Source organism: Sphaeramia orbicularis, chromosome 5, assembly GCF_902148855.1.
Source record: "Sphaeramia orbicularis chromosome 5, fSphaOr1.1, whole genome shotgun sequence".
NCBI classification, from domain to species: Eukaryota; Metazoa; Chordata; class Actinopteri; order Kurtiformes; family Apogonidae; genus Sphaeramia; species Sphaeramia orbicularis.
In genome coordinates this window covers 7,069,456-7,213,634 of record NC_043961.1, presented here as the reverse complement: position 1 = coordinate 7,213,634, position 144,179 = coordinate 7,069,456, and the positions used below count along the sequence as shown (strand labels likewise).

The 144,179-nt window shown below is 36.7% G+C and overlaps 4 protein-coding genes across 5 annotated transcripts; 3 read left to right on the top strand and 1 right to left on the bottom strand.

Annotated features, from left to right (window-relative positions):
• The first annotated feature begins 599 nt into the window (after positions 1-599).
• LOC115419138 (tripartite motif-containing protein 16-like) lies at positions 600-2,397 on the top strand. The gene has a single exon (XM_030133774.1). It carries the CDS (start codon positions 637-639, stop codon positions 2,251-2,253), a length of 1,617 nt encoding a protein of 538 aa, XP_029989634.1. The 5' UTR covers positions 600-636; the 3' UTR covers positions 2,254-2,397.
• A 9,424-nt stretch (positions 2,398-11,821) lies between these two features.
• LOC115419141 (uncharacterized) lies at positions 11,822-16,423 on the bottom strand. The gene is made up of 4 exons (XM_030133776.1): positions 16,186-16,423; positions 15,801-15,879; positions 15,649-15,716; positions 11,822-13,238 (listed from the first exon to the last, which is right to left on the bottom strand). Exons 1-4 carry the CDS (start codon positions 16,314-16,316, stop codon positions 11,909-11,911), a joined length of 1,608 nt encoding a protein of 535 aa, XP_029989636.1. The 5' UTR covers positions 16,317-16,423; the 3' UTR covers positions 11,822-11,908.
• A 7,292-nt stretch (positions 16,424-23,715) lies between these two features.
• LOC115418984 (constitutive coactivator of PPAR-gamma-like protein 1 homolog) lies at positions 23,716-70,620 on the top strand. Its single transcript, XM_030133561.1, has 17 exons — positions 23,716-24,483; positions 30,139-30,385; positions 30,474-30,556; positions 39,688-39,816; positions 42,758-42,836; positions 46,692-46,789; positions 47,398-47,591; positions 51,907-52,000; positions 52,088-52,309; positions 55,265-55,436; positions 56,935-57,184; positions 57,294-57,408; positions 61,870-62,079; positions 65,387-65,585; positions 68,136-68,274; positions 68,358-68,454; positions 70,008-70,620. Exons 1-17 carry the CDS (start codon positions 24,010-24,012, stop codon positions 70,362-70,364), a joined length of 3,159 nt encoding a protein of 1,052 aa, XP_029989421.1. The 5' UTR covers positions 23,716-24,009; the 3' UTR covers positions 70,365-70,620.
• A 7,554-nt stretch (positions 70,621-78,174) lies between these two features.
• phf2 (PHD finger protein 2) lies at positions 78,175-142,686 on the top strand. Of its 2 annotated transcripts, none has more exons than XM_030133560.1 (22): positions 78,175-78,529; positions 103,899-103,984; positions 104,091-104,205; positions 104,607-104,767; positions 109,737-109,878; positions 110,268-110,454; positions 111,631-111,793; positions 112,907-112,994; positions 114,649-114,755; positions 118,282-118,373; positions 120,206-120,295; positions 122,579-122,932; positions 123,116-123,232; positions 127,348-127,463; positions 127,668-127,846; positions 127,994-128,061; positions 129,406-129,572; positions 133,243-133,538; positions 134,326-134,421; positions 134,503-134,612; positions 138,332-138,647; positions 140,792-142,686. In XM_030133560.1, exons 1-22 carry the CDS (start codon positions 78,432-78,434, stop codon positions 140,878-140,880), a joined length of 3,237 nt encoding a protein of 1,078 aa, XP_029989420.1. In that variant the 5' UTR covers positions 78,175-78,431; the 3' UTR covers positions 140,881-142,686. The 2 variants fall into 2 exon arrangements, with proteins under 2 accessions (XP_029989420.1, XP_029989419.1); XM_030133559.1 differs by having other exon boundaries at positions 78,176-78,529; positions 133,222-133,538.
• The last annotated feature ends 1,493 nt before the right edge of the window (positions 142,687-144,179 follow it).

Sequence of the window (144,179 nt, the reverse complement as noted above, 5' to 3'; positions counted from 1 at the left end):
AAATGTTAAATGTCTAAAAATACATCAATTTTATTTTGTACCTATGTTTAAATGTAAGTTTGTATCTCACAAACTCTCTTACATTTGTCCAGGACAATAGGTGGCTTGTTTTGTTATGGTTTTTTTTGCTTGTTTGTTTTGGGGTTTTTTTTTGTTTTTTTTTTGCTTTGTTGTATGTATGTTTTGTATATGTTCTGTTCTGTATAAAAACAACAATTCCTACTCTGTAGACATTTTTTTTCCACTACTGCTGTAAAAAAATTCAGTAAAAAAATAACTGTGAAAAAAATATATATATCAATTTTGTTTCAATTTATTTCAAACTTTCCACATATATAGAGGCAATTAATATGCTGACATCAGCACACACATAGACATGATGGTGTCAGCTGGATCGATGCCAAAATGAGATACAAGACGTGCAAGGGGCGGGGTTTGCTGAGCCTGGCACCACTTGTTATATTTTTGCCCTGATGTGTGTGACTCGTGTCTGTCCTGTTATTTGATCTGATCTGCTCCTTGTCTTTGAATGCGGCAAAACATGAATAACCATTTTTTTATCTGTGTTCCATCAAACATTGGCCAGTCAACTCTGTGCACATTTCTTTGTTTGCCTCACACAGACACAGAGGTGAAATGGCGGAGGCAGGAGCTCACCTGAACCCAGAGATGAGTTCTTGTTTGATCTGTTTGGACCCTCTGGTTGATCCGGTGACTGTCCCCTGTGGACACGTCTACTGCACCAGCTGCATTCACACCCACTGGGACGGAGAAGATGATAATAAGACCTACAGCTGCCCTCAGTGCAGACAGATCTTCACAGAGAGGCCCGTCCAGAAGAAGAACATCACATTTGCGGATTTAATGGAAGAGCTGAAGAAGACTGGACACCGGACCGGTTCTGGTGATCACATCTACTCTGAGGTTCTAGATGTGACCTGTGACATGTGCACTGAGACAAGGAGGAGAGCCGCAAAGTCCTGCCTGCAGTGCCTGGTCTCCTACTGCTCCAGTCACCTTCAGCCTCATTATGACGTCCCTCAATTTAAGAGACACGAGCTGATCGAACCCACCAGGAGGCTCCAGGAGAACATCTGCCCTCATCACGGTGAACTGATGAGGATGTTCTGCCGCACCGATCAGCAGTGCATCTGTTACCACTGCCCGGTCGACGAACACAAAGGCCACGATACGGTCTCAGCTGTGGCAGAACGGGACGAGAGGCAGAAGGAGCTGGAGGTGGGACAAAGGAGGATCAAAGCGTGGATCCAGGAAAAGGAGAAGGATCTGAAGGTGCTTCAACAGGAGGTGGAAGTGACCTGTCGCTCTGCAGATAAAACAGACGAGTACAGCGAGGAGATCTTCACCGTCCTGATGCGTCTCGTGGAGAAAAGACGGTGTAATGTGAAAGAGCTGATCAGATCCAGGAAGGAAACTCAAGTGAATAGAGTTAAAGATCTGCAGAGGAAACTGATGCAGGAGATCAGTGAGCTGAGGAGGGAGGACGCCGAGCTGCTGAAACTCTTACTCGTAGAAGATCACAACCAGTTTTTACAGAGTTGTGCCTCACAACCGAACATCAGAAAACCTTCACACTCATCCGGGGTCAGTTTGTTACCTCTGTGCTACTTCGAGGACGTGACGGCAGCGGTGTCGGAGCTCAGACATCATCTACAGTTCAGTCTGGACGACGACTGGACAAACACCTTCAGACAACCATGTGACGTCACACTGGATACGAACACAGCTCACAAGTACCTGTCAGTGTGCGAGGGGGGCAAAAGAGTGACGCAAATGACGCAAAAGCAGAGCCACGTGCCCCACCCGCACAGATTCAGCGTCTGGCAGCAGGTCCTGAGCAGAGACGCTCTGACCGGACGCTGTTACTGGGAGGTGGAGTGGAGCGGAAGCGCCGCTGGTGTAGCAGTCGCGTACAAGAATATTAAAAGAGACGGAGCAGAAAGTCAGTTTGGAAGCAGCGACAGGTCTTGGGCTTTAAACTGTAACAACAACTCTTATGTGTTCCAGCATGGCGGCATCAGCTGGGCGGTGTCAGGGCCTCCGTCTTCCAGGATTGGACTGTATCTGGACCACAGAGCAGGCGTTCTGTCCTTCTACAGCGCCTCTAAAACCATGACCCTCCTCCACAGGGTCCAGACCACCTTCACCCAGCCGCTGTATGCAGGACTCAGGCTGTACCTCAGTGGAGATACCGCCAAATTTACCAAACTAACGCTGATGTCTGCAGCGTGAGCTTGGGGTAAATCTAATGTCTTCTGTTCAGTTGTTACACTGGAAAAAATCTAAATCTCACCAAGTGTGTTTTTCTCATTTCTAGTCCAAATATCTCATCACACTTAAAATAAGACATAATCACCTAAAGAGGAACTTTTCAGTGAGATATAAGAACTGATTTTTAGACAATAGATCTGGAAAATCTAATTTCAAGAAATCTTACCAAGATAATTTTCACTTGTTCCATTAGCAGATTTTTTTGCTTGAATTAGGCAAAAACAATCTTGAACAGAGAAAAAAAAAAATCTTGAATTTAGCAAAAAGAAAAAAAAATCTTGAATTAAGCAAAAAAAAAGTCTTGAATTATGCACAAAAAAAAAAGTCTTGAATTATGCACAAAAAAAAAAAAAAAGTCTTGAATTATGCAAAAAAAAAATCTTCAATTAAGCAAAAAATCTTCAGTTAAGCAAAAAAAAAAAAAAAGGCTTGAATTAACCAAAAAAAAAAGGCTTGAATTCAGCAAAAAATCTTCAATTAAGCAAAAAATCTTCAGTTAAGCAAAAAAAAAAAAGAAGTCTTGAATTAAGCAAAAAAAAAAAAAAAGTCTTGAATTAAGCAAAAAATTTTGAATTAAGCAAAAAAAAAAAAAAAAAAATCTGCCAATGGAACAAGTGAAAATTATCTTAAATTCACCAAACTAATGCTGATGCCTGCAGCGTGAGTTTGGGGTAGATCGAATGTCTTCTGTTCAGTTGTTACACTGGAAAAAATCTAAATCTTTTCGAGGTTTGATCCAAGTTCAGAGCTTACACTGCAAAAAAGGGGTGTCTAAAAACAAGATAAAAATAATAAATCTGGGGGAAAAGGTATAAACACTGGAAAAAAATCCAAATCTTACCAAATGTGTTTTTCTCATTTCTAGTCCAAATATCTCATCACACTTCAAATAAGACAGAATCACCTAAAGAGGAACTTTTCAGTGAGATATAAGAACCGATTTATAGACAATAGATCTGGAAAATCTGATTTCAAGAAATCTTACCAAGATAATTTTCACTTGTTCCATTGGCAGATTTTTTGCTTGAATTAAGCAAAAACATAAAATAAAATAAAATCTTGAATTAAGCAAAAAAATCTTGAATTAAGCAAAAAATCTGCCAATGGAACAAGTGAAAATTATCTTGGTAAGATTTCTTGAAATAATGTTGTGGAAGATGATGGTGTTTCCATGGTAACTACAGAGCCTCTGAACGTCCAAATGATCATATCTGATGACCATGAAAACTGCATTTTATCTGAATTATTCACATGTATTGATAGAATTAGTGCATCAGCAGGTATTAGACATTTTAGGTCAGCAGATGCTTTTGGTTACCAGTAACTGTTTGGGTCTTTAAGGGTTAACATTTGCATAGGAATAAAGTCTGAGTAATAACTAGTGTAAGTTATTATATTATGACCTGTTCTATAAAACTGACTGGTTAAATATAATCTGTTGAAATAAACTGTACTCATGTACTCACTAAAACAACATGAATATGTGACGACTTTTTAAAAGCTTGACAGCAGAATAAACAGAAGAGTAAACTGAGAGTCATGACTTTTTGATATGTGTTGATGATCATTATCTGAAAAAGAAACTAAGAGTAGAAGTGACACCTGGTGGTGGAAGCAGATATGAACATCAGAACCCTGAGAAGGATCAGTGTCAGGAACAGACTAACCCATAAAGACCCACGACTACTTATGTGTCAGTTCCAGAATAGTTTTTTCCTCTATATTTAATTTTTCTTAAATGATTGATCACCATTTATTAAAATATTATCTTTTGCATTTTGCAGTTTTTTAGTGAAAAGCAGGTGTTTTCCTATATTTAATTCACTGATCATGTAGATGTTCATAAAAACTCAGATTAAAGTTGAGGGTTTTTATAATAAAAACAGAGAAAACTGAAGAAAAAGTGACTTTTTCAGTGAATATATCATTAACTGATCATAAACCCAGTGTGTCCATCCACTGTTATTGATCCAACTCCATGGGTTTTACTAGTGAATCAATGTTTGCATTTTTTTGTTCATTTTATTTATTATTTTACTTGTTTTTGTTTATTTCTTCAATTTTGTTCAGTTTGTGGCTTTTTTTTTTTTTTTTTTTTTACTTTACTTTAGCAATTTTTTTGCTTATTTTTCCACATTATTTATTATTTTGCAGGTTTTCTTTCTTCGCATTTTTTCATTTTATCCACTGTCATTGATCCAACTCCATGGGTTTTACTGGTGAATCAATGTTGTAGAAGATGACAGTGTTTCCATGGTAACTACGGAGCCTCTGAACGTCCAAATGGGTCATATCTGATTACCATGAAAACTGCATTTTATCTGAATTATTTACATGTATTGAAAGGATTAGTGCATCAGCAGGTATTAGACAGTGACTGTTTGGGTCTTTAAAGGTTAATGTTTGCAGTTTTTCAGTGAAAATCAGGTGTTTTCCTATGTTTAATTCACTGATCATGGAGATGTTCATAAAAACTCTGATTAAAGTTGAGGGTTTTTATAATGAAAAACAGAGAAAACTGAAGAAAAAGTGACTTTTTCAGTGAAGATATCAATAACTGATCATAAACCCAGTGTGTCCATCCACTGTCATTGATCCAACTCCATGGGTTTTACTAGTGAATGTTGTAGAAGATGGCAGTGTTTCCACGGTAACTACAGAGCTTCTGAACATCCAAATGGGTCATATCTGATGACCATGAAAAGATAAATAACTGTATTTTACACCAATTATTGACATGGATTGATCAAATTCATGGATTAACGGTTATTTAACATTTTATATTAGTAAATGACTTTGGTCACTGGTGGATGTTTGGGTCTTTATGGGTTAAAAAAGTCTCTAAAAGGTATTAAATTTGATATCATCGATCTTAAGTTCTGTTACCATGAACTTGTTCGCTGTATTGTGTTTAAACGTGTTCAAACTGCAAAGAAAGTAGTGTTATTCGACTCGGTTCCACCTGTTCCAACCTGACAATTTATTTTGAAATTAGGAACCAGTTATCGCTAACTTTGCAGCCCCTGGTGAGCAATGATGTAGAACAGTGTGAATCAAGGCGTTGGAGTAAATAAATACATTTTCCTAAATTGTACACTGTAAAAAAATGCAGTGTCAATATTTCAGAGTCCAGCTATTTTAACCTAGATAGAGTATTTTTTTAGTTCTATGGAGAGTAAACCAGCTCTAACAGTAGAGTTCAAATCCAAATGGGTCATATCTGATGACCATGAAAAGATGAAGAACTGTATTTTACACCAATTATTGACATGTATTGACAGAATTAGTGGATCAGCAGGTATTAAATAGTTTAGATCAGTAGATGGTTTGGGTCTTTATGGGTTAAAAATTGAGCCACTGTGTCCTCTGTAACTTTCGTCTCTTGTGTTATTCGTCACAAAACTGCTCCTCATCCATGAACTGTGAAAAACACCATATTAGGAGATTTAGTGGAGGAGCTGAAGACAACGTGACAATTGAACCCGTTATCTAATACAGTATTACTTATTTCCCACAAATTCTCTTATCACATTTTTTTCGGTTCAAGACTTTGTTAATGCTGGCGTTTTGTTGCAGAAGGTCGATCTGGTTTCTGCAGATTTGTTCTTATTTACTAAACTGGCTCAGACTGTCAAGTTGCACTGGGACCATGAACTGGCCAAGAAAAGCTGTTGCGACTAATTCTTGAAACAGAGAAGGTGCAGACAATGACTTGGTCACTGTTTGGTTTACAACCATTTTTGTGTATTGTCTGTGGAAAATCTCAGAGGGCCTGTTTTTTTTTTTTTTTTTTGTAGAACATCACAAATCAAGTCATTTCCTTCCATAATACCATGAATGTTGGCAAACTTTACTAAACAAACACATAAATGTAGTCAACATACCATCCTTCCTCACTGATAAGTTGATTTTCATCAATCATTTATTGTCCTAAAGTTGCACAACCCTCCTGGGATTAAAAACATCACATCAGAAACACAATAACAGCCAAACCTTTCTGCTACATTTCATTACAAAATCGTCCTTTCCCACAGCTCTGCCTTAAACAAATATTCTAAGATTGGCAAATAAAAGCTGCAACAAAAAGGTTTTCTTCCCGAAGCAAGTTTCATCATCCAGCTAAAAATAATCAATACAAAGACTCGACGTTCTACTTCAGAGTACATCCTTTACATCCCTGTAGACGAAAAAAAGGAAAAAGTGAACCTCACTTCATTTCATCCAAATCAAAGTACCGTACCTGAGCGTTTCATTTTGTATCTTGCACCCAATGCTGCAGTTCATATATACAATACTCGTCAAAATCAACATTTTCATTTGCCTAAGTGTGTCCTATCTACAGCTCAGTTTTGTATCAGGTATAGAGGGTTTAAACCAGGGGTCTCAAACATGTGGCCCGGGGACCAAATGCAGCCCGCTAAAGGTTCCAATCTGGCCTGTGGGATGAATTTGTGAAGTGCAAAAATTCCACAGTCTTGAATTTAATTAAGCAAAAAAATTTAGCTTGAATTAAGAAAAAAAAAATCTTGAATTAAGCACAAAAAAAAAAATCTTCAATTAAGTAAAAAAAAATCTTCAATTAAGCCAAAAAAAAAGTCAAATTTAGCTAAAAGTCTTGAATTAAGCAAAAAAATCTTGAATTAATGACTTCAATTTTTTTTTGTTTTAGTGCAAAACATAACATTGAATTATGAAAATATTTACATTTACAAACTATCCTGTAATGATAAAATGTGAATAACCAGAACAAATATGAACAACCTGAAATGTCTAAAGAAAATTCAGCACAATTTGAACTCTTTTCTGCCTGTTCCTCAGTGTTTAGTGTCTTTGTAGATCTGATCCATAATGCACATGTAGAAATGATAAGTTGAGGCAGAATATTGTTACAATTGCACTGATTTTTCTTAAGAAATTTCAGTTTTTTCAGGTTATTCACATAGTTTATCAAAGTAAGTATTTTCATAATTTAATGGTGTGTTTTTTTGTACTAAAACAAAGACAAAAATTTGCAGTTGTCATTATTTATGGGTTATTATGCTATTATTTTACTGGTCCGGCCCACTGCAGATCAAATTGGGCTGAATGTGGAACCTGAAAGAAAATGAGTTTGAGAGCCTCGGTTTAAACTGTGGAGCCAGTTATCACAGGTTCTTGGAAAGAGCACATCAGAGATATTCTTTAAGAAATATTTAAGGAAATCAACTATATCGCATTGATATATATGTATATATTTCTATTGTCTTTCTTTTTAAATGAATTCTGAATGTTTATGGACTGTGGAAGTGTCATAACTTCTAGAATGTTTATGTATTTATAAGGAGGAGGCTTTAAAACAAGCCATTTTAGGCTTTCTGCCTCTAACGGCACCTTTACTGTTTTATTATGACTTAATCAATGTTATGTATGTGCAAAATAAATCAATAAATCATCTTGTTAAAGCAGTTCCAGTCCCCTTCTGCAGTGACATTAAACCTGCTCATATCTGCAGCTGATGGTGAGAAATATGTTCATTATCAATCAAATGTGCAATAATTTGGTTTTATCGCCCCGTACTTTTATTTATTCATTTATTTATTTTTCTGATACAGTACTCTATTTTACAAGTGTATATTTGTGTCTGTCTGTGCAAATAACTGTTTTTTATATGTTTTAGCTGTGTTTATGTTTTGTTTCTGTTTTTGTCCATGTCTTTTTTAACTCAGTGACTCAGGAAGAATTCAAGTGTAAACCCGGTGTGTCCATCCACTGTCATTGATCCAACCCCATGGGTTTTACTGGTGAACCAATGTTGTAGAAGATGACGGTGTTTCCATGGTAACTACGGAGCCTCTGAACATCCAAAAATGGTCATATCTGATGACCATGATAAGATGAAGAACTGTATTTTTCACCAATTATTGACATGGATTGATAGAATTAGTGGATCAACAGGTATTAAACAGTTCAGATCAGTCGATGGTTTTGGTCAGTGGTGGATGTTTGGGTCTTTATGGGTTAAGGATAATTAAGACCTTAATTTAAGACAATTACATTTAAGATGTTTTAAGGATCTGCAGAAACCCTGGTAATAGAAAAAAAGAACAAGAGCGATGGCTTCTTTATTCACACCCGTGCTGAAAAGTTCAAAGTATATACATAATATAATGTGCTGACAAAGGCTAACTGGGTTCATTCAAATGACAAACTAAATAAATGACTTCATATGAACATGCTCCTAATATGCATTTATGATCAGTAGAGTGTGTGTGTGTGTGTGTGTGTGTGTGTGCGCAAACACTACCTGGAGTATTAGCTTATCTGACTGTCCTCACAACACTGGAATCCAATGATAATCCAACTACACTGACGCCCATACAGTTGGAATAAAAGATGTTTTACTCTTCTTATAAAATGATTGTGATTATGTGATTTATTATTGATAAAGTGTAACTGGGTCCACTAAGCAGGTCCGGCTCCATTTCTGCTGATGACCCCCATCCCCTGGTCAGTCAGTTCCAGCTCTGACCATCTGGACGGAGATTCAAAGCAAGGTTCTAATAGTTTTGGATTTTTTATTATAGTTTAGTTTTATTTAGTTTTGACTTTTTTTTCTCTAATACAGTTAATTTTAATTCATTTTTAGAGCAGGTTTGCTAGTTTTTTATTAGTTTTCATTTTTTTCTAAATGCTTAGTTTTAGTTTCTTTATATCTTTTCTCTTCATCGTATTCAAATAAATCCCAGACAGGACTCTGCTGCTTTCTCCCAACTTTAGTCTCCATGTTTCCAGGTAGAGTGGGGACCAGAAGACGACTGGAAACCACAAGTGACGGACTGTCAAGTGTCGTATGGTGCCACTAGCTAAAATTGCTAGAGCAAAATAAATCGATTTCGTATCAATCCGACATTGCAAAAGACAAAAATGAAGGGAATTTTATCCATAATTTTTATCCGTTTTAGTTAGTTTTGTAAACACACAATACAGTTTCAGTTAGTTACCGTTTTTTCTTTCAATTATAGTTTTTATTTATTTCAGTTAACGAAAATGTTTTTTCAATTCTAGTTTTCGTCATTTTGTTAGTTTTCGTTAACGATAATAACCTTGATTCGAAGTCCTCAATTCTAGGACCAAGCGCTACAGGAACAGTTTTGTCCCTGCAGCTGTTTCTATTTTAACCCTTTCATGCATGAATTATGAGAACCTTAATCAAGATTTTTTTTCTTGAGTGTTTTTATTCCTCCTTAGGCATAAAAAAAAAAATAATGTGATTGAGTTTTCTTTTTCTATAGAGATACAAAAATATCCATGCATTTAATTTTTGAAGTAAAGAAACATGTGTTTAAAACCCAATATCAGAAAGTGATATGAAAACAATGAAACAAAAACATTTTTAATGCTGCTAATCTGATGTCTTCTCACATTTTAACATATTCTAATGCTAGTAATTACTCACCTCATGGAGATAATATGCAAAAAAAAAAAAAAAACCTTTTTGTCTAACAAATAACAATTGGTTTACACTAAAACATGTTAGTGCAGATCAGGTTTATCAAGAGCAGCCAAGTTACAGTAATGGTATGAATGTCAGGGTATGAGATGGTGCGTAAGTGTCCACTGTGTTGGCTGATATGAAACTAAAACAACAAAACCCATAAATATACAAGAGAACAGCTGTAGAATAACTGTCCACTGTAGTGACTTATGCATGAAAGGGTTAAATAAGCCTTGATGCACCTCGCTTTGTTTAAATTCTTGGGTTCTGGCTTATTTTAATGTGGTCTTAACTTATTTATCATTAATTTATTTATTGTCCCTTGTATTATATTATATCATGATGTTTTTATCATGCTTTTTACAGGTTTTATATTAGCATTTTTAGTGATATCTGATGACTTTCATTCATTTTAGTCAGTTTTTATCTTTTATTTTTACTGTTTTAACCATGATCAGTGAACTGCTGGTAGTACCTGTCCATGTCCTTTGTCTGTGCTGTTTTTAATCTGTCCCCTGTATGTGTCCTGCTGTTTTCATGTTTTTTGGGTTTGAGATGCCCTCTCCAGGCTGCAGAACAAATCTACCTACGGGTATTAATAAAGTCACCTTGAACCTTGAACTCAGTATGTGATCATTGCACCTAGTCAAATGTGGTTATTGGTGTGTAGAAATAGGAATAAAAAGAGGAATGTGTCTGAAATCAGAATTATTCCAACTTCAAGGGCAACAGAGTGTAGTCATCTGACAAACTGTAACACTCACTAGCAAAAAAAAAAATCTCAACACATTTCCTGCACCTGCTGTAAACTAATAAAAATGACTGAAAGTAGACATTCATATTGAAATCCAGAGTTTTCCCTTCTATTATAAGACTTAGCACCTGTGAGTGTTTTTGTACCACACCGAAGCTGAAGAAACAGGAAACTCTACCACTGAGGAGAGAGAACATCCCACATGAGCTCAAACAGAACGGATGTTTGTTGTATTTCAGCTTCATCATTAGTTTGTTTTGTGTTTCTTTGAGCTATTTTCTACACGGTGTAGTAATTTATGTTCAAAATGATGCAAAGATGCATAGTTTTGAGTCAAATACCAGCACCAAAAATCATCCAGCACTGCAAAAATCAAAGTCTTACCAAGTGTGTTTTTCTCATTTCTACTCAAAATATCTCATCACACTTAACCCCTACGGACCCAGTGTGACATTTGTGTCAGTTCCCAAATGAATTTTTTCTCTATATTTAACTGTCCTTAAGTGGTTTATCACCATTTATTGTAATATTATCTTGTGTATTTTGTATTTTTTCAGTGAAAATCATGTATTTTTCTGTATTTTATTTACTGATCATGTAGATGTTCATAAAAGCTCAGCATCAAAAAGAGAGAAAGCTGTATAAAAAGTGTCCTCTTCAGTCCAATCTCTCATTAATCGAACATAAACCAAGTGTGTCCATCCACTGCCATTGATCCAACTCCTTGGGTTTTACTGGTGAATCAATGTTGCAGAAGATGACAGTGTTTCCATGGTAACTACAGAGCCTCTGAACGTCCAAATAGGTCATATATGATGACCATGAAAAGATGAAGAACTGTATTTTACACCAATTATTCGCATGTATTGATAGAATTAATGCATAAACAGGAATTAAACAGTTTAGATCAGTAGATGGTTTTGGTCGGTGATGCACTTTGGGGTCTTTATGGGTTGAAATAAGACAGAATCACCTAAAGAGTAACTTTTCAGTGAGATATAAGAACTTATTTTTAGGCAATAGATCTGGTTAATCTTATTTCAAGAAATCTTGCCAAGATAATTTTCACTTGTTCCATTGGCAGATTTGTTTTGCTTGAATTACGCAAAAAAAAAAAAAAAATTGAATTGAATTGAGCAAAAAAAAAAAAAAAATCTGCCAAAGGAACAAGTGAAAATTATCTTGGTAAGATTTCTTGAAATAAGATTTTCCAGATCTATTGCCTAAAAAAATGTTCTTATATCTCACTGAAAAGTTCCTCTTTGGGTGATTCAGTCTTATTTTAAGTGTGATGAGATATTTGGACTAGAAATGAGAAAAATACACTTGGTAAGATTTGGATTTTTGCAGTGAAACATCTAGAGAAAACTCTGACTTTGAGTTGACTCCTATGTTATAAATTCCACCTGTTTGCTTCTGTTGGGTCTGTTTACAGGAGAGTGTTTGGTTCCTGGTAAATTGTCCATTATTGCAGCGACAGCGTCTGGTTTAATCTCCCGGAGGTCAGTGTTTCTCCTGCGTTCACCTCCTCTTCTACACTCAGACCCGCTCCGTCTTTTCTCTGAGGCGTTATGTTGCCGTTCTGAGCCGGTTTTCCTCTGCTCTGAGCCGCTCCTTCTCCTAAACCCCCCAGTCCTGAAGTCCAACACATCCCCCCTCAATCCAGGATGTTCCCTTCCGGCTCTGACGCTCTGGTCTCTGGCAGTGGACTGAAGCTTGTTGTTGTTATTAGCACCTTGGACGGGGTTTCGGATGTTTCCCACCGCCTGCATTCGCTTCATATGGCTGCTGCTGGTCCTCACGGGACTGCTGAACCGCTGAGTCCTGGAGGCCCGGTCCGCAGAGGGGTGCACCCGGCTCTCGCTGTAGCTCCTTTTGGGGAGCGACCCGGGCCCCCTGCGGTCCATCATGGGGCTCAGTCTGGAGTGGCGGGTCTGGATGTGGGCGGAGCGGCAGCAGGAGGTGGAGCAGGTGGAGTAGCGGATCCGGCAGAGGGTGCAGGAGCAGCCGGAGAGCAGGGCCGAGTGACTGGCCAGAGAGGACAGGAAGGTGAGGGGGAAGGCGCGCTGACACTGCAGGATGCACTTTGGAGAGCTGAGGCGTGACGAGGCGGCAGCGGGCGCTTTGTGGCAGCTGGATATCACCTCCGAACCAGCAGGTTTCCCACTTTCCTCCTGAACAGTCTGGATCTGGTTCCACTCCAGCTGCAGCAGCCTCTCCAGGTACCGCTCCAAAGGGCCAACGGGGCGGGGCCGAGGCGCCGCGCGGCCCTCCATGTTGTAGAAAACCGCCAGCTGACTGAGACTCCAGGAATTAAAAGGTGGAGGGAGGAAGTCTGGGAAGTTAAAATCCCCGTGGCAGTGGCTTCTGGGTCTGCAGTGGGAGGTGGGGGCGGAGGTGGGATCAGCTTCGATGACCTCCGGACGCAGGTCGAGCTTCGGGGGAACGCGATGACAGGGCGACACAGGAAGTCTCTCTGACTCTGACAGGTCGGAGTCACTGTCGCCGTCTCCGAGCGTGCTCAGACCTCCACCCTGCCTGTGGGGGGACAGACCCTGCAGCAGGTCAGGGCTGGAGTCCGACAGATGACGACAGGGAAATGCTGCCGTGTGTCTCCTCGCTCTGAACGCCGTCAGCTTCTGGTCTCTGGGCGGATGCTGCACCTTTGGCTCCACCCAGTCCTCTGCAGGGGACCTGGACTCTGAGGGGCCCTGAGCACTGAGGAGCAGGAGGGAATGCACATGCAGTTATGGGCACTTTAAATGTTCTATGTATTTTATTTTTATTTATTACTTCTGCCAAGGAGGTTACGTTTCACTGGTCTACAAGGAAAATGCTTCCAGAATAAAAGTAATGAAATTTTACCACATGAGAGTCACTGATAAAGAAAAATCGAGTCAAAAATGCTGGTTGGCTGAAGTTTCCAAGATACAGCCTTGGGTCAAAATGTGAAATTCAAGAATTAACGAGAGAATGGGTTTGACTCAAAAGGAATATTTGTCTCAGAGCTACAAGATCTACTTCAAAACACTGTCTGCACATTAGAATACATTCAGTTTACAGGTTCTATTTAGTGGAAGATTTATAAAACTATTATATAAATGTACATAAACCAATATATATGTGTAATAACACTTTATCATATACTTTGAAAACATCAGCAAACCGGCACTTTGTTATTTATTTTCCAATTAATCTTATTAAAATACATAACATTTAGCACATTTAATGTCTGAAGCAAATCATTTCTAAAAAATTGTAGACCAGTGTTTTCAGTGGGGTTTGTTTGTTTGTTCGTCTGTTAGCAAGATAACTCAAAAAGTTATGGATGGATTCTGATGAAATTTTCAGGAAATGTTGATACTGGCACAAGGAAAAAATGATAAAATTTTGGTGGTGATCTGGGGGGGGGGGGGTGTTGATCTGCCTTGGCGGAAGTGCTTTAGTAGTTTTCTTTTGTTTGTCTCAAATTTTGAAGTTATAAAAAAAGAACTTAAAAAAACAACAATAAAAGGAAGAAGTCAGTTACATTTGCACCCATAAATAGTCACTAATCACTGAAAAAGAAATGAAATACAACTAGAAGCACTCAGAGAGCGCAGACCTCCGCCAAGGCAGATCAGTGCCCCGGATTTGGATGAAAATTTCAGGAAATGTTGATACTGGCACAAGGAACAAATGATTAAATTTGGGTGGTGATTGGGGGTGGGGGGGCCACGGGGGCCCACTGATCTGCCTTGGCGGAGGTCTGCGCTCTACATGTGCTTTTCTAGAAAAGACAGTCCCACACCACCCCCGATCAGTGCACCCCATTAGATTATGAAAATATTTAATTTTATAAACTATCCAAATAAAAAAGATGTGAATAACCTGAAAAAAACTAAATTTCTTGAGAAACATAAGTGCAATTTTAACAATATTCTACCTCAACTTATCATTTCTACATGTGCATTAAGGATCAGATCTACAAAGACACTAAACACTGAGGAACAGGAAGAAAAGAGTTCAAATTGTGCTGAATTTTCTTTAGACATTTCAGGTTGTTCATACTTGTTCAGGATATTCACATTTTATTGTTACAGGATAGTTTGTAAATGTTAATATTTTCATAATCTAATGTTATTTTTGCACTAAAACAAAGACAAAAATTTGAAGCTGTCATTATTTATAGGCATAGTGTAATATTATTTTTTTCACATCAAACCAAGAAGAAAATATGGCGTCATTATTTTTTGTCGGTTCTTCTGCTGTTATTAATTTACTGCAGATCATATTGGTCTGTATGTGGAACCTGAACTAAAATGAGTTCAACAGCCTTGACTGTTGAATTTTTGCACTTTGTAAATTCATCCCACGGGCCGAATTGAAACCTTTGGCAGGACGCATGTTTGACACCCCTGCTTTAGAGGGCCGGATTTGGTCCACGAGCCACATGTTTGACACCTGTGATCTAGTTGAACCACCACCAAAAACTATCCCAAAGTGGTGTTTCTAAATATTTAGGCAGCACAAAATGTCAACAAATGTGTGACCAGGCACTGGCTCCAACCTGAACCACCTGATCTGGAAAAATGGGTAGATATTGTGAATGAAATTTGCCAGATGGAAAGACTAACCTTCTCCCTTCGGTTACAAATGAACAAATTTTCAAATCTATGGTCAAAGTGGATATTTTTTGTTTACACTTACCAAACACAATCTGTCGGAACCCTAAATGTACAAGAAATGACAATATAATGACAATGTGTCTGGAATTGTCTTGTTTTTTGTGTAATTAATTAATTCTACCTTTTGTATTTTATTTATTTATTTATTTATTTATTTTTCTTTTTTCTTTTTTTTTTTCTTTAGAGAGAGGAGGTCAAAGTCTCTTGGTCTTTCATATGTGTTTTCTTTATGTAACAATGCATCCATTGTTCATTGTTCAATTGTTTTGTTTATTAACAACAACAAAAAAAAAGAAAAACTGAAATGTTGAGAATGGAAAGATTGGTCATTGGTCACATACTTGTTACGTGACCACAATGTAATTTAAATGTATGTTGAACTTTTCTCAATATTTCTAAATAAAAATCTGAAAAAAAAAAAAAAAAAAAAAAGTCAACAAATGTCTCTTAAGCAGACTCACCTGTGTTTGGACATGTTGCTTTTGGTTGAAGGTGTGTGAGGCTTGTGCTTCTTCCTTTGCTGCAGCCTCTGTAATTACAAAACAGGTAATTATTACATCTACGCACATTTACAACTTGTCTTAGTCACTGTCTTTAAATACACATTTCTTACATTGTTATTTTCTTGGCTGGGGAGCATGTACTGTGGCTGCAGCGGCTTCCTTTGTGACTGCCTCCTGCCCATTTTGTTGCTAGAAATAGAAAAAAAAAGAAAAAATAAAAAAATACTAAACACAAGCAATGACCCAAAAAGGAAACACATAGAATCTAAACAGTATCAGGGACTGGACCGGTACTAGGGTGGACCGGAATGCATTCTATGTGGTGATGTGTTTATATAAGCGTTTCTAGATCAAAGTGCACAGATGCTCAAACTGCAGCATCTCCGCGTCGCCTGGAAACAGAAGAAGAGGTGATGCTGATGCTGATGCTGATGATGATGATGATGATGAAGGAGAGAGCATTCTTCATCAGTGGACATCACGCGGTGCTGTTACCTGGTCGCATTAGGCCTGTTGTTGTTGCTCCACGGCGCCTTCTTCTTCCATTCCGCCTCCCTGGTGGAAACCCTCTGCAGACATTGTTGTGGCACTCGCTCCTGCAGAATTGTGCCCATCCCCGCGCGCATCAGCCACCAATCAAATGGGCGAGTGGGATGTTCACGCGAAACACGGTGGTGGTGGTGTGGGCATAATGAGTGGGGACCGACACGCACTGAGAACACCCCCGTGTTGTTTTCACCAAATCCAAAAAGGTGGGATGTGCGGATGCGCAGAGTGTCCAGCAGGGGGCGGGGCAGAGCTGTGTGAGAGGATGATGAGGATGAAGAAGAAGAAGATGAAGAAGATGATGATGATGAAGGCCAGCTACCTGTTATTTAGAGAGATGTGAACATGTTATTAAAAAAATTGGCCTGGTTGGGGGGATTTTTTACTTACTTACTATTACTAATCGATGGATAAGATACATAATTGATTGACTTACAGACTGATTGATTGGTTTCTTCAATAATAAATACAATGACATGCATTCTTCCTCTTCCTTGTATTATTATTATTATTATTATCATTATCATTATTATTATTATTATTATTATTATTATTATTATTATTATTATTATTGTTGTTGTTGTTGTTGTTGTTATTAGTTTAGTTTAGTTTAGTTTAGTTTATTGTGGTCTATCCCAATTAATTAATTAATTAATTAACTTTGTAAAGCCCTGTGAGGCAACCATATTGTGATATAGGGCTCTGCGAATAAAATTGAATTGAACTGAATTAATTAACTGTATCAATAACAGTAAAAAGGGCAGCTTTAGCCAACATATTATATTTATATTATATTATATTATGTTATATTATGTTATATTATTCATTCATTAATTTTCTAAACCCGCTTTATCCTCACTAGGATCACGGGGGTCACTTGGAGCCTATCCCAGCTACACAGGTGTGAAGGCGGGGTACACTCTGGACAAGTCGCCACTTCATCTCAGGGCTGAACATATAGAGACAAACAATCACTCTCACATTCACACCTATGGGCAATTTAGATTAACCAATTAACCTTTCAGTGCCTGTCTTTGGATGGTGGGAGGAAGCTGGAGTACCCGGAGAGAACCCACGCAGACACGGGGAGAACATGCAAACTCCACACAGAAAGGTCCCACCCCCCGTCGACTGGTGTTGGAATCGAACCGAGGACCTTCTTGCTGTGAGGCATGAGTGCTAACCACTGCACCACCGTGTTGCCCAATATTATATTATATTATATTATATTATATTATATTATATTATATTATATTATATTATATTATATTATATTATGTTTATTTATTTCGAACATGCAAAGAAACAAAATAAAACAACACGAAGCAGATAAGACAAAAGCAAAATAACATTTAAATGAACAGAATCTATCTCCAAGCACATACAAGTCTGAATTTTGCATGGTCGAAAAGGAGTATAAACTTATTTAATCCTACTCCTCAGTGCTTTTATAGCTTTATCACTAACTTAATACAAGAATCAAACAATACAATTTTTCTAATTTTAGCATTAAACCATAACAAATACATAATGCAGTAACTGAATTATACACAATAAAATGTTCACGGCAGTACAGTCATACAAACAGACTCAACAATTCAACAGTTGTCTTCAGTAATTACATTGCTAATATCCTGCTGTAGTCCCCGGCCTGATGACAATAGGCACCCTCAAAAAAACAATATATTACAGCACATTAATTAAAAAGAGAGAGTTAAGACAGCTAAGAGACAAGATAAATCAATAAAGAGAAAAAGATATTATTATTATTATTATTATTATTATTATTATTATTATTTAGTGAGCAAACACTGAGTACAAGCTTAGATAAGCCTTCAACTTTGGAGAGCAGGACTCTACCAGTTATTGTTAAATCTCTTTGACTCCATAAATTAAATTTCTGCTGAATTAAGGAAATTAATGGAACTAAATTCTCATTTATTCTTGACATTTGATCTTTAACAATAATAACACCAAGGTTTTTAACTTTACTTTTCACTGGGATCCCTGAGATTTGTACATCATTGCAAATCTTGACTGGAAACAGATCACACTTGGACAAGTTAAGTTTTAAACCAGATGCAACTGAGAATATGTCTAAACATTTAATTGCAATATCACTTTGAGATCTATCCTTTAGAAAAAGAGTTGTATCATCTGCAAGCTGACTCAAAGACATTACTCTTCCTGCTGTTGTGATTCCTTTTAAGGGACTGTTTTTAATACAGGGTGACACAAAAAAAAAACGGGAACTTTTTAACAATCCAATAAAACCAAGAGTGATGGAAGAAAAATATTTTATTCATAGTAATTGAAACCTTAAAACATGCCATTTAAGAAACAATGATGGAATTTTCATTTTTTAAAAATTACTTCCTGTAGATGGCGTCCTCCTGTACGAATGCATTCTTGAAATCTGCTGTTGAGATTCCTCATTGACCGCTGCAACATCTCAGCTGGGATACTGTGAATTTCATCCTGAATTCTCTGTTTTAACTCATCCAGAGTTCTTGGTCGAGTCGTGTACACTTTACTCTTGAGATAGCTTGAGATAGAAAAAATCACAAACGGACAAATCTGGCGATCTAGGGGGCCAGGAGTACGAGCACTTCTTGGTCGTCCTGTTGGTTTCTTCTTTAGGGCAGATCCAGTCTCTTCAAAGTTATTAATCCAACATTTTATCGCGTGTTCTGATGGAACAGCACCATGACGTCCTAAGTTGTAAAAACGTCGGAACTCCCTCTGCACAGCTGTCAAACTATCACCATTTTTATAAAACATTTTTATGGCTAACGCACACTGTTGCCCGTTCCACTGATCCATGGTTACTAAAATGGGGGTGTGGTTACTTGCTCAAGGTCACTGTCTTGCAGTGCTGCCACTTGCTCATGTCTGCCAATACGCACTTCAAAAATTCCCGTTTTTTTGGGTCACCCTGTATAATTGGCGGGGATTTGCATAGGAAGTAGAAATAAGTAAGGGGAGAGGGGACATCCCTGACGGATCCCCCGTCCCATTCTAAATCTTCCAGTAGTACCATGGGGTAATTTGACTGATAACACTGGGGAACACTTTTTCAGTAACTTTGAGTTGCATTGGATATTTTAACTGATTCTGAAGGAGCTGTAGGCGCTGATTTCAAATCTGAAATTACTTTTTCTCTACAAGCTCTAGTTTGTATGCAATTTGAGGTTAATGAAATTGTACAAATGTGAACTTACGTAAACCATGTATAAGCGTTTTCACATCCATATATATAGATAGCTTGTAATATTTTGATCATTCTTCTTTTGTTCCAGTTCAAACATGGCTTGTATAAAGAGACATCATTGCAGAAACAAGCCTGATGCCTTCTGCTACATATGTGGATGCTACACACTCAATCGTCAGAGACGTAACATATCCTTGTTCGTCAAGCGTGCCTACAAGGCATATTTTGAAGTTCATCTTGGTGATCAAGACAAGCAATTGGCTCCTCATGTTGTGTGCCACAATTGTGAGGAAATGCTTCGAGACTGGACCAAAGGAAAACGCAAAGGTCTGCCTTTTGGAGTTCCAATGATTTGGCGCGAACCCACACACCATGTAACTGACTGTTATTTCTGCATGGTAAACACAGCGGGTGTTGGGAAGAAAAACCAACATAAGATTACATATCCGAACATTCCCTCAGCTTTTTGGCCTGCTCCGCACTCTGAAGAAGTTCCTGTTCCAGTTTTCAAAGGCTTGCCTTCATTGGACGATAAAGACATTGGACATGATACAAGCGAGCAAGACAGTTGTGACAGTGAATTGCCAGAAAAGTGTTCACAATCGGAGGACTGTTCTTCAGACACTGAACCTTTCCCCATCCCCAAGCCTCTTCCCCAGGCTGAACTGAATGGTTTAGTGCGGGATTTAGGTCTTTCAAAGAAAGCAGCAGAGCTTTTGGCATCAAGATTACAAGGCAGAAATCTTGTTGATCACTCTGTTAAAGTATCATATTTCAGAAAGCGTGACCAGCTTTTTGTAACCTTCTTTTCAGAAGACATTTTGTTTACTGCCATGACATCTCAGGGCTTCTCAAAGAACTGGGTGTACCTTACTATAGTCCTGCAGAATGGAGACTCTTTTTAGACAGTTCAAAACGCAGTCTAAAGTGTGTTCTTTTACATAATGGCAATGTTTATGGAGCAGTACCTGTCAGTCACTCAGTGCATTTGCGGGAAGAATATGATGCTATGAGAATGGTCATGGACTTATTAAAGTATCATGAGCACAATTGGTTCATTTGTGTAGACTTAAAGATGGTCAACTTTCTTCTTGGACAACAGAAAGGTTTCACCAAGTTTCCATGTTTCCTCTGTATGTGGGACAGCCGAGCACGAGACAGACATTGGGTCCAGAAGGACTGGCCTATTCGTGACACCCTTGAAGCAGGCATGCCAAATATCATACAAGACCCAATTGTAAACAGAGATAAGATCATCTTTCCTCCTCTTCACATCAAATTAGGTTTGATGAAGCAATTTGTCAAGGCACTGGAAACCGAAGGTGAATGTTTCCAACACATCATCACAGCTTTACCAGGGTTATCATTTGAGAAGATCAAAGCAGGCATGTTTGATGGCCCACAGATTCGAACCCTAATTTGTGATGATCAGTTTGTTGCTAAGATGACCGCATTAGAAAAGGCAGCATGGTTATCCTTTGTGGCAGTCGTTCAGAACTTCCTTGGAAACAATAAGGCGGAGAACTACAGTGAACTTGTGAACAGAATGCTCCTCGCTTTTCATGATCTCGGGTGCAACATGAGCATCAAGCTTCATTTTTTGAACAGCCACCTTGATCAGTTCCCTGACAACCTGGGGGCTGTGAGTGATGAACAAGGAGAACGATTCCACCAAGACCTAAAGATCATGGAAGAACGCTACCAAGGGCGCTGGGACGAAAGTATGATGGCTGACTACTGCTGGAGCATTAAACGAGATTGCCCAGATGAAGTGTACAAACGCAAAAGTTACAAACGCAAATTCCTGCCTGACTAAAATACACAAAGAAAATTGATACACTTCCATCAGCTGTGGTGATGTTCTGAAGGATGCTAATCTAACTTTGAGATAGAGATTGATGTTTTCTAAGAAATGCTTTCAGAAAATACGGCACAACCAACAATAGTGTAATTTACTCTCAAATCACATTTTAATGTTCTGTTTCTTTTGCCTTAATAAATGTACAGAAATGACTTTCATACCGTTTTAAGATTCAAGTGAACAAAAGAATTGTGGCTGATATCGCAATTTCCTATAATAACGAAAAATTAAAAAATAAATAAAAAATGTCAAATTGCATAAAATCTGTAGCTTGCAGACAAAAACCGACTTCAGATTTGAAATCAGCACACTCAAATTGACTACAGAAAAGTATTTTTTTAAATGCAACAAAATGAGTGTTCCCCAGTGTAATGCACCAACAACCCTTTCATGCATGAATTATGGAGAGCCTTAAGATTTTTTTTCCTGAGTGTTTTTATTCATCTTCATGCATGACAAAAACAATGCAATGGAAAAAATTTTTATGAACCTATTTTTCATGGAGTTGCAAAAATGTCCACTCAGCTGGACACCGTGTGTTTAATTTTTGAAGCAAAGAAACATGTGTTGACTGATACTGTGTGAAATCTATGAAATAAAAACATTTTTCATGCTGCCAATCTGATGTTTTCTCACAAACTGACATACTGTAATACTAGTCCTTACTCACTTCATGGAGATAATATGCAAAAAAAAAAAAAAAACAACTTTTTTTTGTTTTAAAAAAAAAAAAAAGTTTATTACTGTCTAATAACAGCAATTGATTTACACTAAAACATATCACTGCAGATCAGGTTTATCAAGAACAGCCAAGTTACAGCTATGGAATGGACTTCAGTGTATGGGATGATGCATAAGCGTCCACTGTGTTGGCTGATATGGAACTAAAACAACAAAATCCATGAATATACAAGAGAACAGCTGTAGAATAGCTGTCCACTGGAGTGACCAGTATGCATGAAAGGGTTAATTTTTTTTGTTTTGTTTTTTTTTGTGTTTTGTTTTTTTATTTATTTGAACAATTAACATTGAACAGTAAATATACATAATACTATATAACAACAAGGGTAGAAAGTTCCATAATTCACAAAATCTTTTACATTATATAGAGAAATACATGTAAGTAAAAACATTAGGAAAGAAAAAATAAATAAATATAATAAAATAAATAAAAATAAAAAAAATGTAGTAAAAATAAAAAAAATTGCTCGAGGAATAAATAGAAATTATACAAATTGAATAAGATTATACATTTGACATATTTTTTTTGTTTTATTTGCTTTAGAATTTATACTGTTTCTCAAATTGTCTACGTAATTGGAAAAAAGGGCTTTGAAAACAGTGATGTTTGGACGTTGATGTGCAAATTTGGAGCAATGAATGTGAAATTTGGCAAAAAGTAATCCAAAGGTCGATAATATATCTTTTTTCTGGAGTTATTCAATCAATGTGTAATAGGCCAAATAAAATGTGTTGAAAGTTCAATTTACATGAAGAGTCAATTTTTGTTTTTATAAAATTATTTAAATCAATCCAAAATATATGTGTGTAGGTCAGCGTTTCTCAAAAAGTGGGGCGGGCCCCCCCGGGGGGACGCAAAGGCTTGCCGGGGGGGCATGGGATCATTCCTAGGCGTTTATTTTTTCTTCAGGTTCGAACATGTAGCAGGTGGAACTAATGTTTTAGCGTTGGAGCACCCTGGACTCATTTTAGGGACGTACAACAAACAAATCTACTGACATGGTGATCTGTCACTAGACTAGACCAAGAGTTTAGGTTTGGAGAGTGGACAAGGATTGGACTGGGAAAGAAAAATGTGCAATGTTTCTGTTTTTGCACAGTTTGCACAGTTTCCATTTTGATGTTCTCAGATGTGCAACGTAAACGGGCTCATTGCAGCCACTGATATTGTTAAAATGTTTATCTTTGTTACCAAAATGTGTTTGTTGTTCTAAAAATTTTTTTTTTACCTTATTGTCATAGTTGTAAGATAATTACACATTTCCGATTTTTATTTTGAAAAATAATGTCTCAGGGAGCAGTCTTGTTGAGTTCATTTGTATTGTTCAATCAAAAATCTACGTTATTTTTAATTTGCACAACAAATTATTCAAGGAAAAGCAAAAAGTATTCTTACGATATTGATGTTTCTTTCAATAAAAGTAATAATTGCACCACAGGTACAATGTTGTCGGGGTTGAGGGGGGCTTGGAGATTTTTCGTGCTCCAAAGGGGGGCCCGACAGAAAAAGATTGAGAACCACTGGTGTCGGCGCAATCCCAGAATAAATGACATGAATGAAAGGGTTAATCTGGTTTGACAATCGCCAAAAAACTACAAGAACAAGAACCTGATTGGTCCCCTTTACGCCTCTGTACGTGTGTTTGCGTCATGACGTCACGCTGCCTCTTCTCTCCTCTCCCTCTGAACAGACCGCAGACATGGCTCCGTGAGTGGACACATGGCAGCTGTTAGCCATGGAACAGAAACTACTCACCAAAAACTGACCATGACTCGATAACAGCCTTTTTATTCGTTCCTTTCAAAATAACTCAACTCCTGCAATATCACACTCCGTTACCAACCGGCTGTCAGTCACTGTCAACGGGAGAGCCGCCTCAGCCGTTACTCCCTCCGGTTTCATTTCCTCCAATAGTTTGTTTGTTTTTTTTTCTGTCACCGTCTACTTCCAGTTGTCATCATGGGCGTCCAGGGTTTACAGGAGTACATCGAAAAGCACTGCCCCGCCGCTGTGGTGCCGGTGGAGCTCCAGAAGCTGGCCCGGGGCACTCTGGTAGGAAGTGACCGGGTGAAGCCCCCTCAGAGTCCGCTGAGGCTGGTGGTTGACGCCGAGAACTGCCTGCACCGGCTCTACGGAGGCTTCTACACCGACTGGGTGAGCGGGGGGCAGTGGAACCACATGCTGGGCTACCTGTCCGCCCTCTCCCAGGCCTGCTTCCTCGGCCACATTGAGCTCCTGGTGTGTTTCAACGGCGCTCTGGAGAAAGGCCGACTTCACGAGTGGGTGAAGCGGCAGGTGAACGACCGGCAGACCGCCCAGCAGATCATCAGCCACGTCCAGAATAAGGGCACCCCTCCGCCCAAAGTCTGGTTCCTCCCTCCGGTGTGTATGGCCCACTGCATCCGACTGGCGCTCCTCAGGTTCGGCGTCGGGGTGAGTGAACACTCGGCCTGTGGGTGCCTGTTGAACCGGCAGACATTAGCAGGCTCCAGTTAGCCTGTTAGCTACCCACCATGACACCACTGCCAAGTTCACCCATGAAAGCAGCAGCAGCCTCTGTTAGCACTGGCCTATAAACCTGTCACATTAGACAGAGGAGTAATATCAGGGAATGTGGGTAACATCAGAATGGGCTTCACACACTTATTACATTACTATGAAAGAACAGATATTTACCTTCTAGCAAACAAGACACTTGCATATTTTTGTATTATTATATTATTATAACCTTTATTTAATCAGGAAAAAGCTTATTGAGATTTTTTTTAAAAATTCCAGAGTGTCCTGGTCAAGCAGGAGTTACACAAAATAGAAATCACAGCCATATTTCCACACTAAAAATATACATAAAACACAATAAAAGTCAGTATTAAAACCATACATAAAAGATTTAAAGGTATTAAAAGTGTAACAACATTCCTTAAAAGCATCTCAAAGCAGAACCAGATTCAGTCAATTAGAAAAACATCTACATCCAGATTTATCCTTTTCCCATTCATTTAAAATTACTTTATATTAAGAGACCAGTTCCTTCAGTTTTTTCTCTTCCTATAGGTTGTTCCAAGCAGAACATTCAAAACAAGATACTTGCATATTTTTATTATTATAACCTTTATTTAACCAGGAAAAAGCTTATTGAGATTTTTAAAAAAAATTCCAGAGTGTCCTGGTCAAGCAGGAGTTACACAAAATAGAAATCACAGCCATACTTCCACATTAAAAATATAAATAAAACACAATAAAAGTCAGTATTAAAACCATACATAAAACACTAATGTAAGAACATACATATAAGACACCACCAGTATTTTAAAAGGTACTGAAAGTGTAACAACATTCCTTAAAAGCATCTCAAAGCAGAACCCGATTCAGTCAATTACAAAAACATCTGCATCCAGATTTATCCTTTTCCCAGTCATTTAAAATTACTTTATATTAAGAGACCAGTTCCTTCAGTTTTTTTCTCTTCCTGTAGGTTGTTCCAAGCAGAATATTTAAAACAAGATACTTGCATATTTTTATTAATATAACCTTTATTTAACCAGGAAAAAGCTTATTCGGATTAAAAATCTCTTTCCAGACTGTCCTGGCCAAGCAGAATTTACACAAAATAGAAATCACCGCCATACATCAACACTAAAACTATACATAGAATACAGTAAGTCAGTACTAAAACCATACATTAAACACTAATATAAGAACATTCGTATAAGACACCACCAGTATTTTAAAAGGTACTAAAAGTATAACAACAATGTTCCTTAAAAGCATCTCAAAGCAGAACCCGATTCAGTCAGTTATAAAAACATCTACATCCAGATTTATCCTTTTCCCATTCATATAAAATGACTTTCAATGTATTAAAACAGACCAGTTCCTTCAGTTTTATCTCCTTCTGTTGTTCCAGTGCAGGGGAAGCAGAACATTTAAAACAAGACACTTGCATGTTTTTATTATTGTGACATTTATTTAACCAGGAAAAAGCTCACTGAGATTAAAAATCTCTTTTTCCAGAGTGTCGTGGCCCAGACAGCAGCAGAAGTTACACAAAATAAAAATCACAGCCATACATCCACACTAAAATATACATAGAATACTATAAGTCAGTACTAAAACCATACATAAAACACTAATATAAGAACATGCATATAAGACGCCACGAGTATTTTAAAAGGTACTAAAAATATAACAATGTTCCTTAAAAGCATCTCAAAGCAGAACCCGATTCAGTCAGTTATAAAAACATCTACATCCAGATTTATCCTTTTCCCATTCATTTAAAATGACTTTGAATGGATTAAATCAGACCAGTTCCTTCAGTTTTATCTCCTTCTGTAGGTTGTTCCAAGCAGAACATTTAAAACATGACACTTGCACATTTTTATTATTATAACATTTATTTAACCAGGAAAAAGCTCACTGAAATTACAAATCTTTTTTTCCAGAGTGTCCTCAGACAGCAGCAGAAGTTACACAAAATAGAAATCAAAGCTATACATCCACACTAAAAATATACATAAAACACAATAAAAGTCAGTACTAAAAACAAACATAAAACACTAATATAAGAACATGCATATAAAACACCACCAGTATTTTAAAAAAAAAAGCTACAAAAAGTATAACAACAGTGTTCCTTAAAAGCATCTCAAAGCAGAACCCAATTCAGTCAGTTATAAAAACATCTACATCCAAATTTATCCTTTTCCCATTCATTTAAAACGACTTTGAATGGATTAAAACAGACCAGTTCCTTCAGTTTTGTCTCCTTCTGTAGGTTGTTCCAGGCAGTGGAAGCAGAACATTTAAAAGCTTTCACAAAGCATATAAATGACAGTTGCACAATTTCTAGTCCTGAGCACAGAAGTAATTAGATATGTCAGCAAAAAGTGAATATCAGGTGGCTTTCTGATACCTTAGCACTAGAGTTAGAAATAACTCTTTAAGACATGACCTCCACCTCTGAGTTCAAGCTTTACCATGTCATACACAGGCTCATATGATATCACAAATTTACTGTGAATGCATTGAATGGATCATTTATATAAAATGATATTACTCTCATACTTTCAGGAGTTTATTTGGAGGTAGGTTTACATGCTGTGGTTGCAGTCAGGGTCATGCATTTTGTTATTTTTATTGTGAATGGATTAAAAACTGCACCTGCATCTTCATATAATCACGCACCATTACCTTTTCAGTATTGAACAGGAAAAATCACTCAGTCGTATATTTTCACAATACACTCAAATGATTAAAAAGTAAAACAGATCTACTCAAGTATGATTTCCTGATGTAATCCTTCACAATGTGTGACTTAATAGAATAGAATACCATATCTTTATTGTTATTGTAATTATATTGATAAGAATAATTAAAATTGCGTTAAACAGGATCTGAACGTAAATGTAGTGCAACTATAAATGAAAGCAGAGTGAGAGTAGTAGAGAACCTTCAGCATAGTTTTTAGTTTGTGCTATTGTCCTGTGCTCAAGTGTTAAAAAGACAGGCAACACACTTGTATATTTTGAGTACATTTTCAGTCAACATGTATAAAGCATTGATCTGCAATGGAGGAAATTGGAAGTGCGTTTCAGCTACAATCAAATATAGTTCTGAATGACTGCCTGTATTGGTCTTATAAATGTAACTTTGAATCTACTTTGAAATGTTGACAGTCATTCTGTTTCCTTTCCTGATGATTAGACTGAGCGCTTTTATTTTGTCACAAAGTATTTAACCATTGTTTATTTGGGAATATATTTAAAGTAATGTCTTTAAAGTTACCAAATCAAGATAATGAGAATGCACCGATTGGGAAATCTGCAAGATGCCGATGTCTAAAATAACAAAGTGGCCAGTGTTATTTTCTGTGTTTCTCTCTTTTGTTGTCAAAGAAATCTTGCTGTGAAAAAATACCTGAATACAAATTAATAAAAACGTCCAAACAACTTTAAATGTAAAATACGTTAGATAAACACTAGTGACATGCCCACCTATTTCACAGTAGCTTAAGTATTATAAGGTGACGCAGAAGTGGTTGTAGATATGAACAGGAACCCTCAAATTTGGTGGAACCATGTAGAGATCAGGCCTGTTTTTGGGTCATGATGGGATGGTTTTCTGTTTTTAAAAAGTGGGGCCTGAGAATAACATTTGGGAAATACTATGATGTTGCAGCATGATATGAAAAATGAGTCTCTGTGCATATGATATAATGCACAGTTCTACTCACTCTTTCGAGGTGACATAAAAACTAAAATGATAAAATGCAACAAGGCTGCATGATATTGGGAAAAAAATGACATTGCGATTTTTTTTTAACCTTGTGATATGAAAAAATACTCAGGAGGATATAATAGCTGTGTGGTGCTGACATAAATGATCAAATTATTTGTGTTGCATCTCGTGGCAACAGGTGCAAGGCAGTGTCGACACAGAACACGTTTCAGTTTCATTTTTCTTGTAGCTGAAATAATTCCATATAACCGACATTGCTTTTCTTTTTTACACCAAGTCTTCGTGTACAGTGATTTTCTCTTGTTCGTTGCTCATTTTTCAATATTGTTACCAGGGGTGTAAGAAATTATCGGCATCGCAATATATTGCGATATTTCACTTCACGATACTATATTTATATTAAAAAGTATTGTATCAATACTTTTAGGTATTTATTCAAATGCAGATATGGTGGAGGTCCCTTTGTTTTTTTGTTTTTTAAGCTCTTTTATTTCTATATTCACATGGGTATTTTGTTCTGTTGTTTGCTTACTACAAAAGTAGTATAGTGATATTGAAGGTCATAAATGTAGTTTTTTGAAATTGATAATGCTGTTTTGTTAAATAATGGATATTTCAAGCATCCTAAAAGCACTTTTTTCTGTCTGAAAGAGGCAAATGTTTGTTTTTTTTGTTGAGAATGCACAAAAATGATGTTATGATGTTGGATGATTCAGGGCCTGAACACTATGTATTCTTTTCACAATAGAATACAAACATTTATGCAGGATCTTAAACTGTAATGTCTGTAAAACATTATTTATTTATTTGTGGTTTTTTTCTACTGGTAAAGCCGCATGTTAAAACTTTATTTATCCAAATGCTGCACTAAAAGTTTTTCCAGGAAGTAATCTTTTATAAAAAGAAACAAAACAAAAAAATATCGCCTTGTTAACAGTAGTGTGATATATTGCGATATATCGTATTGTAATCCTAGTATTGTGATTTGTGTTATATCGCTAGATTCTTGCCAATACACACCCCTAGTTGTTACTAGTGACTCACTCCAAACTGATTAAGAAAGATTGTGATTAGTGGATCGCTATGTGCAGTGTGTGTCACATACTCTTGAAATTAGATGAGAACATGTTGAGTTCATTTACCTCCTACATTGCAGGAACTGCGATGTGACTATTGAGCACATGTACAGCGCGATGACGATGCTCAAACGATATATTGTGCAGCTCTAAAATGCAAAAATGAATCTATCGATCAAAAACGAAAATTGTCAGCTGCAGTTTTAAATATTCAGACTTTCAAGTTAAAGATTGACATTTCAGTATTTTGGTATTTAGAGCAGTAAAGATTCAAAAAGTATCACATAATTGTAACTCAGTCTTCATGCAGGTTTATGTTTTAATGCGCAGCGGTGCGGAGTGGATTATTTCAGTCTTTATTTTTGGCAAGTAAAGGATATGAAAATGAAGAATGCATTGATTTGATCTGCTATTCGGGGGCCGAGACTGACCTTCTAAATTAGATTCAATATTGGCCAGATGTGACAGTCTGCATCTGATACAGTTTTAGTCCATATTCTCCCAGGATTCTCTGTTTCTAATAGTTACTGAGCTCATGGGCTTACACACAAAGGATCCCTGTGAGTTACATGATTTTACAATCTGAAGCCTGTTATTTGTGTCAGCTGTGTGGGGGCTCATTTACTCCGGGCAGCTCAAACAATACTGCACCTGCTTCATAATCCAGCTGGTGCGCTCTTTGTTTAAGTGGCTAATGCACTGTGTCTGTGTAAGAGGTTTATTTCCAGGCTTCACCCTCTGAGGCTTAATTCCTGTCCTGACCACTCCTCAGGTCGTCCAGACCATCGAGGACCACCACCTGGAAGTGATAGCTTTATGCCGGCAGATCGGCTTCCACGGTCTGGTGGCCTACGACTCAGACTACGCTCTGTGCAACATCCCATCCTACTTCAGCGCCCACGCACTCAAACTGAGCCGCAACGGCAAAAGCCTCACCACCAGCCAGTACCTGATGCACGAAGTAGCACAGCAGCTCAATCTCAACCCAAACCGCTTCGTCATTTTCGCATCACTTTTAGGTCAGTGTGACTCTTCCAGACAGACGGTAAGATGAATTCAGAAGATGCTGAGCAGCTGAGTAGTATTTTTTTCTGCTCTATTTTGCAGGAAATCACATACTGCCTGATGAAGACTTGGCTGCCTTTCACTGGAGCTTACTCGGTCCAGAGCATCCTTTAGCATCTTTAAAGGTAAATTCATTTTATGATCATTTGGACTGTTAAAGGTCTAGGGTGTAAGATTTCTAAGATTTATAGGGATTGATTGAGGAAGTTCTACTTACGGGAATGGAATGTGATTTATTAATGCACTGATGATTTTTTCATTAGTGTGTAATCACCTGAAAATATTAGTTGTATTTTTGTTGTCTTTGAATGAGTTGTTTGTCCATCAAAGGAGCACTCATGATGTTTCTACAGCGGCTCAGAATGGTCATTTTTCCTTTTTCTGAGTGATGTCTAGCGTTGAGGTGCCCTAGTATATTTCAGTGTGGATCAGAGTTAATGTCTATAGTCACTTTTCCATTGGACATCTGCGCAAAACTTTACCGATATTTACTACATGTTGAAAAAACAGAAGTGTGTAATGTCGGTTTTTCCTTGGTTTTAAACCACAAATGCAATGATTTGTTTATGTATTATCGTGAGATGACATGAGAAGTCATTGCGCAAATATCATGTTGATTTACGGATATATTCATTATTGTTATATATTATCCCTCTATCTCGTACTAAATTAAAAAATGACAGGTTTTCCTGGTGTGTCCACACATACTACACTAGGTTTCTTTTAAAACTCTTCTTCGCTTGTTGTAACGTCCGTCAACATCCATTTTTTAAATTCATGTGACTCTAGTTGCAGAAAAAGGTCTTTCCTTTGCAGTTTTGTGTGATATACCGTTTGTGCTACATCTGAAAAACCACCTCTTGCCAGCGCAAAAACTTTTAATTGAAAAACAAGAGTTTTGGCGAAATTGTCGTTTTTCCATTAGGTAAATTTTTATGCACAAGATATTTTCGCACAATTTGAGGGTCAATGGAAAAGAGATTTATGTAGCAAAAAACCTGGAACAGACAAACCAAACCCTGGCTCTAAGGAAGGGTTTAATGTGTTTAGCGGTCATCGTAGTTTGAGGCTGAACTGTCAACGAAATATATATATTATACATGTTGTTGGGTGTATATATATGCACTCAACAACATGTAATAACGACCTGTTGTTTTATTTATGCTTTTTCCAGTCCTGGGAAAAGTGCATAAATATGCTTTGATACATCAGTTGATGGTCTGTTAAGCTTGAGCAGGAAAACATAATTGATTCTTAACTGAGGTAGTGTTGAATATGACCTCTGTGACTCCTCCCTCGGCATCATATGCATGATGTTGAAATGAAAATGTGAGAAAGGATTTGTAAATGTTAACTTTCCCAAAGTCATTGCAGAGGATAGGACTAAATGAGGAGAAATTCTCTGTAAATAAAACCTAAAAGTATTAGTTTTACTAGTACTACTGCACGTACAAGTCAGACGACACAAAATTGAATCAGTGGAGTTGTTTGTCTACTTTATCAGTTGGTTTTGTTGTTGACTAGTGTGTGTAGCTAATATTGCTTGTCAGTTTTAGCGGTGACAGACACTGAAATGTTCCCTCCAAATTAGATATTAGATGTTAAGGCAGTTTATGTTTTTTGTACATTTGAATCCTGGGGAAACACCACATTTTTGTGGCTTGAGCTGATGGAGGTTTGGAACCCCTAGTCTATATATTTTAATACAGACATCTTACATATCATAGCTTTCAAGTTCATTGGATTTAACAAACATATTAATGTCTTTAATGTACAAACTGTCACTTCTCAGTGCTAGATTAAGGTTTATTGGATTACACTTGATGTGAGGGTTTAAGAGGAGATCTGCTGCAGATACTAATAACTCAGGTGTGGTTTTGTTGTTCTTTTTTTTCTGATTCTGCCACATGACCACAAGCGTGTGATCAGGCGCTTTAATTATATCCCCCATAGTGTTTACAGTGTTTCATCTGATCAGTCGACCACATGCAGATCTGAGGTTACGTCTGATAACTGTGGTTACGTTATTTCTTCATGTCACAGCCAATGTACCACTGCTCTGCGTTGGTGTATTTCTGTTCATTCATTCATAAAAGTGGTGATTGTGGTTAACGGGTTTACAGTGAAACATGTTTAGACTCCAGTGACAGTGTGTGCCCCCCCGCTGAGGTTAAATCAGGTGACTTTTAACATTATTCCACTGTCTTCTTACATATTTTACATCAGCTGAGCCTTCCATTTGGACACGTTGGGCTTAAGTTATATTCTATTTTTACATGGCAGTTCTTGCAGATGACATAACCTTTAACCAGCTTCTTTATTTGTGGAAAACCCAGCAACCGGCTCTTGGAATTTCTTCTTTGGTCTCAGTTAAAAATAAGTATCACTTGCCACCAGTCTATTGAGCTGTAGGGCAGTGATTCTCTGGAAATCCTGAAGTGTTTTAGGAATAAATCAGTTCTGAGAGACAAATATTGTGATATGTCACCATATTGATTTGTGTTGTATCTGACTTGTGTGAATGAATGAGAAGAGGAGTGGAGGTTTGGTTTAGCACACATTGTACCTGAGGGTTTTGGTCACAGGTGACAGTACATTGTTCAGGAGTTGGATCAGCACTGAATCTGTGAAAGAGGATTAGGACCACTGGAAAAAAAAAGGTCCAATATATATTTTGTTATTGTTATTCTGAGAAAAAAGTCAGAATTTTGAGGGGGAAAAAGTCATAATTCTGAGGGGAAAAAAGTCAGAAATATGATTTTTTTTTTTTTTTTTTAAAGTCAGCCTGACTTTTTTTTTAAATCAGAATTCTGACTTGAATCTCAGAAATCTGACATTTTTCTCAGAATTCTAACTTTAATTTCAGAATTCTGACTTTTTCCTCAGAATTCTGACTTTTTTCTCAGAATTTGGACTTTAATCTCAGAATTCTGATGTTTTTCCTTAGAATTCTAACTTTAATCTCAGAATTCTGACTTTTTTCTCAGAATTCTGATTTTTTTTTCTCAGAATTCTGTTTTTTCAGAATTCTGACTTTTTTTTTCTCAGAATTCTGGCTTTTTACTCAAAATTCTGACTTTTTTTCTCAAAATAAAAAAAAAAAAAAGAAAAATGTAGGACCTTAATTTATGTTTTTTCCCCCATTGGCCCTATTCCTCCTCCATACTGGATCACTTCTCACTAAATGGAAAACAAAAATAGATGTTAAAGGAAATGGTTTGTTGCATAAACATATTACTCAACACACTGAACAGCTGTATTATGTCTTGTTTATCACAGAGGAACAAATAGCCCTGTTTATTAGCAGTTTTCTCATTCCTATTCAGTATGTGATGTAGGGTTTATGGTTTGACACAGTCAGAATTTAAATAAGTGTGTGCGAGGTACTTGAACTTGACTCCCATCCGTCTTCATTTTAATCAAACAAACTGACAGTTGAAGCTGTTTTCAGGGTCAATGTGAACAGACCTGCGCTCAGTTGTTTCACAGCCAGGAAATTAAGGATCCTCTCAGATGAGGCTTCCAGCAGAATGTTAACTATTAATATTTTTAGATATTTTTCCCTCATAGTCTGCAATGGCTAATATTAGCAGTTGGGTTCTGTTAGAGCCAAATTGTGCCGACACTTTCAGTTTGTATGAAAGATTAGTGTTAATTGGTCTGTGTTTAATCTGAATCTTCTTGTCTTCATTATTCTAACAGAAATTATGAATGTAAAAGCCAAATTATCATAGCAGAATTGAAGGTGTAAAGTATAAAGAGAGGTGAAAGTTAGAGAGTTGGTTTACAATATTTATATATATGTGTTAATGTAGAATGCTTTATCATAAAGGGAAATGACACAGAGGCACTGATGTTTGTCCATTTGTCAAAGTAGACAGAGAACATAGATGGAGCCAAGAGAAAGCTAATAATATGTGAAACATGTCTATGTAGGTTCTTATTTGCCCAGGCTGTCGTTCTTCTTGGTAGTTCTTCTCAGTTCAGCTGGACTGCTTTAGTGGAATGAGAGGTTTTTGATGTTGTAAGTAGATAAGGTAGGACTTTCCCGAGACTTCTTCACACTTTGACTTTAGCTCTGAGACATATTTTTTCTTCTGAAATGAAGCTTGAGGGTTAAAGGGCTCATATTTCTCTAAACCCACTTTTATTTGTCTTTGGTTCATTTATTTGTGTATTTGGACCCTAATAGTTCATATAGTTTGAATTTGAACCCTCCAGCTGCTGCAAAACTATCTTTATATTCATTTTGGCAAGAATCCAGAGGATTCCTACAACCTGTTTTATGTCCTGCTTAATTTAAGTTTTACAACTAGTTCCGTCTCCACATTTGCACATATAAGGTCCAGACTTCAGACCAACATTTCTCAGAGTTCGACATAATTGTTTGTCAGCAGCAGCGGTTGTAGTCCATACTGAAAATATGTCCAAACTTGGAGCTGATTGCCTAAAATGTTCAGTTTTTGGTTGAATGGGACAGAGCAGCACAGCCAACAACCTGGAGGGGGCGGGGCCTGAAGTGGCTCACGTGCATTTAAAGGGCCAGCGCTCCAAACCACCTTTCTGGTGTCATTACTCAGAAAAAGGGTTGAAGATGGACCTGTGGAGTTGAATTAATAAAGAATTCAGACCCAAGCAGAGCATTTACAGTTTATAGAGACCAAAGGGAAATGTTGGACAATGAAGAATTCATTTTAAAAAGCAAAATGTCACTCCTTTAATGGATCTGTAAAAACAACCCCATTTTGGCTGAACTTGGTAGCAGGAGTTGAAATGTTCATCTCTGACAGAAAACTGGGGTTTGGATTAATTTCAGCCTTTACCCTCACATTGACCTTTACCTGTTAAACTTGTCTCAGGATGGCAGAAAGTTGTTTCGAAGGATACACAGTCGGAGCAAAAATTATTAGACCACCCTTATTTTCTTCAATTTCTTGTTCATTTTAATGCCTGGTCCAACTAAAGGTACATTTGTTTGGACAAATATAATGATAACAACAAAAATAGCTCATAGTAGTTTAATTTCAGAGCTGATATCTATCCATTTTCCATGTTTTCTTGATAATAACCAAAATCACTTCAGTTCTTCCATCTATGGCATCTGTGGCATTGTACTGACAAAAACAGTGCTTTTAGACATTCCATGTTTTCTTTTCTGTCTGTTTTAGTCACATGACACACATAGGAGTTAGTACTGGATTGCATAACCATTGTTTTTGTTGACTTTTGATGGTCTAATAATTTTTTCCTTAACTGTATATTGTCAAAAATAAGATTATCATTCTGTTATCTTGTACCTGTAAAGTAAATCTCGTAATAAAATGCCAATGTGCTCATTTTGATGCACAAATAAAGGCTCTTTTTCAGACAACTTGGCCTTGAAACATCTCATATGGATTTGTCTTTATTTATGATGCATTAACTGTCAGCACCCTTAGACCACCAAGACCTGATACCCTGGAATAATTTGTGGTGTATTTGATGGGATCCATGGTACTGACAGGAAGGGGATGTGGGCAGCAGCAAACACTAAAACAGCTGGATTAGAACAAAACTTAAAAAACAGGGAAAGCAAGCATGATATAAGGAGCAATCTGTACTGTGTTTATATTTACATTATTTACATAAAGGATACAAGGATAGCACATAGGAAGGCATGTGCTCAAAGCTAGGAAGGAGGCACTCGATGTAGGTCAAGCTATGATTTTACTTATTATTTTGTATCTTCATGTATTTACTTGAAATATACAGCATGTCATGAAATTTAGAAAAAAATCTGTGGGATGGGGTTGGTTAGAGTTAAGGGGATATAAAATATGCAGGTGTTTTGTGTTATTTTTCTTTTATCTTTTATTGTTTTAAGTATGACTGTCCATTGTAATGATGGACATATGTATGTGTATATGTGTGTACATGTGGTTATACTTGTATCTATTATTATTTATTTTTGTGAGTCACATCTTGATTAATGTCTTGGCTCATGTATGTGTGTATGTTTAAATTTCTTGTCGACAGTAACAGACATATACTGATTTGCACCTGCTTCCCAAATAAAAAAAAAAATAGGACCAATGGCCCTGTAGCTTACCGGCCAAATTAAAAGCTTTGGGAAATGTATCCAGATGCCATTTATTATCACCCAGTTATGTGTATTTATTATGTTACAGAAATAGCCCATGTTTCGGTCATATTCCGATCAGATCTGTAAAAAATTGAAATTCCAACTTGATATCATTGATACTTACTGATTTATTGTATCAATCTACTTCCTATTTCTTATAATGGGAAAATTTTTCAAAGTCGCACTAAATCCAGAATCATATCCAGATCAAAATTATTTCAATACCTTGTGTTGACATCATCATAAAGAAGCTGTATACCAAGTTTGAAGTCAATCAGAACTGTAGTTTCGGAGAAGAAGACAATTGAAATGTTTCCCCCATAACAGAACATGTTAAATTTTCCATAAGTTCCCGGATCCAGAAGAAGATCCTGATCAGCATGTGACCATTATGTTTTGGTCATCTCCCCATCAGGGCTGTACTGTAGAAATTTACACTTGATATCATTTATATTTACTGAGTTATTGCACTTCCTATCTCTTATAATGGGGACATTTTTCAAAGTGGCACCAAATCCAGAATCAGATCCAGATCCAAATAATTTCACTAACTTTTGTTGACATCATCATAAAGAAGCTGTATACCAAGTTTGAAGTCAATCGGAATTGTAGTTTCGGAGAAGAAGACGATTGAAATTTTTGTAACAGACGACAGATGGCGACAACAACGCAACATGACGACAATAGCTTACAGCCTGTCGGACGGTAAGCTAAAAAAGGATACATGGGCTTTAGTGTCATATGCAGTAATTAACAAGATACCAATGCAATGAAATTCTTAGTTTGCTTTACACTAGAAAAAGAAAACAGAAAAAATTTAGAAAATAAGATAATTGACATGTTAAATGTGGTACATGTCTTGTGAAGGTGAAGCAGTGTCTCACCAGTAGCTTCAGAGGTAGGATATCATATTTGTTAATGGTGCAGTCAGACTGTTGCATAACCAGTATGTTAATAACATTGTAATAGTGAACAAAGGAAGCCTGTTTACCACATAGTGTGGACAAATGCTGTGATTACATAATGTTTGAATACCATCCTAAAATCATACCGATACCTACGTCGGCATTAAAGCCATAAACGCTTGTATTTACAGTGTTCAGTGTACAAAGTTAGAGCTCAGGCTGCAGCTGTTCTCCCTTGGACGCTAGTTTCACCTCTGAACTTTGTCAGCGTAGAAGGTTAATGCAGTTCGCTTGTCTTTTAATTTCCGTCATTTAGTGCAACACACACATTGGTTAAGACACAGCAGGGTAGAGTAATGAAAACACAGCACAAGGAAATGTGGCTACAACACTTAAGGCTGCCTCTTAGTTAATGGAATATAAAACAGGATAATATCACACATTCTGTATGTTTTACCACAAAGAACAAGCAACACGTGATCATTCATTGTTTCCCTGAGTTATTTTACTTCAAACTGTAGAGCAAGGGTGTCAAACGTATGGTCTGTGGGCCAAAACCAGCCCTCCAAAGTGTTTGATCTGGCCTGGATGAATTTGCAAAGTGCAGAAATTACATAGAAGTCATTGATAGTCAAGAGTGCCACTAAGTCTTGCTAAGTTATATTGATTATAAAGTTAAATGCTGTAGTTTCCAGATGCCTTTTTCTAAATGTTTAATGCATTTGTAGATTCACTGCAATCTGTAAGTTATAATGCAGATGTGTAAATGATAAGCAAATGCATAATGTAGGTAAAATGTCACTTATTTTTCTTAAGAAATTTCTGGTTGTTCGTTAATGTTCAGATTATTCACATTTTTTTTGAAAGGGTAGTTTACACAGTGTAATTTTACTTTTTTTGCACTAAACCAAAAAGAAAACAAGTAGTACCAGGTACAACAAACCCTGCCCCTCGCACGTATTGTAGCTTATTTTGGCATCGATCCAGCTGATGTCATCATGTCTATGCGTGTGCTGATGTCAGCATAGACATAGGCAGCAGAGACAAATTTCGTTCATTATAAGTAAGTGGGGAAAAAAAGATTTTAAAAATTCATAAAAAATTTGAATTTTGACCTACTTTTCCCAAAATGTAATCACATTTATTCTTGGTCACTGGCAATCTATAAACCCAATTTGGTATGAATTCAACCAATAGTTTTGCTGCTAAAGTGTTAACAAACAACTAAACAACCTGAACCAAAACAATAGCCTTTGCCTGCCCTTCGGGGGATGGGGTGAAAATGGATTTGCCGTTATTTATAAGTTATTATGCTATTATTCAACTGGTACGACCCACTTCAGATCAAATTGGACTGTATTTGGCCCCTGAACTAAAAGGAGTTTGGCATCCATGCTGAAGGGGTAGAATAGTCTTGTTTCACTATTTTATACTCGATCATTAATTAATCAGCTGTACCATGTCTAAAGTAACAGGGTGTTAACCTGAAAGTAGGCAGAGGTGATTAATTTAAACTGAATCCATTGTTTGCCTTTACATGTTTTAAATCTTAAAGAGAGAATACTTTAAGGAATGTTTTGACAGGTTTTGCCATTAAAACTGTACTTATCCACTAGAGGGTTTTATAAGTTGTAATGAGCATTTGAAGCAAAAATACTATTTAATAATGACAGGAAGGAAGGTGACTACTCACATACAAGCTGCAACAAAGACTGACGTGGTCATAACATACAGATGTTTATCACTGGCTGCTGGTTAATATGAAAGTCAGAAATTACTATTTTGTACTCCTTTAATTGTCTAACGATTGGATCAGAAAAATAGTGAAATAACTGAATTGCAAAAACATTTTAGCAGGAGCCACAGATGACATTAGGAAAAGAGACAAAAGAGGATGAAACTTAAACTCTGCAGTCCTGAGAACAGTCATTTATTCCTAAAATTGAGTTGTGAACCCAGTTGAAATGCTGCTTTTGCATTAATCTACAATGTTAATTGGTTGCAATGGGCCGGTTAAACCAGCTCAGGTATGGAACATATCCTCATGTGCACCTTGAAATACAGTCACACAGATTGCTCCTGGTATGTCTGAGGGCCTCCTATAGTTGTACTTAACCTTTAAAGTTTTTTGTTTTTTCCAAGTTTTCTCTGATTGGAAAAATAGATTAACGCTCACATACAAGTTTGCACATGGTTGACGTGTATTGACCCCTGTGTTGTCGGCCATCAGGTGCGTGCCCACCAACTCGTGCTCCCTCCCTGTGATGTCGTAATCAAAGCTGTGGCCGACTACGTCCGCAACATCCGAGACATCACCGACCTGGAGGCCATCGCGAAGGACATCTTCAAGAACTCACAGGTATAAAGTACAAGTGCACCGGTGCCCCCAGCTGCTGTTAGTGCTCCAGTGCAGTTAGCAGGTGATGTGTTGGAAATAGGGATGGGAATCGATAAGAATTTAACAATTCTGATTCCATTATCGATATCGCTTATCGATCTGATTCCTTATCAATTCTCTTAGCGATTCTCATTGGGTGAAGGAATAAAAAAGTCCAAACGGGTGTGTTTGCATCAACTGTCTTTTATATTTCCATCTGCACAGAAAATATAACATGTACAGTATGTACAAATAATAAGAACAGATGACGTCGGGCCCGGGTTTGTACAGTAAAACTGAAACTTAAGATGCTTTACTAATTCCTCTGTCTCCTGCTGTTGTGCACCTCATTTCCTTTTCCTTAACTTAGGAAACTTTATTTGAGGGGGCAGGATGTTTGTTGCCCCCACCAGAACCGGGCCCGGATGACGCCCTGGTGTTTGCTCTACCGCTACATTCACAAGTGTTGCTAAGTAGCATATCAAATACGTGACATTCCTGTAAATGAATGTCATGCTGTGTAGACAAATGTTTGAGCAGATTGGAGGGATTTCCCCCTTATGAAGAAATGGAAGCTTTAGGGTTCCAGTGGACCTGGTGTCGTCATTTTGGACCATTTCTGCCTCAACGCCATGTCGGCTACATTCTGACCAAAACAGTTGCAGCATGTGAGTGACATCATTGCGCATGCGCAACGAAGGTGGAATCGATAAGCAGAATCATTAATCAGGCAGGCAAACGATTCCAAGGAATCGAGCTACTAGGGACTGGTTCTCAAAAAGAATCGGTTCTCGACCCCATCCCTAGTTGGAAGCAGTAAAATGGGAAGGATACTGTTCCTGTTTTGGTTCTCCAGACTGGGAAATGCCCAACGGCACCTGGTTTGGAGAAGCTCTGATTTCCTGAAGTTAAGGTTAATCAGATCATTAGATTTTCTTCTTCAACAAATCAACTTTGAGGACTCGTGCTCTGTACAAACATGGATTTTTTTTCTAAACAGATATTTTGTTCTTTTTTTTTTATTCTGTTCATATAAGTTTTCTTTTACAAAATATTTCTGTCAATGTAACAATGCAAAAATGATTACAAACTGGTAAGAAGGCATAGAAAAAACATGGTCTCTGTGGGACTTTAAACTGTGGATAAAACTGGACATAGCAGAGGTTTAATCTGTCACTAAGGCAAAGCAACAAGTTCAGTTATAAACTTAAGTTATTTTAAGTGTTGGTTATGGTCGTTGAAGTGTATTCTTTACACAGTGTGGATTTGTCCATGACGTCAGTCCAGTCCATCTCCCAAAGGTTTCAGTGCTGACTTTGACCTGCTGCAGGTCATACACTGATTTATACGCCTGGATTTGATGTTTCAGGTGCAGCTTCATCACACAAAGCAATAACAGACATAATTAAAACGAGGTGTGATGCCATCTTTTCCAGTCTCTCTGTTTTCCCTGAACACACTGATAAAATAAACTGGAGTTTTAAATATCTTCAGACTGGATGCATTTTTAATAATCTCCCCAAATGTATAGAAAAATGTCAGTTTTTGCAAAAGTATCTGCATAAATGTGGACGGGGCATAAATGTTCCCTTTCTGCCTAATCTGCCTCCACCCACTGACAGGTACCATTGTAATGAGGTCATTAATATGACCACTTTACCTGCCAGTAGTCATAATGAATCTGTGTATCATTTGTGCTTTTCATATTCAATTGAGAATCCACAATTGGAAAACGAAAAAATGACTAATGAATAATGAAATGAGTCTTTTTTTTCATTTTCCGATTGTGGATTCTCAATTGAATATGAAAAGAACGTATGATACATGGATTATAATGTTATAGCTGTTCAGTATATAATAATAATAGAAGATCCTGGGTCAGTGTATCTGTTGGTAATTGGATTTTCTTTTCAGAAACAAAAAAAACAAACTAGTGGTTAATTGATTATTGTTTTAAAATAGAAGAAATAAAATTGAATTTCAAGGCGTTTTTCTTTTTCAGTGTCAAAACAGATAAGCCAAATGTTAAAAAAACAGATTGATTTTTGTTTTCTCTTTCTAATAACAAAAAAGAAAGTTACTACCCAACAGAAATGGAAAAACTGACCAAAAATGCTTGTTTTTTTTTTTCATTTTCTGCGACTGGATGTTGTCATTTTCAAGGAAAGAGCACTAATGCCTAGGTCACAAAGATTCTTACAAATGATGAGTAGGTACGAATCTTTCAGTTTGTACAAAATCTGGACATCGTAGACATGCTCCCTCCATGAATCTCTATGAACTCCAGATTTCGTACAAACCCATCATTTGTAAGAATCTTTATGACCTAGGCAGTAGCGCTCTTTCCTTGAAAATGACAACATGCGGTTGCAGAAAATTAAACAAACATCCGTTTTTGGTCCGTTTTTCCATTTCTATCAGGTAGAGTAACTTTCTTTTTTGTTATTAGAAAGAGATAACAAAAATCAGTCAGTTTTTTAAAATTTAGTTTATCTGTTTTGACACTGAAAAAGAAAAACAACTTGAAATTCAATTTTAATTCCTCTCTTTTATAATGAAGATCAGTTGACCACTAGTTTTTCTTTTGTTTCTGAAAAGAAAATCCAATTACCAACAGATACATTGACCATCCTGGAAGAGAAAAACAGATTCCACAGATTCTACTGAACTTGAAATCAGAGCCACACTATTAACTCGGCTTATTTGCATTACAGCCACCTCATTCTATACATACTATATACAAGGGGGCTTGAAAAAGTAAAAAAAAAACATAACTTAAACAGTTTTTTTCCAACTGTCCTTTTTCCATGTACTTTTTGAAGCCCCCTTATATGTGTATTTTTAGTGAAACCTTCCTAAAGTACGCCATCAGTTCTCTATCTGTGCTTATGTGTGATCCTTTCATTGGTCTTTTTTCTTTCAGTCGTGCACAGATGACAAAGTGATCCGCTTCCAGAAGGCAGTGGAGTACTACTCAGCGGCCAGCAAACCCACACAGTTAGGTGGGTTTCTATACTGCCGTTAGTGTATGATTATCAAAGAATACTGGCCAAAACTTAACTGAACAGATAAGGACACGACTCCTCCAGATGTTCCACTTATTCAGAAAATGTCCATTATTCTTCTTCCTTTCAGGTTGTATGTCACCTCTATTAAAATGACCACAGAAATCAGCGCGGTAGCTTCTTATCACACAGAGGTATAATCACTAAATTAAATTATGGCTGTATCTTGCCAGGACCCTCATTAAGACAATTAACACCGGGATGGCTCAGGTAGAAGCTGCATCACTGTGAATGAGCCCGTTTCAGCTCAGAAACTCAGCTGACGTATTGCTTAAGGATAGTTTTAGCTGTGGATATTACATGGTGCATATTCTGATGTGTGTTTTTCTGTATGTATGGCCTGTAGCTCATCTGTTACCAAGAAGTATACAATTTTCCTGGTGAAATCCTTTTTTTTTTTTTTTTTTGTATTAGTGATGCAGTTAACAAGACATAGTGGACAGAAAAAAAACAATAAATTAGCAAAAGTAAAATCAAGCAAATAAACAAACCAAAAACAACAAAATAATGACAAACAATGACAGCATATTACAATGAAAAAGATAGTAAACGTAAAGCGCAAACTTACAATATAGATTGAATAGGGGCGATAGGGGAAGGGGGGAGAGTGAATGAAAGTGAGAAAAGGAGGGGGAAAATAACAGTTATTATAATAAATGATAGTAACAACAACAACAACACAACAATATATAATAATAATACTAATAGTCTAATTTGCTAGTATTATTGTGGCAGTGGTAGCAGCAGAGGCAGCCACAGTAACAGCAAAAATGGGTTAAATAATTAAATATTTATAATAATTTATATGAATTACTATCAGCTTGAGTTTATATTAATTAATTTAATTCATTCCTGGTGAAATACTTGATATTTAGTATTTTCTTTGGGACAAAACTTCTCTCTACATCAGATCTACTCTAGGAATGGACTGGGAAAGTTCTTAACCAGATGTAGTTTTTTTTCTTATATTCTTTTGTCATTTCATCAATATGCAATGCTACTAAAGTAAATAAATGCAATCCTTATTTATATTTTAAGATGCTACAAATCATGTACAGCTACAGAATAATAATAATGCATTTTATTTGTATGGCACTTTTCATGGAACTCAGACACTTTACATAAAGCCGATAAAAACAGAAACCAAACACATTAAAAACAGATAAAAGCAGGTGCAAAAGGCAGGTATATGAATATAAAACATTTAAACATTAAAAGCAATCTTAAATAAGTGAAGTCTGAAAGCTGACTGTTAATGGAGGCAAAAACAGTCACTGAAATGATACTGTCTTGTCTCGTTCCACTGAATCGACTGGAGGTCAGTTAATGCAGTTCAGTACTTATGAACAGGACATAAGACGTGTCCTGTCGTTGATATTATAGTTTAATGACTTTACAAGGGGTGTTTCTGGTTTGTGGATCAGCTTCCATCTGAAAATAAGAGGCTAAAGTCCAAACTAGGCTTTTATATTTGGCTGAAATTAGTCAAAACCATCCAAAATGTTTTCACACTAGAACTGAAACTTGATTCAGTGTGATCTGGAGTGAAACCAGCTCTTTTCTTTATGCCAGACTTTGGCTGTTTGGTCCAGACTGTGGTCTGAGAAGGTTTCACACCTGTAATTGTGGTCTGCATCAAAATGAAGAAAAAAGTATAGAGCAAATGAGTTGGCATGGAAGACCTCTTATTTGAGAACAAGAAAAGGCTGGAACAAGTCTGAAAACAGCATTATACAGAAGTAGCATGTATTTAAAAGGTATTTCCATGATCCCAGAAATACTGGTGCTGTTTCCAGTATTTCCACGTACTGTGTTGGCCTTCGCTTGGACATAATGTAGGTCCAGCAATGAGACGAGTGCAGCGTAGGTGTTGGATTTAAACATGGGATATCAATCAGTGTATCATTGGTTCTTTTCATATTCAATTGAGAATCCACAATCGGAAAATGAAAAAATGACTCGTTATTTCATTACTCATATACAAATCAAAAATTTTTAAAAATGAGTTGTTTTTCATTCTTTCGATTATGTGCACAAATTAAAAATTGGAAATAAGCAAATGGACCAAATGTGGGGTTTCATGTTGACATTTTTGATATCTGATTTGGTTTGACCCGGAAGTTCCTGACTTCTTCATGTGTTGAGCTGGACAGTCATGGGTTTGCTGGTATTCTGAGTTAATGTGTCTGTTGGTATTTGGGTTTTCTTTTCAGAAACAAAACAAAAACTAGTGGTTAATTGATTGTCATTTTAAAATAGAATTAAAATTGAATTTCAAGGCATTTTTCTTTTTCAGTGTCAAAACAGATAAACCAAATTTAAAAAACAGATTGATTTTCATTCTCTCTTTCTAACAACAAAAAAGAAAGTTGCTGCCTGACAGAAAAGGAAAAACAGACTAATAACGCCTGTTTGTTTTTTTCATTTTCTGAGACCAGATGTTTTCATTTTCAAGGAAGGAGCACTAATGCCATCGAGGTCACAAACATTCTTACAAATGATGGGTTAACCCATCAAATTTGAATGAAATCTGTATGAAATTTGTACAAAATCTGGACATCATAAACATGCTCTCTCCATGAATGCCTATGAACTTCAGATTTCGTATGAACTGGAAGATTTGTACAAACCGATCGTTCGTAAGAATCTCTGTGACCTCGATGACATTGGCGCCCTTTGCTTGAAAATTACAACATCTGGTCTCAGAAAGTGAAAAAAAACAGGCATTTTTAGTCCATTTGTCTATTTCTGTCAGGTAGTAGCTTTCTTTTTTGTTATTAGAAAGAGAAAACGAAAATCAATCCGTTTTTAAAATTTGGTTTATCTGTTTTGACACTGAAAAAGAAAAACACCTTGAAATTCAATTTTAATTCTTATATTTTAAAGCGAAAATCAATTAACCACTAGTTTTTGTTTTGTTTCTGAAAAGAAAATCCAATTACCAACAGATACACTCTGCCTAATTCATGCTGTGATCTTGGAGAATTTGGTGTTATTCAGAGGCAGCAAACGCGTTACTTTCAAGGAGGACGACAAGACAACTGAAAAAATGGTCAGGATCTTCCAGGTATTGTTGTTTTGTCTAATACAGTGCGTCCAGGGTAGACAGTCTAAGGAGAAAACACTTCACGAAACACACGAAGGAGTCAGTAACTTCCGGGTCAAACCAAATCAGATATCAAAATGTCAACATGAAACCCCACATCTGGTCCATTTGCTTATTTCCAATTTTTAATTTGTGCGTACAATCGAAACAATGAAGAACAACTCGTTTTTGATTTGTACACGAATAATGAAATAACGAGTCATTTTTTCATTTTCCGATTGTGGATTCTCAATTGAATATGAAAAGAATGAATGATTCACGGTTTGATATCATCACATCAGTAGCCAGTATGTTCTTCTAGTGAGTAAGCTAATGACGTTACATGAAACTCACAGAGCTAATCCCATGATTTTCAGAAAAATTAAATACTTAAGGACCTTTGAAACATCCTTGACTAACAACTCTTTCTGAAGCCATTCCATAAAACCTCCAAAACTCCTTTATATTCAGATGGATATAAAATAATCCCACCTGGAGGTTTCTTGGAAAGTTGGTAGTAAAAGTTTTCCTTGGGTAAACAAAGACGGTTACTGGAAATGTCACCTGTCTTTTCAGGCAACAGAAGCAGCTGCAGGTTATGATTCATTATCACTGACTATTTGTTTAGGGAAATGATGAAGTTGTTTTCAAAGGTTCCTGTTGAATGTCCACTGAAGTGTTTTTGTATTTTTGTTTGTGTTTAACAGTCAGACCAAACCACATGGGAGTTCCTGCTGCAGTGCCACAACACGCGTGTCCAAAACTGCTCAACATTCCACTGGTGCCGCTGCCTGTTAAACCTGAGGTAAAACTCCCATCCTTTACGGGGTGAATTTCAGCTCCTTTCCTCTAGACGGAGGTTTTTAGACCCCAGGTGCAGGACACAGTGATTATAAAAACAGCTTTGTTCCTGTCGCCATCACGGAGCTCAGTAAGAAATAGTGACATTGCACTTTATTTACTTATTTTAGTTATTTATCCTATTTCTTTGCTCTATTTATTATTATTGTGACTTCTAATTTTAAAATTTTATGTTCTTGTCCTGGTTTTTATCCCAGAGACCTTTTTTCATCTTCTTGAGGTTTTTTATTGTGTTTTATTACATCTTGTTTTTATTTATTGGATCTTATTTATTTATTTTATCCGTTTACTTATCCATGCAGCTATACTGATGAATGGTGGAATACTGAGCACTTCTTGTCTTGACATTCAATCAAGTACCTGCTGAACAGGTTCAATGTGTGTTTTGTTGTCATGCCAAAGGCAATCACTTTGTCTGCAAAGCAAATCTACCCACAGATATAAATAAAGTAACCTTGAACCTTGAACCTTGAACTGTCACATGTACAGAGAAGTGCAGCTGCTTCACCTTCTGCACCATAACATGTTTGTGTTTTCCTCCAACGTCTTCAGGTCCAGCAGTCGTACACAGAGCCACCGCTGGAGAAAAGCTTCAGCAACATTCCTCTGGAAGGGAAGCACACACCGCTGTACGAGAGGGCCTCCCCCATCAACCCGGGCCCCAACCACGCAGAGGCCGCCTTCTACAATGCCTCCTCCGCATCGTCCTCCTCGGAGAACGACGAGAGCACAGGCACAACTGCCAAGTGAGTTCCTGCGTGAAAGTCCTCCTCACTGAGTCACACATGTTTACTAAGGAGCCACTTTAACGCTCATGATTTAGTTGATATTGTTAGTCATGATGATCTTAAAGGGGTCATATTTTATCTAAACCCACTTTTTTTTCATTCTTCGTTTATTTGGAAAAGCAGGTCATACAAAACTTCCCTTGCGGGTACAATTCAATATCCACACATCTCTTTTTTTTTTTTTTGATTAAGGTCTTTTTTATTTTCAGTTTTCAAATGCACAAAAAAGAAATGTACAACTTGAACATGAAATTGTTGTTTCCAGTTCCTATCCACCTGCCCTCCCACCCATCCCACCCACCCCAAGTACTGGACCTTGGATAAATTTAATTACAGTCAAACATAATACACTTACATATAGAAATGTATAAACCCCCCTCGCATCAATTTTTTTTTGTATTGATTTTTTATATTGTAACAATCATAAGTGTACAATTGAATGTATATAAAATTTAACAACATAGTTATGTATCCCCACTCTAACAGAGTCCCAACCCTGATGCACCTCATACTCCAACAAAAATATATAAACATACACATCCAAAATGAATACATAAAATACATGTAATTCATTATATTAAAAAAAACTATACATATCCTTAGTTACAATGAGAAACTGTTTGTTTCCATCTTTTTAATATATAATAAGACAGGCTGCCACATTGCATAGAATTTGGCTGCATTGCCTCTTGTGGTGTATCTTATTTTCTCTAATGTCAGATACTTCATAAGATCTTCAATCGAGAGGATGAATGTTGGAGGATCTCTGTCTTTCCATTTCAGTAGAATGAGCAAACGAGCTTTTAAAGTTGAGAAGGCAATGATGTTCTTAAAATTTTTGTTGAGTTTTGTATTCTGTGGACTCACTCCAAATATTGCAGTGAGTACATGACATTCTATTGGGGTTTCAAAGATCTTAATTGAAGACCTGCCATGTGTTGGAGCTGGAACTGGTTTTTATTTAAAAGTAAAAATTGTTGCCCTGGCACTAGAGACTGAACCAGTTCATCATGAACAGCTTACATTATGTTCATTATATTCTGCTGCTAATGCTAAACTATGCTAACAGGCCAGGTATTGTAATGTCATGTTCAGTGCGAAACAGAATATCAGAAACATCCAGGGTCTGGGAGCAGAGCTGTCAGACACACCTGTCAATCAACAGCCCCACAGCAGATATGACAGGTGTCTGCACTAAACCCCGGTATACGCTGTCAGTTTGGGCTGTCCCAGACGAAAGATGAAGAAAACATGACAATGCCTTTGGCTGTGAATAGAATCCTGTGATTTCACTGTTAGAGTGCGAGGCAGCTTCACAGACGGTTTGGAGACCAAAGACAAAATTGTGTCAGAAATTTAGTTTGTCCATCTCATATGGTGACTGCCTCCACAACATATGTCCACTTAACAAATAGGAATTCAGTATGAAACTAGAAGCACTCGGAGAGCACAGACCTCCGCCAAGGCTGATCAGTGGCCCCCCCTGTGGGCCCCCCCCACGCCAAGGAGGTTATGTTTTTGCCAGGGTTTGTTTGTTTGTTTGTTTGTCTGTCTGTTTGTCTGTCCGTTAGTGTGCAACATAACTCAAAAAGTTATCGACAGATTTTGATGAAATTTTCAGGATTTGTTGGAAATGGGCCCCCCCGTGGGCCCCCCCACCCCCGATCACCACCAAAATTTAATCATTTCTTCCTTATCCCATTTCCAACAAACCCTGAAAATTTCATCAAAATCTGTCCATAACTTTTTGAGTTATGTTGCACACTAACGGACAGACAAACAGACAGACAAACAAACAAACAAACAAACAAACCCTGGCAAAAACATAACCTCCTTGGCAGAGGTAATGATAACAAACAGTAACCTCAAGCTGTCTTCACAAAAGTATCATCCCAAGTTCACGAATAGTCGATAGAACTGTATTTGATCCACGTTGCAGCGTGGCTGCAGTAAACTTATGAGACTGCTGAAATCTCAATCTGTAGAAACCTCTAAAATTTAATCAGTCAATCAAAAATGTTTTAAAACATGAGTTTAGATGTTTTGAACAGGAGCTAACCTGTTAAGGTGACTTCATACTTTCTAATTGTTCTGCACTGACTTCCGCCTGCAGCTGTTGTCGACGCCATATGGAATGAACTGAACCGGGAACATTTGTTTATAATATCAGTACATTTATGATCAAACACATAAATACCCAGCAGACAGGAAAACCCAACCACCTGTTTGGAGCATGTTGCACCACCTCTGGCTTTCCCACAGATAATAGTAACTCTGAAATTTGTGGCACCTCGGGGTGAAAGCTGGTTGAGTAGACAGCGGCCCCATGAACAAGACGATCCAAGGATGTCCAGGGACTGTATAGTTGAAAACATGTTACAGGGAAATGTGGAGAAGAATTATGATGAGCACAGGCCAGACATTTTGTTTTATCTTTCACCTAGTGTTCAGCGCCGCAAACGACAAGATAAACACTAGAATCATTCATTTATGAGTCCATGAATGTGTTTGATTGGCTGATGTTGTACCTTTGAATGAACCGGATGAATAATCCTGTGAGTGCTGCTTACTGTTTGAACAGGACTGTAGGCCACCTCCCATATGTTGTTTCTCCAGTCTGTGACATCGCTGTTAGCTCCGTGAATGTGGTGTGAAGCATCATTTACATATGCACAACACAGCACAGTGTTCATGGCATCAGGGTTTGTTGGCTGTTAGGAAACATCTATAGGGATGATACTGTGATACTGTCAGCCTGTAAGTTGGTTTGTGGCTTCAGTCAAGACTGGAATATCTCACTTTAGGGCCGGGCGATAAAACAATAACAATGTACACTACAAACAAAAAATTAAGGATATTTTTAATTTTTGGGCTATTTTTTTCAGTTGGGATTCTTGCACAGCGCTTTTTAGTTTTTTGTGTGTGAATTGAATTGAAACACATTTTTTTAACGACCAGACATAGACAATGACCAGTTTTATTTACAAATGGCAAAAATGACAAAAAAAAAAAGACAAAAAAAAAAACAAAACATATATATATATATATATATATATATATATATATATATATATATATATATATATATATCCTTAACTTTTTTATTTGTATTGTATATTGCAATATAACTTTTCATCGATAGAAATATGAGACATGCTGGTCAGTGTATCTGTTGGTAATTGGATTTTCTTTTCAGAAACAAAAGGAAAACTAGTGGTTAATTTGATTTTTGATTTAAAATAGAAGAACTAAAACTGAATTTCAAGGAGTTTTTCTTTTTCAGTGTCAAAACAGATCAACCAAATTTAAAAAACAGGTTGATTTTCGTTTTCTCTTTGTAATAACAAAAAGAAAGTTACTAACTGACAGAAATGGGAAAACGGACCAAAAACGCCTGTTTTTTTCATTTTCTGAGACCAGATGTTGTCATTTTTAAGGAAAGAGTGGTAATTGCCAAGGTCACAAAGATTCTTACAAATGATGAGTTTGTACAAAATCTGGACATCGTCCAGATTTTTGATCCCTCTATGAATGTCTACGAACTCTAGATTTCGTACGAACTGGAAGATTCGTGTCCTAATGGTTTTTCTAATCCACATGTGGGTTTTTCATCAATCTCAGTCTCATTCCAGGTTTGGTGTGGAACCCATCGTGTCCACTGGTGTTACATACAGAACCTGCCCATTTAAACACAAATAAATCGCAAATGATTTTGCAACTGCGGCCATTTTTGTGAAACACTCTGCCTTGAATAATTAGTTCAATTCCCAAGTGAGAGAATAAAGAGATTTTTAAAAAAAATAGTAGCACGTAATTTTCATGTCCTTTTGACCGTATTACATAAGGATTTTTGTATTAAATATAATGTAAAATAATATAAACATGTGTTTCATGTGAAAAATAGTTTGTCTTTTATCTCAGTAGATATTTTTAAAATAGACCCAAAGTGCTTCCAAACTTGCTTCATAACATTAGTCTACATCTGGTTTGAATTTTTAGCCCCTCTGTCCTGTTTTTTGGACCAGTTTCAGAGAAGCACCCACATAAAAAACACAACATGAAACAAAAAAATGTTGTGAATGTTGTGTTAATAGCTAATTATGGTTTATATTGTCGTTTATTCAGCCTTTGTGAAATATTTTCAGTGTTTACTCCTATCCTTTTAAAACAACGCCCTTTAGTTTTCATTTTCTTTGTGAACAAATACCAAAACTATGTATCAAATGAATGTGTGTGTGTGTGTTTGTGTGTTCGTGTGTGTGTATCGTTGCAGTCATGTTAGTGACCATAAAGGAGAGTGGGAGAAAAATGGGAACGTTCCTCATTCTGTAATCAGCGCAGAGCCAGACCTGGGGGACCAAACTAAAGTGAGTGGACCATCAGAGACCCCCACAGACCCACTCAGTCATGTTTTCCATGATGGAACTGAAGTCCCACTTGTGTCCTCTCCTCAGGCTGACCTCTCTGTGACCTCTGCCGGGGGCCCGGGGTCACAGGCCGGAGGCGTCCACAGCCTTAACGCCCAGATCCCCTCGCTGCTCTCCATGCCCACCAGGAACCACATGGACATCACCATCCCGCCTCTTCCTGTCGTGGCCCCCGAGGTCCTGCGGGTGGCGGAGCACAGACACAAGAAAGGCCTCATGTACCCCTACATCTACCACGTGCTCAGCAAGGTCATCTAGACACTCTGAAACACTGAAGGGTTTACTGTCCCTGATGTCGTGTTCATGAATACAAAGAAAACACATCCATTATACATTATGTGACAGATTTCCACTTCATTCTTTCTGATAAAATCCTGTGAATTATACCCACATTTTGTAATAATTAGAACTCAACTGCTTGTGTTTTTATTATTTAGTTGTTTTTTTAATCTGGAAATCATACAATTGGCAGATAAGAAAGCTTAGACATGTAAATCCGTGTATCATTCGTTCTTTTCATATTCAATTGAGAATCCACAATTGGAAAACAAAAAAATAACTTATTATTTCATCATTCATGTACAAATCAAAAACCAACCTTTTCATTCTTTCGATTGTACGCACAAATTAAAAATTGGAAATAAGCAAATGGAATGAAAAAGAAAAATGCCTTGAAATTCAATTTTAATTCATCTATTTTAAAACAAAAACCAATTAACCACTAGTTTTTCTTTTGTTTCTGAAAAGACAATCCAGTTACCTACAGATAACTGACCTGGACTAAATGTGGGGTTTCATGTTGACATTTTTGATATCAGATTTGGTCTGACCCGGAACTTACTGACTTCTTCGTGTGGTACATGAAGTGTCTTCTCCTTAGATTGTCTACCATGGACGCACTGTATTCGACAAAACAACAATACCTGGAAGATCCTGACCGTTTTTTCAGTTGTCATGTCGTTCTCCTTCAGAGTAACACGTTTGCTGCCTCTGAATAACACCAAATTCTCCATAATCGCAGAATGCATTAGACAGAATACTAGCAAACCCACGATTGTCCAGATCAACACACGAAGAAGTCAGTAACTTCCAGGTCAGACCAAATCAGATATCAAAAATGTCAACATGAAACCCAACATCTGGTCCATTTCCTTATTTCCAATTTTTAATTTGTGCGTACAATCGACAGAATGAAAAACAACTGTTTTTTGATTTGTACATGAATAATGAAATAACGAGTAATTTTTTCATTTTCCAATTGTGGATTCTCAATTAAATGTCTCAGTGGTCATTTCAACCAGAGTAATTACAACAGAGTTCCAATTTTGAGCTTCAGATAAAATTGCAAATGCTGGCAGTACCCAGCCAGTAAACTAGCAATTAACTGAACTCATGTGTGTAACGAGGCCAAGTGTGTGGTCTGAAATAAACAGAAGTAAATAGGAAAGAACGTAAGGGTTGTGTCTTGTATAAAGGCCTTTGTTTTCAATGTTTTCCTCATTACTAAATAGCTCTGGTGGCTTTTATAGAAGGATAAAAACACACCACAAATACTGGACTTCATCCATCTCATGACAGATGATTCAAACCATTGACTTTCATGATGCAGCACCAGTAAGAATTTGAGGTTCTCTAAGACGCTGCTTGAATCCAGCAAATAATAAGTGTCCCCTTGTTTTGTATAGCATATTGTGATGGTTATTACAAAATATGTTGTATTTTTATCATGCATGTGTATATCAGGATAAACTTAATTGTTCCATATGGGAAATTAGTTTTGGACAATGGTGCTACACGTTGCTGCATTCACATTCAGACACATACAATCACAAAACAACTCAGTCACAAAATCTTGAAGTCAGCAAAACCAACTATGTATTACACCTAGTCCATATATTGCACCCTTCCCTTCAAGATACAATAAATAGAATAAATATACAGGGTGGGGAAGCAAAATTGACAATATTTTGAGGCAGGGATTGAAAGATCGTGTATGACCAATTAGTTTATTGAAAGTCATGAGAATTTATTTGCCACAAGAAAATTTACATAATAGAAAATGTTTTTATTCTATGTGTCCTCCTTCTTTCTCAATAACTGCCTTCACATGCTTCCTGAAACTTGCGCAAATGTTCCTCAAATATTCGGGTGACAACTTCTCCCATTCTTCTTTAATAGTATCTTCCAGACTTTCTCGTAATAGTTTTGCTCATAGTCATTCTCTTCTTTACATTATAAACAGTCTTTATGGACACTCCAACTATTTTTGAAATCTCCTTTGGTGTGACGAGTGCATTTAGCAAATCACACACTCTTTGAAGTTTGCTTTCCTGATTACTCATATGGGCAAAAGTTTCTGAAAAGGTATGGATAATAGTGTTAGGTATGATTATGACATCAGTATATGTTTGGTTTCAAAACAATTGACGTAGTACCTGCTGAGAAAAAACAACTAAATGTTCATTGTAAATTTTGCTTCCCCACCCTGTAATTGATACAATAGGTTAATTTAAAGGGGCAGGAGTAATTTCATTCCTTAAAGAGTAAAAAGTTTAAAAGCACTGAAACACATAAATAGTAAGAACATATGTAGTTTTAAAAACCAGAGCTTAGGCTGGGTTGAATGAAAGACAGAGGACTCAAATGGGCCCCGAGTCCCTGATATGCATTATGTAATAACCAAACAATATCGATATAACACTTAAGCTGAATTAAACGTTGCAAACATCAACATATTACTTTGTCTAAATGTCTGAACCACATAAAAGGAGTGACAAGAGCAGCTTTTTTGTCATTTGTCTAAAAATACACCTGAACTTAGTGGCTTCATGTCAGATCCTGGTCTGGAAAAATCCTGTCACACTTCCCAGAAAGGTTTACTGCTGTCATGGTCCTTTGTCGGGGCTTCATTAAAAATCCACTAAAAGCTGCTGGTCAGTGAAAATATAGCTGTGAGAGCTGCTAAAAGGGATTCACTCCATACTGCATTTATTCTGTTGATCATAAAATGCAGTTGTTGTTACATAATGACTTTTGAGTACTTTTTATAGAGTCATTATATAATGTTGTGGTCTTGCATAATGTCTTATAATGGTTCCAGACTCACACAGTGGATTTACAGTGAAATTTCAGGTTTATGTAGGAAGTTGTTTGCAGTGTGTTATGTCTGAAGTGTTTGAAGTAACGGTGTGTGTGTGTTTGCAGGGAGAGATTAAGCTGTCTGTGACCATTGAAGATGAAGCTAACAAAGACCTGCCTTCAGCGGTGCAGCTGTTCCGGCCTATTCGTCAGTATGTTTACGGAGTCCTCTTCAGCCTGGCAGAGGCCCGGAAGAAGGCTGAGAGACTCGCCATGAGGAAGAACTGCCTGCCCGAGTGTGAGTCCTGCTTACACACAACACGTCACACTCTGTTTGACACTTGATGCAACTGATAAATTTGAAATTGAAATTGAAAAATCTTTAATGTCCCTAAAGGGCAATTGGATTTGTAACAGAAGTGTACATATCTCACATATCACCAAAACAATCAATCTCACATAGTACAATAAACACAGTAAATAAATAAATAAGTCATCATAATTAATGGTGCATTGTTCCCAACAGGCTCTTCTACAGGCTATTTAAGAACTTCGCGCCATAACACAAAACAGACATAAAGCTTAATGTTGTCATTGTCAAAATGTAGAAATTGACTGAGTCATTTGTTAAAGTTTCTTGCCTGAGTCATCAGTGTCTCATGTTGTCTGTAGAAGTGTAACCATGGACACTAAAGGCTTAATTTAGGTCAGTTTTATTGATTTAAACATTGATATTTAGCCTCTCTCTGATTATTATATGACAGTGTTAGTGGAACATTCATAGTTGGTGTTATTTAATGTACTGAAACTTAAAAACATGTACAGGATTTCTGCAGGTCATTAAAAAGCATTAAAAGTCATAATGGTCAAAAGTGTCCTGTCAGAGATACTGACTTTTTACACTCAACAGCCCATGCTGCCAAAGAAAGTACAAAAACCTGGTCTATTCATGCCTTAATTACTTCTTAAGACTATTACCTTGCCATATGAATTGCACAGGTCTAGATTAAATGAAATTCCAAAGAGAAATTTTAGTTGGAGTTTTGGCTTTAAATACCAGGGGCCAAAAAGGTCCCATCAGAGAGCGAACTTTAATTGATTGCCATTCCAACATTTATTTCAATATAAAGTAGCTCCTTGTTTTGGTTGGTCCCTTATGGTCCAACTAAAGCAAAAATTAATTTAGAAGTAAAAATATGGGTCATTTAGCAACACTGATCTGTCAAATTGTCTCTAAAATGTCCCGTCAGAGAGATTTCGAAAACTGTGATTTGACCCTTAAAAAGATTTTGTGAAAATTAAGGCCTTAAAGGTGCAGGAGGCTTTCATGACCAATTTTTCATCAAATCTGTCAAACCTCAGTCATATCCTCAGTATCATGAATCTGTCAGTCTTTCTGTCATTACTCACCTGAATCTCTTGCATTACGGTGAACAGTTTCTTAGTGCCATCCACCATAAACAAACCATGTATTTACAAACAGAGTCAGGAGGGAACTCGGGCATCTTCGGAATTTTGTCGCGACATGCATTGTGGGAAACGGAGGCTCGCGCAGCCACCTGACAGCTGCAACGCAACCATATGGTGTTATATGGATGAAACAAGCACGACGCGGAAACGGCTGGAGGAATATGCATAGAGGGAAGGGAGTTCCTGCCGTTTCTGCGTTGTGTCTGTTCCAGCTGCCGCTGTCAGGTGGCTGCGCGAGCCTTCGCTTCCCACAATGCATGATTAAGATGGCCACTTAATTAAATGTGCCAAACAGTCCTTCATGTGTTTGTGCTTGAATCCCTCAGATACACATGTGATGGTGAAGGAGTGGGCCGCCTACAAAGGCAAGTCCCCCCACACTCCAGAGCTGGTGGAGGCTCTTCCCTTCAGGGAGTGGACCTGTCCCAACCTGAAGAAGCTGTGGCTGGGGAAGGCCGTGGAGGACAAGAACCGCAGGATGAGGGCTTTCCTGGCCTGCATGCGCTCCGACACCCCAGCAATGCTCAACCCTGCCAACATTCCCACGCCCCTCCTGGTGCTCTGTTGTGTGCTGAGGTGAGTGGACGGCTTCCATCCACATTCGGCACAGAAGCACATGTGTAAAGTCAACAGACAGGGAGGAAGGCTTTTTGTAACACTGTTAACCTTCTGTGTTTTGCTTCAGGTTTATGTTACATTGGCCAGGAGTAAGAATTTTGCGTCGTAACGAACTTGACGCTTTCCTAGCCCAAGCACTTTCTCCTAAACTATATGAGCCTGACCAGCTGCAGGAACTCAAGGTGATGTTGTAGCGACTATTGTATGAGGAGTGTCCGAGAAACGCACACAGACGAGCTGACCGCTGTGGGGATGTGATATAGGGATGGAAACAGTTAATCGACTATCAATTAATTGTCAGTAAGAATTTGCTTTATTAAATTATTAATATTCAGTTAATTGCCCTTTTCCACGGCGGGATTTGTGGTGTTTTATTTATTTATTTATTTATTTGTTTATTTAGCAGGGACAGTACACATTAATGAACATTTCTGTAAATTTGCCAAGCTATATTTCAGCTGTTGTCTCTGGGTAAGATGTAAAATACCAGCATTCATTAAATTAGAAATATTTTAAAAATTAAGGCTACACCCACACATTTCATAGCATCTCCACTGAACTCTTGCTCCATCATGTTAGTAGTCGCTTTTCCATTGACCCTCAAACTGCGCAAATATAACTTGCGCATGAAAATTTACCTAATGGAAAAATGACAATTTTGCCAAAAGTCTCATTTTTCAATTAAAAGTTTTTGCGCTGGCAAGAGGTGTTTTTTTCAGACGTAGCGCAAATGGTAGCTATATCACGCAAAACTGCTATGGAAAGACCTTTTTTCGCAACTGGAGTCAGGTGAATTAAAAAACTGGATGTTGACATACGTTACAGCAAGAGAAGAAGAAGAAGAAGAAACGTGTGGGTATGTGTGGACACACCAGGAAACCCAGTGATATTTTAATTTAGTAGGAGATAGAGGGGTAATATATAATAATAATGAATATATCTGTAAATCAACACCATATTTACGTTTGTCGCCATGTTTATGGAATGACTTCTCGTGTCATCTCGTGGTAATAAATAAACAAATCATTGCATTTGTGATTTAATGGAAAAACCTACATTACACACTGCTGTTTTTTCGACATTTAGTAAATATGGGTAAAGTTTTGCGCAGATGTCAATGGAAAAGCGACTAGTGATGTAAAATCAGAAATACCCATTTCTTCTAAACTGCCCCTCTTCAGATCCATTTATTTTATTTTATTTCTCTGTTGAATTTCTTTAGTTCTACTCCATAAATGTCATTGTCTGTTCTATATCCAGTGGTACCAGAAATCAATCATTAAGGAATATGACATGCTTTTTTCATGAAGTATATAAACAATATTTAGCTTTTATTCTTATAGACCCCACCGAAAGAGAAATTCAGGTTCTCAGGCTGATCAGCTAACCGAGTAAGTGTCTTTGGATGGTAGAACTACCTTCTAAATCAATAAAATGCAAATATCATGTCATAGAAGGAAAAACTTTAAAGGTGTGGGAGACTTCGTGACCAATTTTTTATCTAAATCTGTCAAACCTCAGTCATATCCTCAGTATCATTAATCTGTAAGTCTTTCTGTCATTACTCACCTGAATCTCTTGCATTACGGTGAACAGTTTCTTAGTGCCATCCACCATAAACAAACCATGTGTTTACAAACAGAGCTGGGAGGGAACTTGGGCATCTTCGGAGTTTTGTCGCGACATGCATTGTGGGAAACGGAGCTTCACGCAGGCACTTGGCAGCGGCAGCGCAACCATATGATATTATATGGATGAAACAAACACGACACGGAAACGGCTGAAATGTGGAAACGGCTGGAGGAATATGCATAGAGGGAAGGGAGCTCCTGCCGTTTCTGCGTCATGTCTTTAGCAGCTGCAGCTGTCAGGTGGCTGTGCAAACCTCCGTTGCCCACAGTGCATGTCCTGACAAAATTCCGAAGATGCCCAAGTTCCCTCCCGGCTCTGAATGTAAACACATGGTTTGTTTATGGTGGATGGCACTTCGAGGTTGTTCACTGTGATGCAAGAGATTCAGGTGAGTAACCACAGAAAGACTTACAGATTTATGATACTGAGGATATGACTGAGGTTTGACAGATTTGATGAAAAATTGGTCACGAAGTCTCCTGCACCTTTAAATTTTTCCTTCTATGACATGATATTTGCATTTTATTGATGTAGAAGGTTGTTCTACCATCCAAAGACACTTACTAGGTTAGCTGGTCAGTCTAAATCTCCTGTAGGTGTAAATATCAGAGTGAATGGTTGTTCGTCTGTAAACATCAGCCCTGCGTTAAACTGGTGACAGGTCCAGGGTGACCCTGCCATCGCCCATTAGTGCCTGGGAAAGATTCCAGCCCCCGTGTGATCCTCGAGGATTAAGTGGTTCGGAAAATAAATCAATGAGTGAATGAATGAATGCTTATCACATGATCATGTGTCAGTGTCCCAGAGTCAGTGTCGGCAACAGTCACTAAGGGCTGTTTCACACCTGCTTTGTTTGATCAAACTTTTGAAGATTGATCCAAGACAAAATGGCAGGTGTGAAACTTGGTGTGGATTAAACGGCTCGATGGTCAAACTGATCCATGGATCAGTTTGTAGACAGTATGAAAACATCTTTTTTAGACCGTTTGGATGGTTTCCAAACGTTACAGCAGACTTTCATCACATATTAACCTTTAGCATCCACGCTTTTCATAGAACCTCAATTCTTAGCACAAGTTAGTGGTACTTTCCCTTAGGATTAGAAAATGTTTGATGAAAATGCACATATTTGATCTGATTTAAAGTGGAACATCTTCGTGTTTCATATGTTGCTGAATCACAATATAAACTATGTCAGCTCCAACATGACTCAAATATAACCTATAATCTTAAATGGGTTGTTGGTGACCTGGTGGATGTTAAAATATGGAACAGAAGTAGAATAAAAAAATAAACAGTAGGAAAAATAAGCCGTGGAACCACACGTGGAGAAGACACAGTTCTATACAGAGATCTGGCTGTTCTACAGATAGTTATTACTGTACTTTAAACAGCAAATATGAACATTTTGAAATGTCTGAAGTGCAACTTTACCAATATTCTGCCTGTTATTAAATGTTTGTGTATTTGTTGATCACTGTGATATGTACGTTATAATGTATATGTGCAAATGATAAACTGAGACATAATATTGTTAAAATTACACTTAGTTTTCTTAATAAATTTCAGACTGTTCATGTTATTCACATTGTTTTAAAGGATAGTTGGTAGGTGTAAACATTTTCATCACATAATTTTTACTTTTTTTTGCTCTAAAACATGGAGGAAAGTTTGGAGTTGACATTATTTATATATTATTATGTTATTATTTTACTGGTACAGCTCACTTCAGATCAAATTTGGCTTAATGTGACCCCTGAACTAAAATGACTTTGACACCCATACACTATCAGGTTGAATTTCTTGCAGACCTTTTAAGAGAAACGGCAGCATTTTGAGTTGGAATACACATGTATTTTTATATGAAGGAAAGTGGATTAAGTTGTAATGTACATGTGTAAATGATAAACTGAGACATAAAATTGTTAAAATTACACTTAGTTTTCTTAATAAATTCCAGTTTGTTCATGTTATTCACATTGTTTTTAAGGATAGTTGGTAGATGTAAACATTTTCATTGAATTATTTAACTTTTTTCGCTCTAAAACAGAGAGGAAAGTTTGGAGTTGACATTATTTATATATTATTATGTTATTATTTCACTGGTTCAGCTCACTTCAGATCAAATTTGGCTGAATGTGGCCCCTGAAATAAAATGACTTTGACACCCCTGCACTCTCAGGTTGAATTTCTTCAGACCTTTTAAGAGAAACGGCAGCATTTTGTGTTGGAATACACATGTATTTTTATACGAAGGGAAGTGGATTAAGTCGGAGACATAATTTAAACTGAAAATCCTCTTAACTTCACCTCGTCGTCGTAGCGACTGCAGGCCAGAGCAGAACTCTATTTGTATTCAGCGTGGAGGGTCTTAAAACTATCACTGAGTCCAGACTGTGAAATCAGTCCAAAAATGATTGATTGTTGAGCCTAACATCCTCTCAGCGGCTCAGTCAGCCCATTTTTGTAGCGTGTTGGATTTCTCTGAACACTCCTCATATTGCGAAGAGGCAGCAGCATGCTCCAGAACACAGGACCCACCTGTTTTGGATGAGCATGCTGTTCCTGAAGCTGTAGCTCTGCCCTGAAAGGTGTACTTCCATAGAGCTTTGAGTGACTCTGAGGGATTACGTGTCCTGTGTGGATGGTTTATCAACTCCACATTTTACACCAAGTCCTACAGAAGAGTTGAGTTTGGACTGATTGGAGCGTAGATTAGAAGTGACCGTGTAAACCATCCACACTGAGCTGTGCGCTTTGCTCCCTGTGGTCTGTCTGTGCACCTCTGTCTGCTGTAGCTTGTGTCGTCATCGTTTTTGTGTTCGGCTCATTCAGGTCGTCCTCAGCAGCTGGGAGTGAATGTGCCGCTGACGCTTGCTCCGTGCTTTGCTTTGCATTAGTCTGAATGCTCAGTGGGGCTGTTAGGACACACTGCTGCTGCTTTTGTTTTTTTTTTTTAACTTCCTGCCTTCCGGGCCCTTTTTTTTAAAGTCGGGGTTTCTCTCCCACAGATCGACAACCTGGACCCTCGAGGCGTCCAGCTTGCCGCTCTGTTCATGAGCGGAGTGGACATGGCTCTGTTTGCCAATGACGCCTGCGGTCAGCCCATCCCCTGGGAGTACTGCTGTCCGTGGATGTACTTCGACGGCAAGCTGCTTCAGAGTAAACTCATCAGGGCCAACCGGGAGAAGGCCCAGCTCATTGACCTCTGTGACGGTCAGGTACATATGCCCACACCTCAATGACACCAACGAGCAGGAAACTGTTCAAATAGGCGGGAAGGAAATGTTGTGACATAAAGAAACAGAGGAGTTTTGTTTTCTTTCAATTTTCCACAGTTATTTTTTATTGAATATTTTTACAGCAGTAGTGCAAAAAAATGTCAAAATAATAGAAATTGTTGTTTTTATACAGAACAGAACATATACAAAACCACACACATAACAAAACAGAACAATAAAAAACATCACGAAGCTAGCCACCTATCGTCCTGGACAAATGTAACAGAGTTTGTGAGATGCAAACTTACACTTAAACATAGGTACAAAATATTACTGAGAGAAAGGAAAAAAAAAAAACAGGAATTTTTAAGCGCTTGTAAAAAAAAAAATTATATATATGCTCACTGGGGTAAATTTATATCAGTTAGACAATTCAGTTAAAGGGCTCATATTAATCTAAGCCTACTTTTCTTAGTCTGTGGTTCATTTATTTGTGTATTTGGACCCTAATAGTTCATACAGTTTGAATGTGAACCCTCCACCTGCTGCAAAACTATCTTTAGATTCATTTTGGCAAAAAAAAAAACTATTTCAATTCCTTCTTAATTTGTTACGTTTTAGAGCTAGTTCCATCTCCACATTTGCACATATAAGGTCCAGACTTCAGACCAACATTTCTCTTGTATTTCTCCATAATTGTTTGTCAGCAGCAGTGGCTGTAGTCCATACTGAAAATATGTCCAAACTTGGAGCCCATTACCTAAAATGTTCAGTTGTTGGTTGAACGGGCCTCCCTGAAGCCTAAATAGTCTCATAAAGTGACACTGCTTTTCTTTTTACAGCTAAATCTTACTCTTTTCCCCAGTTCATGACCCCTTTTTTTGTGATCGACCACTTGTAGCTGTTGGTTGTTTGATAAACTGATCGTGAACACATGGCTGGTGCTGAGCTCTGTGTGCACATCACTCATAAGGATAATTTTTTTTATCCAAGAAGCCTTAAACTTGGGTAAATTACGTTGGATCAGACAGGCTGATACTGTCATGAAACACTGGAACCATTCAAGGTTTCGTTTTGTACTAAACAGCAAAAAACTCAGTTAATTGACACAGCATGTGTTCTTATGTATGTTCTTCAGTCCTACGTTTAGTGTGGAAAGGCACCGTCCAGTGATTTTACATTTATTTATTGTTTATTAACTGCTTCACACCACAGCAGCTACTCTTCATTGGGTCATTGACAACACAAAAACAGAGCACCACAATTTCCCACAACTCACACAACAAATAAGATATACATATACACAACACAACAACATGAAAACTGAAAGTCAACAGCAAGCACACAGTGCAAAACAATTACAAGTCGCTTTTCCATTGACCCTCAAACTGTGCGAATATAACTTGCACATAAAAATTTACCTAATGGAAAACTGACAATTTTGCCAAAACTCATTTATCGATTAAAAGTTTTCATGCTGGCAAGAGGTGGTTTTTTGGGCGTAGCGCAATAGGTATATCACGCAGAAGTGCAATGGAAAGACCTTTTTGTGCAACTAGAGTCACCTGAATAAAAAAGACAAAAGTGGATGTTGACAAACGTTACAACAAGAGAAGAAGAAGAGTTTTAAAAGAAACATGTCGCCGTATGTGTGGACACACCAGGAAACTGGATCATGTTTTAATTTAGTACGAGATGGAGGGGTAATATATAATAATAATTGAAAATATTTTTGTAAATCTACACCATATTTACATTCGTTGCCATGTTTATGGAATGACTTCTCGCGTCATCTTGCGATAATAAATAAACAAATCATCGCATTTGTGATTTAATGGAAAAAACAACATTACGCACTTCTGTTTTTTCGACATTTAGTAAATATCTGTAAAGTTTTGCACAGATGTCCAATGGAAAAGTGACTATAATAACAGTAATAGTACCAACAACAACAACAAAAATAAATAAACAAATAAATAAATAAAATCCCTAAAAACAAAAACAGCTCTACAACAAACAAAAGAAAAATAAACCATCTAGATGACATCACTATAGGATGTGCAATAGCTCAGACAGTTATTTTTGGGTAAATATGAAAATTCTTAACCTTTTAGAAAAATCAACCACTTGAATTTCTGAAATTAAAACTTGTGGCAGTGTATTCCACGCCACCATTGCCCTGTATTTTACACTTCCCTGTATTTGATTCATCCTACAGGCAGAGTAGTACTTGATTGCATAACCATTGTTTTTGATGACTTTTGATGGTCTAATAATTTTTTCCACGACTGTATGTACTTAAATCAACTTAGAAAATGTACACAATTCCAACATGCACATATACCGTGCTGGAGGAAACATGTTCCCTGTACAATGAAATTCTTGCTTTGCTGTCAACAGAATGCAAATGTATAAATACAAAGATATAAAGATTAAAGAAGTAGAATGAGATAAAATAGTGCAAATGTAAATGATACAGCTGAAACTATAATGAGGTAAGTGCAGTCGTAATGAATATACTGAGACCTTCAGGAGTTCATTCAGGTCCTGCGTTGCTGTTCTGTTTCATATCCTTCTCCTCAGTCGTACACACCTCCGTTTACTTTGTCACAGCTGTGGTATGCAGTGTCAAGGATATTGATCTGTGTTCACTCTCAGGTTTCTCACTCTTCCTGCTCAACGGGTGCGTTTTCTGTTTTCAACTGAAAGACGGGCTTTGATCAAACATCTGTTACTGCGCTGGATCATTTCTCTGTTTGACACCTGCAGTGAAAGCGCAGCAGCAGGAGTCTGGTCATTGTCTGGTCCATGGAAAACACACCGAACACTGCTAATAGACTCATATTGATTAGAAAACCTGCGGCTGCAACAAATTTGTCAAAGATTTTTTTTTTGTGTGGATTTACAGCTGGGGAAAAAAAAACAATCTTAGAGTTAAGGTTTAATAAAGACATTAACCCTATTAAACTTTGGTTATTAAATGTACACAAAAAATAGACTTTAAATTTTTGTCCATCTGTGACGTAGCAGTTTTTGATATTTTTCATTTAAAAATATTTTAAACTAAATGTTGCCCTTGGAGTCTGTTTAAGATGACATTTAGACCTGTACAATTATGTGGAATATTTGTCTGAATCTGGTCTGGTTCAGAAGTTATGAATAAAAAGTAGTGGCCTGTCCATCTGTGACCCCCTTGACCTCGCCCATATGGAGAAAGTGTGTTTAGTACAGTTGTGTTGATACAGTACGAGTCCTGATCCAGCGTCATGTGACCGTTCACGCTCTTCTTCTGTGTCTCCTCCTTCAGACTGAGCTGGTCGCCAAAGTGGAGAAGATGCGTCAGAGCATCCTGGAAGGCCTCAACTTCACTCGTCCTCCTCACCCTCCTCCGTTCCCCCCGCCTCCCCCTCTGCCTCCTCACGGGATGCCTTTCTACCCCCCTGGTGGCGGCTTCTACCCCCCGCCCCCTATGATGCCTCCTCATGGCCGAGGTAGAGGGGCACCTGGTGAGAAGATCAAAACCACACACTTCACATATTTCGTTTTAGGGATGCACTGGCTCATGGCAGCTGTGGCTCAGTTGGTAGAGCGGGTTGTCCAATGACCAGAGGGTTGGCGGTTCGAATCCTGGCTTCAACTGTCCACATGTCAAAGTGTCCTTGGGCAAGAAACCCTAAATTGCTCCAAGTAGGGCTGTGTTTTTCAACCTTGGGGTCGTGTGGAATTCAAATGGGGTCGCCTGAAATTTCTAGTAATTGATTAAAAAAAAAAATTGCTAACAGAAAATATATGGTGAGTTGATAGAGACAATCACAATACATTTAAGACATTACACACTGGAGTGTGAAACTGCAGCACTGTGGTTCTGTTTATCTGTCAAATGTTCATTGTGGTCAGTTTCAGATGCTGCAGCTCTTTCATAATTCATAGTTTGAGTTCTTGTTTGTTCAGTATTAATTGTCAGCCTTGTAAATACAAGCTGGACTGACTGCACATATCCTGACCAAGAAAAATAAAATTTTCACTTTGTGCAGTAATCTACACCTGGCTTTTCTGCCTCCGTCCATAATAATATACATTATATAGACTAAATTTGTCTAAAATTAACATTTATTTACAACATAGTATAGCAAACTATTACATGATCAAAAACAAATAAATTTTGGCAAAAAAGAAGTCTCCATTTTGAATGTCTGGGGTCACCAGAAATTTGTGATGTTAAAATGAAGTCACAAACCAAGAAAGGTTGGAAACCACTGCAGTAGGGTCAGGCAGCGCCTTGCATGGCAGCAGTCACCTACTGGTGTATGAATGTGTGTTTGAATGGGTGAATGTGAGGAATTGTAAAATACTGTGAGCACCATGAAGGTGTAGAAAATGCGCTATATAAGTTTGTCCATTTACCATTTTTACCACCAATACCAGTATCGGGTATCATGTCCGATACAGTACTCGTAAAAGTACTCCGATACAACTGCATCGATACCACTTACGGCAGCGTGACATTCACAGTTAAGTGCAGCAGGTACGCAGCGGAGGAGTAAAGTCAGCAGTGTGGAAATTTAACTAAATAAATGACAGTGACAAAAGTAATGCTGACTGAAAGTAACATTAAAGACACAGATGGATACGGACGGAGCGTTCTGTCTGTCCTCTGCGTACATTCCATCTGTTTTCCAAGTGGATGTTCAGAGGCTCCATAGTTACCGTGGAAACACCATCATCTTCTACAAGATGGATTCACCAGTAAAACCCATGGAGTTGGATCAATGACAGTGGATGGACACACTGGGTTTATGTTCAGTTAATGAGAGATTTAGCTGAAAAAGTCACATTTTCTTCAGTTTTCTCTATTGTTAATATAATAATCCTCAACTTTACTCATCTACATCTACATGATTAGTAAATTAAATGTTGGAAATACCTGAAAAAAACACAAAATACAGAAGTTAGTATTACAATAAATGTTGATAAACCACTTAAAGGTGGGGTCAGAGATGTTTTCCTGGAGCATTTACTATACTGCTTAAAATCCCCTTCACGCCCCGATTACAACTAATTAATTAAATGCTCTAACACTGAAATTAAAAAATGTAGTCACCAGTGGAACGGGCAGGACTGAAAAAACACCATCCAATCATTTTGAGCGCCCACTCGAAATGATTGAACGGTGGTATGTCTATCAAACTCAACTGCCATTCACCCCTCCCCCATCTGCACGTACCCCTCTTCGAACATGAATCGTGCGTTCTCAGAGGTTTGGAGCGCTTGTACAGGAAACGAAGCCAGAGCCAGAGCTTGGCTATATTAGCTATATTTGGATGGAAAGTTCACCGATGAACTGTTTTGTCACTAACATAAATCAGTAGTAAATGTAACGTTAGTCAGATAGGTCTGAACTGGGGCTGTTCTGTAAGAGCGGGGGGCGCTGGAGGAAACTGAATGAGGTATGCATGGGTCCCCGCGAGCCAGAGCCTCAGCCGGGGTCGAGGCCGTAGCCGGTGTCGGAGCCTGAGCCGGGGAGGGAGCCTCAGGCGGGGTCGGAGCCGGAGCTGGGGCCTTAGTTGGCGTCGGAGCCCGAGGCAGGGCCATACGGGGCCAGAGCCTCAGCCGGCGAATTGTTGGTGTGCAGCGCTCCGTGAACCCTTGGGAACAAGCATTCCGTGTGCCAACACTCTGGAGGCGTGGCTTTGGAGGGATGTCTGAGGAGAGGGGTTTGGACTTTTGAATTGAGTATCTTCAAAATGTAGCTGCTTGAACCAGTTTTCTAAGATCTCGGACCCCACCTTTAAGGACGGTTAAATACAGAGAAAAATTCATTTTGGAACTGCCACGAATGTCACACTGGGTCCTTATGGGTTAATTATGGATTTTCTGTGAAGTGATTCTATTGTTCTGATTATATTTACACCTGTTAGGGTCCAACTTGTGATGTAGTATTTCAATATGTGACTTATGGAGTGGAAAACAGTCTAGCAGCAGGAAGTGTAAACAGCGTCCTGGTTTACTTGGACTGCAGCACAGGTTCACATCTGGTCCTGTTTCCTCTCTGTCAGCACTTCAAGGAATCTCGTCCCAGGGTGGGAAGTTGGAGATCGCTGGCACCGTGGTGGGTCAGTGGGCCGGCAGCAGACGAGGCCGAGGGAGAGGAGGCTTCCCCATACAGGTGGTGTCTGTGGGCGGACCGAGCAGAGGGTGAGAACACCCCCCCCAAACAGCCGGAGTTCACAGAGTTAGACTGACTTTGGTATTAATGCAGGGTTGTTTTTGTCCTGCAGTCGTCCCAGAGGTGTGATCTCCACCCCTGTCATCAGGACATTTGGCCGCGGAGGACGATTCTACACTCGAACCTTCAAAAACCAGGGCGTGTACCTGGTAAGTCTGGATGAGTCACAGTTCAGAGTAATTAGTACAACGATATTTGTGTGTACTGGCACATGTCCATATGTATTAAAGTTATAATGAGATAATCATGAGCCCTGAGGGCCAAGAGCTGGGCTTCAGTAAAAGTGAAAGTTCTGGGTTCACCACTGTAAAAGTTTGGAGCGCAACGTAAATCAACCACAACATCTGTCTCATCTGTCTATTAGTTTTTCACTTTAACCTACTGTATCGCCGCAAAAGGACAAAAAACACACACAAAATATAAAATCCGATTTGAAAAATGTATATAATTTATTGCATAAATAACACAAAGATGCTTAACGAAACCTTTTTAAAGACTTCAAAAGTGAATATTGGTTCTAAATATTAGGTATAGAAAATTAAAATTGTAAGAAATTAAAACTATACTTAAAGATTTGACATAAAAATATATTTTTACATAGACATTTTCTCAAACCCCCTGGTCCTCCTGGTTCAGGTGGGGGGATTATTCTCCCCTTTACCTGTAATGCTAATGCAGTCTGGATCAGAATCCACAGATTCAGCCAGTTTTTTCTGTTTTGAAAAAGGACAAAAAATGATGAAGATATGGTCAGAAATATAAGCCCCCCCCAGCTCATTTTCATTCTTTTATTCACGTTTGTTTGATCCGATTTCAAACTGTCATATCTCTGGGCCGTGACCATGGACCCCTAAAGGTTAACAAACGAGTAGACTGGTGGTTTGATCCCTGACCCCTGTTAACATGTTGAAGTGTCCCTGAGCAAGGCTTTTTTTTGTTTGTTTATTTCAAATATGCAACAAAACAAAGTAATCTTACTTAGTCCTTAGAAATAAAACAGATAGTAAGAAATCACAGAATAAAAAACAATTTATGCATATACATGAAAGCAAAGTATGACTTCATTTGCACATTCGAAAAGAAGTGGGGGGGAGTAGAACTTGAAATCAAAGTTGCTCATTTCAAGTACCATAAAGATACAGAGGTGCATTAAGTACAAGGCCTTTTACGGTAGTGTCTTCACCTGCAGTGTACTGTGAATGTATGAGTGAAATTAAGAAAAACAACAAATATTGAAAACAGTTTGTAAATTTTTTTAGTTGAAAACAGAAAAAAACACCAAAGAGAAAAGACAAATGTGTAGCTGTGATATAAAATGACAATAATTACCAGATACACAAAGACAACAGTCGTATGATCGATAGGAGTCCAAATGAGGCTTAGAATCATTTCCGTATCAGATCAGTTTGTGCTTGTCCACATTGTGCGCCTACAGATGAACATGCAGCTGTTGTCTTTTCACTGTTTAATCACAATGGCATTGTCTTGGCCTCCAGCGTCTGGTGAGTGGGAGCTCCTCAGCCTCTCAGCAGGTCTTTGTCCTCAGTCAAACCCCTTCATTTAACTGCAAATCAACTCCTAAATTGCTCCGTTCACAGCGATAACTTACAGCCCACATCTGTATTTCACATCTCGCACTTGATTTCAAGAAACTTCCGTGTGTTCTAATGATCGCCTTTTTGTTTTTTTCCTGTCGTTCCAGAGTAAACCTGCTCATAAACCCGTCGCTCTCACATCCGGACACGACGCCGCCAAGGACAGAAAGAAGTCGGAGGAGACGAAACCCTCGACGGCAGCCACGGAGAACGGCGTGGAGGATGAGGATGATGAGGAGGAGGAGGAGGAAGAGGAGGAGAACGAGGAGGACAAAGAGCCGGAGCAGCAGCTGAACGGAGAGAAAGACGATGAGCAGCGCAGGGCTCCCATCCAACCTGAAAGTGCCTTTAGCAGTGACTCCAAGACGTGCAATACTAATCCTCACTTAAATGCACTAAACGCAGACGGCGGCCGCCACGGAGATGAAGCTCTGGACGCCGCCGTCTCCAAAAAAGAAGAGTAAAAGCTTATTTTTCTAGAGAGGGTGAAGGATGGAAGGTGGAACATGGTTAGGGAAAAGAAAGCCTACGTAATATAACAAAAAAATAAATAAATAAATGTCCTCTCAAAGAAACAGGATGAAATTCGGATCCCTCTCACACTGGAAAAAATCTAAACCTGACCAAGTGTATTTTTCTCATTTCTAGTCCAAATATCTCATCACACTTAAAATAAGACAGAATCACCTAAAGAGGAACTTTTCTGTGAGATATAAGAACCGGTTTATAGACAGTAGATCTGGAAAATCTGATTTCAACAAATGTTATCAGGATAATTTTCACTTGTTCCATTGGCAGATTTTTTTTTTGGTTAATTTAAGATTTTTTTTTTTTTTTTTTTTGCTTAATTCAAGATTTTTTTTGCTTAATTCAAGATTTTTTTTTTATAATTTGCATTTGTTCCATTGGCAGACTTTTTTGATTGAGTGAAGCAAAAAAATCTTGAATTAAGATACAAAAAAAAAAAAATCTTGAATTAAGCAAAAAAAAAAAAAAAATCTGGAATCAAGCAAAAAAAAATCTTGAATCAAGCAAAAAAAATCTGCCAGTGCAACATGTGAATATTATATTATTTTATTACTATAATTGTAATTCAAGATTTTTTGCATCGTTCATGCAAAAAAAATCTTGACTTAAGCAAAACAAAATTCTTGAATTAAGCAAAAAAAAAATCTTGAATTAAGCAAAAAAAAAAGGAATTAAGCAAAAAATCTTAAATTAAGCAAAAGAAAATTTGAATTAAGCAAAAGAAAAAAATCTTGAATTAAATAAAAAAAATCTTGAATTAAGCAAAAAATCTTGAATTAAGCAAAACAAAAATCTTGAATTAAGCAAAAAATCTTGAATTAAGCAAAAAAAATCTTGAATTACGCAAAAGAAAAAATCTTGAATTAAGCAAAAAAAAAAAACTTGAATTAAGCAAAAGAAAAAATCTTGAATTAAGCGAAAGAAGAAATCTTGAATTAAGCACAAAAAAAAAAAATCTTGAATTAAGCAAAAAAAATCTGCCAATGGAACAAGTGAAAATTATCTTGATAAAATTTCTTGAAGTCAGATTTTCCAGATCTATTGTCCATAAATCAGTTCTTATATCTCACTGAAAAGTTCCTCTTTAGGTGATTCTGTCTTATTTTAAGTGTGATGAGATATTTGGACTAGAAATGAGAAAAATACACTTGGTCAGATTTAGTGTTTTTTCCAGTGGACGCTGTACAACACTGCTGGTTGAATACGTTCACTTCCTCGTCACCACGTTTACTAGAACGATACTTCACTTTCCTAAGTATTAAAGCGCTTCAAAGCTTTAACAAGAGGATATTTGAGTTCTTCTATAGTTTGATGCTCTTCCAGTTACTCGGCAACCAATTATCTGCTGAGTTTATCTTCTTTTTTGTTTTTGCGATAAAAACCAAACCAGAAAAGCAGCGTTTTCTGTCACGCGTTTGATCCGTACTTACTCTGTCCATTAATTAGTTCAGCCGGTAATTTTAGCCGTACGCAACGTTTTTAGCAGTAACGACATCAACTCGCAGCGGCTCAAATTGACGTTGAGCTGTAGTATTTACCGCTTGAACACAAAACCTCCTGCATGGTTCACAGTTGAAGAGGTGTGTAGTTCTTATTATGCATGTTGGTCCTTTTTCTTCCATCCTTTCCGATGTCCTGTGCCCAAAAATTCACTGTAACGCGCGGCTGATGTCAACGATAGCCACGACAAAAAGTGTTAACTGTTAGATTTGTTTGGATCTTTTACGTGATATTGACTTCTGTTGCATTTAACTAAAGGACAAGACCTTATCTAGCACCTTTAAATAGCGTACTATATCTTCCTCTGTTGCTCTTTTCTGCATTAGTCGAATATCTGAAGAAATGGCTTTGATTAAACCCCCCCCCCCCTTCAGTCAGTAATCAGCTCCCAGATTTACTTTAGTGTTTGTTTTCAGACCATAACTAAATATTTTCACTTCCTTAAGCTTTCATTAGTGATCAGACAAAGGTGTAACCCCCACCCCCTCCCTGCAAGAGCTACTGTAGGTTACCTTCTATGTAAGTTGATCATCCTAACTCATGGATCGTAAACAGAATGAACTGCTGTTTGGCTTTGACTGAATGTTGACGGATTGTGGTGTGGTGTATTTGAAGGCGACTTAGCTACAATGCTTAATAAAACTATATTCTTTTAGTACAGCTTGGTGTCATGTGTTTATTTAGCCCTCGTCACATTTTAGTAACAGCATGTCGGCATTAATATTTCACGTCGCCCCAGCGTGCCGGTTGCATATTTAACCCCCCCTGCATTTATTTTTTAAAGCAACAGAGTGAGAAAATGTGCAGTACAAGTCTGAAAGTCTCCTGCCATCTGCTGGAGATCTGACGACTTGAACCTGATTGACTCTTTTTTTTTTTTTTTTAAATGAAGCCATTTAGCAGCGAGACGTGATGTTCATTTACTACGAAGATGAATGAACAGAAAAAAGTTATGAATGAAGTCAAAAGGACAAACTCCATCAGCTGCTGAAGAGGAGGGGAAAGGAGTCAAATTAAGACAAATTAAGTCCTAAATGCCTGTTGGCTGTTGTTTCTAAAATAGTCGGGTCAAAGTATGAAATTCAAGGAAGGAAGGAAGGAAGGAAGGGAGGGAGGGAGGGAGGGAGGGAGGGAGGGAGGGAGGAAGGAAGGAAGGAAGGAAGGAAGGAAGGAAGGAAGGAAGGAAGGAAGGAAGGAAGGATGGATGGATGGATGGATGGATATTTTTGATTTTATTTTACCTTTATTTAACCAGGAAGTCCCATTGACATTAGGAATCTCTTTTGCAAATAAGACCTGTCCAAGGTATCAGCCACACAAAGTCCAAACAACATAAAACACATACATGATACACGATGAACAATAAAACACAATAACTATTCAACCATAACGGACTCAAGAAAAACAGTGGCATTTCTCCTTCACTGCAATTCTCCATGATACTTTTAAAATCATTAACAGATCTAATAGATAGGCAGATAGATAGATATACGTAGATATAGATGTATGACATATCTTCGTAAATAAAATACATAAAAACATAAACCCGATGTGACTGAAACACACAAAATGTCTGCTAATAATAACAATAATAATAATAATTTATTTGTAAAGCGCTTTTCAATCCAAGTGCTGTACAATAAAATCAATCACAATAGAACATAAAAAACTAAAAACATTAACATAGTAAAAACAAATCAAGACATATAACACAGAGTAAACAAGTGGGTCTTGAGCTTTGCTTTAAAAACATCCACAGAGCATGCCTGCCTTATGTCCAGAGGAAGACTGTTCCAAAGTGTTGGCGCACGGAAAGATATGTGATATGTGATTAAAAAAAAAAAAAAAGTCAAAAATCTATGATATAACCCAAAACCAACGTAAATGAAGGACTTCTGATGTTAAAAATAAAATAAAATAATCAATATTCTAAGAGTGGATTAATAACAGGTCATGTTATGTTGGATTTCTATATAAAATCACAGATGACTCACAAAAATGTACATATACCCACACTGTAAGCCCGGACTTTGTATTTATTAAAATGCTTTAATTACAATGTACTTAAATGATTTCAGTTTTATTCCATTACTATAAAATGTTCAGTATATTCGACTAATTTGTAGACATAGTTGAAAGTACAAAAACAGTTGAAGTTCAATGGATTTAAATCACTCAGTTTTAGTCATGACCACACCTTTTTATCTGTGCATTGCATTGTGGGTATTGGGAATGTTGTTGAAAATGTGTTCTTTTTCTGTGCAGGGGTTCAGCGGGGTTGTGGTGTTAGTGTTAATTTGGATTTAATGTGTGTATGTCAGTGTTTATTGGCCTTTTTGTGTTTGTTTTTGTATTTTTGTAGAGCTGCACCATGAGTCAGAGCCAGAGGAAGAACTATGGCTTTACTGTTCATCCTTTCATCTACTTAATCAAAGAAAATCTACATGTTTTGCTAAATTTGAAGCGTTTCCTGCACTGACAAATTACATTAAGCTAACTTCCTATGTAACTTTCATCCACGCTACAATTTATGAAGTTGAATAATCATACAAAGCAATTTATATTGCAATAGGGTTTAATTTAAATCAACTTGTAATTGAGTAAAATGAACTGATGATATTCAGTCTAATGATTATATAAAGCAATTAACACTGCAACAAATTTTAAGTTAAATGAACTTGGCATTTAGTGTGTTTTACGTAAAATAGCAATTCCATTCAAATCAAGCATTGACGTTTAATCCACTCAAGTTTTCATTACTCATTACTTACATTTTTTAAGGCAATGGGTTACCTCAGATTTTTTAAGTAAACTCAACTTATCCAGTCTTATCCTACTCTTTAGTCTTCTATTTCAGCTCCACTTAAACCAGTTTTACATCATAAATATAAATGTATCCACCAGTGTAAGGTCTTAAAGCTGTGTGCGTTTGTTGAATACACTGTCACAGGTTAGATTCAGTCCACAGGTGTTGAAACCAGGTCCATGTGGTTTAGTCGGAGCCATAAAAACATCACCGTTCAGTCTCCGTCCGTCCACATTAATGCTTCCATTCTCCTTAACGATGACGACACTATTGACTAATGGTAGCTCTGTGTGGAACGGCCTTTGAGTTGAACTGAACTAGATTCAAACAGATGTTAAAAACACAAATAGACTTTTTGGCTGAAATCATTTTGTGAAAAATTTAAGACAAATGTTTTCAATAAAATGTCTTTTTGTGTGTTTGTGCCGCTGAAAGGACTGATAATCCTAATAAATGTCTGTGGTGTGTGTTTTATAGTTTATGCAGAAGCTCTAATATGTTAAAGAAACACCATGTGATCAGGTTTTCAGAGTCATTTTCTGAGCTGCAGTAAGTTATTTTTAGTATTTTATTCTTTTGAGCTGTGTTGAAACAGTTGTTTTAGAAGTTACTACATAGATAATGTTTATTTTTAATTATCGAGAATGTGTTATATTTATTTTATTGTTTTACTTGGTATTGGTTCATTTTTGTTGTTTTTAAGTTGTACAGCTTTTTCTGTTTTTGTCAATAGGACTTCCTGGTTAAATAAAAGTAAAATAAAATCAAAAATCAATCAATCAATCAATCAATCAATCTATCTATCTATCTATCTTATCTATCTATCTATCTATCTATCTATCTATCTATCTATCTATCTATCTATCTATCTATCTATCTATCTATCTATCTATCTATCTATCTATCTATCTATCTATCTTTCTTTCTTTCTTTCTTTCTTTCTTTCTTTCTTTCTTTCTTTCTTTCTTTCATACAGTGCTGCTCTGTGTTTACTATTGAAGGTCCCACTCTTAATGCTGTGATCACAAACTTAATGAATAAATTCACAGACAGACTGGAGCTGTCACAGAATAAAATTCTAAATGCAGTAATCAAATACAGTGTAATAATAAAATATATAACACTTGTCAACAGTTTTCTTTATAGTCTGCCTCAGAGATTAAACTACTAAATATTTTAAAATTGAAAAACAAATGACCAAAGTGCTGCTTCAGTGTATGTGATAAGTGTGTTATTACACATATATATTAGTTTATGTACATTTATACAGTAAATGTATAAATCTTCCATTAGATAGAATCTGTAAAGTTAATCTATTAAAATGTGGAGACAGTGTGTTTGAAGTAAATCTGGAAACTCTGACACAAACATTCCACATTCTCATATTAATTCCAAATTTCACTCATTCAGAGCAAAAACTGTTACTAAATGTCACTTTGTCTTGTTTTATGTATTTTATCTTTTAATTATTTTCTACTTTTATTGTGATTTTATTGCTCAACTGGTCAGTTCAATTGTTTTAAATATGGTTCATAATAAATACATAACATATATAGTATGCAATAATATATATTAAATACATTTAGATGTGATTTTCAACCAAGACTGTATATTGGAAGCTACGGTCAAACAGCATTTTTGACTTAATTTTTATTTTTTTGGTTAATAAATAAGTAAATAAAATTCCACTACTTATATTACAGAGGTATTTTACTCACAGACCAATGTATTTTTTAAAATAATTTATTTATTTTGATTGGATTAAAAAAACATTATTCCTAATAAATTATCTTTTTAAAACCATTACATCCAATAATCAGTGGTTCTTGTGTGGGTTCTGGTGCTTTCCAGTACACCTCCTCATAATATGGATGGAGGCCGGTTTGGTTCCTAATGATCTGGACTCATTCATCTGATTTAAACCTGCTGCCTGACGTAACTTTCATACTTATTTACTAAATATTTGTAAATGTAGTTTACCACCACCAGAGTGTGAATGTGAGACTGAATGAATAATGGATCCTCTGTACTCGCTTTGAATATGCATTCATAGAAAAGCGCTATAGAAATCTAATCCATTATTATTATGATTATGATGATGATTATTATCATCATCATCATCATCATCATCATCATCATCATCATTATTATTATTATTATTAATAATAATAATAATAATAATAATAATAATAATAATACATAATATATATGATATACCATAATATACAATAAACACATTTAGATGTGATTTTCAACCAAGACTGTATATTGGAAGCTACAGTCAAACAGCATTTTTGACTTAATTTTTCTTCTTTTTTTCCCCTTTGGTTAATAAATAAACAAATACAATTTCACTACTTCTATTATAGAAGTATTTTACTCGTAGACCTATTTATTATTATTATTAGTTTTAAAAAATGTTATTCCTGATGAATTTTTTATTTTTTTTTTAATCATTTCGGTCCCATTTGGTCTAATAATCAGTGGTTCTTGTGTGGGTTCTGGTGCTTTCCAGTAAACCTCCTCATAATCTGGACGGAGGCCGGTTTGGTTCCTAATGATCCGGACTCATTCATCTGATTTAAACCTGCTGCCTGACATAACTTTCATACTTATTTACTAAATATTTGTAAATGTAGTTTACCACCACCAGAGTGTGAATGTGAGACTGAATGAATAATGGATCCTCTGTACGCGCTTTGGTTATGCGTTCATCGAAAAGCGCTATGTAAATCTAATCATCATCATCATCATCATCATTATTATTATTATTATTATTATTATTATTATTATTATTATTAATAATAATAATAATAATAATAATAATACATAATATATATGATATACCATAATATACAATAAACACATTTAGATGTGATTTTCAACCAAGACTGTATATTGGAAGCTATAGTCAAACAGCATTTTTGACTTAATTTTTTTTTCTTTCTTTCTTTCTTTTTTTTTTTTTTTTTTTTTGGGGGGGGGGGGGTTAATAAATAAATAAATAAATAAATACAATTTCACTACTTCTATTATAGAAGCATTTTACTCGTACACCTATTTATTTATTTATTTATGATGATAATAATAATAATTATAATCATTATTAGATTTAAAAAATGTTATTCCTAATGATTTTTTTTTTATTTATTTATTTTAAAAATCATTTCGATCCCATTTGTTCTCATAATCAGTGGTTGTTGTGTGGGTTCTGGTGCTTTCCAGTAAACCTCCTCATAATCTGGACGGAGGCCGGTTAGGTTCCTAATGATCCGGACTCATTCATCTGATTTAAACCTGCTGCCTGACGTAACTTTCATACTCATTTATTTATTTATTTATTTATTTATTTTATTTCGTAAGCGCGTCGGGTGTACATGTTCTGCTGGGCTCCTTGCCTGAGCCTGTCGGTGCCGTACAGTCACCAGGGGGCATGCACACAGTAATAATAATAATAATGCATTTGAGGAAAGCCTGCTGCTCCTCCACGGTGAACCCGCATCGGCTGCACCGCTCCGTGTGAACGCAAAGGCGGCCGCGAAGCTGTGATGGAGATGTGCGTGTAAAAGGTTCATGTGTCCGGCGGGACTGCCCCTGGCTTTTTTTCTGGGGAAGATCATATTGGATCATATTGTTTGCAGGACGTTGTTCCTCCTGCAGCCCCCCCAGTCTATCCCGACGTAGTTGTGAATTGAACATGGCGACTGTACCAGTGTATTGCATCTGCAGATTACCTTACGACGTGACCCAGTTTATGATCGAGTGCGATGCTTGCAAGGACTGGTTCCACGGCAGGTAAGGACACATTGTTTCGCTTGTGCTGCTTTTTTGTGTTTGTGGAGGTTTGCATTGGCGGAAAAAACAAACAAAAATGGCGAGCTGTGGCTCTGCTTTTTGACAGCTTTGTGGCTCTCGGTCTGCCCGTCTACATCTGAAGAGAGGCCGCTTGGTGAAGAAGAAGAAGGCGGAGTTAAATATAGCAGACCGGGGTTGTGACATTTTTTCGCGAAAACACAAAATAGACTCTCCGTATTAAAAAAAAAATATAGAAAAAAAATTCACCGCTTTATCGACTAATTTCGCGTCGGGCTTCGTCTAATTACTGGACTTAACGGGTGTTTGACGGTTCTCCCCCCCCGCATTAGCCCCCGCTGAACTGAACCGTTGTACCGAGCGGTCGGCAGCGGCTTCGGGCAAGCGGGAGGGAAGAAGCCTCGGTACAAGTACAAGCCTCGGCTGCTCATTTTTTAGCACCTTCCGAGTTCGTTTCCCCCTTGTTTTGTCTGTAAATGTTGTCATATTTTAAGCTAGCTTGTTGGGTGTTGTTACAAAACACGGTTAGAAATCACGACCAGGCTGAGCTCGGTGTCGAACTGCCTTCCTGCCACAAACAGCGGCAGCTATGGCTGACAATAGCCCGTATTAAATGTCCTTAAGCCTCGGCTAGGGGAAAGAATAAATGTATTAGTTGGAGCTGTGGTTTGTCAGTACTTTGAACTACGGCTGAGCTGTGTTCGCGTCTCTGTTATTAGACGGAGCCCGTCGTCCGCCGCGGCTCATCACTTTCCCCGCCGTTCGTTCGTTGGTTGGTAAGCTGGACTGATCTGAGCCAAATCCGTGTTCTCATCATGTTATATTTCACTCCTGTTGTCCTAGTTGTTGTTACACACGCACTGCTCTTTGTTTTCGCCTGTTTTCTCGCCATTCGGATCATGTCGGCGTGTCACGTTAGGGGGAAAAGAGCATTTGTTAATGGTGTTTGGTTTAGGTGAACAAGCCCTTCACAGCTATGGACAGTATTTACGCGCCTGAACGTTAACCCTTTAATGCTCCGGGTGTACGGAGCCCGATCACGGTATGTGGTGGTGAATGAAAGGGCTGGGGATAAGCCATGACCTCCAGTTACAAACCAGCATTTAAAGCAGAATACTAAAGGAAGAGACTTTATTCAAGGGTAGAAACATGGTCACATACTGAGTACATGTACACACACTGTATATGCACAAGTAAACCCCCCCCCAACTCATCATATACTGCAAGAAATACTTTACATTAATGTCATACAAGGTGACAGAAGTGGAGGTGGTAGGAGTATTTTTCAGCATTTAACAAAATCTAGTCATTCAGCGACTAAACTGGACCTCTGTAACCCACCAGAATAAAGGAAGAGGCTTTAGTCAAGAATAGAAGCATGTTTATACCCTCAATACTTGTACTAAAATCACCTTAACTTAATCAACACTAAACATTAATGTCATATAAGGTGACAGAAGTGGAAGTGGTATGAGTATTTTTCAGCATTTAACAAAATCTAGTCATTCAGCGACTAAACTAGACCTCTGTAACCCACCAGAATAAAGGAAGAGGCTTTAGTCAAGATTAGAAACATGTTAATATACTCAATACATGTACTAAAATCACTGTAACTTAATACACACTAAACATTAATGGCATATAAGGTGACAGAAGTGGAGGTGGTTTCATTATTTTTCAGCATTTAATAAAATGTAGTTATTCTCTGACTAAACTGGACCTCTGAAACCCACCAGAATAAGGAAAGAATAAAGAAAGAGGCTGTATTCAAGAATAGAAACATGTTTATACTCAATACATGTACTAAAATCACCTTGAAGTTATAAACACTATACATTAACATCATACAAGGGACAGGTTATTAAAGTGGAGGTGGTATCAGTGTTTTCCAGCTTTTAACAAAATCTAGTTTTTCAGCGACTGAACTGCTCCTTCATAACCCACTGTTGTAAGCAGAGTTAACAAACAGTCTTGAGTCAAGAATAGAAACATGTTTATATACTCAATACATGTTCATATACTGTACTAAAATCACCTTAGCTCAATAAATACTACACATTAATGTCATATAAGGTGACAGAAGTGGAGGTGGTATCAGTATTTTTCAGCATTTAAAAAAACACCTCAGAACAGAAACGTGTTTACTCAGTACATGTACATATGCCTATAATGTACTAAAATCACCTTAAGTCAACAAATACCTTACTATACATTAATGTCATACAAGGTGGCAGGTTATTAAAGTGTAGGTGGTGTCATTGTATTCCAGATTTTAGCAAAATCTAGTTTTTCAGCGACTAAACTGCCCCTTCATAATCCACTAATATAAGCAGGGTTAACAAACAGTCTTTAGTCAAGAATAGAAACATGTTTATATACTCAATACATGTACATATACTGTACCTCAACTCAATAAATACGAAACATTAATGTCATACAAGGTGACAGAAGTGGAGGTGGCATCAGTGTGTTTCAGTATTTAACTTAATCTAGTTATGACTAAAGTGGACCTCTGAAACACCCCAGAACAGACACATGTTTATTCAGTGCATACATATACTGTATATATGCACAGGTAAAACCCCCTCAACTCACCACAAACACTAAGAAATACTGTATGTTAATGTCATAAAATGTGACAGGGGTTAAAGTGGAGATGGCTTCAGCATGTTTCAGCAACTAAATTGAACCTCTGTAACACACCAGAATAGAAACATGCTTACTCAGTATGTCTACACATACTGTAATAAAATCACCCCAACTCAAAAAATACTGTACATTAATGTCATACAAGGTGACAGAAGTGGAGGTGGGGTCAATATGATTCAGCAATGAACAAAATTTGTTATTCAGCGACTAAACTGGACCTCCGTAAGGCACCAGTGTAAGGAAAGAGTCAGCAAAGAATCTTTATTTTAGAACAGAAGCATAATTATTTACTCAATACATGTACATCTACTGTAACTCATTGTATACAGTGACAAATACTATACATTAACATCATACAAGGTAACAGAGGCTATTAAAGTAGAGTTGATTTCAATATTTTTCAGCATAAATCGAGTTATTCAGCAGTCAAACTGACTCTCCATAATGCGTCAGAATAACATAAGTCACTTTTCCATTGGACGTCTGCACAAAACTTTACCGATATTTACTGAATGTTGAAAAAACAGAAGTGCGTATTGTCAGTTTTTCCATTAAATCACAAATGGGATGATTTGTTTACTTAGTGCGAGATGACACGAGAAGTCATTCCATAAATATGGCGACGAACGTAAATATCATGTTGATTTACAGATGTATTCATTAATATTATATATTACCCCTCTATCCCGTACTAAATTAAAAATGATTGGATTTCCTGGTGTGTCCACACATACTGTGCCATGTTGCTTTTAAAACTGTTCCTCTTCGCTTGTTGTAACGTCTGTCAACATCCATTTTTTTTTATTCACATGACTCTAGTTGCGTAAAAAGGTCTTTTCATTGCAGTTTTGCATGATATACCATTTACACTACATCTGAAAAACCACCTCTTGCCAGCACAAAAACTTGTCATCGAAACACTCAAGTTTTGGCGAAATTGTTGTTTTTCCATGAGGTAAATTTTTATGCGCAAGTTGCATTAGCACAATTTTAGGTTCAATGGAAAAGCGACTATAGACTTCCAACAAAGAGACTTTATTCAGGAGTAGAAAATTGTTTAATTACTCAATACATGTACATTTACTGTAGTAACATCAGCTTTATAAAGGTATACAGTGGGAAATACTAAAAATAAATAACTCAAAATGTGAATGTGAGGTTATTAAAGAGGAAGTAGCCTCAGTGCATTCTAGCAGAAAACAAATTCAGTTATTCAGTGACCAAACTTCCAACCTGACTTCAGTTTATTTCAATATTTAACAAAATCTTGTTATGCAGTAACTCTAAACTATATATATAACACATCAGCATAAGATAGACTACCAACAAGGAGTCTTTATTCAAGAATAAAAGTAGCTTTAGAAAGTCTTGCGGGAATTTGCCCTGTATTTACAGAAGTAAAATCAGCTCTATCAGCATACAGTGGGGAATACTATAATGTAGTGTCTAAAATGTAAGAATCATTTTTGAAGCAGAGCATTTAACAAAATCCAGTCATTCAGAGCCCAAACTGGACCTTCATAAAGTTTCAGAATAAGCCAGACCAACAAGACAGTCGTCATCCAAGAGTAGAAAGAAATTAAATGCACAGTACATGTACAGAAACTCTGCTTAAACCTGTAAAATCACCTGAACTCACCCCGTTCAGAGGGGAATACTTTATTCTTAGTGTCTAAAAATGTGACAGAGGTTATAAAAGTAGAGGTGGCTTCAGTGTATTCCAGCACTTTACAAAATACAATTACACTGCAACTAAAATGGACTTCTATAATGCATCAATCTACACCAGAATATCAATAAAGCATCTTTATTTATGAACAGAAACACATTTAGATGACCAATATATGAAGAAATGTCATCTTGACTCCAGTAAAATCAGCTTCACCAATATATACAATGGGATATTAATATCAATAAAAGTCTTCTAATCTAAAATACAGATGTTATTAAAGTGAGTCTTCCATCAGCATATCTCTGCATTTATCTGAATGCAATTATTCGGTGTACCACATCAGATCTCCATAAAAGAATATCTCATAGTATTTTAATCAAATTACATTCTCAAAAGCTCAGTTGGACTAGAGATGCGCAGATAAATCAGCCAATATCGGCCTGGTTGACTGGCATCATTTTGCAAATACGATGACATTTCACCAGTGGCAGTGGCTGATGTTTATCTGTTGTAGGTTATTAAAGGTTGTTTCATAAAGTTTATGATTGAATTGATGGTCAGGCAAAGATAGTGTGTTGAAGGCTTGAAATACTTTGGAACAGTTCAGTCATTTTTTTTATAATGAAGAAATCTATTTGCACAAAACGGAGAAAAAAATAAGGATAACGATTAATTAAACCAAACAGAAAATAACACTGGCAACTGGTCAACACTATTGGATGAGAATTTCACATTTAATTTTTGTCAGTGCACCCCTAGTTTTGATGTGTTTAAAAAATGACAATATTTATGTGTTTGTAGCTGAACCATGTTAGCTTAGCATGACTTCATGATGCAATTACTAGCCCACTCCATCTTAACTTCTAAACAGCTTTATTTAGTTTTTATAGGTGAACGTTTCAGATGTCAGTCGATAACAATTCCTTATTTTGGCCTTGTTTTAGATATAACAAAGCGAGCAGGACTTTAAGATGCTGTGTTCAGTTATTATGCCCAGCTGTTGTTGATCAGGAAATAGCTTAGCTCAAACGCTAACTGCTCCTCAAACCACAATGTGTTGTTTCTACTGTACATGTTTGTGTCATCCCATGTTGAAGGAATAAGGCCCAAAGCTTACCAAAGATCTTTGGAATATTTGGAGCTTTATAGTTATGTAATAATAGTTTCATATTAACATTAATAGTAAATGTGAAAGAAATGCTATAAATTTAAAACAGATCAGTGCTTTCACATCATAGCCTCCATTTTTACCACATGAGTCATTTTATTACGATAACTAACTGTGGTTTTCAGCAAACAAGCTCTAACACCAAAGAATATAGAAGCAGAGAGGCACATTCTCAGTTCAAAAGCTCTGATGGTACACAATAATGTAACCATGGAAAAAATAGTTGGGTTTCACTTTGATAATACTAACATACATAGACCAAAAAGTTTAGAAGAAAAGGCAAAGACTGTGGTTCTTTTTGAGAGCGGTTTTCAGTCCAAAAAAGGTGGGAAAGTATGTCTTCTACAAGTGTCATTCTGTAGTAATAGAACAGTCAATTAGCTTTCAGTTTTTTGTTAGTATTCAGTATCCAGTACCAAACAGAAACCAAACTAGCTCATACTACCTGGTAGTAAATAAAACTAGTGTGTTGACCCATAGGGAACCATGGATTCTAGATCCTCTGATCCAGTTCATTCCTTTACTTTCTTGGTAAATTCCACAGTCATTTTCAGTTGAATAACCTCTCAGTTGACATGTCTGTTTCCGCACATGACATTTGACACCATGGCAACATGGCCCTATTATTTTATCTGTTGCTAGGTAACCCACTTCAATGATGATTCTATGATTCTAGGAGTAGCAGCGTGATTGGCCATTGGGAGGACATTGGATTCCAAAATTACTAATATCTTCCAAAATATTGGTCCTAGCAACTTGCTGTTTTCACTAGTTCCTTCCTTGACCAAACATACATAATTATGACAAACAGCAGCAGTCAGCTGTATATGGATTTAGTGTGATGTCGGAGACGCAAAGAGTCCACTTCCCTTTTATAATATAGGATATTACCTCAAATGCCATAGGTATCAACACATAGCTTTACAGAAATGTGATGTACATTGCTCCAGTTAGCTAATGCTAATGCTAGCTTGGTGTCTCGAGGTTCTTTTCCAAACTGCTCAAAAAAAAAAAAAAAATACCACAGGCATAGTTGAAGGTGCAAAAAAAGGTGGTAATTTATTTGCCGTTGGCCTCCCAAAAGTGCAGTGCAATATATATACAAAGTGTGGTAAAAAAATGGAAAAAAAAAAAATACTTTTTACAAATTTATAAGACAGGAGAAAAAAAAAACCACATCAGAGCAGAGTTCTTCACTAAGTCGCTTGGCAGAAGTTGAACAATCAAAGGGCACATTTGCCAGCTCTGCAACCCAGCCAACACTGACTTCCAGGGCTTCAGCAGCTGTCTTTTAAACAGTAAGCCCCTCCTACTGGGCCGGTCAATTAAAGACTTTTTTACAAAAAACATTTTTTTTAACCGTGCTCTCAACATAGTTACAGTGTTGTGGTCTTTAGCCACTAAAAGCTCCACTAGCAAGTTGCTCTCCCTGTTGTTTTCTGCAGGGCAGGTCGTACCCTGTGGGTTTATCAGAGCTTTATCAGTGTAATAATGTGTTTGCTGCTGGAAAATGATGCTGATAAGAACAATCAGAGTAAAATAAATCACTGTAGGTGTCAGTCATAAAAACAAAACAGATCATTAAAGGACGCTACAGTTAAAGGAACCTGCAGAGGTAAAGCAGCGGGAAAGAACATTGAATCAGTATTTTAATGGTCTAACATAATGCCGACACGTTGCCGATTTATACAAAGGACAAGTTCCAAAGGCTCAAACTAAAGACAGAAAAAACAATGTGAAAAATTTAAAAATCAAGTAGTAGATGGTAAATTATGTTGGCTCTGCAGGCCTTGACTCACTGTGCAGCCAATATGAGTCATGTTTCACAGTGTCAGGACTGGATTAGTAATATCCAGCAGTTCAACTTGTCTTATCGTTATGAGTGATGTTTCTTCTATAAATCAGTTACAGGGGGTGGGTCAGTTAATACCCAGCATTTTGTACATGGGCTTTTAAGATGCCAGTTGAATTAATTTGATATTACAAGTCTCTCCAGTATACATGTATAACAGTTATAGATTTCTGTCACTTGAAACTAATTAAAGGTAATTACTTCAGTTACCTAAGTTCCTATAACCCAGAAAACACTTCACTGTGAAATAAAAACTATCACTTCAGCTGAGTTTCGTTCTTAATCTTCACCACTTCACTTTCACAAATTGCTTATTAATCTGTCTTGAAATTACTTAATTTTTTCCTCTTAGACATAACCTGTTGTAGAAGTCAGTAAAGATCTCACAGCCGTTTCTAACAGCAAGAAAAATATTTGGTAAAAGAAAAGAAAAGGTGCATAATGTAATTGTAGCAGTACTTTTGTAAATATTCATTTAACCTAAATGTGCAGAGGAACATGTTTAATGTTTCTCAGAAATACAGATGAAAGAAACCCTCAGAGACAATTTTCAGTGAGTCACAGAAGTTTGTGGAAAAGCTGGAGGTGATGTCAGCACTTCATCTCGTTATCGCACAGCCATCTACAGTTCAGGAAAATGTTGTAGCAACTGGTTATGTTAAAAAGAAACAGTATGTGCAAGATGATTTTTGCCATTTGATGTTTTTTCCTCTGAAACTGCTCCTAAAATTAGACCAAAAAATTGCACTATATGTCCTCACTTCAGATATCTGTGTATCATGAACGGTAATGAGTCACACTATTCTTACTGGCACATAGCTCTCCCAGTAGCTTCCCATTAAGCACACTTATGTATCTCCTGGCCTCTGGGAAAGATAAACAAATATAAAACCTTTATGACTATAACATTTACGATACTGTGAGTTATAGGTGACATTATCAACAGTTGGAGGAGAGCTGCTAGCAGTTGTACAGATTATGTTTTGTAATGTTAGTCTGTGGTGAATATCATTTTTAGGCTGCAGTATTTTTTTCTCAGTTGCAGTACCATGAGCTACCACCAGGGACAGTAGTCTGGTCATTTTTTGTTGGTTTGTTGAATATTAGACAGAGACATGGCATTAGAAGGCACATAATATAATGATGATGGGGTTTGTGCCAAAATAAACTCCCCTGAAACACTTCAGACAGCTTATTTGTGCAGGGGAATAAGAAAATATCGATACACTTTAGCAAGAATTGTGATATTGTGATTGAGTTTGAATTAATATTTTATTAGACAGTAAGCTGTGTTTAAACTCCAACCACTAGGGGGCAGTGTTGTAATCAATCTTCTAGAGCTGCAACCGATTAATTGACTCAAAGTGATCCAAAAAAATCATTCAACCACAATTCTCCTGGCTCAAAGCTTTGTTTCCTTAATTTCTCTGCTGTTAAACATTGGTTCCACTGTTGTGTTTGACACGGACACTTATTGTGACGCACAAAGAAGCTTCAATTCAGGAAAACTGCAATAGAATATCTCCCTTCAATCAATTTGAGTCGATTAATCGAATCAGGACTTTTTGCATTGACTTCAAGCACCTAGTCGATTAATCGGTTGCAGCTTTACTATCATCAGCACATACAAGGAAGTCTTTGTCAGCAGTAGTTGCATTTGTAGTGTAAGATAAATAAAAATGCAAAAAATAATGTAAGAAAAGCTAAATAAGAAAAACTCTGTATAGATATAAAGTCATTAATGTTAATATAAGAGTTAACCTGCTTTGCCTAATAAGGGTCCAATCCAGCGGTAACACGTGGACACATTTGGTGTTCAGCAGTCTGTCATGTAATCTGAGTAATTTATATGGATGTATTAGACATACTGAAGTAGGTATTTATGAGCACTTTAACATTATGTATAACAAAATTTGGGGAGATAAAATTTTTAGATGAAAAATGTCTAATTACTGCTCGGTAACACGTGGACTTGAAACAGACATCAGTTTTTTCAGCTTTACACAAACATTCAAAACGTGGTTCTTGACAGAAATTGATATGAAGTAGGAAAAAACCTTTTAGATACTATGTTCAAATATGCTGAAAATAAATTTTGGAGTAAAATATTGAAAAGTCTGTGTTTTTTTGACATGAGAATGTGGTCAGATGTAGACAGGTTGCTATAGTAACATGTGGACAACTCTTTACTGTTGTATGCATCACCCAAAATGCATCAAAAGATCATTACTTTCTGAAAGTTTCACACACATATCTGCATTATGAGGAAGTTGAAAATTAAGAATGGGTATTTTTGTTGTAGCATGTGGACAGGGCCTTTTAAGCAACTCACAAAAGTTCACACTCATACTGTAAATATCAGTAATATTCACAAAATAATGAAAATCTAATAGTTGAAACTTAATCATCTATATAATCAACAGATTGAATACATTTTCAAATTTTTTAGATAGAATTTTTAGCGTCAAATTCGAGCTATGGTGTAAAAAGTACAATCGATAAAATCAGTTTCAACTTTTTCCTACAAGTGGTATTTTATAAAGGATAACAGTTCCATAAAATAGAGATCTTTAGCTAAAAAATGAGCCTACTGGATAAATGATATGTACAAATGTAGTTTTTCATGCTGATGTTCACTTTCACTTGATCGGACTCTATAATGACATCAACAAGAGCCATGGCCTTTAAAAAATATGTTATATTGATATGAATAAATACTTGACGAACACGATGGCAAAAACTGCAATAAATCTTTCACTTGTACTATTACAATTTCACATTTATCATTTCTGCACTATTAATAACTTATATTGCATATAATGAAAAGCAATAGCCTCATTTTTGATTAATATAGCTGCATTTGTCGGCTTCTTTGTGATGGCTACCACAGTCAGCCTGCATCTGGTGTGTTCTTAATACTGTGACAGATTTATTTTTAAAAATCACACTACGTCACCCTTCTATCTGGATTGTAATATATCGCAATGTATAGGATTGCACCCCTTGTATCAGCAAGCGAATATAGTAAATGTCATCTTTAAATTCTCTCTCTGGTTATAATGATACATCCATGGATCACTTTCATCCATCAGCTTCCTGTTGCCGCAGACGGGCAGCGACACAACCGTTCACTTCAATGAGCAAAACATTTAATACATCTCATATTACATGACATGACACTGTGCTTCGCAAAACCACAAGGAGATACTTTAAGTCAGGGGTGTCAAACATGTGGCCCGTGGACCAAAACCGGCCTGCCAAAGGTTCCAATCCGGCCCGCGAGATGAATTTGTGAAAAGCCTATGTAGACCAATATCATCTCAAGCAAAATAATATCATAAGAACCCATAAATAATGACAACTATAAATTTTCTTTGTGGTTTAATGTGGAAAAAAAACATTACACTGTGAAAATATTTACATTAACAAACCGTCCTTTTACAATAAAATGTGACTAACCTGAAGAACTATGAACAACCTGAAATGTCTAAAGAAAATTTTTACAGTTTTAACAAAAAGTGCAGGAAAAAAAGTCTAAAACTCATTTTAGTTCAGGGACCAAATTCAGCCCAATTTGATCTCCAAAGGGCCGAACCAGTAAAATAATAGCATAATAGCCTGTAAATAATGACAACCTCAAGTTTTACTTTAGTTTTACTGCAACGAAAACCTCTAATTATGAAAATATTTACATTTACAAACTATCCAAACAAAGAAAGACATGAATAGCGTGAAAAAAACTGAAATTTCATAAGAAAAATAATTACAATTTTAACAATATTATACCTCAACGTATTATTTATACATATGCATTACACATACTGTTACACAAACGTTTGGTAACAGGCAGAATATTGTTAAAAATTGTGGAGTTTGGAACTAAAATAAGAACAATTTGTACAATATGTCACTTAGCATGACTTATAGATTGTAGTGGATCTAGAAATGCACAAAACATTTAGTAACAGGCAGAATATTGTTAAAACTACTTTTTTTTTTTTTTTTTTTACTTATTGTTAAAACTGTAAAAAATTTCTTTAGACATTTCAGGTTGTTCATATTTGCTCAGGTTAGTCACATTTAATTGAAAAGGATAGTTTGTTAATGTAAATATTTTCATAGTGTAATATTTGTTTTCCACATTAAACCACGAAGAAAATTTATAGTTGTCATTATTTATAGGTTATTATGATATTATTTAGCTTGAAGTGATATTGGTCTATATATGCTTTTCACAAATTCATCCCACGGGCCGGTTTTGGCCCACGGGCCGCATGTTTGAGACCCCTGCATTAAACTAAACTCTGTTATTTTCACAGCAGAAATAATGCACATATCAAAAAACAAAAATAAACTCTGTCCTTTTCATGACAATAATACACATCAAAAACAAAAGTACGATATCCTTTTCATAAAAATAATGCACAAACATAAATTGTCATTTCTTAGCAGTAACATACTTCTCAAAAAGTTTATGTCACCTGAATGACAAGACAATATATCTTAATATTGTCTTGTCTTAACTAGGGGTGTGTATTGACAAGAATCTGGCGTTACGATACAAATCAAAATACTAAGATCACAATACGATATATCACAATATATCATAATACTGTTTAAAGGGCAATTTTTTGTTTGTTTCTTTTTTTTAATGATTATTTCCTTGAAGAATTGAATTACACCAGAAATATGCACAAATACTAAACACATTTTTATTTCTTCAGAACAGGATCTAATACTAAATCACAAAATGTTCCTGTGTTCAAACTGAAATTATGTTTTACAGACATTAAGATCCTGTTCAAATGTTCATATTCTAGTAGTTCAGAACTAACATCAGAACATTATTTTTGTGCAATCCCATCAACGGAAAAACATTATTTACTAAAAGAGTGTTAGATAATAATAAATAAGATATAAACAAAAAAGAAAAGCAAAAAAACAAAAATGAACCCTCACAATATCTGCATTTGAATAAATACCTAAAAATGTCGATACAGTACTTTTTAATATCAGTACAGTATTGTGAAATATTGCAGAACTGATATTTTCTTACACCCCTACATATTACACCAACTCTACATTATATACGAGTTCTGCCTAGAATCACAATAAATGAACCTAAACGGACTCACCAAAGTAACAACACTAATAATGCAACAAAAGACCCCGAATTCAGCTCCTTCTGTAAAATACTGTATTTGATGTTGAACATAAAGAATGTGTGTCTTTGAAAGCGAGAGAAGTGGAAAAGTCAAATACCAAAGCGAACCTCATACCGCCGACTTAAAAGATTACCTGTCAGTCTGTACTCAATTTAATACATCCCACATAGAACAAGCTGCATTCAGTGTATTCAGTATATTGTCCGGCTTTAAACCGTATCCTGATAAGAAAATCCATTGAGTGTTCAGGGAGCTGAAGGCAACGCTTTGTGCAGCTGCTTTACAGAAGGCCCTCGAGTGGTTCACTGAAGAGGACATAGATTTTTATTTATATTATTTTCACACTGATTGTTTCCACTGTAGTACGGAGCTTCAAGTGCCTGTTGGCGTCTGACAGTAACCATAAAATGATACCAGGTCTGGTTTCCTCTGACAGATTCATGGATCTTACACATTGAAACAGCTCTTCGTCTTTGGATTAAACTAGAGTAATTGATTTTTAATAGAATGATCAAAATAATGAAAGTGGCAATGAGATGCTGTCTATTTGAGGTTGTATTGTAGAAAAAAAAAAGTCCCATTGCAATTATTGTAGGCAAATTGAAAATTGAGAAAATGAGGATTATTGACTTAAACAAACAAAAAAAAATTAGAGACGTTCTTTGTGCCTGGTTTACACCCTTCTGCTCTCTGCTCTTATATTTATTTATTTATTAAATTTTTTGCACTTACAGTGGCAGAAAAAATGATTAGACCACCCTTGTTTCCTCAGTTTCTTGTTCATTTTAATGCCTGGTACAACTAAAGCTACATTTGTTTAGACAAATATAATGATAACAACAAAAATAGCTCATAGTAGTTTAATTTCAGAGCTGATATCTGAACATTTTTCATGTTCTCTTGATAATAACCAAAATCACTTCAATTCTTACATCAATATCTATGGTAGTATACTGAAAAAACAGTGCTTTTAGGCATTCCATGTTTTTTTTCTGTCTGTTTTAGTCACATGATACACACAGGAGTTAGTATTTGATTGCATAACCATTGTTTTTGATGACTTCTGATGGTCTTAATAATTTTTTCCACGACTGTAGATGAACAGAGTTGGTGCCAATCAAAAGCCTGGAAACAGTGTCTTATTGTTTTTTCAGACACAAGCATGTGTATTTAACAATAAAGATTTATTTAGACCAAGTTGATTCAATACACAGACACAATGACTGCAGGATGTAGCTGCATTATGCACAATTACTGTGTGAAAGGTAAGATAAGATACTTTGTCATTATACAAAATGTACTATGAAACTTAGGTGCACTATCAGGATGTGGATTCATAAATAGTAATAGTAATAAATAGTAATAATAACTATAAAAATATAATAATAATATAAAAACAAAATTTGCATCACTCACATATCAACATCCATTCATTCATTTCCTCACACGTTGCCCTAAAAGTTATCGAATCTGGACCTTTAAATTGCAGCATTTTTCAATTAAATAACTGCACAGGCTCATATTGTAATTGTGATTTCATTAATTATGCAGCTCTAATTGCTAGTTAATTTGAATAGACAATAAAAAGCCACAATAAGGTAAATACATAGTTACTATCAGTGAATACTGTAGTACTATTATAAACAGGAGAGTTGTCAGATCTACCCTCAGACATAAGTAGAAAATGTGATGTACATAATTTTTACTAATAGAAAAAACCTGAAATTAATGTTTGTTTTTCTCAACAAAATCAGAGCAAACATTATTGAGGCTTATCATAAAATCACCCGACCTTAAACACCCTTTCCTCCTTTAAAATATTTCATATGGAAACAGCATGTCATTCCAGATCTAATGCAGGTGTATTCATGGCAGCAGAAGGCCTGTCTGTCTGAACACTGCAGCAGTCATTCAACAGCATTTTTCTATTTCACTGCAGTCTTTAGAGCAGTGGTTCCCAATCTTTTTTGTCTCCTGACCCCATTTTAACATCACAAATTTCGGGCGACCCCAGACATTCAAAACGGAGACTTCTTTTTTGCTAAAATTCATTTGTTTTTGACCATGTAATAGTTTGCTATACTATGTTGCAAATAAATGTTAATTTTAGACACATTTAGTCTATATAATGTATATTATTATGGACGGAGGCAGAAAAGTCAGGTGTAGATTACTGCACAAAGTGAAAATTTTATTTTCCTTGGTCAGGATATGTACAGTCAGTCCAGCTTGGATTTACAAGGCTGACAATTAATACTGAACAAACAAGAACTCAAACTATGAATTATGAAAGAGCTGCAGCATCTGAAACCGACCACAATGAACATTTGACAGATAAACAGAACCACAGTGCTTCAGTTTCACAACCACAGTTTGTCTGTTATGGATTGGGATTGTCTCTCTCAACTCACCTTATATTTTTTCTAAGTATTTTTTTTTTTTTTTAATCAGTTACTAAAAATTTCAGACGACCCCATTTGAATTCCATGCGACCCCAAGGTTGAAAAACACTGCTTTAGTTCATGTCTGTGGACCATACAGCTGATATACAGAGTAAAAAAAACCGTGGTACACATGAATTAAAGCAGCACTCTTTAAAGTCTATTTTCAGATTTGTCATACTGACATAGAAATGTGCTTTTCCATTCACATTTCCACATCTAATCCCTGTTTGTCAGAAGCTCCTGTGAGTCTGCCTCCACTTGACTTTAGTCCATGAGGTCTGGCTGTTGACTGGCTGTAGGCTTCACTGTGGATGTTTGAACATTTTTTAGCTTTACAATAGATCACTGTGAACACAAATAATAGTGTAACATATTTTTCATAAGCTGTTCCTCTCTTAAAGTAAATATAGGTGTTCAGTTATTAAATGTTCAGTATAACTTAACTTTTGGTAATGGCATTAAGGTAACATGAGCAAAAAACCCTCGGCTTAAATGACACCAAATGAGTCTCTGGAAAAATCTACCAAGTGCAAACTTAATATTTTTTGTGTTAATGAAGTCTGTTTTTCAGTATTCATCTATATTTACCCTCAGAAAAAGACCAACAAACGTTAGGCATAAATATAAGACAAAAACTTTTTTTCTTCTGTTCATCTTTAGTTTCAAAAAATACAATTTATTGTATTGACTACTAAATAGTCAATACAATAGATTGTATTTTTTCTTCCTGTTTCATTTGTTTCAGAGAATTGCCTACATAATTTCAAGTAATTTAAATGGTCTAAACCTGTGTGAGACTTAAAAGACTCCAGCTTTATGTACTGCGTAAAAGGTTTAGCTTAAAGCAGCGTATGACTTTCATCACAATTTTTTTTTCAAATGTATCCAACCCCAGTCATATCCTAATTATTAATTAATTCATTTTCTGAACCTGCTTTATCCTCACTAGGGTCACGGGGGTCACTGGAGCCTATCCCAGCTGCTTATGGGCAAATCCATTAGTCTTTCTGTGCTTTTGCACCTGAATCACTTCTCTCACAGTGAACAACTTCGTAGATGACTCCATCACCAACACAGTCCACTTGTTTACAGAACAAATCCAAACGTCACTCTGGCCTTTTCGTAAATTTTGTCGCAAAGTGCATTGTGGGAATGGCAACCAAGCAAAAGCAGTTTCTTACAGATTTGGGTAGAAAACAATCCAGATATCTCCAACCTAAACTTCTCCAGTCCACCAGGGTAGTTTCACAGAATGAGTCTAGTCGGTGGATGGAGGTAAAGGACACATTTGGGTTCAGCACTCAACAACAGACAGACAAACTGCTGCTGCGTGGAATTCACATTCCCACAATGCACTTCAGGACAAAATTTCCAAAAAGGCCAGAGTGCCAGAGTGGGTTTGTTCTGTAAACAAGTGGACTGTGTTAATGATGGAGTCATGTTCGAAGTTGTTCACCGTGAGGGAAGTGATTCCGGTGCAGAAGCATAGAAAGACTAATGGATTAGAGATAATTAGGATATCACTGGGGTTGGACACATTTGAAAAAAAATTAGTGATGAAAGTCATACGCTGCTTTAACACTAACAGTGTAACCAAACATTCTAATGACCTAGCACCAGCACTAGTTAAACCATGCAATGCTAACTGCACAGTGTTAGTCTGTCAGAAACACCTTGAAGATGGTTCAGAATCATCGTCGTAACTCGTACTTTTCAACACCTTTTCTTACATTTAGAGCTCCAAAATATGATTTATGTGGTCAGACACTGATGCACTGATGAGTTTTATTCTAATAAACAACTGCAACTTCTTTGCTCCAGGTACATTGGTTTCAGAGATTTGTTTAAAATGAAACAGATGCTCTGATACTGAATAAATCTTAGATAACTCCAGCTTCATTTACAGTTGAGGGGTTGGGGTTGTATGTTTGTAAGTTTGTTTTATATGTTGATGGTGCAGAGCCAGAACCATTGCTGCCTTGCTAGTCAACACTATGCTAATTTAGTTATTCGCTCTACCTTAAACTGCGAGTCACTGTCGATAGAAACATTGTGTAGTTTAATCACCACTTCTGGTTACATTTACAACTTCACCAAACTACCGTCTAAGTTATTGATCAGTAAATGAAATCAGACCATAACATAAAAATGTGCAAACACTATGAGGAAGTCTCCAGACGAGCTTCTGAAACAACTATGTGCTAAACAGTATTGTTTGTTGCTGTGTTGTATTTAGACGTTTGTTGTTTAAAGTCATCCTTTAAGCTTCCCTGCCCACGTCTTCTTTACGCCCCTAAGTACAGCAGCATAATCCAAGTGTGGTGCATACAGAAATAGTCTTTGTGTTATTACAGTGTGCAAACTGGGTCCCAGATTAGTGCTCTAACTTCTAAGTAAAGCCTCAGTGCAAATGACTTTTTGTTTGTGCTTCTTGGGTGTTAACTCATGGTGTTATACACACTTAAATGCATTTTAACTCACATCAAAGTAATCAACTTACATGTTTTTTGGTTTGTCTGGCTGCAGGATTCCACCAGAACGGCTGCCATAATTTTCATGTAACGTGATTGAAGGACAGGGCAGGGGTCAAAGGTCAAACCTATTCACTGTTTGAATAGATCCTTAAAACTACGTTGTTTGTCCGTACCTCCACCATGGCTTCACAGTCCTTCAGTTCAGTCAAGTGCCTTTTTATGAATTTGCTTTCTAATGTAATGGTTCCATCTAAGGCCGCACAATATATAAAAAAAATGGAGTGTGCAATATTCATATCGGAAAGACATGCAATAATTTCTGTTCTTTTTTTTTTTTTCTTTAACTTTCTGTTTTACTCACCATGGGGTACCAGAATAGTTTTCTCTATCACTCTGGCATAGGTCTAACATAAGATCGTTTGCAAAATTTAATAAACAGTGGGCAGGGTCAAGGGCATCCCAGATGGACCGCTCACTGCTTTTTGATTCATAACTTTTGAACCAGACAAGTTTAAGACAAATATTCCACATAATTGTAAAGGTCTAAATGCTGTCTGAAACAGACTCCAAGGGCAAAATTTAGTTTCAGATATTTTAAAATGAAAAATATCAAAAACTACTCCGTCACAGATGGACAGAAAATTAATGTTTATTTTTTGCAAGAATTCCAAAGTTCTCCAAAGTGAAGTTCCTCTGACATTTTCATCCTCAAATGTATTCAGTGTATACCTTAAACCCTCTATTTTACAACCGAATAATTGGTTATAGAGGAAAAAAATATATGATCATACCTAAATAGCAAGAGTTTAGACAAATGTCAGCATCACAAATGGACAACAAAAGTAAATATCAAATTAAACATTTTTTATTTCAATTATCAATATCATTTTTTTAAAACAATATTTACAACATACACATAATATTAACATTATATTCAAATGTATTTTGCATAGATATATGCATTTATTAATTTTAAACACTGTGTTTAGAATATGACACAAATTATGTAATAGTCAAATATCAGTGTATTTGGAATAAATGTAGTTTATTTATGAGAGTTCATAAAATGAACCCAGAATGACGGCACAAAACTGGGTAACTATACAAACATTCACTCTCAGAAAACTCCTCAAATTTTTATTTATTTTTTTTTTTTTCACAAATTTTACCTCATTTTAAAATACATTTTCCTGAAATATATAAATAATTACCTACCCAAAAATATAAGTTTGGTGTACATTATTATAATTAAATTTTTTTGACCAGATGTTACCCTTCCCTTGACTTGGCCCATGTGTGAAATACAGCTTTACTGCCACTGTTATATTAATGAGTAATTACCCAGTTACTCTTTAAATCTCAGTGTAGAGTTGCAATAAAAGACAAATTTAGGAGTGTGTGTTGACATTAACAGGACATATTAGCAGAAAAGCAGCTCCAGCATTTTGTAGATTCTTTCTTCTACCTTTGCACCATATTTAATACAAATCGGTTTAGTAGTTTTGTCAGAAGCTGTGATCCTGTCAAGTGATCACACAATTGAATTTTACATTAAATAAAAGCTTGTGTCAATTGTAGTTGTTACACAGAATTAGAAAATTAGGTTATGGTTAGAAAGAAAGTTGCAATTTGAGCGTCTTTAATTTAACCAGACATTTTTCCTGCAGAATTAAATCAGGCTAAAGCTATTACCAAATCTACTGGGATGTTTTTATAGTCGGTTTCATTAGGTGTCGTATCACACTTACATTAAACAACTGAATATTGAAATGTTTTATTGAGGGTTTTCTTGAAGCATCAGACTTGAATGTTCATTTCATTAAGGTTTCTAAGTTCTGCTTTTTATGCATTATTCTAGTTCCCTGATTTATGAATGAATGGAAAACAGTTTTTTCATTTGTTTCCCTTTTTTTCCTCAATTTTGTGATCCATTGCCTCCCTAATACCACAAGCTTTTGCTCATTAACTGAAGATTTTCTTGCCGCTTTGCTTGATGTTGGACTTTTTTCTAACACCTTTTCAGGCTTTTTATGCAGTTTTACTTGAGATGTCACTACTTACAATACCTTTGCATGTAATAATCAGACCATGTCACCATGTATTAAGCACTATTTAATATCTGTGATGCGCCTGGTAGTATGATGGTACTATGTTTTTGTCTGTAAATTATTTGGGATCCTGCATACAGTTCTGAATTTAACAAAAAATATACATAACATTTGCTGTATTAGTGGAACAAAAATAGTATTGTTACAACTGCAGGAAAACTGGGACTTGTATTTCTCTCAGTTGCTCTTGTGCCACTAAAAAAATTCAGGTCAAAATTGGTTAGTTTCAGAATGAGGTCACACCACAGCTCATAAAATAAGTAGGTATTCGGCCAGGTTTAAAAATTATGGTTCGTATGGGTGTTTGAAATCCTTGAAAATGCTTGAATTTCAGTGTTGTGTTTTCAAGGTCTGAAAAGTGCTTGAATTTCAGTTTAAGTGCTTGGAATTATGACCAAAGCTACTTATAGAAAGGTGATATATTTTGAAAAATAAAACTTTAGGTCAAAAAAGAAAATTAAAGCGTGCTTTCAGGTAGAATCCAGGTACATCTTTATCTTAATCTTTGTCTCAGTGCGAGCATGCCAGAAAAACGCCAAGTAGCTTCCCTTTTTTTGGATAAAACTTTGTGTTCTCCTTTAATTTCTAAACTTTTTGCTATTATGAAACAGAATTTTAGATGCTTATAGCATAATACAATGTACATCATAGTGATAAAAAGTGAAAAAATAATCATTATATGTATTTGTGTAGATAGGTATTTTTTAAGGTGAGTACTGGAAAAATTTGAAAATGACCATAAAAGTGCTTGACTTTTTTTAGTTTAGTTTTCTTTTGAGCACATAGAATCATCAGATAACACAGAACCATACAACAAACTACATTTTTCAGCGCTTGAAAAGGAGTGGGAAGAAGTATAATTCATAGATTCCACCCTCTTTTTACAAACTAATAATTAAATTAATTCCGCTTCCTTTGCTTTGTTAACACACTTTTTTTCTTTGTATTATTACAATAACACAAAACATCCACACAAAACATTCACATACACTTTTTTAGTCACCTCACACACAGTCAAGTTTACATAATCAACTGTTTTAATATAAACTATAATATTTTTATGCACTTAAATATTTACTCCAAATACAGTCATTACTAAATGTGATAAATATCTCATAATCTCCCAATTTGACCTTGAAAAATATGTTCGAACCCTGAAAAATGAACCTTATATAAAATCTGCTCTGAAACCAGTCAAACAACGCTGTAGATGGTAAAAGTGCAGGTAATGTGACCCTGTGCACTGTGTCGGACAGAAACCTGTCAGCAGAAACAGTCTGGAGTCTCTGGAGTCAAGGTGAGATGTTTATATAGCTCTGCACATTACTGAAAGCCAAAGGTGGCCCAGAAGTTACTCAAGTTTGTAAAAATGCAACTCGCCCAGATGGTGTTGACTGGTAGAAAGTGAGTAGAGCCTTAATATTCTCAGCGGAACACTTCTGATGTCAAAGGTTCTGAGGAAAAATAAAAAACATTCTACTTTCTTTGTTTCCTCATTCGAAGTGGGCGTTCTCAATCAAACCACTGAGTAAAGATGTCATGAGCAGGCATTTCTAGTATGTCCACGCACCCGCCTACTATTCAGAGAAAGTGATCAGGCAGAGACGTGAGGCTGTGGAGTTCCCAAGGGGGGAAAAAAACACATTGTGGGAAACTCCCAGTTCATTGAGTTTGGGAGCAGCGGCTCCAAACGGGAGGAATCTAGTTGTGCAGGAGAGCGTGACAGCTGCTGTTGGAGACGGTGGGAAGAGGTGGGCTCCGACTGTCATCACACCAACAGGCCATTGTTTTGTACTCGGCTTTTATCACAGTTTTAATAATCCTGTCAGTTTATGCGTCACCTAAGTTTATTGTTTTTATTTTATTACAGCTTTATCACATGAACCCTTTTAAAATGTAGAAATGACTTTAAGGCTTAAACTAGTGATGTTCAATACCACAGATTTCCTTTCAGATCCAATACTGAGTAAGTTTCTGGCTGGTATTGGTGATACCGATATGATACCAATACTTTGTACAAATGCACTTAATGTCTGGCAAAAAAAAAAAACAACCAAAAAAACAGTGTATTTCAGATCATAACTTACGAAAGAAAACAAGACATGAGAGTAATTATTGTTTAATCATAAAGAACTGTTATAACAATGAAAACTTGCATATTAATTCACATTACATGAACGTGTTAACATGAAACATAAAAACACTAAACATGTACCACTTCAAGAAAAGCATCAAACACTGACACTTTCCCTCATTCACAAGTTTTTTTTTTTAAGGAACAACAGCATATTTCCTGTTTTAGTCTGTTCAGTTTTTTGCTCAGAACCTCTCCTGCCTTTGAACAGACTCTCTGATGGTCCAGAAGTGGCAGTCATTCCCAGGTATCTCACCGATAGTTTGCTTAGGGTTGGGAAGGAGTGACTGAGAAGCGTGACGCAGTACACACACTTAACCAGGTGGAAGGAAAAGTAGTTCCCATGAGTCACGTATCATTTGGACAAGATCACAATAGTTTAGCTACTTTGATGTACATTACCTCAAATGACTGAAGTATCAAAAGTATCAATATTTTGATTTGTGATTCAATTCTAGAGTGTAAAGATCTGGTATCGAAGAGATTGATATTTCAGTATCGATCCGCACATAATCAGCTCAAACTGAGGCAAACATCTACGAATTAATTCAACCATCACTTCTTTTCTCAGCTAGTGTACAGCATGTGCAGGAGACTAAGCATGATCTAAGAGCAAAGAAGTATTTATAGTTGACTGTCCTCCTGTGTCCTGTCCTGTACCAGTGGAGTACAAAGGGACAGGACAGGACAGTCAACTATCAGTGCAACTGGGCTGTACACTGGAGTGCAAAGAGCAGAAGCACCTTTACTGTCTTTCACGTCAGATAAACACTAATTTCACATGAGAATTTCTTTTTTCATAAACGGTTCTGTTTTTTCCACTACTGTGCAAAATGTATTTTTATACTTTAACAAATCACAAACAGCTCATACTCATGTTGGAAGAAATAAAAGTTGTGGCATGTCAATAATCCTGGTTGGCAGGAGTTAGCATGCTAACCAGCTAGCTCCATGTCATCCTATCTCATTATACCCTTTTTTAACACTAGCAGTGAATCACAAGTCGCTTTTCCTTTGGACATATGCGTAAAACTTTACCGATGTTTACTAAATGTCAAAAAAACAGAAGTGCATAATGTCGGTTTTTCCATTAAATCACAAATGCAATGATTTGTTTATTTATTATCACGAGATGACATGAGTAACAGAGGTGAGACAGGCTGGACTTTTACACAGCGGACCTGTGTTCCAGAATCAAAGGGGTGGGGACGCAGTGCAGCAGATGTTGTGACATATATCTTGCACTTCGGAAATACCCCGAGCACAGCTTCTTAGCTAACCTCTCCAGAGTCCACCGTTCCACAAATGTTAGCATGGATAGAGTTCTCCGCCCGAAGTGACAACAGCTGGTGGATCTGGCCGTGTCCCCAGTTCGATATCTTTCTGATCGTTGATATATTTGTTTACTGTACACAGCCCATGCTCTTTTTTAAATCCCCCCGGTGCAAGGGTCGCACACACAATACATCATCAAAACGTCACACCTTGGATGTGGAATCAGAGGTGTTCGTTTTCCATAGCGTTCCAGAATCCTGATTCCACCTTTTTCAGGTCTCTGTTACTACCTCCAGAGGAGTTACAGAGCCATGACAGAAGTGGAACCAAATGATCCCACCCTGGGGCGCCATAAAGGGGGGGTAAACATGACAAATTCATGGGGCCCAGCATTTCCAGGGGTCCCAGTGGATATAGGTTAGAAGTTGTGAAAATTTTGTGTCAGCTCCATAGTAAAAGAGAGGCATAGAAGCTGTGAGTCGGACATTCAAAGTTAAGTTTTACTTTTGTTTTCACACCCGTTGCGGTGTACGTCCACCCCCCCCCCATGCACTCTGATGATAGATTTATAGATAATGTCTTTTCCGAAGGGCCCACAACATTTACCTTCCATGGGTTCCACAATTGGTGGTGGCGCCCCAGATCGAACCATTTTGTTTACACTGACGTCGTTCCGGAATTAAGGTGAAATATTCCCGTAACAGAAGCGCTGTGTAAAAGGGGCTACTGTTAAAGATCATCACAAAGGTTGTATGATTGTTATGGAATCAGCAGCTTTCACTTTGACTTCATGCATTGGACTCTATTCAAAGAGAAGAGCCTCTGATCTGTCTTCGAAGACCCCAAGGCCATGACGTGTTTACACCTGGGTGTCGGAATCTTTGATCTTTAGTCAAAATTCCTTTAATAGCAGCATTTACCATCTTCATGTTGCAATATGTCCATTATAAAACTTCATGTGGTGTTGATTTATTGCTGAAAACTGAGCTAAGAATGTAGGAACACAGTAAAAAGTTCTGGCACAGCGTGGTCCGCTTCAAAGCTGCACAGAGACGATAAAGACTGATGGCAAGTCATGAACCCAGGAGCACTTAGTATGACACAACTATGAAACGACTTAAAGCTAGATCAACACATTTTCAGCTTTCACAAGACAAAATAAAGTTGTTTTATACAATAAGAGCTGCTGGAGTTTCCAGACTCCCTTGAAAAAAACAGTAATTAAACAGGAGTTGCTGCTTCACTGCCACTTCAGCTTTTTAGTTTGTCAGTTTTTATCAGAACTAAGCAGTAAGTTTGACCTTTAGAGAAATATTCTAACATTCTATGAGGGATTTTTTTTTGTTTTGAGACATATGTGTTTACAGATATAACTATATTGTATTAGTACTGATTAGAGATGTCCCAATCTGATCTACAGATTGGCATCAGCTGCCGATTTGGCGTTTTTTTTAGAAGATCAGATCGGATTTAGTCATGAGATTGGGCCGATCCGGACCCGGTTCTGGGGAGGGGGGGTGGGAAGGGGATAAACACACATCCTGCTCCCTCAAATTAAAGTTTCCGAAGGTAGGCAAAAGGAAAATTAGCTGGACAACAGCAGGAGGCTTAGAGGAATTAGTAAAGAATTAGTAGTACTTGTAGTATCTACAAGTTTCACTTTCACTTCAAGGTCCAGTAGTGATGCTCGAGTCGGGTTTTTTTCAACCCGTAGTGCTTTTGTGGGATAAGTTGACCCAACCCGCCCCGCAAATAAAGTGACATTCTTTTGACCCGCCCCAACCCGACCCACGAGTAACCCGCTGATTCACACATCACAAACGTATGGCACAGAACGCACCCCCATATAATACCTGGACAGACCTGTCCATAGACCAGCTACAGCAATGGCAAACATATGATCCGTGGGCCAGAACCGGCCCACCAAAGGTTCTAATTTATCTCACAGGTTGAATTTGGAAAGTGCAAAAATTATACAGTTATTAAGAGTCAAAGGTGTCATACTTGGTTTAATTCAGGTTCCACATTCAGCCCAATTGTGATCTACAGTAAAATAATAGCATAACCTATAAGTAATGACTCCAAATTTAAATCAAAATTTTCTTGTAAAAAGTCGGAGTCGGATCAGTATCAGATCGGTATCGGCAAAAATAATCCTAAAAAAATCAGATCAGATCGGAAGCAAAAAAAATCCAGATCGGGACATCACTAGTACTGATTGTGTTTTAAGTGACGTTTTTAGACTGTATTGAAATAATCTGAAACTAAAGGCCGCACACAAGAAATACAGGGATATTCAGGAGTCTAAATATAGTTGTCATTCTTTTCTAAATGGATTCTTTAAGGATCTGTAAAGGGCACATTACCACAAATTTACATGACTCATAAAGTGTTTCTCTCCTCATTTCAGCTGTGTTGGTGTGGATGAAGATGACGCTCCAGATATTGATATTTATCACTGTCCAAACTGCGAGAAGACCCATGGCAAATCCACATGTAAGTAGCTGTGCCGTCATGGTAATTTCACTTTTTGTTTTAAAGTTGCTGTGATATACATGTAGATTTATGCTGATTTTCTTCCCTCTTTTTTTCATTTGTTCAGTGAAAAAGAAAAAGAACTGGAGCAAACATGACACAGGGCAAAGCACAGATATCAAAGCTGTTCAGAACGGCAGTCAGGTTTTCATAAAGGAGCTACGCAGTCGGACATTTCCAAGGTAAACGCAGACTCTTTAGAGACTTTAACCAAGATAACATCAACTTCATAACCAGATGAATTAGTCATTTGTTTGAGTCCCTCGGGTTTCTGTACACATGATATTTTTCTGAAAGGTCAAAGCTACAAATGTATTAATGATCTGGAGTGAAGAAATGGCATATGACACATTGTGCAAACAGTTTAATTGGAGTCACATCTAATTAATGAAGCTGGATTACACTGAGTGTGTCCATGTGAACCTGATTACAGACCCTTCACTATTGTCTCTGCATCAGTTTTATCTCATAGTAATATCCCACTAGAGGGCACTGTCTAATAAATATAGTTGATGTTTGTCCCACACTCCACAGCACACAGGCTCCACAAGTGTCAATGTGTGTGTTTTTGTGTGTGTTTCAGTGCCGATGATGTAGTGGTGAAGCTGAGTGGAAGTCAGCTGAGCATGGATTACCTGGAGGAGAACGGCTTCAACGAGCCAATCCTGGTTCAGAAGAAGGACGGCCTGGGCATGTCCATGCCTGCTCCCACCTTCTACATCAGCGACGTGGAGAACTACGTCGGTCAGTGACTAATACTGCTGTCACACACACTGCTATCACTGCACCTCATTATTACTACCATAATTACCTCCTCTGCACTCATCATAGTGTTACTAGATTATAGTAGTACCTGCTGTTAGTGTCTTTGAGTGTCCAAAAAAGCACTATACAAGTGTGATGTATTATTATTATTATTATTATTATTATTATTATTATTATTATTATTATTATTAGTGTTTCCCTCCTATCATAAGAGGTGTATTTTACAGCTAAGGTAATACTACTACTACTACTACAACTACTACTACTACTAATAAAAATAATACTAATAATAATAATCATAATAATAATGGTTCCAGGCACAACAAACCCCACCCCTCGCACGTATTGTATCTTATTTTGGCATCAATCCAGCGGATGTCATCATGTCTATGTGTGTGCTGATGTCAGCATATCAATTACCTCTATATATGTGCCAAGTTTGAAGTAAATTGAAACAAAATTGATGTTTTTATAGACATAGTGTTGCCGCTGGTAAGGTTTTGCTATGGTGCAGTGCCATGGCAAAATGCTTGCTGCCACACCAAACATTTCATACAAAAAAAATCATCACCATTACATTCGACTTATACATATGTATCATATATAATAGGCCAATACAAATGTCCTGCCCCCTCAAATGAAAGTTTGTGAAGCTTCAGGAGGTAGGAAAAAGATAAATGAGTGTAAAGTTTCACTTTCACTTCTGTGGGGGGCACAGACCGCACTGCCCTGTACCCCCATAGTATTATAAGTAGGACGGAAGCCTACGCATGTGCGTGGTTACCAACCGAAACTCACACGAACGAGTCCCCCACACACACATACACACACACACTGACTGAAAATAAAAATAAAGAAATTCTTCTTATGACACAGATTCAGAATGAACATAAAACAAGAATAAAGTGACATAATTTTTCTGAAGGAATCAGAATATATTCAATAATGGATTAGATTTATATAGTGGTTTTCTATTAATGCATACATTATTCATTCACTCTCTGGTGGTGGTAAATATGTTAACGCACCAATGGCCCCTCTGACCACCACCAAACATTCACACAGTGGTACACCAGTGTGGGTTAGCAGCATTGGAGGTAAGGTGAGTGAAGTGTCTAACCCAAGGACAGAGACTAGAACACAGCGGGATTTGAACCGCCAACCCTTCAGTTATTGGACGACCTGCTCTACCTCCTGACGCACAGCCGCCCCATTATGTAATAAGAATCCAGAGACCCCAATGAGTTTAATCAAACTAAGGGGAAAAACACTGTATACGTGCAGTGCATCAAACCTCAGGGTGTATTTGACTTAATGTGGACGCATGAATCTGTACCTCAGACTTCAGCTCACCACTGATCTTGATCACAGTGAGATAAACTTTACACTTTCCTCATAATCTCATTGTGGATCTTATCTGTTTTTGTGTGGGTAACCTCTCATTTGAGATAATTTGGAGCTTGATTTGTGACAGCAAATGTAATATGTTTGTGTTTTCTTTTTACTGAACAAACGGAAGCAAAACATCATCTTTGACTGGAAGAAAACATCAAAAAGTTAGATTAAATAAAACTGTTCAATATGAGATTCAGCCCCACATTTTAGATTATGGATGTCAGTAGAATATAGCAGGGATCTGCAAACTTTACAATCTAAGGAGCCACTTTTTGACTCAAAAAAGAAGAAAGAATGTTACCATAAAAAATATTTAAACTCATCTACATTTTACCATGATGGGGCTGTTCTTCTGTAGCCTATTTATGATTAGTTTTGTTATTTAGCTTTGTATTTCCAATACAGTAATGCAATGTTTGGTGCATTTATGAAATTATACAAGTACAATGAAGAAAACATTCAAGATTTGTAATGATGTGCACTATTTCCAAACAAAATTACATTGTGTAATAGATAAAAAGCTCAACTTTCATATATACAGGCTGACTTTTAAACAGCCAAACTACTAACAAATGCAAAATGAGTGTCTTGTGTTAAATTTGGCAAGAAAATAATGTAGTGTGACATACATTTTGGTTTATATAATGTCAAAAAATTATTTTATTCTGTGTAAACCCTCCACATTTTTGCAGATGGACAATGTTAGAATTGATTTTGGCCTGTAACAGTTTAAAAAGTAATGGTACACTCAGTTCATTTCAAAATGCTCCTTATGTTTTTTGACCAGGGGAGTCATAGAGAGATGCTAAATAACCACATTTGGCCCAGGAACCACAGGTTACACACCCCTGGAATATAGGATTCTTTAAACAAAATCATTATACATGCTATAACTTGCTGTGGTTAAATCAAAAAAGTCAAAAGTCAAAAATGTCAACATGAAACCCCACATTTGGTCCATTTGCTTATTTCCAATCTTTAATTTGTGCATATAGTCGAAAGAATGAAAAACAGCTTGTCTTTTAATTTTTGATTTTTGATTTGTACATGAATAATAAAATAACAAGTCATTTTTTCATTTTCCGATTGTGGATTCTCAATTGAATATGAAAAGAATGAATGGTACACAGGTTTAAAGCCCTACTTTTTACTCTAATTATCAATAAAAATCAAAAGAAAATCTAACATTCTTTCAAAATCTATGCTCATAGGTCCAACTATTCCAGCCTTCAGTTTGTAGAATACGTACATACACTGTAGCTGGGATATTCTAAGTACATGACAGTTTTCCTTATGAATGAGTTCACCCAGCTATGATCCTGCTACTGTTCTATTCAGACGTGCTACTACAGTCATCACAACCATCACCACTAGGCCTGTCACATTTATTGCATAATCACCTTAGCTCCGTTATTTTGCATAATCATGATAAGACACTCCATTGAGCTGCATAAAAACACAAATGTCACATCTCATCACTATTTCCCAGGCATTTTCCACATTTGACATTTGGCTGGCGCTCTTTCACTGTTGTGTCCTCTGTAGAGAAGTAGCGCCACCTACTGTTTTTCAAGCTATACTTCTGTTGGAACCTGTCATATTATTAGTCATTTACTTGTATATTTCAGAAATACATGTTATTTATGTGTAATCTGTACATAAATGTAGTTTTTCGTCACATGTTCCAATGTTTAGTGTTTTTCTTCATTAAATTCTAGAAATTGTAAGAGTGTGATTTTACCTCCCGTTATAAGACTTAGCAGAAAGAAAGTTAAACAAAGTATCACGATGCAGCCGTCATAACCAGATTAAATCATAAGAAGAGTTAAAATTCATTTGTACTTAGACTGTACTGCAGAAAAATTGATGTTTTGTTCTTATAATTGTGTTTGTGTAGTGAGGTCGGTCACAGAAACAAGTATTAGAAAGATGCATCTGCTTATATTGTAGACAGGTATAGTCTGACTTTTGCACATTCTGAATAAAAAAAGCCTTGAAATTTGTATGACTGCCTGTTATAACTGATGAAAAAGTAACGGTGTGCACTATTATAGTAGAAAATTCAGGTTTCAGAACATTTAGATGTATTGTTGACTTGGAAATTAGAAGTTCATCAAGTTAAAGATTAACATCTGTGATTATAAATTAACTAAATGACTAAATGGCTGCAGTCGGTTCCAATAAGTTATTTAGTTTTCTTCATAGATCTTTATTTTTTATCTGCTTTAGCTTTTCAAAATGTTTGCACAAAGATATTATAATAATTACTGTCTAGAAATAATGAAGTAAAACTGTATTTTCTATTTAAAAATAAAAATATTTCTTGATCCATCTATGCACCCAAGTCTTCACACAAACTTGGGGAAAATACTTGAACCCATAGAAAACCATGTATGTGTATAAATGAAATATTACAGAAAAGTATCAACTACAGAAAAAGAATTGATTTTGCTATTTTCTGTCCTTAAACCCTTGAGGAACTAGAACTATTTTTATAGCATCTTCCATATGAACTTCTCTCAACAATTAACCTTTCCCAAGTGATTTATCAGTATTTATCAGAATATTACCATCTGTATTTTGCATTTTTCAGCGAAAATCAGTTATTTTCCTATATTTAATATAGTGATCGTGTAAATGTTCATAGAAGCTCAGAGTAAATTCAGGTTGTTTTATCAAGACAGAAAACTGACAAGAAGACAGTGACTTTTTCAACAAAAATATATTATTAACTGAACATGAAAGTTAAAAAGTGTCTCCGATCACCTCTCAGTAAATAATAAATAAATAAAATAAATATATAAAAATTAACCCATAAAGACCCAGCACTACTTTTGTGGTGGTTACCAAATGATTTTTTTTTTTAAACTATATTTAACATTTTTAAGTTGTCACTATTTATTATGAAATAGTTCTCTGTATTTTGCATTTTTCCAGTGAAAATCAGGTATTTTCCAATATTTATTTCACTGATCACATAGATGTTCATAAAAACTCAGATTAAACTTGAGGGTTATTATATCAAAAAACAGAGAAAACTGAAGAAAAAGTAACTTTTCAAGTAAAATTTATCAATAACTGAACATAAACCCAGTGTCTCCATCCACTGTTATTGATCTAACTCCATGGGTTTTACTGGTGAATCAATCTTCTAGAAGATAACAGTGTTTCCACGGTAACTACAGATCCTCTGAACATCCAAATGGGCCATATCTGATGACCATGAACATGGATTAAACATTTTACATGAGTAGATGCTTTTAGTTGCTGGTGCTGGTTGCTGGTTGCTAGTTGCTGGTGTACCTCAAACGGGTGCCCGTTTGAGGTTAAAGATGCAGTAGTGTTTTGTGGCCAACAGGGGGCACCCGTGTTCTGTGTTTCCCTTTGACCCTGTGCTCAGTGATGACTTCACTAGTTACACATCAGCTGTGTACTGCCTCAGACATATTTTATTCAGCATTTTCTTGTGTAAATCAAATGTTTTGCTTGTAGACGGTTGTTTTTTGGCGGTTTTTTTTTTTTTGTTTACGTGTGTCTCCTGCTCTGCTCACAGGACCTGACGTCGGCGTGGACGTGGTCGATGTCACCAAACAGACCGACAGCAAGATGAAGCTCAAAGAGTTTGTTGATTATTACTACAGCACAAACAGGAAGAAGGTGTTAAACGTCATCAACCTGGAGTTCTCAGACACAAGGTGAGGCTGCAGCTGAGGTTTAAGTAGATTTAAATAGATAATAAAAGGTACAGGGTTTTGAGGCACCGCACAAATAGACTCAAACACTTTTCACCCCTGGGCCACTAGGCTCTTAAACAATAACAGGTGCAATATTTTAGGGATGTGTGGGTGAGAGAGAGTCTATAGTTTTCCAGTATGCTGTATTTTATTGTTTTTACATTGTGTGCTTTTATATTTATTGTTTTTATATTTATATTTATTGCTATTGATTGTTGCACTTTGGTGAGGGCATCCTGAACCAGTTTTGTTGTAACATGGAGTACAATGACAATAAAGCCTGTTCTATTCTATTCTATTTAGTCCTGCAGTGAGATTCAGCTCCAGACTAATGTGTTTCTGTGCAACAGGATGAACAGTATAGTGGAGAGTCCACAGATCGTGCGGCGGTTGTCATGGGTAGAGAACTACTGGCCTGACGACGCTCTGCTTGGGAAGCCGAAAGTCACCAAATACTGTCTGATCTGTGTCAAAGACAGTTACACAGACTTCCACATCGAGTGTGGTGGAGCCTCTGTGTGGTACCACGTCCTCAAGGTCTGTCCCAGCCAGGCTTAGACCAGCACATACAGCAAAAAAAACATAAAATACATCTGAGGCATCTAACTTTTATATGAATAGGGTAATATGACAACAATAACTATGATCACCTTACTTTTTTTAAACCTACAGTTGCGGAAAACATTATTAGACCACCCCTTGTTTTCTTCAGTTTCTTGTTCATTTTAATGCCTGGTCCAACTAAAGCTACATTTGTTTGGACAAATATAATGATAACAACAAAAATAGCTCATAGTAGTTTAATTTCACAGCTGATATCTAAACATTTTCCATTTTTTGCTAATAATAACCAAAATCACTTCAGTTCTTCCGTCAATATCTATGGCATTGTACTGACAAAAACAGTGCTTTTAGACATTCCATGTTTTCTTTTCTGTCTGTCTTAGTCACATGATACACATAGGAGTTAGTACTTGATTGCATAACCATTGTTTTTGATGACTTTTGATGGTCTAATAATTTTTTCCACGACTGTGTGTACTTAGATCGACTTAAAGAATGTACGCAATTCCGGCATGCACATATACGGAGCAGGAGGAAACATGTACAAGGAAATTCTTGCTTGGCTGTCCACAGAATGCTAAATGTGTAAATGCTATAATATTTATTTGGTAACTATCTTTATAAAGTCCAAAAGTTGAAGAAGGAGGGTTTAGTGGCTAAACTTGAATGATTTCATCCCCTCAGTGTAAGGATGTGCAATCAAATGGGCTCAAATAAATAAAAATATATATACAAACGTTTGAGGTTTAAATGTCTGTGGCCCTGTGAGTGTAGATTTTTAATTCTTGAAGTGTTTTTAATGCAACATTTTGTCTCAGTTCTAGTTTTAGAACAAATAGCCTTTTCAGATTTACTGACCAAACTGAAAATGCTGTGTTCAAACATGTATTTCTACTGCCTGACAGTCTGTTCCGTCTTTCCACAATAAGTAAAAAAGTCCAAAACCTGTTAGTTTTAGCAACATCAGTTTTATTCCAATCCCATTTTGACATTGTTTCATCGTCCAGCTCTAGAGAATCATAGAACAATGAAGCCTCTACTGTGAAATGATTCCCCAGTAGGTCATGAGACAAACATCTGTCATGAGGCTCACTGCTTTTCTGTGACCACTTATGTCTGTGTTTTGTTTTATTTTGTTGTTTTTTTCAGGGAGAAAAGATCTTCTTCCTCATCAAACCCACATCTGCCAACCTGTCTCTGTACGAGCGCTGGACTTCGTCGTCCAATCACAGCGAGATGTTCTTCGCCGACCAGGTGGACAAGTGTTACAAATGCACTCTGAAGCAAGGCCAGACTCTGTTCATCCCATCAGGTCAGAGGTCACTGTGTTCATAAACTGACACACTAAACGTTGCATATTTCTGTTTCAGCTGATTTGATGTTGTAATGAGAAGTAATAAGTCTGTAATTTTTGTATTTACTGATGAAGTAAAAATAGTTTACATATATATGTATACACACACAGTCGTGGAAAAAATTATTAGACCATCAAAAGTCATCAAAAACAATAGTTATGCAATAAAATACTAACTCCTGTGTGTATCATGTGACTAAAACAGACAGAAAAGAAAACATGGAATGCCTAAAAGCACTGTTTTTGTCGGTACAATGACAAATATTGATGGAAGAACTGAAGTGACTTTGGTTATTATCAAGAAAACATGGAAAATGGATAGATATCAGCTCTGAAATGAAACTTCTATAAGCTATATTTATTGTTATCATTATATTTGTCCAAATAAATGTACTTTTAGTTGGACTAGGCATTAAAATGAACAAGAAATTGAAGAAAACAAGGGGTGGTCTAATAATTTTTTCTGCGACTGTATATACTACATAAGAGAGAAAGAAAAACAAAAAAAGATTTTAAAGATGTTCACAGTGTGTTGAAATACTCAAGCTACATTTCATTTCATTTTTCTAATGTTAAGCACTTTATTATTTTTGCTGGTACATTTTTCAACAGCTCCATTTCTCTGAAAAACAATATATTATGAAAATATTGTTGAATTGTACTCAATTTGATGTTATTCAAAATTTTAAAGGTTATCACTTTTGCTGCAAACGCACAGTACCTGCTGGGAAAAAAATAATGTTTGACCCTTAATCTCAGGAAGGGGCCTCACACTGTAGGAAATTTTCCAATTTTTGCCATTTTTCCATCAAACGCTGAACAAGAAAATTGTCAGCAGAGTAAAAATGTGAAGGAGATGCTCTTTTCTGATAGTGATTTCTGAAAATGGTTAAAAATGAACCTCTTTCATGAAAATTTGTCATTATATATTGTTATTTGTGGATTATCTGTAAAATAAAATCTGTTCAGTGCTTAAAGACACCATAAGATATTAATGTAAAAAAGTCAAAGCAGTGAAAGTGTGAATGGTGGGACTTTAGTTGTTTTCTTCTTGATAATTTGCTCTGACAGGTTGGATCAATGCAATACTGACTCCGGTCGACTGCCTGGCGTTTTCTGGACACTTTGTCCACAACCTCAGCGTGGAGATGCAGATGAGGTTTGGACTCCTGTCGTACTACACACACATCCCAATTTTCCTCTCTTGTCATTGTTGTGTTTTGTAACTGGGTGCTTCCATGAAACTGGTTTTATTTTAGTATCTGTCACTTTTCCATCTTTTTTGACCCAATAATAAAAGATGAATGTAGACATATTTCCCCCCAGGATGGACCTAATGATGACCTCAGATAAATGCAAAAAAAATTATACTCTTGCTCTGAGCCATCCCATAATTAATACATTTTTCATCAAATATTGGGTCTAAAAATAGGACCCAAATATGGACATTAAATCTCCTTAGCTGTCAGTGCATTAGATGTGAAAACATGTGTGTTAATGGTCTTCTATAGACTCTAAATAAAGACACTGTTCAATGTGTCGATCCTAGTGGTTTTTCTAATCCACACGTGGGTTTTTCATCAATCTCAGTCTCATTCCAGGTTTGATGTGGAACCCATCGTGTCCACTGGTGTTACATGCAGAACCTGTACATTTAAACACAAATAAATTGCAAATGATTTTGCAACAGCGGTCATTTTTGTGAAACACTCTGCCTTGAATAATTAGTTCCATTCCTAAAATGTACCTGTGAGAGAATAAAGAGATATTTTTAAAAAATAGTAGTGCGTAATTTTCGTGTCCTTTTGACTGTGTTACATGCGGATTTTTGTATAAAAAATAATGTAAAATAATATAAAAATGTGTTTTATCTGAAAAATAGTTTCTCTTTCATCTCAGTAAGTATTTATCTTTAAAATAGACCCAAAGTGCTTCCAAACTTGCTTCATAACATCAGTTTACATCTTATTTGAATTTTTAGCCCCTCTGTCCTATTTTTAGGGACCAGTTTCGTAGAAGCACCCAATTAGCCTTTTTTAATTAGAGTGATCCACTGTGACAATGATGTCCTCATGCAGGAGTAGGGGTATAAGAAAATATCGTTTCTGCAATATATCGCGATATTTCATTTCACAATACTGTATCGATATTAAAAAGTAGTGTATTGATATTTTTAGGTATTTATTCAAATGCAGATATTGTGGAGGTTCATTTTTGTTTTTGTTTTCTTTTTTGTTTATATTTTATTTATTATTATTTAACACACTTTTATTAAATAATGTTAGTTCCTTTGTTGGGATTGCACAAAAGTAATGTTCTGAACTAAGAGAATATGAACATTTGAGCAAGATGTTAAACTGTAATGTCTGTGAAACATAATTTAAGTTTTAACACAGGAAAATGTTGTGATATAGCATTAGATCCTGTTCTGATCAAATAAAAGTGTGTTTAGTATTTGTGCATATTTCTGGTGTAATTCAATTCTTCCAGGAAATAGTCTTAAAAAAAAGAAACAAACAAAAAATTGCCTTTTTTACAGTATCATGATATATCATGACATATCGTATTATGATCCTAGTATTGTTATTTGTATCGTATCGCCAACTTCTTGCCAATACACAGCCCTATTCAGGAGGGTTTAGGGGAATTTGTGTTTTAGTCTTTGGCTGATTTCACACAGTCGTCATTCATTCAGTCTGTTTATGAACTCTGTAGGTTTGGAAAAGGTTTGTGATTTGCATAGTTGGTTGTAATGAACCTGTGTGTAATGTCTGATGATGTTTAGCTCAAACTTGTCGGTTTATTCTCCGCAGAGCGTATGAAATCGAGAAGCGGCTAAAGGTCAAAACTCTCACCCCCTTTCCTAACTTTGAGACGGCGTGCTGGTATGTGGGGCGACATCTCCTGGAGCGATTCAAAGGTGAACACTTTAAATCAGGCTTGTGTATGTAGAGCTGTAATTTTTGCTGTAATATGTGGTATTTGAACATAAACTTACATCCTCGTTTAACTCGCCATTTCTCCTGAAGAATGCATGAAAGCAGAGAAAACACAAACACTGTCAGAGATGCCTTTCCATGCCGCAGCCTGCAGCGTACGCTCGTATGTCTGCTGCACAGATGACGGCCTGGATGCTCGAATATTATTTCAGTCATTAAATCGGTGAATCGCAGAGTTCACAGATGATTAGCTTCAAAAGGTTTGGCGCAGCTAGAATCACTTGCTCCATTACAAGCCTGTGTTTAAACTCCCCTCAGCTGGCTTGGGGCAATTGTTTATGTTTCCACCATTTTCTATGCATGTGTGTGTGTTCAAACCAGATTGCTATTGTGCGCACACTACATCGAAGCCACAACGACTTGCTATTAATATATCATTATTCTTTTTAACTTCAAGGCCGGCCTTTTTAATGGAAGATAAAGACCCAATTCATTTTCAGTGCTGTGGTGCCTTGATGTTATTAATTATTTCCTGTTTTTGTGTGGATCCACTTCAGTGAAAGACCTTTGGCTTAAACAGAATGTTTCAGGGGTTAATATGACTACACATGTTTTCATCATTTTGTCATTAAACTCCATTTCGAGAGGAAATCCACTTGTGTCGCGTCATTTCAACATCCGTCAGGGTTGTGTTTGTAACCGTTCACTCTAAACTACAGCTTCAATCGAGCTTAAAGCTTTAAAGGAGTGATATATTCGCTTTTTTAAATGGAATTATTGATTGATTGGTATCTTTATTTTGATAATGTAAATGACAATTTAAAAACAGAAATGCAAGTAAATGATAATCAAGAGAATGAGAACAAAACAAAACGCTAACTTAAAACTGCAATATCTTAAACCTCAAAATTTACATGAGCGAAAAGGAGTAGGAAGAAGTATAAACTGATCTAATTCTACCCCTTCAAACCTTTCCATACTTACTGAAAACAACACTGTCCCAAATTTATCAGCAATTTTGAAACATATACATTTAGTCACTCATCCATATTCCAACACGTTCACCAACACATTGCAAAATTCATATCCAAATTCTTCATTTTCCCACATTTCTCTGTGGTCTCCATAAACTGTAAACGCTCTGCTTGGGTCTGAATTCTTCATTCATTCAACTCCACAGGTCCATCTTCAACCCTATTTCTGAGTAATGACACCAGAAAGGTGGTTTTTGAGTGCTGGCCCTTTAAATGCACATGACCACACCCCCTCCAGGTTGTTGACTGTGCGCTGTGTCCTGTTCAGCCACTTGTGTTCGTTTCAGCTCGAAGTGCAACAAAGAACAAACAACAACACAAATTGTTAAAAAATGCTTCAGAGGGTTTATTAACAGCTTCAGCTCCATAAATGTTTGCTTTTGTAAGAGACTGTTTTCATCAGCTTTCAAGGCTTAAGTCATTTTTGTTGATGCAAATTGCTGTTACTTGACCCTTGAAAAAAGGCCACTGTCATATTCTTTTTTAAAAAATTTTATTTGATTTATTTGCACATCATGGACAGCAAGAGAAAAACTTAAAAAACAATTTTCATGCAAGTAACACCGTTGTGCAGGAGAGGATAGAAGCCAAAAAAGGCTTATGTAAATACCTCCCCAGAAGTAAACAATACACAGAAAAAAAAAGAATTAAGAATACGATATAACTGAAATAACAATCTAAAGTGAAAACAATAGAAATACAAATCAAATGATAGACAGCCTTACATTTTTTTCATAAATCAGAGTCATTTTCATATGCTTTTTAAATAATGATAAAGAAGATGTTGATTAAAGTTCAGGTTGTAGATTATTCCAAAGATGTGGTCCACGATATTTTAGAGAATACTGACTGACAGAAATTTGACAGTACGGAAGATAAAATTTGCTGGAGTATTGTGGAGGATATTTGTGAATAACAGAAGACAACATAAAAAAGTTCTATTCCACTATTATTACTTTATCTTTTAGCTTTCTGTGATGTTTTTAAGTCAGTCGACAGCTTCTCGTTAACCTTTTGTAAGAAACCAGTGTCTATATTAACATAAGGCCTCATACAGAGGTTATATTCAGATTCAGAAAACTTTATTTATCCCATATGGGCAATTCATTTGCAGCTTACCACAGACATCAGCCCACATCCAAAGTGCAATGTGACAAACATAAATCAATAAATCATTGCACAAATACAAGATCGTTGAAAGCAACTATGAATAAATGCATTTAAATAATTAACAATTAATAATCAATAAATACCAATGCAGACTAAAAGACCCAATTGGTTCTGCCAACATAAAAAAAGAAAAAATCTCATTTAAAATGACTAAAATGGCTGCTGTCAGAGTTTAAAAGTGTGATAGCTGAAGGAATAAAAGATTTTGAATATCTGTTGGTTCTCTGAGGTGCGTGGTAACGCCGGCCTGAAGGCATCAGGGCAAACTTCAGATGCAACACATGGTTAGGATCCCTTATGATGGACTGTGCTTTCCTCACCACCTGAAGCTCCCAGAGGGAAGACAAGTCTCTTAGTCTGACTCCGATGATCTTGGAGCATATTTTTACGATGGCGTCCAGACTGTTCTTGTCTTTCATAGTTAAAACATTGAACCAACAGATAAAAGAAAAAAGAAAATATGCACTTAACATGTTGGATTAATGAAGTGAAATAGAAGTATTCCACATCGATCATAAGTCAACAGCACGTAAATTCTCTTTATTATTGACAGTGGTTGATTTCCATTCGTTTTTGCCGAGTAAAGTCAAACTTCAGACTCTTGAAAGTTGCTGATACTATGGAATACATCACACTGAACATGTAATCTGCCTTTAATTTCCTCAAAGTTATTATTGTGCGGTAATGCTGTTTAAAAACATCTACGCTGCTTTACATTCTAAGAACGACAAAAACCGCATGTGTACGTGATTAAGGGGGAAGCAACCGAACCAGCCAATGCTTTTAACTGTGAAAAAAAAATACAGACGCTTCTGAAACACAGCAGAATGCAACATGGTTTGCTGCGATGTAAACTACGCATGATTTAATGTAAACAGTCTGAAACGTACCGACGCAGCCATTTAGTCTTTGAAATAGGTGTATTTCATTGTGCTGCTAAAATGTGAAAGAGCAGATGTATTAGTTGTCGTCATAGTGTCACTGAGCTGTTTTCAGGAGCGGACTGTGGTAAATGGAGGTAACAGGATAGTTGGTCTAAACACACAGTCACCCTGTTGACAGAGACCTCCTCCTGTACACCAACCACTGCAATAACTCGCTGTCTCTTTGTAACAACACAGACTCAAGCATCAGCTCATCTGTTCTTATGTTTGTGAGAGACATTCACTTACATCCTGTAAATCTTAGCTGCGCAAGACATGTTGATTTTTGTTTTTTGGATTTTTTTTTTTTTTTAGCTAATGGCCTTACGTTATGATTTAATAGTCTTTCACCGATGACATTTGTGTTTCTTCTTCTGCAGGTTTACATAAAGCAAATAAGCAGCCAGCCCCATATCTGGTACACGGTGCCAAAATCATCAACGGAGCCTTCAGAGCGTGGACTAAAAAACAGGTACAGACACTTTAAGGAACTTGAACAATCCATGTATCATTCGTTCCTCTCATATTCAATTGAGAATCCACAATCGGAAAACAAAAAAAAATGACTCATTTCATTATTCATGTACAAATCAAAAAAAACAGTTTTTCATTTTTTGGATTGTATGCACAAATTAGAAATTGGAAATAAGCAAATGGACCCGGTCAGTGTATCTGTAGGTAATTGGATTTTGTTTTCAAAAACAAAAGAAAAACTAGTGGTTAATTGATTTTCGTTTTAAAATAGAAGAATTAAAATTGAATTTCAAGGCGTTTTTCTTTTTCAGTGTCAAAACAGATAAACCAAATTTTTAAAAAATGGATTGATTTTCATTTTCCCTATCTAATAACAAAAATAAAGTTACTACCTGACAGAAATAGACAAATGGACCAAAAACGCCTGTTTTTTTTCTGGATGTTGTCATTTTCAAGGGAAGGTCCCAGAGAGGTAAAAAAACAAACAAACATTTTTTTATAATTAATTTATTTCTCTTACTTGCTAAATTTTTTCTGTAACACAAAACGAAATATTACTTATTTTTTGAAAGATGTTGAACTTTATTTAAAGCTTTTAGATAAATCTGGAAACAAAAAGGCTGTAAAAACCATCAGTATTTGTTCTGATTTAGACACTTTATTATAATAACTGTATAATCCTTCCCCCTGGCAAACTTGTTATTTTTTGTTGTATACATTGATTGTATACTTTACCTTCTTGAATAAGAAAAAAAAAAAGCCTAGGTCACAAAGATTCTTACAAACAACAGGTTTGTACAAATCTTCCAGTTCGTACGAAATCTGTAGATCGTAGACATTCACGGAGGGAGCATGTCTACGATGTCCAGATTTCGTACGAACTGGAAGATTTGTACAAACCCATCGTTCGTAAGAATCTTTGTGACCTTGATGGTATCAGTGCTCTTTCCTTGAAAATGAAAACATCTGGTCTCAGAAAATGAAAAAAAAACAGGCGTTTTTGGTCCGTTTTTCCATTTCTGTTGGTAGTAACTTTCTGTTTTGTTATTAGAAAGAAAAAATGAAAATCAATCCGTTTTTTAAATTTGGTTTATCTGTTTTGACACTGAAAAAGAAAAACGTCTTGAAATTCAGTTTAAATTAATCTATTTTAAAATGAAATTCAATTATCCACTAGTTTTTCTCTTGTTTCTGAAAAGAAAATCCAATTACCAACAGATACACAGACCAGGTCCAAATGTGGGGTTTCATGTTGACATTTTTGTTATCTGATTTGGTTTACCCCGAACTTACTGACTTCTTCGTGCATTACATGAAGTGTCTTCTCCTTAGATTGTCTACCATGGACGCACTGTATTAGACTAAACAACAATACCTGGAAGATCCTGACCATTTTTTCAGTTGTCATGTCGTCCTCCTTCAGAGTAACGAGTTTACCACCAAATTCTCCATTGGCGCAGAATACATTAGACACACTACTAGCAGACCCACGACTGGCCAGAACAACACAAGTCAGTAACTTCTGGGTCAGACCAAATCAGATATCAAAAATGTCAACATGAAACCCCACATTTGGTCCATTTGCTTATTTCCAATTTTTAATTTGTGTGTACAATCGAAAGAATGAAAAACAATGCGTTTTTTTTTTTTTTTTGTGTTTTTTTTTTTATTTGTACATGAATAATGAAATAACGAGTCATTTTTTCATTATCCAATTGTGGATTCTCAACTGAATATGAAAAGAACCAATGATACACTGCTTTTTAACTGTTCTGCATTGACAGATTTTTGACCAGCAGTGACGGTTTTGTTTTATTTTCCTTCTGAAAGGCCCTCTTGGAACATGAAGATGAGCTTCCAGAAAACATGAAGCCCTCACAGCTCATTAAGGATCTTGCCAAAGAGATCAGACTGTCTGAGGTATTTGTCTTTGACTTTGTGCCATTGTCCCAAAAGGATTGTCCATGATTATTTATAAAGTTGAGTTCTATTACTTTTTGTTGTGGTGTCAGTTCAGTCGTTTTCCTTGACCTGTAATTTGGTTCATGTACACTGAAGTCAAATGGATGTGCAGTAAATGACTAAAATGTGTCCAGACTTTGGTGTGGTCGGTATCTGACACACAACTGGTCTTCAGATCAAAAAAAGGAAACTTGACAGAAGCTCAAACTAAGTCTCAGAGTAGGTTTTAGATCAACAAGTTGCAATTGTCATTCACGTATCTTAGGTTTAAGTAACTGAACCAAAGTGAACTGACTCAAAAGTGGATAAGTAGTAGAGGATGGATGGATCCCTTTTGATTTATAAAAATAAATTGTGTTATTGCTATGAGTTGTAGTGGGGTGTAATGAACCTGCAACTTCCTATTGGCTGTCAGTAGTTCAACACATTTATCAGTGAAGTTTATCTGAATGACTTAGACATTATTCAATTATTCATGACACCAAAAACATCTTGACCATAAGTTGAAAATATTTTTAAAAACCAGGTGTAAATGTAGAGATTGACCAACTTTTCAAGGCTAATATGTTAGTGAAATATCAAATAATACGTAGTTGATATACAAGATAATAAAACAGATGACAGTGTTAAGAATTTGGTGACGAAAGTGCAACCGAAAGAAGCTAGAGCAGTGGTTTCCAACCTTGTTTTGTCTCCTGACCCCATTTTAACATCACAAATTTCTGGCGACCCCAGACATTCAAAACGGAGACTTTTTTTTTTTTTTTTTGCAAAAATCAATTTGTTTTTGATCATGTAATAGTTTGCTATACTATGTTTCAAATAAAGGTTAATTTTAGATGACATTTAGTCTATATAATTTATATTATTGTGGACAGAGGCAGAAAACCCAGGTGTAGACTACTGCACAAAGGAAGAATTTGATTTTCCTTGGTCAGGATATAAGGAGGACAATTAATACTGAACAAACAAGAGCTTAAACTATGAATTATGAAAGAGCTGCAGCATCTGAAACCGACCACAATGAACATTTGACAGATAAACAGAACCACAGTGCTGCAGTTCACAACCACAGTTTGTCATGTCTGTTATGGATTGTGATTGTCTCTTTCAACTCACCATATATTTTTTATTAGTAAGTTTTTATTTTTATTTTTATCAATTACTGGAAATTTCAGGCGACCCCATTTGAATTCCAGGCGATCCCATGTGGGGTCCAAACCCCAAGGTTAAAAATACTGAGCTAGAGACTGAGGATTTGGTGGAGACCAAATCAAAGCTAAAAGGAGAATGAACATCATCGGGCAGCAAATGTCTTGACTTCAAAACTGCTCATATCTCCCTGAGTCACCTGAAGTGAAGTGTAATTAGGAAACTGTTTGCTAACTTGTCAGAAATGTCATAACATTTCATTGGTATAATAGGACAACATGTGGTAACCATGGTTACTCAGTTAATCTAAAGAAAATAATCATAATTATACTTGTACAATCACTTGAATAACAATGCAAAGGCTACATATTAAACCATAAAGACCCAAACATCCACCAGTGACCCGAATCATTCATGGATATAAATGATTTATTACTTGTTGATCCACTAATCCTATCAATCCATGTAAATAACTGTTGTAAAATACAGTTCTCCATCTTTTCATGGTCATCAGATATGACACATTTAGACCTTCAGAGACTCCGTAGTTACCGTGGAAACACCGTCATCTTCTACAACATTGATTCACCAGTAAAACCCATGGAGTTGGATCAATGACAGTGGATGGACACACTGGGTTTAAGTTCAGTTAATGAGAGATTTTGCTGAAAACATAATCTTTTTCTTCAGTTTTCTCTATTTCTGATATAATAACCCTCAACTTTAATCTGAGCTTTTATGAACATTTGCATGATCAGTGAATTAAATACAGGAAAATACCTGATTTTCACTTAAAAATTCAAAATACAAAGCATAATATTAGAGTAGATGGTAATAAATCACTTAAGAAAGGATAAATATAGAAGAAAAAAATCATTTGGGAACTGACACAAAAGCAGTACTGGGTCTTTTTGGGTTAAAGCTACAGTTTGTGTGTAATATGTTGTTTGTATTAGTTCAGTGATGAGTCATTGGTGCATTTTCCTTGATAACCAAGAAAGAAAAAAGAAGAAGAATGTGACTTTTTCAGTACATCATGCAGTTGCAATAACGAAGTGCATTTCAGTGATCACTGTCTTTTATCTTCAGAATGCAACAAAAGCCATTAAGAGTGAGCCCAACATCAAGATCCCAGTGGAGGAGCCGCCGTCCACCCACTCCGAGCCCGAAGAGCCCGTTTCCCCGGCCCACGTCCCCTCACCCAGCAGAGAGAAAGCCAGGAAGAAAGCCTCCAAACCCCCCAAGCCGCCCAAACCTCCCAAACCCCCAAAGATGCCCAAAGCTCCCAAACCTCCGAAGGTACCGAAGGTCAAGGAAGGAGGAAAGAAGAAGGCGAAGAAAGCAAAGGAGTCATCGCCGCCTCCTAAACCGTCTAGTTTTGCAGCTCTGGAGTCCCATGCGAAGGACATCCTAAGCAAAATGGACCAGCCTAAGAAGGCGAAGGTGAGCGGATGGAATGTTTCAAATTACTTTAAGGAGTTATTATATGTTTCCTCAGATTTCAGTTTAAATGAGCCATTATGTGTGAGAAAACCTGCCAAATGTAGTTGTTCATGCAAAATAATCAACGCCACCCGCTTAAATGTTTGCTAATTTATTCCTTTCTTTAAATATTTCCATTTTCAGGCTGTTAAGAATGTCCTGAGTATGTCAGAGAAGGAACTTTCAAAGCAAAACAATGTGGAGAAATTTGAGATCAGAGAACAGAATAAAAACAAAACCGAAGCAAAGTGGAAATATAAGGTAAGATCATTTTCACTAACAAGTTTTCATGGATTTTACACGAGTGTTGGATTCTCACAAGCCAAAGTAAACAGCGTCAAAATCATGTTAAAGTCAAATAAACTGTACACTCAGCAGTTGTGCCTTTTCTGTTGTTGCCCCAAAGCTGTGGAACCAGTTTCCTTTAGATCTTAGACAGGCTCAGTCTCTGCCTGTATTTAAATCACGTCTAAAAATACACTTTTTCTCATTGGCTTTTAACCAGTGAGTGAGATGTGTTTTTTTGTTTGTTTTTATATTTCTTATGCTGTTTTTAATTGATTTTAATTAGTCTTTGTTTTTATGATGGTTGTATTTTGTTGTTCTTAGCCCACTTTGCACCGTCTGTTATCACTGTTTTACTTATTTATTTCTTTATTCGTCTACTGCACTTTGGCCAGCAGTAAAGTTCTTAAGGGTCAAAACACGGTATTCGAAATCTCTCTGACGGGACATTTTAGACAATTTGACAGATCAGTGTTGCTAAGTGACCCACATTTTTTTTACTTTTAAATTCGTTTTTGCTTTAGTTGGACCATAAGGGATTATCCAAAACAAGGAGCTACTTTATTTTGAAATAAGTGTTGTAATGGCAAACAATTAACGTTCGCTCTCTGACGGGACATTACTGTGTTTTGACCCTTAAGTGCTTTATGAATAAAGTTGGTATGGTATGGTATGGTATGGTATGGTATGATGAAGGTTGTAAGCTGAGCAGCTGAACAGAAAAAAAAAACAAAAAACTGCAGGATTCTCCAAAAGTGATTTGCACACTTCACTTCAAAGCAATCAGCAAAAATAATGATGTGTCCTAAGTCGCACATCTGAGGCCTGCAGCTCATCAGAGCTGCTCCAGAAACATCCATCCTCCCAGAGTTTACCTAATGGAATTACGCCACGTTTCCTCTAAGTATTTACACATGCCCTCATCTTTTTATATTAACAAAAAAAACGGTTTGTTGTATCATTATTGCTGAACAACAGGGAGAGGCCTTTTTTTTTTTCAGAGCAAAAGTGTAATTTTGTCGAACGGAAGACATTAGAGGGCTTTAGTTTCATGGAAAATTCAATGCCAAACTGCTGTGGAATGTTTTCAGTCTCCAAGGATCTCAATCCAACTGCTCCTTCACATCAGGCCAAACATTTGCAGATGGAGACCCTCTTAGATGTTTACCAAGGTCAATGGAGACCGCATCTTCACTCCAGCTCACAGTCCATTCATGAAAAAGCCAATAGCTCCTCTTTCTACAGCGTGTGCACAGAATCCTCTGTGTGGATTTAGAAAAAAAACACAAAAAAAACTGCAGAGACAAACATTACATTTCAGTTTCAGGTTACACCGAGCTGTCACATGCCTTTAATTTTGGAGACAAAATTGTTGAGGAGTGAATATTTGAAAATGTGCATTCTTAGATTTCAGTTAATTACACAGTCTGTATAGTGGTGCTTTTTATGGCAGGCGTGTTGCATTCCTCTTAGTAGATTTGGTTTAACTTGAATTGAGTCTGAAAATGTGAATAGTGAATGATCCACACAGTATTTCAGTCTTTTGAACAAGTGTTGATTAAACAAATACCAACGTACAGGCATTTCATTATATTTTCAGATTTTTCTTTGTATTTTTTTGCTCCTTTTAATGTCTTTCTCTGTTAGAATGTTTAAACTAATAATGTGTAATCTAGAAAATTGCATTCTTAATTTTCAATTCAATTTGTAATGAGAAGAAATTGCAACAAATAATACTAATAATTGAAAGCTGATATAATGATGATAGTTTGGAGCAGGAAGAAAAGATAATATCTGATACATGACAATATCAACCCCTCTAAAAAATCTGTCACTGTCAGAAACTAATCAATCAATTAACCCTGATGATTAACAACTGTTGAAACAAATGTATAGTTAAAATACTGAATAAATTAATAAATCTATATCACTGAATATTAATGTTAATGTAAATCTAAATCTGATCATCAAACTAATCCTAAAAGGTAGTTGATTATAGTTGTGAATAATTTCTTTCACTCTTGTTTCTCTTTAAAGTCTGTATTTCCATTTCAGATGAATAACAGTAGCCACTATTGAAGTCAAAACTATCTGATACCAGTAGTTTATGACATGCCAGTTAATCACCCAAAACATTTAATGAGTCTGTAAAACACCCTGGCTATGGCCATACCCCTGCTATGAATACAGCTTATATTGGTAAGTGTTGGCAAAGTTGTTTGAGCAAAGAAAACAATTCAAGAACCTCAGTGTAGCTCTAAACAACAACAAGGCCCATTTTAGCAAGTAGCTGTAATAGAGCATTTAGTAGCTAATTAACAAACTAGCCCCTGAAAAGTTGGTAAAAATGAAATGTCTAATGTTAGAAAACTTTACCAGCCAATAGCTAGTTTGAGGAAAATCATAAACACAAAAAAACTTGTCATTCCAAACACCGAAAAACTACAGTTAGCAACTAGTTAGCTAGTGGAGATAATGGAACATCTGTTAGCTATAAGAGCTATCGGATCAAATGATAATGAAGATGCATTTTGAAAGTTAATGAAGATCAAATGTTAATAAAAATGACCAAATGTCTCTGTCAGCAGTTTGTTTATTTGCCACAAATACACAAATAAATAACTTATGAAAACATACACTACCGGTCAAAAATTTTAGAACACCAAATAATTCAAATAATGCTCCCAATGGTATGGTACCAAAGTGTGTTCCAACACTACTTTTATGCAGACACAGGGGGTTGGAAGGAATTCACAAATGTGGGGACACCTGTAGGAATTGGTAGCACCAGCTTTCGAGACTTGATCAACCTCCATTGCTGCAGAACTGCTTTAAGTTGTTAAGCCATTTCTTGTTCGCTGAAAAAGGCCTTTTTGTATAATTCTGAAATGTACATTATTTTTCAGTTTTGTTTAACCTTATTTTTTTTATTTTTTATTTTTTATTTTTTATTTTTTTTTTACCTCTGGTAGTTCACCGCTTACCTTTGAACCATTTCAAGCTGTTCATTGGACGGGAACTGCTTGAATTTCAATACAAAACTGGAAAAATTGGGGTGTTCTAAAACTTTTGACTGATAGTGTACAAAAGCCACAGTTAGCAAGTAACATAATGTGGACATAGTGGAACATCTGTTTAGCTAAAGATTTAGCTACTTTTTGAAAAGCTGGCAAAGATTTAAAAAACTGACTATTTTATTAATCCAATCCAAAATGAATGCAAACAGGTGTGTAAATGTAGGAGGTTTTTATAGGTTTACCTTGAACTCCGCTGTTGGATCTCCTTGGTGTTTTGTCGATAACTCAGACAAATTTGGTTGGATTTCTTCTCCTTGATAACCAACATATTGGACCCCTAGTGGAAGAACCATATGGATTTCAGCTTCTCTATCAGTATTGTAAGTCAATCACATGGGGGTGCTGTAGTTGGAAATCCATTTTTTGGACATAAAACAATCAATAATAGGCCAATTGAGATCAAATTTGGTTCCTACTGATGGTCTTCCAAATGTCCATGTTCTGTCTACCATCCAGAGTTCATATGGGTTCATTTTCATTCATTCTGCCACTAGTAGGTCCATGTAGCTCAAACTGAGTTCATATTGATTGTCTAACAATTATCGTGGATAGATTTATATATCCTCCTGAGACCCAGGAAAGGAAAAGTTTTGGCTTTTTTTTTTTTTACATTAAGTAATTGTCTTGATTGGAAACAACATGATGCAACAGTTCTTCAGATAGATTTTTTTTATTCTTTTATGGAATGTCCTTTGCAGTGGACAGTGTTTTGTTTTTTGTTTTTATAAATAAAGCTGTAAAACTCTTGTCCCTTACAGAGGACAAAAATGCATCGCTGGGTCTCAGGACAGTGTAGCAGAGGATTGGGGGGAAAGCAGAGATATACTCTTGCTTTCAGCCCCCGACAGCTTAAGCCTCGTTTACCAGTGCATAAATCAAACATTTTTATCCAGTGCCTAACATTGCCCAGACTGTGTTGGAGTCACTACTGTGGAGAAAGGCCCATTGTAATTTTACTCTCAGTTATCCTTTGATTGCACTACATTGAACTTATTTGATGTATTTATTTTACAGAACAGTAAACCAGATTCCCTGCTGAAAATGGAAGAGGAATGCAAATTTGACAGAACACCGCTGTCAAGCAATAAAGACAAATTCAGCTTTACTATGTCTCACAAGAAAATGCTTGGGTATGTATGGAATGGCTCATAACTGTTTTATAAAAGGCCTTTTGAGTGGAGAGTGTTAACCTTCTCATGTGGTGCATTATGGTGATTATAGAGCTATGTGGCTATCAGCACTGTATCCATTAGAGCTAATTCAAGGACTTCTGACTGTGAGAGCCTGGCTGAGCCTCGTATCAGTCCCTTATTGTCCTGCGGTTTCCTCCTCAGCTCCAAGACACTGAAACCTCAGACCAACTCAAGTGTTTTTGGATCATTACAAAACCTAAAAGAGGACAAAACCAAGCCGGTGAGAGACGAGTATGAGTACGTCTCCGATGAGGGCGAGCTGAAGATTGACGAATTCCCCATCAGGCGGAAAAAGAACACCGTTAAAAGAGACTTTTCCTGTGAGTCTTGTGTTGTTGAGCACTTAGGTACCATAATGAAGACAGATACTGGGATTTCTCCAATTGTGTTCTTTTTATGATGTCAAATGAAAAATGAAATATATACAAATAATTTAAGTAAAGATTTTATGGTTTGTTTTTTTTCAGTTTTGTCAGACATCAGAGAACCCATTCAGCCAGCCAAAAAACCAAAGTTCCAACCCTTGATGACCAAGGTATGTATAACATCCTCTGACTAATGAACTATAAAACATTTACCAGTTCTATAAATAAATAAATAACACTTTAAGGCAGAGGTCTTAAACTCACTTTAGTTCAGGGGCCACGTTAAGCCAAATTTGATCTAAAGTGGGCTGGACCAGTGAAATAATAACATAATAATATATAAATAATATCAACTCCAAACTTTCCCCTATGCTTTAGAGTGAAAAAAGTTAAGTTATGTGATGAAAATGTTTATATCTACCAACTATCCTTTTAAACAATGTGAATAACATGAACAGACTGAAGTTTCTTAAGAAAACTAAGTGCAGTTTTAACACTATTATGCCTCACAGTGGATCTACAAATACACAAAAACATTTAATTACAGGCAGAATATTGGGAAAGTTGCACTTCAGACATTTCAGAATCTTCATATTTGTTCAGGTTATTCAGGTTTTTGTGAAATGATAGTTTGTTTTACTGTAAATATAGTCAAATGTTTATATTTACAAATAGAAAAATTTGGAGTTGCGAGTATTTATAGGTTTTTATGGTAGTATTTTACTGATCCGACCCATTTGTGATTAAATAGGTCTGTATGTGGAACCTGAACTAAAATGATTAACATCTTCAGTGTCATTTTCACATTTCACAAATTCATCCCACAGGCTTTGTTGGGCCAGATTTGGCCCCTGGGCCACATGATTGAGACCTCTGGTTTAAGGTCTGTCTTGTCCATGAACTTTTCCTCAGGGTTCACACTCAGCTCAGTATCCTGTGTTTAATCAGGCTCACATGTTAAATTGCTGGAGACAGGGTTAAATTAGAGCATTTCAACAAACTACACTGTAAATGAAGACGGTGCTCAGAGACAAATGAAATGTTGATGAAACTGTCGGTACTAACAATGAACTACAGTGGCTTTCATGTAAATGTATTGAATTTAACCAGTAATACATTTACCAGAAGCACATTTCACATGCTGCAATGATCCTTTAAATGTCAGAAATTTAAAAAAAAAAAAAAAACCATATTAAAACAATGAATTCTGAGTAATTAAAAAAAGAGAAGCTTCCTGAGCCATGAACCACCACAGGCTGATGACGGAAATATCTGTGGTGTGAACAGAGGAAGAGGTGGAACAGACTAATACCAGATGCTCTCATGTTTACTAATGAGAGGTCACTGGAAACCATATCATAACCTCCATCTGCTGATTACACTCACCGAGCTCTGACTTCTGACTCCGGACATTAGGAAAGACAAATGAACGCTCCAGTTATGAGAAAACCGGTAAGAATTGCGTCTTTGTATGATCGAAATGTAATCGAATTCTGTTTTTGTTTCCACCTCAGAGTGTCGACTCCTCAGATGAAGAGACTCTACACATAGACACGGAGGCCAAGCCTGAGGTCAAAAGTCGCAACTCTAAGGTCAAGAAAAAGGGCGGCAGTGCTGCTGGGATTCTGGACCTGCTGCAGGCGAGCAAGCAAGTGGGTGGGATTGACTACAGCGCCAACAGGTACAACCACCTTCCCTGGCGTCATTACTTTCTCTCCCTTCACTCAGTTCCCTTCAACATGAGTGAACCTCTCACATCTAAACACACTCAGATTACAGCACACACAGCAGTACTCTCCAAATGGCTCCCACTGGACCTTTTTTTCCTTCTCCGTAAATGAATTTAAGGTCTTACACTCGTTAATGGGGCGACCCACTGACAAACAAATGACCTGTTCAACGACTGATATAATTGGATGAAAAAGCTAAATTTTATAACACGCTTCAGAGCTGAAAAATCAACTAGAGACTGAAGCAACAATTTACGCAGATTCTGTCAGCAGTTTGTGTTAAACCGGTGTTTGTTTCATCCCGTCTTAATTTATCAAAAGGCTGCGTGGCTCCGGGCTCTTCCCTGCGCCTTTCGCTGTTTGCTGTTTTGGTCGGCTCTTGATGGTCTATTTCCACCACATTGAAAGCTACAAATGAGCACTGAAAGAAAGAAAGAAAACATCAGCGAAAATATGTTAATTTCTCAAATTGTGTTGATGCTTTGAAAAGTGAACAGAACAAAAGCAGGAAAACAAAGCGACCGCAGTTCATTAGAACGGTTTGATATTTGTCACTTTGCTCATTGATGCAGCTCAGCAGTTAATAACTTAATGGCTGACAGGAATTTATTTTCATAGCTGCTCCTTCCATTAAGAATATTTCACTGTTAGGGTTTTAGTTTGTTGCTCTGCGTAATTTTTTTTTATCTTTATTTAATGTAGTAAAAGTCTCATGGAGATTAAAATCTGTTTTTTGAGGGATGACGTAGTCTAGAGAGCAGCGTAAACACTGAACATCAATAAATACAAGCAGTACAAATAAACATATGAACATTTCACACACAAACAAGTGAATACAATTCCCATTAAGTGGAAACTCTGTGTAACCAAAGTTCAACAATAAAAGGACGGTTTTGTAAATTATTTCTTTGAGTTAGAATAGAACTAATTCCAGTTTTCTCCAATTGGGTTTAAAAACATTTTTTTGTTTTTTTCCTAATTCTGTTCGGTTCAAATTACAACACAAACATAATCAAGGTGCTTACAGCAACTCAAAGGCCAACTGTATAACTTAACAAACTAAAGGTAATAAACTATAGATCATCTATGTTAAGAAACTGCTAAATTATTCACAGATGCAGAACAGCAGTGGTCCTAGTACGGCGCTATGGGGCACGCCTTTTGGTATGGGGATGAATGAAGTGGAGAACCCAGCAAAGAGGACACATTTACCCCTTTCAGCAAAGTCAAAGCTGGTGTTAGAAGTGGTCTGGTGTTAGTTCCATTTCAGAGTTGGTTCAACCTACCAAGAAACAATTTGCTTTTCCATATAAGGCAAGGAAAAGGCAAATATATTAGTATAGCACAATTCATACACAGGGCAATTCACAGTGCTTTACAAAAATGGAAAAGAGACAAGTTAAAAACACACAATTAAAACATAATCAATAAAACGTAAATAATAAAAGAGAAGAGTGCAGATAAAACCCTTTCACTTGTTATATATAAATATGTTATTGTGCCACAGTGCAAGTCTGTATGTGCTTATAGTTGAGCTAATGGTAGTAGCAGGAACATGCTAATGTTAGCTGTTGATAGTAAGGTATAATTTTATTAATACGACTGTTGTAGCTTCAAGATTTTCTTCAGGTGAGAGTATATTGCTTTGAGGTATTCAAGATACGTGTCAGAGAATAGCTTTATATGAGAAAACCAAGGTAGAATTACAACAGTATGTTACAGTAGTCACTTTTCCATTGGACATCTGCGCAAAACTTTACCCATATTTACTAAATGTCGAAAAAACAGAAGTGCATAATGTCAGTTTTTCCATTAAATCACAAATGCAATGATTTGTTTATTTATTATCGCGAGATGACACAAGAAGTCATTCCATAAACATGGCAACAAACGTAAATATGGTGTTGATTTACAGATATATTCATTATCATTATATATTACCCCTCTATCTCCTACTAAATTAGAACATGATTGGGTTTCCTGGTGTGTCCACACATACCGACACATTTCTTCTTCTTTGCTTGTTGTATTGTACGTCTACATCTGTCTTTTAATTCACCTGACTCTAGTTGTGAAAAAAGGTCTTTCCATTGCAGTTTTGTGTGATATACCATTTGCACTACACCTGAAAAACCACCTCTTGCCTGCACAAAAACTTTAAATCGAAAAATGAGACTTTTGGCGAAATTGTCATTTTTCCATTAGGTAAATGTTTATGCGCAAGTTATATTTGCACAGTTTGAGGGTCAATGGAAAAGCGACTAGTAGACAGTTAAACTCCTCCATGGATCCCCACCGCTTAATTTTCATGTCACAGTGTTTCTTTTTTTCATACTACTATACATGATTTTTATGTTTTTAACCAATAAAGACCCAAGAAGCCACTGGCAACCAAAAGCATCATCTAATGCAAACTGTTTAATACCTGTTGATCCACTAATCCTATCAATCCATGTAAATAATTGGTGTAAAATACAGTTCTTCATCTTTTCATGGTCATCAGATATGACCCTTTTGAACGTTCAGAGGCTCCATAGTTACCGTGGAAACACCGTCATCTTCTACAACATTGATTCACCAGTAAAACCCATGGAGTTGGATCAATAACAGGTTTATAAATATTAAATAATGAATTAAATAATATGTACAAAATACCAACTAACATGCAAAAAAATGGACTAAAATTAAGTTTTAAAAAAAAGTATGAAATATGTAACAAAATGAACAAATTCGAAGAAAAACTAATAAAATATGAAATAAAATTAATAAAATAAGATTGTCAAAGTTTGTTTTTATGTTTAGTTAATGATAGATTTTGCTGAAAAAGACGCTTTCTTCAGTTTTCTCCATTTTTATAAAATAACCTTTGAATTTACTCTGAGCTTTTATGAACATCTACACGATTATTGATTTAAATATAGGAAAATACATGATGTACACACAAAAAAAAACCTCAAAATAAAGAGGATAATGTGACAATAAATGGCGGTAAATCACTCAAGAAAGGTTAAATGGAGAGAAAAATTAATTTGGGAACTGCCACAAAAGTAGCACTGGGTCTTTATGTTTTAAAAACAATAGTTACAAAGTTTAAATAGTTTTCATTGGTCACCCTGATCCTGCTACCCCAGCTCCTGACCTAAATATTTCTTACAAACTAGAAAAGTATTGGCACCAGTCTGTAGCCATGTTTTCTGATCGATAGCTGATTATTTTTGCTGTCGAAACATAAAGAACCAGCTCAATATTTAGGCATGGGCTCTGAACCACCCTGGAACTAACCAAAGTGTTTTTTAGGAAGTTTTTGGAAACTGTCTTAGGTGACATGGTCATTTGTGTCAAATGCCTTGGATAAATTAATAAAGAATTCCATAACATAAATATCATTATTTATACCAATGCACTCCAGTGCCTCAACAGCATCACTTGAATCTGCTGTAAGTGTCCTATCTGCTGTTGTCGACCGATAATGATTCTTAATCGGTGATACGTGCACACACTTCAAAGGCTTTTTCACAGTTTTCTCTCAGTCCTCTGCCAGCGTGTTGACTCTTGTGTAATGGCTGTGTCGTTGTGTATTTCTTATTGACGTACTTACAGTCAGCCACCTGCATCTCCCAGCACACAGGAGGCCATTCAGGGCATGCTGTCCATGGCCAACCTGTCGTCTTCAGACAGCTTGCAGCAGCCGTGGAGCAACAGCCAGTCCAAAAACAATAGCCAGTCCAGGAGCAACTCGCACAGCACGCAGGCCAGCAAGAAGGCCGGGGGCGGAGCCACGGGCGGCGGAAGCAACAACAGCAAGAGGCCCACCAAACGCCTTCCGAAGAAACCCCGGAAGAGCAGCAGTATTGAGAGTCTGGATTATGATGATGACCAGGATCACATGGACGCGTGTTTCAAAGACTCAGATTACGGTAAATCTAACTCATGTTCCTGTGTTTTCTTTATGTTTCATCATCCACGTGATGTGAACGCGGCGAGGTCAAACTGGTGTCAAGGGGAGCGTATTAGGAAATGAATGGGAAAATAATTACCGTTCATGCCGTGTTACTTAGTGCTGCTAACAGGTGCTGTTAAAAGCAGATTGTCTCCTGATGGATCAACATGTGGGTCTTTAAATAGAAATTTGTTCTGGAACTTTTCAGTAGGAATAGATGATAGGGTTTATGTTTATTTTTTCGTAGCTTTTTCCAAATTTGCCCTTTTGTGTTGCTCCAATTTGTGAGTCTTTTTCCTTCTGCAGCTTTTTCTTTGTGAACTCCATCCAAACACAGCTGTTTTAGACCCCAGGAGCTTGTTAATAAGCCATTAACGCAAGTTCACAGTTGTTATTTTGCATGCACTCAGAGCTTCTAATTATTGTGTAATTAGTTGGTTGTAGCACGAAGCATTCTTGCCGAACTGCAGCTTTTCTTAAAGGCTGGCACTCGTTTCTTCTCTTGTAAACAGGCCATTTTTTATCTTGATCGCGCAATTATCAGATATTAAATCAATAGATTGGAATGGTTGTGCTGTGAGCAGGCAGAGAAGAGGGCAGTGAACAGCTGCCTCACAGCTGCCCTGAACGCTGTCACTGGAAAATTCCACCATTTTAGATGCATGGAAACGCTCCGCTGTCACATTTTATGTCTTAAATATGTGACGTGTGCGTAAAGTTAAGTATATGTTGTTTGAATAATCGGTTCCATCTTTGAATTGCAGTTTATCCCTCGTTGGAGTCGGAAGAAGATAACCCTGTTTTCAAATCCAGATCGAAAAAACGGAAAAGTAGTGACGACACGCCGTACAGCCCCACAGGTAAAGATAGACAGACGATGCCTGCTAAAGAAAAGTGGTGACTTAACTGTGTTCTAACCCTCTGTTCCTGTTAAACCACAGCTCGTGTCGGACCCTCGGTTCCTCGACAGGAACGGCCGGCGAGAGACGGAGCACGAGTGGCTTCCATAGAAACGGGGCTGGCCGCCGCTGCAGCCAAACTTTCACATCAGGTTAGAAAACTGCAAACGGTGTATGAGGACGGGTGTCATAAGAGAGGGTAAAACTGAGAGTTAAAGTCAGAAAATTACTCGAAAAAATATTTTATTATGTGAGATTATAAAGTCAAACATCTGCAAGAAAACTATGGAAAAGAAACAATCAGCTGACTGACAGAAAAATTCTGAGATATCATCTAAGAATCAAGACAGAGTCACTGGATTCTGGAATCAGACAACTTTACTTACGGCAAGGAGTCAGGTACATCCAACAAGATGCAGCAGTTGACTGACTAACACCAGGAAGCCGAAGTTCTTAAAGGAAAATACGTAGGAAAATGGTAACGCAATCATTGGTCCAAGTGTCCAAACATAATGACGTTGATCCAGTTCATTATTGGTTTAGGTATCCAAAATACGGGGATGCATGGGTTCAGTGTCCATGTTTGTACTGTTCTCTCACCTATACTATGACCTGATATTTTCAAGGGCAACAAGGCGCTCTGTCCTCAAACTGGCACCACGAGACAGAAAACATGTAGATAGAGAAGAAATGGTCGACATATCCTGGGTGTTTTCTCATGGGATATGTCATCCCAACCCATCCATGACTCATGCTCTGGACACCTGGGGCCTCACGTATAAAGGTTGTGTACACACAGAAACCTGGCGTACGCCCTTTTCCACGCTCACGTTCAGACGTATAAAGAGTGAAATGACCGTGGAAATGTGCGGTCCCTCACACGAAGTCCATAGCTGGTGTACGCACATTTCTAGTGCTTTTGAACTGTTGGCGACACTTAGAAGTGACACTGGGAAACGGTTAATAATGTGAAAAAGGTCATTCCTCTGATTGATGTGTACATCAGAGATACACAGATGAACAATGGGGGGTGATCCGAGTCAGCCCTGTTAGACCAGTGTCACCCACAATAGTGTCGACTCTCCGCTCAAACGTGCTGAGTTCGTCTCTTTTCTCTCCTTCCGCCTGTTTCGGCCTCCGCTTCGTGTCCACCTTGACGTCATGTGATCATTCAGAGAGGGGAATCCCAGAGGGAATCCCACCTGCAGGTCTCGTTTATACTGATTTGCATATTGAAATGTGGGCATGGAGAGGGAGGGAGGTCAATTCCACGCTCATTGGGATGTACAGAGGAAATGTGCTTGGATTCAGGCGTGCGCTCAGTTTTATTCATCTGGATTTTTTTGTGCGCACCGACTTTTCTGGATTTAAGTGTACGCCAGGTTTCAGTATGAAATCCACTTAAGTCTTTATACATGAGGCCCCTGGTATTTACAGAGAATAGTCTAATACTATATTTCTCTTACACTGAACAAACATCGGCACCAGTTAATGTTCACATTTTTAACATCCATCATCCGTTCAACTCTATTTCAGTGAAGTCTGGTCCAGTTCAGCCTTGTGTGTGTGATTCTATGACGTTATAGAGGTGTGAGCACTGTCGTTAATTTAAGTCAGTTTCATGGTTGTAAAGTGTGAGCTCAGCCTCCTACCAAAAAAAAAAAAAAAATCCATATCCTCACTCTAGAGTTGTTCAGTGCTTCTCTTCTGCTCTTCTACAGCAGCAGCAGTGTACAGCACTAGCTAGCATTAGCTTAGAAATAGAGTAGTTTAACGTCATCAAATGAGTGGTTTATAGGAAAAAAAAACAGGACTCCAACACAAACGTCACATATTTCAGAAGGCCATGGGACTGTTAGTAGTGTGTCCGAGTGGTCTAAGGCCCTGGATTAAAGGCGGCCTTACACTGTGCGAGTTTAGAGATGATTTCTCACTTGTGCGACTATTTCTGGGATCGGGCCAAATGTGCCTCTAATCGTGTGTCGTGCTTCGTGCAGTGTACATGGGGTAAAGAGAAGCGATTAGCACCTCACGACCACCTCACGACCAGCAATCGTGTGTTCGCAAGGAAAACGGAGCTGTTTGAAATCCTACTCGCTCCTCGTGAGTGTATCGTACTGTCAAAGCAGTGCCACGAACCGATGTGCCGCAAATTCTCACACTGAGCATGCGCGAACACAGACGCGTACAGTAGTGTACAAGCTAACAGTAGCTGGCTGTTGTCCTAGTGCAGTTTAGCTGTTGCAGCTTACCTCTAGTTCTCTTTGCTGTAGGATGACAGCCTATACTGTCCACGTCTGGACAACCAATGCCTGCACCAAACACATCGTTGTCTTTTCTTCTTTTTTGATTCCCCGCAGATAATGGCACATATTGCCAAAGCAGCTCGTTGGTTTTTGTTCAGCACTACCATTTCATGACTCACGCCAATACACAATCGTCTATGCGCTTTTACAGATTCCTTGGTATTTTAACGTTGTATTTCCGGATACAACACTCGAACGTGTGGTGCGTCCTGTGGTGTATGGTCCTACAGTGTGAGCAGTCAGGTCGCATACGAGCGTCGGTCCGTACAGTGTGAGAACAGGAATCATGAGCCTGACTGTACGACTGATTCGCACAGTTTGAGATGGAGCTGCGTGCAACGATCGAAATAATCGCACAGTGTATGGACGCCTTAAGGCTCCAGTCTCTTCAGGGACATGGGTTCAAATCCCACCGCTGCCAATAAAACCGTACTTTGATACATTTCTGTGTGCGCATGATCTTCTTTCAAAGAATATACATGTACAGGTTTTCATGGACTAAAGCCCCTTCCTCAGTTCTCTACATTATTTTTTTAATGCATAATACATTTTAGTACATTATCATAGCCATCAAATCTGTTTTAGTATTAACCCATGAAGACCTGCTGCTACTTCTGTGTCAGTTCCCAAATGAATTTTTCTCTATTTAACCATTCTTATTTACTAGAATATCATCCTCTGTATTTTGCATTTTTTCATTCAAAATCAGGTAATTTCCTGTATTTAATTCACTGATCATGTAGATGTTCATAAAAGCTCAGATCAAAGTTGAGGATTATTAAATTAATAATAGAGAAAACTGAAGAAAAAGTGCCTTTTCAGCTAAATCTCTCATTAACTGAACGTAAACCCAGTGTCCATCCACTGTCATTGATCCAACTCCATGGGTTTTTACTGGTGAATCAATGTTTTTTTTTGATTGTTTGTTCAATCAAATGTTGCCTTTTTTTTTCTTTTTTTTTTCTTCAATTTTGTTCAGTTTTTGACTTATTTTGTTCATGTAACTTATTATTTAATGGATTCTTTATTCAATTTTGCTCATGTTATTGATCACTTTGGCTGCTTTTTTGTTCATTTTGTTGCTTATTTTATTCATTTTTACTTCACTTTAGTAGTTTTCTGCTTTTACATATATATATATATATATATATATATATATATATATATATATATATATATATTTTTTTTTTTTTTTTTTTTTTTTTTTTTTTTTTTTACATCATTATTTTGTCCATTTTTATTCACTTTTGTTCTTTTTATTTATGATTTTATCTATATAAATGCAGTGTGTCCATCCACTGTCATTGATCCATCTCCATGGGTTTTACTGGTGAATCGGTGTTGTAGAAGATGATGGTGTTTCCATGGTAACTACGGAGAATCTGAATGTCCAAATGGGTCATATCTGACGACCATGAAAAGATGAAGAACTGTATTTTACACCAATTATTGACATGGATTGATAGGATTAGTGGATCACCAGTTATTAAACAGTTTAGATCAGTAGATGTTTGGGTCTTTACGGGTTAATGAAATATTATTCAAACACATTTTCGTGTCAATAGGAGGAGCAGCAGAAAACCAAGAAGAAGAAGAAGAGCACCAAAAAGAAGGCGTTAGTAATTGAGGAGCCCCCGAAAATCTCTCAGGACAGTAGCTCGCCGGAGCACAATCTGGACTCCCACGATGGCAACCTGACAGACCACGAGTTCAACACTGGAACGGTCAAGTCGCCGGGGGGACCACAGCCCATGGCGCCGGGGGTGTTCCTCAGTCAGAGGCGACCGTCCATGTCCTCGCCCAACAACAGCACCAACTCCACGAGCACCAACAGCAGCAGCTTGGCCAAGGGAGACCGCGGGGGATCAGCAGACGCCAAAGGTGGGTTTGGGTTAGTGGGAAAATATTTATTAGAACTGTATGAAATTACACCGTGAACAGTAGGCCTGTAACAGTACACCAAATTTTCGGTTCAGTATGTTTTCGGTTTTGAAAGCCACGGTTCGTTTTTTTTTTTTTCAGTTCATACGGGAAGAAAGAAAACCCCCTTGAAATGTCTTTAATGCATTTATTATGAATTTTTGAACATTTTTCCCCCAATTATTGGAGACAATAGAATATAGAAAAACAGGAGTAATATAATTCTGGAGCTATAAATTAAATAGAAAATAAAATTAACCAAAATAGACAAAAACAAAATTAATCAAATTATTTATTTTAGGACAGCGAACAAACTGTTTAGGCCACTTTGTGTATTTGTGTGTGTGCAGGGTGCAATTTGTCAAAAACACAGAGGGGGGGATGTTTTTTTTTTAAAGTTCGAACGACGTCTTTCATTCCTTTTTCTTTGTCTCATCATACTGTGGTGTTTCGGTACAGCTGTGTACCAAACCGAACAGGTGCATACTGAAACGGTTCAGTTCGGTATGTGTACCGTTACAGTCCCAGTGAACAGGTGTGTCCAAAAAAGCCTCCTTAAAAACCATAGTCTTCCCATTTTGATCTGGGGTCTGGCTGAGCCTTTTTCAAATAAAGACACAAAAACACACCAAAACACAACTAAAAAAAGGTCTTTACATCCGACAATATCAAACCAATACATTTTGGTATTGTGCATAAAAATCTTTTATATGTTTGAGGACGATAGTGATTTTATTGATGTTTTTCCGTAAGATCTCTTCAGGTTCAGGTGCTGTGGTTGAAGTTGGGGTCACGTTTTCATGGAATTTTGATGTTATTTGACTAAAAACTCATTTTCACTAAAGATTCGACCATTACCGTTCCAAAAGAGACACAGGTTGTAGATTTTCACATTATACTCAGACATTCATGGACGAGGTGAGTACTATGTCCTGAAGCAGTCGTTGATATTTGTGAGCCATAGAAAATAAGAATCACACACTGTAATAGGTACGTAACAGAGGGAGGATTTTATTTTACAGTTGGAACAATAAACTTTTATAGAAAATGAGTCTACTATTTTCTGTTATTGTTTCTGACATCAACCAACTCAAAAAATATTAATCTGTTTTTGTTGTCTAATAATGAAATAATCAGTTCAACATAACACTTTTAATATATATATATATATATATATATATATATATATATATATATATATATATATATATACATATATATATAGTAACAAAACAATCATGTGTGCAAGTTTAAACACTGGAAAAAAAATCTAAATCTTACCAAGTGTATTTTTCTCATTTCTAGTCCAAATATCTCATCACACTTAAAATAAGACAGAATCACCTAAAGAGGAACTTTTCAGTGAGATATAAGAACTGATTTAGAGACAAAAGATCTGGAAAATCTGATTTCAAGAAATTTTACCAAGATTATTTTCACTTGTTCCATTGGCAGATTTTTTTTTTTTGCTTAATTCCAGATTTGTTTGCTTAATTCAAGATTTTTTTTTTTTTTTTTTTTTTTTTTTTTTTTTGCTAAATTCAAGATGTTTTTTTTGCTTAATTCAAGATAATTTTTTTTGCTTAATTTAGTTTTTTTTTTTTTTTTTTTTTGCTTAATTCAATAATTTTTTTTTTTTGCTAAAATCAAGATTTTTTTTTTTTTTTTGGTAAATTCAAGATTTTATTTAGTTTTTTGCTCAAGTCAAGATTTTTTTTTGCTTAATTCTTTTTTTTCTTTTTTTTTTTTTTTTTTTGCTTAATTCAAGATATTTTTTTGCTCAATTCAAACAAAAATCAATCATAAATCTGCCCATGGAACAAGTGAAAATTATCTCGGTAAGATTTCTTAAAATCAGATTTTCCAGATCTATTGTCTATAAATCAGTTTTTATGTCTCACTGAAAAGTTCCTCTTTTGGTGATTCTGTCTGATTTTAAGTGTGATGAGATATTTGGATTAGAAATGAGAAAAATACACTTGGTCAGGTTTAGATTTTTTCCAGTGTGTAGTTGTTGCAGCAGCTGAAACAGTGACAGACTACGTGGCATCTCATCTCCTGTCATCTTCCTCTTTTTCTTCCTCTTCTTCTTCTTCTTTTCACAGCGAAGCGGCTAAAGAAAGGCATGGCAACGGCCAAACAGAGACTCGGAAAGATTTTAAAGATCCATCGAAACGGAAAGCTCCTCCTGTAGCATGCAGCAGACTGTTGTAAGGACTGGGAATTTCATGAGCTGGGTCCCATCCCAAACTCACCTCCGACCACCCCAACCCACCCCTACCCCACCCACCCCTCACTCCCACCCCAACCCCCCCACCCCGTTCACTGATTAAAGCCAATAACGGAAAAGAAAAAAAACTGAAACAAGACGGGAGAAGAAAAGAAGAAAATCATGCATTTTTCAATTTGTAAGAAGAACATCACTCAAATAGGTTTTTGCCTCTACTTATACTTTATAACTTTCAGATATTAAAGTGTACAGAACCTACTATAAATATTTTTTAAGAGAACATGTCTCATTTTACTACAGCTGTCAGTTTATCAGGGGTTGCTAAAACATGAAGTAGAAGTACATTGCAGTCATTCCAAGATTTCTGAAAGTATCCCTTGCATGTATTCAGTTGCATGTGCGCTTGGGTCGGGGGTTTGGGGGATTTTACACGTTTATTCCTAATATATGGATGCAGCTTATCATTGCCGTGCAGAGTTGAAACAGAACCCCTTCTTTTTTTTTTTTTTTTTTCCCCCCTTTCCGAGCCAAAATTTGCAGCTTTTTACCGACCCGAGCTTTTTACATTAACACTTACGTTTTGCAAAGCACTATCAAGCGGTGGTATTTATTTATTCGTGTCACGTAGGGTGACCAGATCCTAAAAAGTAAATGTGGGACAGAGGTAGTGTTGTTTTGTCTTGAAAGTATTTATTTACAAAAGTAGGAGTAGTAACAAAAAATTAGCCATTGATATAGCGTTGATCGAGGACATTTTGGCGCTACGGATCTGCTTCTTTTAGCGGAATAATCAAGTCAGATTCCACTTATTTTGTTTGTTTCAATGTAATGTTGTGAAAGCAGGACAATGACTCAACAAAAATGAACAAAATAACTGTTAAAAGAACCACGTTTTCCATCTGAAATCTCTATCGTCACTGCACCGTTGATGTTTTAAGACTTATCAGCCTTATCGCTCCGTTTTAAATCGAAAGGAAATCGAATGTAATAATTTATAACACGCTTGTGAAGTACTTGAAATACTTAATTTAGGACATTTTTTTTTACAGAACACTCATCTGTAATCTGTTACTTTTCAATAGGAACCTTCACAACACTCCTCCTAATATTCAGTTAACAACAGAGGAACATTTTCTTTACAATGTGTGACGATATTTGGATGTAAATTTGACTTTATTCCCTCATAAAGTGGGATAAACCTGGTCACCCTAGTGGAGCGTCATAGATAGGAATTTTAAAAAACCACAGGTGGACGAGGATTTCATGAAGCGACTGTAAAGCACAAAGCGAACGACGAGTGACCGAAGCAGCAGCGGAACATAGGACGCAACATTAAAGCATAGGACACCACAACTAGGGCTGGGCGATACCGACAGAAACATGTCCACATCGGTAATTACTGCGATAAATGTCAAAAAGACTGATTTTTGGTGAACGTTGTAGTTTACAGAGAGTTATTTGTGGTTTTCAATTAGTCATAAAAGACATAAGATGAAAAAAGATAATAGATTTAAGACAAAAGACAACATAATAAGAATAAAGCCGACAAGTTAAAAGATACAAGAGTAAAATTATAAGTCAAAACACAAAAATAATGTGACATCAAAGGAGAAAGCGGCATAAAACACCTTTATATGTGGATTTATGTTAATTAAGAAAAGACAAGAATAAAACAAGAGACATTACAGTAACAAAAATGGTGTAAAAAAAAAAGGGACACAAGATGATTAAAACTGAATAAAAAATGCAACAAGACAAAAATAAAGAGAATTTTTGTGGATTAAAATTATAATATTATAAGAACAAAACAATGAAAAAATGAAACAGAATTAACTCAACAGACGTCGGTAAAAAAAACGACAGGAAACAAAAATTGTATCAACGACACATGGAACAGAATGTAACAAAACAAAACTAAAGCCACATAAGACACATTTATACATGGTTTTAAACTCTATAAAATACACAAGAGGATGAAGAACAGTCAGTGTATCTGTAGGTAATTGGATTTTCTTTTCAGAAACAAACAAAAAAAAAAAAATAGTGGTTAATTGATTTTCATTTTGAAATGGAAGAATTAAAATTGAATTTCAGGGCATTTTTCTTTTTCAGTGTCAAAACAGATAAACCACATTTTAAAAATAGATTGATTTTTGTTTTCTTTAATAACAAAAAAGAAAGATACTACCTGACAAATGGAAAAAAACAGACCAAAAACACCTGTCTTTTTCATTTTCTGAGACCAGATGTCATTTTCAAGAGCACTAACGCCATTGAGGTCACAAAGATTGTTATGAACGATGGGTTTGTACAAATCTACCAGTTTGTACGAAATCTGGAGTTCATAAACATGCTCCCTCCACAAATGTTTAGTTTATTTTAAATATGCAACGAAACAAAATAATCGTACTTAGTCCTTATAAATGAAACAGATTATAAGAAAAACAAACAAAAACATATACATATACAGGGGTTGGACAAAATAATGGAAACACCTTCACCTCAAGATGATAATGCCCCAATCCATACAGCTAGAATTGTTAAAGAATGGCATGAGGAACATTCTAATGAAGTTGAGCATCTCGTATGGCCGGCACAGTCCCCAGACCTCAACATTATTGAGCATTTATGGTCAGTTTTAGAGATTCAAGTAAGACGTCGTTTTCCACCGCCATCGTCTCTAAAAGAGTTGGAGGGTATTCTAACTGAAGAATGGCTTAAAATTCCTTTGGAAACAATTCACAAGTTGTATGAATCAATACCTCGGAGAATTGAGGCTGTAATTGCCGCAAAAGGCGGACCTACACCATATTAAATTATATTTTGTTGATTTTTTAAGGTGTTTCCATTATTTTGTCCAACCCCTGTACATGAAAACAAAGTATGACTTCATTTGCATATTCGAAAAGGAGTGGGAGGAAGTGGAACTTTAATGTCTATGAACTCCAGATTTCGTACGAACTGGAAGATTCGTACAAACCCATCGTTCGTAAGAATCTTTGTGACCTAGGCATTAGCGTCCTTAAAAATGACAACATCTGGTCTCAGAAAATGAAAAAAAACCTGCTGTTTTGGTCTGTTTTCCATTTCTGTCAGGTAGTAACTTTCTTTTTTTGTGATTAGAACGAAAAAAACTGAAATCAGTCCGTTTTTTAAATTTGGTTTATCTGTTTTGCCACTGAAAAAAAAAAAAAAACGTCTTGAAATTCAATTTTAATTCTTGTATTTTAAAATGAAAATCAATTAACCACTAGTTTTTCTTT

Excerpts from the sequence above, each read along its gene's own strand:
- LOC115419138 (XM_030133774.1), top strand. The coding sequence starts at position 637 with ATGGCGGAGGCAGGAGCTCACCTGAACCCAGAGATGAGTTCTTGTTTG.
- phf2 (XM_030133559.1), top strand. The coding sequence starts at position 78,432 with ATGGCGACTGTACCAGTGTATTGCATCTGCAGATTACCTTACGACGTG. Across the intron at positions 104,768-109,736 it reads CGACGTGGAGAACTACGTCG|GACCTGACGTCGGCGTGGAC; the intron begins GTCAGTGACTAA and ends CTCTGCTCACAG. Across the intron at positions 127,464-127,667 it reads TCTCACAAGAAAATGCTTGG|CTCCAAGACACTGAAACCTC; the intron begins GTATGTATGGAA and ends TTTCCTCCTCAG.
- LOC115418984 (XM_030133561.1), top strand. The coding sequence starts at position 24,010 with ATGGGCGTCCAGGGTTTACAGGAGTACATCGAAAAGCACTGCCCCGCC. Across the intron at positions 42,837-46,691 it reads CAGCAAACCCACACAGTTAG|TCAGACCAAACCACATGGGA; the intron begins GTGGGTTTCTAT and ends TGTGTTTAACAG. Across the intron at positions 57,185-57,293 it reads GTGCTCTGTTGTGTGCTGAG|GTTTATGTTACATTGGCCAG; the intron begins GTGAGTGGACGG and ends GTTTTGCTTCAG.
- LOC115419141 (XM_030133776.1), bottom strand. The coding sequence starts at position 16,316 with ATGCGCGCGGGGATGGGCACAATTCTGCAGGAGCGAGTGCCACAACAA. Across the intron at positions 15,717-15,800 it reads CCAGCCAAGAAAATAACAAT|AGGCTGCAGCAAAGGAAGAA; the intron begins GTAAGAAATGTG and ends TTGTAATTACAG. Across the intron at positions 13,239-15,648 it reads AGCAACATGTCCAAACACAG|TGCTCAGGGCCCCTCAGAGT; the intron begins GTGAGTCTGCTT and ends CCTGCTCCTCAG.